The sequence below is a fragment of the Pseudorasbora parva genome, chromosome 9, assembly GCF_024679245.1.
Source record: "Pseudorasbora parva isolate DD20220531a chromosome 9, ASM2467924v1, whole genome shotgun sequence".
NCBI lineage: Eukaryota > Metazoa > Chordata > Actinopteri > Cypriniformes > Gobionidae > Pseudorasbora > Pseudorasbora parva.
The window spans coordinates 47,374,751-47,496,079 of NC_090180.1; the positions used below are offsets into that span (position 1 = coordinate 47,374,751).

The 121,329-nt window shown below is 39.3% G+C and overlaps 3 protein-coding genes across 3 annotated transcripts in view; 1 reads left to right on the forward strand and 2 right to left on the reverse strand.

The window, feature by feature from the left end:
* Positions 1-4,635, reverse strand: part of LOC137089319 (BTB/POZ domain-containing protein 2) — a 12,480-nt gene extending 7,845 nt beyond the window's left edge. The window contains exons 1-3 of the mRNA XM_067452873.1: positions 4,097-4,635; positions 1,614-1,733; positions 1,377-1,533 (exon numbers count right to left, since the gene is read on the reverse strand). Coding sequence (XP_067308974.1) covers positions 1,377-1,533; positions 1,614-1,733; positions 4,097-4,596 — 777 coding nt within the window. The 5' untranslated portion in view covers positions 4,597-4,635. The remainder of the gene's footprint in view (positions 1-1,376; positions 1,534-1,613; positions 1,734-4,096) is intronic.
* A 5,054-nt stretch (positions 4,636-9,689) lies between these two features.
* LOC137089318 (protein unc-13 homolog A) lies at positions 9,690-109,673 on the forward strand. The gene is made up of 41 exons (XM_067452872.1): positions 9,690-10,021; positions 20,614-20,643; positions 22,799-22,898; positions 32,263-32,380; positions 37,239-37,362; positions 38,638-38,708; positions 40,079-40,133; positions 44,846-44,869; positions 45,746-45,956; positions 49,632-50,630; positions 52,463-52,565; positions 54,620-54,660; positions 57,133-57,211; positions 58,955-59,029; positions 60,026-60,245; positions 65,407-65,634; positions 70,559-70,700; positions 72,574-72,743; positions 72,934-73,049; positions 74,109-74,272; positions 74,486-74,639; positions 75,909-75,977; positions 76,107-76,196; positions 78,189-78,323; positions 80,973-81,100; positions 85,473-85,558; positions 87,012-87,138; positions 87,293-87,389; positions 90,845-90,988; positions 91,615-91,692; positions 92,757-92,834; positions 94,089-94,177; positions 94,882-95,031; positions 96,400-96,523; positions 98,894-98,950; positions 100,800-100,880; positions 100,982-101,129; positions 103,949-104,005; positions 105,732-105,824; positions 105,944-106,103; positions 109,177-109,673. The coding sequence occupies exons 1-41, from the start codon at positions 10,000-10,002 to the stop codon at positions 109,466-109,468; spliced, it is 5,529 nt and encodes a 1,842-aa protein (XP_067308973.1). The 5' UTR covers positions 9,690-9,999; the 3' UTR covers positions 109,469-109,673.
* Positions 109,674-118,018: 8,345 nt separating this feature from the next.
* Positions 118,019-121,329, reverse strand: part of LOC137089320 (RNA-binding protein MEX3B) — a 10,688-nt gene continuing 7,377 nt past the window's right edge. Inside the window, exon 3 of the mRNA XM_067452874.1 lies at positions 118,019-121,329. This exon is cut by the window's right edge and continues 303 nt beyond it. Within this exon, the coding sequence (XP_067308975.1) occupies positions 120,326-121,329 (1,004 nt within the window). The 3' untranslated portion in view covers positions 118,019-120,325.

Here is a 121,329-nt window from a genome sequence, read left to right on the forward strand (position 1 = left end):
GTGATTATATTTTGACTCCCTGGCCCCGCCCCCGATACAGAGCCTTGAAAGTTGCTCAAAATAAAAAGTCAGATAAAAATGGGTAATAGGAAGCGCAAAGGCGGCGCTGAAAAGGCTAGAATAAAAAAAATAAGAAGGCTCTGGAAACTGGCGCGGCCAAATGTTCTAAGCTGTGCACATTGTTACTCAAAAAAAACAAATGATGACGACGAGGCCGGTAAGTAATTATCCCGTTAAGGTAGTTAGGAGCAGTGCAAGATGCGACCGCGCAAAACAATGCTGTCTGCAAACCACGTTCATGTATCAAACTTTATCTTAGCTCTTCAGCAGCAGCCGCCTCTAGTCCGTTTTGCTGCTAATAGTGAAGAGCAACGCCCAGTGACGTTACCAAGCTCCAGTCATGAGCCCAACACACCAGAATGGGCAGGTAGGATTGTCATTCAGAAGAACTAATAGGAAGAGCCTTGCTCAATGAAAAATGCCCTGAGATAATAATGATGACCTGATGATTCAGCAATACATTAATGAAACTGAGTGACTTGATTTGAAGGCTTTTGTGTTAAGAAATAACTAGACAAGTGAAATGACATAAGAAATTTGTCAAAAAAACAAAAAATCTTTTCTTCATTTCAATGTTTGGATATTTATGAATACGAATACTAAAAAAAAAAAGAGATTGATACTGTCCTGTTATTTATGGTTCTAATAAATCTTCACTGTGAAGCAAAACTTAAGCTACTGTTTTTGCACTGAATTGAACATTTTATTTTTCAAAAATACAAAGATTTATAACTTAAGGCTGTAGAGAATAGTGTACCTTATGCAGATTTATATTCTGAGGTTGGAATCACATTATTTTAATATAGTCTGTTGTGAACTAAAGTGGGCCGGTGTAAGGCATGAAACTCCAGGTCTGAAAATGAGTCTCAATCCGGCCCTGCACACACACACACACACACACACACACACACACACACACACACACACACACAGCCCCTGCCCCTAAACATACTCATTACACACACACACTGCCCCTGCCCCTAAACCTACCCATCACACACACACGCACACAGCCCCAGCCCCTAAACCTAGCCATTACACACACACACACAGCCCCTAAACCTACCCATCACAGATCACACACACACACACACAGTCACACACTGCCCTTGCCCCTAAACCTACCCAATACACACACACACACACACACACTGCCCCTAAACCTACCCATCACACACACACACACAGTCACACACTGCCCTTGCCCCTAAACCTACCCAATACACACACAGCCCCTAAACCTACCCATTACACACACACACTGCCCTTGCCCCTAAACCTACCCATCACACACACACACACACACTCACACACACCTGTGTGAGCAGCATGAACGCGTTGTCCGCCCGCAGGTTCTTCTTGAGGAACTCCACACAGTGGGCCTCCAGGGCCGGGACGGCGTATTTCTTAGCGGTGTAGAGAGTCGTCATCACCGTCTCTGGGCCGATCTGAACTTCATCAGAGTACAGGAACCTGGGGAAAAGCTCATCGTCTACATCTTTCTGGAATTTATATATATATATATATATACATATTAATGAAAACGATCATACTTGAGCAATGAAAGGAACGCCGCAGCTTCTACATCAGGAAGCTCGATCTCTGTGGATGTGGTGGCCATGCCTCCGTTAAACATGGCATCAAAAACTGCACTACCAGCTGCGAGAACAAACCTGGAATAGGAATAGAAATATTACATATATATTTAGGGATGCACCGGTCGACCGGCCCAAAATCGGAACCGGCCGGTTGCCGGTCGCGCGCTAGAAGCAAAAAGGTTTTTTTTTCTTTTCTTGCCGCCGATTTTTTCCGGAAGTGCGCCCACTTGCGCAATCCACAAATGCTTATATCGCAATCATTCGCGAACATGTCACTTGTGTGCAAGTATTTTGCAATATGCGAGCAGGACTGGAAATGCAGAGCTACCTGTCTGAAGCACAGATACCAAGAAGCGAACAGCCGTCGGTGTACTGACACACAAATACGGTGATAGCCGCTTTCCTGCACTCGCTGAAGCTGCGCGAGCTCCTATGCGCCGGGCACGAGCGTAGATCGCGAGCGCTTGTTCAGCTCAGCTTCTCACGCGTTTAGAGAAACGAAACAGACTAACTTGTGAGAAAGCCGAAATGCTTCTGTTAGTAAAAAAGAACATCCATGCACTTTTGAAGTGAAATACTATCAGTTAAGGATGATCATTATTATTTTATTTTACCTTACCTTAATTACATTGACTTAATTTGATGTAGCATCTTTGTTTTCTCGTTGCACTAAACATTATTTGATTTAAACATTTTGGGACAATGTATTTATATACTTTTTTTAAAAAATTTAATTTACTTATTTATTTTAATTTAACTGGTAAAGACTTTTTTCTTTGAACTGAATTTAAAAACAAATGCGGATTTAAGTAAATTCTTTGTTTGGATTGTTGAATGTGTGTTGATTGTGTTGTTTGGATTGCAGAATATGCATATGTTAAAGTTAATAGATAATGTTAATTTTTAAATAGGTTCAACCTAATTTAATTTCCTATTAATTTCAGATTGCAAACTTGTTTTCATTGGCCAAAAGCCAAATTGGCCTATTAAATACCAAATAAACATCTTGTTCATGTATACTTTCTTTATTGTTTGTTGCTTAAAATAAAATAAAATCGGAATCGGCCAGTTTGCTTGGAAAAAAATCGGTATCAGAATCGGCCATGTAAAATCATGATCGGTGCATCCCTATATATATATACAGGGCTCGAAGCTTTTTTTGAAGAGGCAAATGAAAGAGAATTTTACTTGCCCGACGGACAAGCGGATTAAAACACCAATAACAAAAAAAAAACTAGCGAATGAATGCTCATTCATTTAGTGTAAGTGGCGATCGATAGTGGATAAAAGTATAATGTATAATGAACTGACGATAACACGTTCGCGCTGTTGACGCTCGCACAGCCTCTCGAAATGAAATTACAACACACGAGCCCCCCCCCCCCCACGCTGAGAAACTGCTGTAAAGTTTTTAACTTTTTATAGTTGTTTTTTTAATTGTTTTTCTTCAATATACACATGCATGTGTGTGTAATAATGTATATACATAATCATTATACACAGCACACACACAAATATATATATATATATATTAGTAAACACAAACTTTTATTTAATATATAGCTATTAATCTATTTGACAGCACTAAAATATATATTAAAAACAATACATTTATAATACTGTAAGTATATAATAAAAAATATGATTTTATGACAAATATGCACATAACCAGCCAAATCAAAATATGTTAACAGGTAGTTTTTGCCATTAGCTTTGCCTATAATTTATTCAGATTTCACAAAGAAAAAAATGAAAATTGCAAACAAACGCAGAAGTAAAATTTACGGTAATCAGAGTCTGTATCAAGTCTGTCATATCAGCTACATAAAATTATAATGAGATCATAATTGTGTTTGGGATTTTTGTTTTTGTAATCAGGCTCTTAAAATATATATATATATATATATATGGAGAGAGGGTTTTTTTTAATAAATAATATGAATCCCCCCAAATTATAGTGTATAACAGATATTATGATATTTTAATCTACATCCATTTTTTTAAACAAAGTAATATAACAAGAAATACAAACTTGCGATCAAAAAGTCACATGTTTATCGCAAAAAGAATATTTGCTATTGGCTCTCCTGTGCCACGTGACACGTCGCGACGCGAATTAAGAGGCAGCTGGGGAGATATTTTTGACAAATAATGTCTTTAGTTTGAGTCCGTTCCTCACACAAAGCTATCAAATGTCTTCTGGAGACGTGGTGAAATAGCGGATGAGATATATAAGCTACTGTTATGATACTTTTATATCTTTTTAGTAACTTTTAAACTCCAGTCCCCATCCACTTTCACTATACACATGAGAAGGCCGCGTGAACATTCCGCTAAACATCTATATCTAAGTTAGATAAATACAGTTCGGACATGAGGGTGAGTAAATGATGACAGAACTTTAATTTTAATAGTTTGATGCGTGTTTAGTTAATCACCTGTGTGCGGGTATCCGCTGGACTCCCATTCCTTTACCCACTAGAAAGTGAACATCACTTAGTACTTCATTATTGAACAAGAACGCAAATCTCTCTTTAACTGTGCTTTTCGTCGCCTGCCAGTTATAAACGGGCTCCCGGTACACGAGCACGGCAGCTGCGGCCGGGTGTGTGGCCGGTGTCACCACTGCGTTAGACGGGTTTCCTGTCATATTCGAGGCGGGCAGAGCCAGCGGCCCCATCACCGCCGCGGCAGCCGGGACAGAGTTCATCAGATTCGGCGGAGGTCCAGAGGCAACACCGGGGCTTTCCAATCCCGCGGGCCCCGATTGAGGGTTTGAGCGTCTCGTCACGCCATGAGAGCCCCCACCGCCTCCGACGGATCCTCCGTGACTCGCAGCCAAGGCGTAAGGACTGTTACTCGGTTGGCTGTTACCCAAAGGCCCGTGTCCGGAGAAATTTAAACACGGAACTCGACCGCTATTGTCTCCAGTAGCCATCTTGGACTAAGGCGCGCACCCGCTGAATGAGTAAACAAATCACGCGCACTGTCAGTATCCTGTCAGCACACGCGCACAACATCCGGTTTTAAAGGGGAGGATATTCATCCCTTTATTTACTGTATGATTCATCCTCAAGTTGTTCTAAACCTGTATGAGTTTCTTTGTCCTGTTGAACACAATAGCCAACACGGTTTCTGGTCCCCATTGCCTTCCATAGTATTTTTTTCCATACTATGGAAGTGAATGGGGACTAGCAGCAACTTTCTTCAAAGTATCTTCTTTTGTAGAACTCATACAAGTTTTTTAAAACAGCATGAGGGTGAGTAAATGACAATTTTAATTTATGTTATATCCCTTTATGTGCACATGACTGGGGTATATACAGCTCTGGAAAAAATAAAGAGACCACTTTACATGGATTTCTCAATGTAAAGTGATCTCTTAATTTTTTCCAGAGCTGTATATGGACTCCACTAGACCCCTGAAGGTGTGCTGTGGTATCTGGCACCAAGATGTAAGCAGCAGATCCTCTAAGTTGCGAGGTGGGGCCTCCATGGATTGGACTTGTTTGTTCAGCACATCCCACAGATGCTCGATTGGATTGAGATCTGGGGAATCTGGAGGCCAAGTCAACGCCTCAAACTGGTCGTTGTGCTCCTCAAACCATTCCTGAAGCATTTGTGCTTTGTGTCAGGAGCATTATCCTGCTGGAAGAGCCACAGCCACCAGAATACCGTTTCCATGAAAGGCTGAACATGGTCTCAGCAATGCTTAGGTAGGTGGAGCGTGTCAAAGTAACATCCACATGGATGGAGGACCCAAGGTTTCCCAGCAGAACATTGGCCAAAGCATCACACTGCCTCCGCCGGCTCGCCTTCTTCTCATAGTCCATCCTGGGGCCATGTGTTCCTCAGGTAAGCCACACACACACACACACACCCGGCCATCCACGTGATGTAAAAGAACACGTGATTCCTCAGACCAGGCCACCTTCTTTCATTGCTCCGTGGTCCAGTTCTGATGCTCACGTGCCACTGTTGGTGCTTTCGGCAGGGTCAGGGGTCAGAGGTCACCCTGAATGGTCAGCGGCTATGCCGCCCCATACTCCTCAAACTGAGCTGCTCTGTGTATTCTGACAGCTTTCTATCAGAACCAGCATTAACTTCTGGAGCAGTTTGAGCTCCAGTAGCTCGTCTGTTTGATCGGACCCCACGGGCCAGCCTTCGCTCCCCACGTGCATCAATGAGCCTTGGCCGCCCATGACCCTGTGGCCGGTTCTCCACTGGTCCTTCCTTGGAGCACTTTTGATAGATACTGACCACTGCAGACCGGGAACAGCCCACAAGAGCTGCAGTTTTGGAGATGCTCTGACCCAGTCGTCTAGCCGTCACAATCTGGCCAAACTCGCTCAAATCCTTACGCTTGCCCATTTCTCCTGCTTCACACACATCAACTCTGAGGACAAAATTCTCTCTGTATATGCTTCCTCTAAGCTCCATTCTTCAGAAGCATGGTATTGCATATCACTGCTATGCTGATGATCTTCAGTTTTATTTTCCTGTGAGTTTAGATAAAACATGCTCTCTGCATAAAGTACAGGAATGTTAAAATGATATAAAGCTTTGGCTCACAAATAATAATAATAATAATACATTTTATTTATAATGCACTTTATATTAAACAAAATCTCAAAGTGCTACAGAATTAAAAAAACAAAACAATCAACAACAATAAATAAATAAAACAGAAAAATAAAATAAAATAAATTAAACAAGTAGCAAGTCAATTAAAAGCTCTGCTAAAAAGGTGGGTTTTAAGACCACGCTTAAAAGTATCTATAGTCTGTGGAGTCCGCAGGTGGTCAGGGAGAGCAGTCCACAGACTGGGGGCTGCAGAGCAGAAGGCCCGATCCCCCATAGTACGGAGATTGGCTGTGGGAGTTTTGAGGCGATACAGCCAAACAGAGCGGAGGTTACGAGTGGCTGTTTGTGTGGTGAGGAGTTCCTTGAGATAGGAGGGAGCATCACCATGGATGCACTGGTGGGTAAGGAGAGAAATCTTGTACTCGATCCTGAACGACACAGGAAGCCAGTGGAGTGATTTTAGAATGGGGGTGATATGGTCGTATTTGCGCACCCTCATGAGGATCCTAGCAGCGCTGTTCTGAATACACTGCAGCCTCTGGAGATTTTTGCTAGGGATGCCAATAAGGAGCGCATTGCAGTAGTCCATCCTGGAGGAGATAAAGGCATGGACAAGCTTCTCCGCATCTGCCAGTGATAGAATGGGACGAAGTTTGTCAATGTTTCTGAGGTGGAAGAAGGAGGTCTTACACAGGTGTTTGATGTGCGCTTCAAAAGTAAGCTGTGATTCCATTCTGACCCCCAGATTGGTGACTGAAGTGGAAAGAGGAATGACCTGATCAGAGAAAGCAATGCTGGTGATAACGGACTTCTGGACCTGAAGTGGAGTGCCAACTAGGATAGCTTCAGTTTTGGAGCTGTTTAGCTGCAGAAAGTTTTGCTTCATCCACGCCTTTATCTCATCCAGGCAAGTGATCAAAGTGGATGGTGTGAGGTCAGCAGAGGGAGATGAACTTGTCCTAAAGTAAAGTTGAGTGTCATCAGCATAGCAGTGAAAAGAAATCCCATGCCGGTTGATGAGACGGCCAAGGGGGAGCATGTAGAGTATGAACAGGGTGGGTCCGAGCACAGAGCCTTGAGGGACACCGCAGGTGACATTGTGTGACAGGGATGTAGCTTCTCCTAACGCAACATATTCAGTTCTCCCAGTGAGATAAGAAGAAAACCAGTTGTGGACCGAGTCAGAGAGACCAATGGTGGAATGTAAACGGTGAAGGAGGATGTTATGGTCAACTGTATCGAAAGCTGCAGTTAAGTCCAGGAGGATGAGAAGGGATGGGGAACCAGCATCTGCCGCCATCAATAGATCGTTTGTGACCCTGACCAAAGCGGTTTCTGTGCTGTGTCCTGAGCGGAAACCAGACTGAAATTTCTCATAAAGATGGTTATGCTCCAAATGGACCTGAAGCTGTGCAGCAACCACTTTTTCCAGCAACTTAGAGAGGTATGGGAGGTTGGAGATGGGCCTGTAGTTGTCATTAACATCTGGGTCTAAAGTAGGTTTTTTCAGAAGTGGTCTGATGATAGCAGTTTTAAGAGATGAAGGAACATGGCCAGCCTGGAGGGAATTATTAATAATCTTGGTAATAAATGGACTTAAGACACTGAGGTTAGATTTTACCAAGGCTGTAGGAAAAGGATCCAGTGCACAGGTGGATGGTTTCATTTTTCTGATGATGTCCTCAACCTCGAGCTGTGTGATGATGGAGAAGCAGCAGAGATGTTGGAAGGTCCCTGGCTGTGGATCAGCAGACGGGACAGGCAGAGCGGAGGTGCTAGATAGGAGCAAGTGGATGTTGTCTACTTTGTTCCTAAAAAAGGTCATGAACTTATTGCACCTCTCTTCTGTGGCTTCTAAAAAATTACTTTCTCCAATTAAATGAGAGCAAAACTGAGGTTTTGATTGTAGGTTCTGCGACATCACATGCTTTAGGTGGCCAGCTAGGTTCCCTGTCCTTAAAGCTTGATGATCATGTTAAGAGTTTAGGGGTAATTATGGACTCATCCCTAACTTTTAACAGACAGATTGGAGCCGTGGTTAAAGGTTAGCTTTTTTACCCTGAGATCAGTTGCTAAAGTAAAGCATTTTTTATCCAAAAAGGATTTGGAAATTGTGATTCACTCCTTCATCTCATCGAGGTTAGATTATTGCAATGCGTTATATGACTCCCCCAGACTACTTTAGTGCGCATGCAGCTAGTGCAGAATGCAGCGGCAAGGTTTCTAACAGGAGCGAGGAAGAGAGATCATATTACCCCTGTACTGCAATCCTTACATTGGCTCCCCGTGAAATTCCGGATAGATTTTAAAATTCTCTTGTTCGTTTTTAAGGCAGTTTCAGGCCTGGCTCCTCAATACATTAGCGGTCTTCTTATTCCCTACTCTCCCTCTAGAGTTGTTAGGTCCTCGGACCAAAAGTTCTTAAAGGTCCCTCGCTGTAATTTTAAAACGAGAGGAGAGCGCGCTTTTTCCGTGGTAGGTCCGAAACTTTGGAATAGTCTCCCACTTCAAGTGAGGTTAGCTCCTTCAGTTGAAGTTTTTTAGTCGTATTTAAAAACGTATTTATTTTCTTTGGCATTTGAATGCTGAGTTTGCTTGGGTATATGCTACGTTGAATTTTGTTTTAATGTTTTTATTTTATCTCTGTAAAGCACTTTGGGGCAACGGCTGTTGTTTAAAAATGTGCTATATAAATAAAGTTGCTTGCTTGATATATATATATATATATATATATATATATATATATATATATATATATATATATATATATATATATATATATATATATATATATATATATATATATATATATATATATATATATACACACACAGTATAATATACTTAATTTCTCTTGCGTGTAATACCCACATAAACATTGTAGTTTTCAATCCAAATAGAAAAGATAAAATGATCTCAAGTGCATGATTTTGTTTACCTGGCTGATTGCCGCTCTTGTGTCCATGTATTTATGCAAATGTCAAAACACAAAGGCTATTTAACACGATGTGAGATTGAAACGCTTGGAACTCATGAATGAATGTCACGACGCCCCCGTCCGGATGACGGGGGAAGCGCTCCGATGACGTCACGCACTCAAAAACTGCAGTAAAATAAACCTGCCATTAAAATTGTTTGCGAGACATTAGGGAATGCAATATATACGCTTATTGTGTCTCTCCTGCATTTTCACACCCATTTATCCAAAACTATATATATATATATATATATATATATATATATATATATATATATATATATATATATATATATATATATATATATAAATTCTCGTTTTAATTAACGTAGAAACCTCCCATTTATCTGACATCTTCAACCGGGATCCATCTAAAAAAAATAAAAAAAATAAAAATAAAATAAATAAATACGTGAATGCTTCTGCTGTTATATAACGGCAGCGCGTGGGCGTAGCTCTGCATGCGGATGTGCGGGAGTCCCGCGTGCGGGGCAGAGAGAGAAACTCCAGCGCGTGGTGTGATGCTCGTCTGCTTCTCATCACCGTGACGTCACGCTGCTGCGAGCTGTCCGCGCGCCGCTGGTGCTGAAGCAAGATGGCAGTGCGCTGAACGGCTGATAAACTGGGAGCAAAGTGCTTTATGTGAACATTTTCTGTTAGTTAGCCTGTGCGTTTATGCGTTTGCTGTGAGCCATGGCTGTATGTTGAGTGAAGGCGGCTGAATCAAATCACAGCACGTAAACGGACTGTCCCGTGCGGAGGTCGACGCGGCGCGGCGCGATGTCTCTTCTGTGCGTCGGGGGTGAGTGGCAGGCGGTCTTATATTTGCCCTTTGTTTGAAACAAAATGTCCTAATCTTATCATTATGAGTGCCTTACTAAGAGTACCATAAAATCACCATATTAATGGTACTACTTCACAGGATGGCGTGGTATTTTCACAGTACTTTTTACAAATGAGTACCATTGCATTTTGACATGTACCATGGTTGTACATGTAAATGCATGGTATCCTTTATGAAAAAGTGATGATGGAATACCATGGGTCTTTGAAATGGACAATATTATGGTATTCAATAAGCAGGGTAGTGCATGAATACCATGGTACTATTATGGTGCATGTCCAAAAAATGTGGTATGCCATCCCGTGTGCTTTGTATTTCACTTTACCACATTTTGTGGACATGCACCATAATAGTACCGTGGTGTTCATGTATTATCATTTGAAATACCATGTAAAGATATGGTGCATGTACGAAAAAATGTGGTTTTGTATCACACTGTACCACGTTTTTATAAGTGCACCATATCTTTGAATATTATGAATACCATTGGATATCATCGTGCATGTCCAAAAAATGTGGTATAATGAGGTACAAAACACAGTGGCATACCACACATTTTATGCCATTACTATGTTTTGTACTTCATTATACCACATTTTTGGACATGCAACATAATAGTACCATGGTATTCATGCACTATTCCTTGAATTACCAGGTAAAGATATGGTGCATGTCCTAAAATGTAGTATGTCACCACTGTGTATTGTACCTCACTGTACCACACTTTTAACACATGTACCATATCTTTGAATATCATGAATACCATGGTGCATGTCCAAAAAATGTAGTACAATGAGGTATACCGTGTTTTTTTGAACATGCACCCTAATAGTACCATGGTATTCATCCTTTGAATTATGTAAAAATGTGATGCATGTCCAGAAAATGTGGTATACAATCACTGTTTTATAAGGGAATGTTGTTGCATAGATTTACAGGTGTTTTATCATGGCACACATTAAAACAAAGCTTTGTCTTGCTAGTGTTTGCTGCAGTTTTTCAGATGCTTCTTTTTCACCTGTTAATCAACCAAACACGTGTGTATTAGACTATGTTAGAATATTGTAGTATTTTAAGCATATGATAAGTAGGAATGTGTTATTATAAAGCGGTCTGCTCATATTGTTTCGTGCACGGTGGGAAATCTCTGGAGCGGTGTGCGAAATGAGCTCGTGAGGGAATCCTGTGTGTGTGGGTGTGTGTGTGTGTGGGTGTGTGTGTATGAGAGCTTGATGAAACAACATTTCTTGTGGATATCATTCTGGTCACGCTCTGTAGCTGGTGGATTCTTTCAGGGCGTCACGTTTCTTCAGGTTCACCCACATTAGCTATGTAGGTAAAATAAAGATTGATTGACTGGCCAGTTATGATCGGTACCATGCAGGTTTGTTTGTATGTGCCTCAAAAACAACAACCACGTAGACATCATTGCGTGTACATGCTCGGAAAGCAATTTTTGTTCTGTACTGCATGACACGAACTGCATTCAATGCACGTTTAAAAAACAAAAACTGCAATAGCTGGGTCATTGTAATCCAGCATGGCTGATTTTGCTCTAATGCAATGACACGTGGCCGGCTCATTCAGTGCTGCACCAGTGTATAACACACACTATAACACACACACACACACACACACCGGCTGCTCTCTCACTAGTGCTGGTCATCATGAGCACCTCACTAAACCTACCAAGATCATGCCAAAATCCCAAAATCAAATAAACATAATATACATTTTGCATTACACTAATAGGAATGTGTATATATTACACACACACACACATACATATACATGCATTCGCCATAAAAGTATATATGTGTGTATGCATGAATGTACATAACAGGAATAACATTATGACCACTGACAGGTGAAGCGAATAACACTGATGATCTCTTCATCACGGCTCCTGTTAGTGGGTGGGATATATTAGGCAGCAAGTGAACATTTAGTCCTCAGAGTTGATGTGTGTGAAGCAGGAGAAATGGGCAAGCGTAAGGATTTGAGCGAGTTTGGCCAGATTGTCACGGCTAGATGACTGGGTCAGAGCATCTCCAAAACTGCAGCTCTTGTGGGCTGTTCCCGGTCTGCAGTGGTCAGTATCTATCAAAAGTGCTCCAAGGAAGGACCAGTGGAGAACCGGCCACAGGGTCATGGGCGGCCAAGGCTCATTGATGCACGTGGGGAGCGAAGGCTGGCCCGTGTGGTCCGATCAAACAGACGAGCTACTGGAGATCAAACTGCTCCAGAAGTTAATGCTGGTTCTGATAGAAAGGTTGTGGATCGCCGGGTGTGTATGTGTGGCTTACCTGAGGAACACATGGCCCCAGGATGCACTATGGGAAGAAGGCGAGCCGGCGGAGGCAGTGTGATGCTTTGGCCAATGTTCTGCTGGGAAACCTTGGGTCCTCCATCATGTGGATGTTACTTTGACACGCTCCACCTACCTAAGCATTGCTGAGACCATTACCCCTTTCATCTGAAATCAAGTCCCTCGTCTGGGAATTCTGTCTCAATCCACTCTCTCTTTCCTTGCGCAGTAAATCAGGAGCTTTGATTTAGAGGAAGTCCCAGAGTAAAGCCACAGCGACTGCTTGGGAGAAGGGTCATGGGTTTATAGCTCAGAGAGACGACTGAAGCTCTTATTCCTGATGTGCTGTTTGTCATGATAGAGGTGTTAGATCAATGTTCATTACAGGAGAGGGTGTCGAGCATAAAGGGTCATGACTGAATTAAGCTCTTTACTTAAGATGGCAGAAAGACATTGGTATTGTCAGGCCCTGCCTCCACTAAACACATTTGCATATATAACCTTTAACAGTTTGTGTAATGTATTCTAAACACCTCTTATATGAAGCGTTACATAATACCTCACCTTTTTCTGCTCTTATGATGTTTGGTGGTGTTGTTGTCATCCCTCTACGGATGCTGAATGTAGGAGTGTTTTCACACTTATGTAATATTGAAAACGCTTTAGCAGTCAGCATGGGCGGAAAACATCCCACCTCCGGTTTTCAGCCAAACATCTCAGGAAAAGTCTTCACAGTTAGTAATGTGTTTCGATGTTTAAGAGTTGTTTTATTCCTCACAAATAAATGCTTTTTAGGCCACAATGAAATAGACATCACAAATGAGATCTCTCAATTATTTCTCTTAGAGTGCAATGAGATGGAAAGGAAAATGGAGACTTTTGCTGAAGTCTCAGATGTTGCTAGACACCAATCCTGTAATCTCACATTTGTTTCAGAAGACTTAATAATGTCTCAATCTGTGTTCGGATTAGCCAAGATCTCAGAGTCAGCATTCAAAAGTTGGAAATCTCAGTTTAGTGTCAATATGCATTGCAGAGATACAGCCTCGAGAGTCGTTTTGGTGTCATGCTATCAACTTTGTTGATGCGGTATACGTAAATGGTGAAAAATGAAATCCATATCCTTATGCCAGCATTGTCTCACAGCGATTTGACTCAAATTTGGTGAAAATCTGACAAATTGTATGAGTTTGAAAAAGTAGGTTTTTGAAGAAAAACAAAACAGTAGACCGGAAGTTTGGCCGACTATGGCAGAATTAGTATCTATGTTCTCAGCATGACCAAAATAATCTATAAAGACCAGTTTTATTGCAACAGGTTAATTTAATTAAAAGCTATTTTTGTTTATTTCATCATAACTTTTTGAATACCGTCAAGGCATGGTGCCGAAGACACAACGCTTTTGTAAAAAAATATATATTATTGATTAATTCAAAATGGCAGACACCCAAAATGGTCGATATGGGACTATTGGTTAATTGTCGACTCACCATGATGCACCGAATTAAAAAAAATTGTGATTTTTAACTGTTTATAAATTATAAGCAAAAATGTCCAAATGTTTCATATCCCCTGACCACTATGTGGCACTGAGTCAAAACTGTGCAGGTCACCTCAGGACCTGGTTGTCACACACCAAGTTTGGTCAAAATATGCTTAAGCATTGTGGAGATACAGCCTCACGTTGATTTTGCCATGCTCTTCGTTGAATTCGTTCGCACAGTATTCGAGAACGGTTTGGCAAATCATTTTAAATTCTATAACTTTTTGTCGGCATGGCCTGAAGAGGATCTGACTTGAATGTGATAATAATCGGACTAATGGTCTAGGAAAGTTTGAAAAAATCTAATTGTTTTTAAAGAAATACTAAATAGTGGACTGGAAGTTTGTTCAACTATGGCAAAGTTGGTATTTGCGTCCTCGGCATGACCAGAGGAATCTAGGAAGACCCATACCGAGTTTCGTAACGATATGGCAATGGGTTCATAAAGCATTTTACGACAAAATTCAAAATGGCCAATATCCATAATGGCAGATATGGGAAATTGGGTATCAGTCGACTCGGCATGCGGCACTGAATCTTTTACATTTGGCAGACGCTTTTATCCAAAGCGACTTACATTGCATTCAATGTACACATTTTGACATTATTGTCAGTATCTTTTCTTTTTTTTTTTGCAAACCATTTTGAAGTTAAAAGCAAAAATGCCCTTATTTCATATCTGCTGACCACTAGGTGGCACTGTGCCAAAACTGTGCAGGTATCGTCAGGTCGTGGTTGTCATAACACACACCGATCCTGGTCAGAATACGCTAAAGCATTGTGGAGATGCAGCCTCGCATTCATTTTGGTGCTCTCTGTTGAGTTAGTTTGCGCGGTATTGAAGAACTGTTTGACAAATCAACTTGAATTCCATAATATTTTGTCAGCATGGTCTGAAGATGACTTGGTCCAATTTTTGTGAAAATCAGAGCTATGGCTTTCGCGGAGTTTGAAAAAGTAGGTTTTTCGAATTTTGTTTCTAGCCCTAAGGTCGTGTGTCCACCAAAAGGCGCTCTGCTGAAAACACCTCGCTGTGAGCGCTTCAGAGCGTTTTGGCAGGCAGCGTTTTTTCTCCTCAGTTTGAGACTCTGCTTGTATTTATGATACGGAAAATCCACGGAGGTCTTTCTAATTTCACAGGTAGTTTGTTCCTGTATTGATTCTATATAAAATTGTAGATACAATGTAAAGTATTTGCTCTGGCATTTGTTTTAAATCATTTTATTCTGTTATTATTAGCTTGTTGTCATCTGATGACGACACGCAGAATGTGGCAGTTGGTCTGTGTGGTGTTTGTCCCGCCCCTCCTCCACTGTAATTGGACAGCTGGGTGAAAAGTGACAGTGATGAGCGCTGCGTTTTACTCAACGTTGAACATTCTTCAAATCTCGCCGACCGGTGAAAAACGCTGAGCGCTCAGCGCGTGAGTGTGAAATACTCGCTCAGCGCCTCGGTGCGCTCCAGGCGTTCTTAAAACGCGGCGCTCTCTTTGAAAACAATTGAGAACGCCAGCCAGCAGCGTGAAAAAACGCTTTGGTGGACACACGGCCTTACGGTTCAGAAGTTATTAACATAAACATGAGTGCAACTTTGGACAGTTGGTGGCGCTAGAGAGACTGAGTTAGAGATACGAAATTTGCTATGGTGAGAGTTCAGATGAGAGTCTGGGCTAGATTTGAGTGTTCACACTACCTCTGAAGAGGTCTGACCCGGTCACTTGACCCCAATAAAATCTGATTTGGGACACTTTTGCCTGCAGTGTGAACGGGGCCTTATAGACTCGAGTGGAAAAAGAAGAACGCCAACGGAAACAATACAAGTCCGAAATCTCAATATGAACCGTTTTGCGCTGATCCATATTGATTCTATAGCTCTATACTCTTACTTCATGGCATCTGTGACTCGTTTGTGTTTTAGGAGAAACATCTCCATCAATGCTGGAGACATTAATGACGGGAGTTCTCAGTCTCGGCTATAAAGGAGTCATCTGAGCACTAGCATGTTCCCATTCAAGACAACCATTAGATTTTAGAGTGAGTTTATTATTTCTCAATGTGTTCAGACGAACGTCATTATATGAGAACATTTCCAAGCGTTCTTGTGTTTTACAATGCATGCACACACACACACACACACACTTGTGTACTAGATGTGTTCATAGCACTGGATCTGTGAATTGTTTTTAACTCCTTTGCTTGATTTGCGTTCTCCGTCAGCTGGTTGTTTTCCCCTCGGCTGTGGCGAATAAATGGAGCCTGGGAGTCATTGATTACGATGTGTTGTTTGTGGGCAACAGATTCAGCGTTGAATTATTTATATTGGCAGTGATTTATGATTTTGAGCTATTATTAAGCAGCAGTTTCCTGATCTGGCCTCTGCACTGGTCTGTTTTAACTGCGGCTCTCTGTAACTCAGGCATGGCACAGCTTGCTTCCGGTCCGCCCGTCCCAGTTGTTGGGCATTATTTGACTGCTCTTGTTTCCGCTGTGAAGTGGAAAGTTCTCCGTGGCTTTATATAGATTTGGTCTTTGCACAGATGCGGCTCCGCCTGCACCGGGTCGTCATATTTCTGTCGACTGTGCAGATGTAGAGAAGCTTTATCAGAGGATCTATTTATACACGCATCTGGGGACACGTTCAAGTAACCCCTCTATCTATCTATCTATCTATCTATCTATCTATCTATCTATCTATCTATCTATCTATCTATCTATCTATCTATCTATCTATCTATCTATCTATCTATCTATCTATCTATCTATCTATCTATCTATCTATCTATCTATCTATCTATCTATCTATCTATCTATCTATCTATCTATCTATCGTTCTATCGTTCTATCTATCGTTCTATCGTTCTATCTATCGTTCTATCGTTCTATCTATCGTTCTATCTATCGTTCTATCGTTCTATCTATCGTTCTATCGTTCTATCTATCGTTCTAGCTATCGCTCTAGCTATCGTTTTATCGTTCTATCTATCGTTCTATTATTCTGTCTGTATGTTCTGCAATCCATCCATCCATCGTTCTGCCTGTGTCTATTCATCCGTCCATTTATCAGTCCATCCGTCTTTGTCTGTATGTCCGTCCGTCCGTCCATCCATCAGTTCCTCTATTGTTCTGTCCTTCCATCCATCCATCCTTCAATCCATCTATCATTCTGTCCTTTCATCCATCCATCCATCCATCCATCCATCCATCCATCCATCCATCCATCCATCCATCCATCCATCCATCCATCCATCCATCTGTCTGTCTATCTGTCCTTTTGTCCATCCATCCATCCATCCATCCATCCATCCATCCATCCATCCATCCATCGTTCTGTCTGTCTATCTGTCCTTTTGTCCATCCATCCATCCATCCATCCATCCATCCATCCATCCATCCATCCATCCGTTGTTCTGTCTGTCTGTCTCTCTGTCTGTCCATCCTTCCATCCATCATTCTTTGATCCATCCATCATTCTATGATCCATCCATCATTCTATTCCATATATTGTTCTGTCTGTATGTCCATCCATCCTTCCATCCATCTGTCCGTCTGTGTGTCTGTGTAACTCTCGTTCTGTCTGTTTGTCTATCCATCCGCACATCTACTCAAGCACTCTTTCTCAGAGTAAAGCATGAATGAATGTGTGTATTTTTAACTGTAAAACTCCTTGTTTGTTTGTGAGGGATGAAATGAAAGGAAATGTGTGTCCAGTGTGAGAAGAGTCTGATAAATGACATTATGTGCTGTTGGTCAAATAGGGCAGAAAGAAGCGTCCAGGATTCAGTGACACTGGAAGCCCTGGGGAGGAAAACCCAGAAAAGAGACACAACGACTCAGAAGCCAAGAAACAAACATCAAATGAGTCTAATAAGAGCGTTCAATGTTTTACACTGAGGAATTTATCAGCGGATGTGCTGAAACAGAATCAAGAGGCACTGGTTAAAGTTGAAAGTCTTTTTTCTTAACTGTATTGTCTTTGGATGATGGTTCTTGTGTTCCAGGGCTTAAATGTTGGTCTGTTCCTTACACAAAGCTATTTAATATTTTATATCTGTCTTATGGACTACATTGATCATTGACTTTTGTAGCTTTATTTTGCACTGACAGCCTCTGGTCACCGTATGCTTTTATTGTTAAAAAAATTCTCCTTTTGTGTTTCTCAGAAGAAAGGAAGTGACAAAGGTTTGGAATAATCCAACTATTCCCTGTCTGACTTTCTTTATTAATCACAGGCGTAATAGAAATTTCGTTCACATCTCCCACAACACCACAGAGGGCCCTATCAAACCTGCTCTAAAGTCAACAGCGCAGTATTTTTTGTGTTTTTTAAAGGGTGTGTTAGTGATATGAGCCTATAGGGGGAGCACATACACTCTGATGGTGGGTTGATGGATGGAGATAGATGGACTCATTCAGAGACTAGGCACTACCCTTTTGGACCATGCGCCGGGCATGCTGACCATTTTTCCTGTTGTTAAACTAGCAAAAGTGGATGGACGGATAGGTGGATGGATGAATAGATGGACAGGTGGGTGGATGGATGGACGGGTGAGTGGACGGGTGGGTGGATGGATGGATGGACAAATGGGTGGACTGGTGGATGGGTGGACGGACGGGTGGATGGATGGACAAATGGGTGGACGGATGGATGGATGGACGAATGGGTGGATGGATGGATGGACAAATGGGTGGATGGATGGATGGATGGACAAATGGGTGGATGGATGGATGGTCGGACGGGTGGATGGATGGACGGACGGGTGGATGGATGGACAAATGGGTGGACTGGTGGATGGGTGGACGGACGGGTGGATGGATGGACAAATGGGTGGACGGATGGATGGATGGACGAATGGGTGGATGGATGGATGGACAAATGGGTGGATGGATGGATGGAGGGATGGATGGATGGATGTGTGGATGAGTGGATGGATGGACGTATGGATGGATGGATGGATGGATGGGCGGGTAGGTTAATGGATGGACGTGTGGATGGATGGATGGATGGATGGATGGACGTGTGGATGGATGGATAGATGGATGGATGGATGGGTGGGTGGATGGATGGATGGATGGACATGTGGGTGGATGGATGGATGGACATGTGGATGGATGGATGGATGGATGGGCGGGTAGGTTAATGGATGGACGTGTGGATGGATGGATGGATGGATGGATGGATGGATGGACGTGTGGATGGATGGATAGATGGATGGATGGATGGGTGGGTGGATGGATGGATGGATGGATGGACATGTGGGTGGATGGATGGATGGACATGTGGATGAATGGATGGATGGATGGATGGATGGATGGATGGATGGATGGATGGATGGATGGATGGATGGATGGATGGATGGATGGATGGATGGACGTGTGAATGGACAGGTGAATGGATGGATGGATGTGTGGGTGGATGGATGGATGGACGTGTGGATGGATAAACGGATTGATGGATGGACAGGTGGATGGATGGATGGATGTGTGGGTGGATGGATGGATGGACGTGTGGATGGATAAACGGATTGATGGATGGACAGGTGGATGGATGGATGGACGTGTGGGTGAATGGATGGATGGACGTGTGGATGGATGGACGGATGGATGGATGGACGTGTGGATGGACAGGTGGATGGATGGATGGACGTGTGGGTAGGTGGATGGATGGATGGATGGAGATAGATAGACTCATTAAGAGACTAGGCACAACCCTTTTGGACCATGCGCTCAGATCATTAAAATAGAGCTCAGAACTAAGTCCCAATTTGGCAGACATGTTCATGACGCTAAATAATACGTCACAATTTCAAGAAAAACATCGTAGTTTAATCAGTATTTCCGTGTGCTGCGGGTCAAATTGGCTCTGAACATAATATATTGATCATTCTCACAACATCTGCTCAATCGTCATCCTTCTCTCTGATGTCATATCCTGCAGCGCTGACGTGGCTTCTCTCTGGGCCCGAGTGTGTTATTGCTACAGTGAAATTAAACTAATGCCGGCGCTCTCCTCTAAGCTCTAATCTTTTCAAATGGTTTTATTGGCCGGTATTCCAGACAGCAGAGTTTCCGGAACGAATGCAAACGCATCAGAATCACTGCAGATACCGCAACAGCACTATAGGAATGATTACCCAGAATGCAACTCACTTTAGATAAGAGTGAAGATGAAAGACACATGAAGCGTCTATAGAGGCGTGTGTGTGTGTGTGTGTGTGTGTGTGTGTGTGTGTGTGTGTGTGTGTGTGTGGAGTCCGGCTGACTCATGGCTTTAAGACTCTGACTTCCTGTTTTAATGGCCGTTCTGTGGAAGAGGAGTTGGATGGAGGTACGGAGTGGCTTTGAATATTAATGCTCCTCTGCAATGCATGCCATGTGCTACATCAATAATGCAGAGACACACGTCACTTATAATGTTAAGAAATCCTCTCACTTATGTATGGAGAGACTTCTGCTAATCTATAATACATGACTTCTTCTTTTTCTGAATTTACACATCTATTTACAGAATGTCTTAAACTCTTACTCTCACAGGGGGAAAATTCTCTGTCAAAACACAGAAGCATTTTAAGTCTGAAAGTTGTCTTGAAAGAGTTTTGAACACAAACATCACAATCTAGTTTCATTGTGTTCTCATTTTGTTCTGTTTTATTTGCTCATAATTTGATACTAAGCATCTCTCTTCTGTTTGCTATTTTCACAGTGAAGAAGGCCAAGTATGACGGACCCCAGGGTTAGTAAACCAACATCACTCATGATTTCACAGCTTGTGTCTGTCTCATTTGTATTGGACAACTGGTATATGGTATATATTTTTTGTGGATGAAAGGATGGGGTGGGTGGATGGATGAATGGACGTATGATTGATGGTAGGGTGGTTGGACGGATCATGGGTGGGTGGGTGTAAGGATGGATGGATGGATGGATGGATAATGGATGGATGGGTGGAAGGATGGGTCAGTGGGTGGATGGATGGACGGATGATGGATGGATGGATAATGGCTGTCTGGGTGGGTGGATGGACAGATGATGGGTGGGTGGAGGGATCAACTGACAGATGACGGATAGATGGATGGATAATGGATGGGTGGAAGGATGGACGTATGATTGATGGGTGGGTGGATGGATGGATAGATGGGTGGGTGGAAGGATGGGTTGGTGGGTGGACTGACGGATGGATGATTGATTGATGGTAGGTGGATGGATGGATGGGTCGGGGGTTGGATGGATAGACGGATGTATGATTGATGGATGGATGGATGGTGGGTGGGATGGGTGGATGGACAGATGGGTGGATAGACGGACGGATGGACAGATGGTGGGTGGATGGATGGGTGGATGGACAGATGGATGGTGGGTGGGTGTATGGACAGATGGTGGGTGGGTGGATGGACAGATGGATGGGTGGATGGACGGACGGATGGATGGTGGGTGGGTGGGTGGATGGACAGATGGTGGGTGGGTGGATGGATGGATGGATGGATGGGTGAGTGGATGGACGGACGGATGGATGGTGGGTGGATGGATGGACAGATGGTGGGTGGATGGATGGATGGTGGGTGGGTGGATAGACAGATGGTGGACGGATGGATGGATGGTGGGTGGGTGGATGGACAGATGGTGGGTGGATGGATGGATGGATGGGTGAGTGGATGGACGGACAGATGGTGGGTGGATGGATGGACAGATGGTGGGTGGATGGATGGATGGTGGGTGGGTGGATGGACAGATGGTGGGTGGATGGATGGATGGCGGGTTGGTTGATGGACAGATGGTGGGTGGATGGATGGATGGATGGGTGAGTGGATGGACGGACGGATGGATGGTGGGTGGATGGATGGACAGATGGTGGGTGGATGGATGGATGGTGGGTGGGTGGATAGACAGATGGTGGACGGATGGATGGATGGTGGGTGGGTGGATGGACAGATGGTGGGTGGATGGATAGATGGATGGACAGATGGAAGGATGGATGGGTGGATGGACAGATGAATGGGTGGGTGGGTGGGTGGATGGATGGTTGGATGGATGGATGGATGGGTGGATGACAGATGGATGGATGGATGGACAGATGGGTTGATGGATGGATGGATGGATGGATGGATGGATGGATGGATGGATGGATGGATGGATGGATGGATGGATGGATGGACAGATGGGTGGGTGGATGGACAGATGGATGGTGGGTGGGTGGGTGGATGGACAGATGGATGGATGGATGGTGGGTGGGTGAATGGACAGATGGTGGGTGGATGGATGGACAGATGGTGGACGGATGGATGGACAGATGGTGGGTGGATGGATGGGTGGGTGGATGGACAGATGGATGGTGGGTGGATGGACAGATGGATGGGTGGATGGATGGACAGATGGATGGTGGGTGGATGGACGGATGGACAGATGGGTTGATGGATGGATGGATGGATGGTGGGTGGGTAGGTGGGTGTATGAACAGATAGATGGATGGCTGGGTGGATGGATGGGTGGATGGACAGATGGGGGGTGGATGGATGGATGGATGGATGGGTGGATGGACAGATGGATGGTGGGTGGATGGACAGATGGATGGTGGGTGGATGAATGGGTGGATGGACAGATGGACAGATGGGTTGATGGATGGATGGTGGGTGGGTGGGTGTATGAACAGATAGATGGATGGCTGGGTGGATGGATGGGTGGATGGACAGATGGGGGGTGGATGAATGGGTGGATGGACGGACGGATGGATGGATGGGTCGGTGGGTGGGTGGATGGATTTGCATGTTCTTCATCTGTCTCCTCTGACACAATCAAACCCATTATTGGTGAACTCTAAAGTTAAAAGCTGAGTTTAAAATACCAGAGACCCTGTTTATGACTGAGATGTGTTATTCCTTTTGCTCATGCAGAGAAGTTCAACACGTATGTGACTCTGAAGGTTCAGAACGTGAAGAGTACGACTATAGCCGTGCGGGGCAGCCAACCGAGCTGGGAGCAGGACTTCATGTTGTAAGTCTTTCGTATTTCTGCCCTGCTTTCCTCTTCATCTTTCTGTCCTTCTCATCCTGTTGTGTTTGCATATCTTGTATTAATCTAAACACTTTTACTCTAACAGTGCTTGTGCTCTTATTATATATTCCTGCTGTGCTCAGTTGCTCTCTCATAACTCTTGATACCTAAGTCCCTGATTTACCTCAAACCAAATGGAAGAACGAACTGGTGTGACATCATTTAAAACAAAATCTGGCTAAAACGATGTTTGAAACGACCAGAACTTTCCAGAAAAATTTGCTACGGCTGGTAAACACTTTTGAACTATTTGAACTACCATTGGTCCATGGCGATGATGTAATAAGTGGGCGTGGCTCAGAGGCTCCGCCTTCTTTAAAGTGGAAACCGGTTGATTTCTTCTGTTCAGTCTGTTAAGGTCACACTGGAGAGCTGCTTTATAGTGGAAATTAAAGTTGTAAAAAGTGATTTTTGACACGGTTTTTCATGTTCAGCACTGCAAAGCTGCTTTAACCCCCTGGTGCACCAATGCACCATTTAAATTAAAACTTTTTTTTTCCAAATTCAAAATGAATGTACTATTTTAGTTCGTTCATGTTTTTTATTTAATATTTTGTATTTTTAGGGGATTTTATGCTACTAAATTAGATTTTTGCTGTAGTTATAATAGCACATTTTGAGCATAGACCTAAAAATTTAATTTCCAAATTAAACTGTCATAAATCTTGAATGCTTTGGAGCACAAACGGAAGTTTGATCTCTTTTTAACCCTTCTAAGGTATTCAGGGTATTTTTGACATTTGCTAGCTTTTTTTGTTTACATTAAAAAAATACCTTAAATCCCCCAAACACAAATGTAGAATAAAAACATTAATAAGGTGAGGGATATTAAAATATTTTTTTATTACATTGTGTACATCCCAAACAAATAGCTTAGAAGTGTTGGCAGATTATTGCTGTAATCTGTTTATGTATTACGTTTATTGTTATGAAAAATAAAAATAATTTGTTACATTTATATAGCCTAGCGCTTTTCTAGGCACTCAAAGTGCTTTACATAGAAGGGAACAATATAAAAATATTTGATATGATATGTATATTTTCCATAACTGCGAGAAAGTCAAAGCAAAACAATAACAATTAATTAGATAAATAAATCAAAACAATTTGTGTTCCAAATTTGAGGTTGATATCTCCAAAAATGAGCATTCAGTGTGAGTTTGTTTGGGTGCAGTACCAAACGCTTCCACTAGATGAGATTCGTCTCCCATTCATTTCCAATGTGCTCATTTTAGACTGCGAATACAAGTGACTTTTTTTTTCTTATTTAACCTTTTCAAATCGTGCATGATTTTGTTTTGTGTTCCCATAGCAGGTCCCAAAACCTCTTCCAAGTTTTTTTTAACCATTCCGATGAAGTAAAAAAACAACAACAAAAAACCCTTTTACAGCACCAGAGGCTAAACTCTGCAGACCCTGTACCGGGTCCAGAACACGTCATCAATTTGTCATTAAAAGTTTAATAAATATTCAACTCCTAACCTTATATATGGTACCATTTTTAAAGGGATCCCCTGGTGTTGAGACTTGTATGGCTTAATATAACATAAATTATGTCTCATACTGAAATATGTAGTAGAAAACACATGAAAGATCTACGTTATTTCAAAAATCGATTTTATATTTGGACCACGGGCGACGCCATTTTGTTTGCGTTCTAGGTTAATGACGTAGATTGGTTGAACTCGGCAATCAGCTGGCGTTACCCGTAGCTATTTTTACCACAACGCAACTCGAAAATTGTTTCAGACTTAAACAAAACCAATTAATTGCTTTGTAATTGTACTTAAAACACACTCAAACATACATGTGCACACAAACTCACCTACACAAGTCACAAACAGATCGGCGGGCGCGCACACACACCTGACAGACTGCTGTCTCAATCGAGATGTTGGGCTGCTCAGTCTCCACGACAGGGGCTGAATCTGAAATCGACCCCCTATACCCTGAAATAGGGCATTATTTGAAGGGACGGCCATTTGTAGTGTTGTCCGACACCATAGTGGACATGTTCGAGTGCAGTCATTCAGTCTCACGTTCACCGCAATAACGAGTGTACAGCCGATTGACACACAACAGCTGTCCGACTTCACGCACTCGTCTTCATTCACTCCTTCAAGTTGTATTAGTGAACTAAAGTAGGGAATGTTATTCGTGTCTTAAAGATGAAAGTTTAAAGATTGAGGTTTTAATTCACTGAGCTTGTGCTCAAACTTTAATGCACGAACCAACATCATCACCAAAACATCCTGCCCAGGGGCGTAGCCATCTTTTCAGGAGTGAGGGGGACAGACATGTTGTAATACCAATTTTTTTTGGGGACCGATATAATTTATCGCTTCTCTTGCTTTTAATTTGGTAAGATATCAAATACACTGCTGAACAATAACTTCTTATATCTATAATATTTTTCTCCTATATTTTATGCCAATTTTATGATTGGTTTACTACAGACACTAAGTCTCCATAGATTTTATGCAAAGTATAAAAAGTATTGTTGGTTTTGTTTAACTCTGAAACAATTTATGAGGTGCGTTGTGGTAAAAATAGCTACGGGTAGAGCCAGCTGATTGCCGAGTGCAACCATTCTACGTCATCACCCTAGAAGCGCAAACAAAATGGCGCCGTCCATAGTCCAAATACAAAATCGCTTTCATGGGTTTTCTGCTACATAATTCAGCAAGAGACATCGTTTATTTTATATTAAGCCATACAAGTCTTAACACTAGGGGATCCCTTTAAAAGCTTAGAGTCTCTACTTTATACAGTGTAAGGCCGCCCAAATCGTCCCAATGGAGGCTAACGATCGGCGGGTGAAGGTCGCTGCGCGTTCGGTCTTTTCAGCGGGGCAAAGGGGATTTTTTCCAATTTCTCTTTATCTGACTCCATTTAATTATAATTTAGAATTTGGGTTAGAATGCCAATTGGTTATTTGGTCATTCATATTTAATAGTTTAACTACACATTTAATTATTCAGTTTAACCCTTTGTTGAAATTATACCCAACCTGAATAATTCCAGAGCAAGTCAGAATCAATCAAAGTGTAACAATTTAATTAACAGTCAGGTAAATGTATAAAGCCAATTACATAATCAATTCAAAGGTAATCCATATATAACATCAAATACTCTGAAGTAAAGAATGAAATGTATACCTGACTTCTGAAAAACTACATAATGCTGGCTATCTCGAGACATCCAGCATTACGGGCTGACCGGTTTAAAGTGTCAAGCCCTGAGCTCTTTGTAACATTCCCTTAAATACCCAGAAACAAATGCACAAACTCTTTCAAGTGTAAACACAAGTTCACAATGGGAATTTGCATTGATCAAGACTTGTATTGATGTAAAGGCCAAATGGCTGAAAGCCACACCCACCAAACTAAGACAAGATATCTTTAAACTCTTAAAACATTGATTATCTTTTGGTTAACTTCTGTGGAGTTGAGATATTTGTACCAGTCGCACTGAGACATTTCAAACGATATCAAACACATATAATACTGTATCGTGTGAATTGACATTGTAATATAGAGATTCTGGATGCATTTTCAGTGATCTCAGCATGAGAGAGGGAATGAATTGGGGGAGAGGGAGTCAATAGGGAAAGATGTAGATTAGCTGATACTGAGGTAAGACTTGCGTCTCCAGTGGTGTGTGAGGGACAGTTCAGATGTTAATTTCCTTTATTTTCTCAGAGAGTCCTTGTTCTTCATTCAGACATTTCGGCATCTACTAGTTTTTTCAGTCTTACAACAGATATGCATCACTTTGACATTTATTTAACACAAAGTAATTATTTACAATGAATTACCTCATTCAACCCCCCAAATCAGGCAGAAACCAGCAAAAGTGGTGCAGAGAGTTCACAGATATGTTGAACTTGGTCTCAGATGTTTCTTTTAAAATTCCTCCGCACAAATAAAAATATATGCATAAACAGATCAATGGTTTTAGATGGTAGAGATCTACACATATAATCGAATAATCTCTAAAATGAATGTGAATAGCAGCTTAGATCATTTGATCTTGGGTAAATTTGATGAGACTGCAGATTTTGGGATCTTGGCAAATCTGAGATTTGGAGAAACATCTGAAACATCTCCATTACATTTCCTTTCTATGAGCATGAAGTCACGCTTTCATGCGGTCTAGTCTGTTCCCTTTTCTCCCTTCACTGGCTCAGTATCTCCTGTTTGATTGCTTGGCTCTATCGCTGTCATCTTCACTTTATCTCCCTCTTTCTCCAGCTCACTCACTGACTCACTCCCGCGTTCATTCATACATCTCTCTCTCTCGTTCATTGATAGCAGACATCGACTGGTGCAGCACGGCTGTTCTTGCATAACGCGGCTCTGCAGAGAATCTCTGCTCTCCACTACGTGTTCAGAAGAGACTAATACACTGCATACTGTACATACACTATACTGACAGAAGTTTTGGGTCACCTGCCTTTACATGCGCATGAGCTTTAATGCCATCCCATTCTTAATATGGAGTCGGCCCACCCTTTGCAGCTCTAACAGCTTCAGCTCTTCTAGGAAGGCTTTCCTCAAGGTTTAGGAGTGTGTTTATGGGGATTTTTGCCCATTCTTCTAGAAGCTCATTTGTGAGGTCAGGCACTGATGTTGGACGAGAAGGCCTGGCTCTCAGTCTCCGCTCTAATTCATCCCAAAGCTGTTCTATCGGGTTGAGCTCAGGACTCTGTGCAGGCCAGTCAAGTTCCTCCACACCAAACTCCTCATCCATGTCTTTATGGACCAACGCTTTGTGCACTGGAGCGCAGTCATGCTGGGACAGGAAGGGGCCGTCCCCAAACTGATCCCACAAAGTTGGGAGCATGAAATTGTCCAAAATGTCTTGGAGAAACATTGTGTTCCTTTCACTGGAACTAAGAGGCCAAGCCCAACCCCTGAAAAACAACACCACCCCATACCCCCCCCCCTCCACCAAACTTTACACTTGGCACAATGCAGTCAGGCATTTCCCGTTCTCCTGGAAAACACCAAACCCAGACTCGTCCATGGGATTGTCAGACTTAAGCGTGATTGGTCGCTCAGAGAACACGTCTCACTGCTCTAGAGTCCAGTGGCGGCTGCTTCTCTCCACTGCATCCCACGCTTTGCACTGCTCTTGGTGATGTAAGGCTTGGATGAGCTGCTCGGTCATGGAAACCCATTCCACGAAGCTCTCTACGCTGTTCTTGAGCTCATCTGAAGGCCACAGAAGTTTGAAGGTCTGGAGCTATTGACTCTGCAGAAAGTTGGAGACTTCTGCTCACTGTGACCCCAGCATGCGCTGACCCCACTCTATGATTTTACGTGGCCTATCACTTCATGGCTGAGTTGCTGTTGTTCCCAATCGCTTCCACTTTGTTATAATCCCACTAACAGTTGAGCGTGGAATATTTAGTAGTGAGGAAATGTCAGGAATGATTTTATACACCTGGGGCCATGGAATTGATTGAACACCTGAATTCAATGATTTTGAGGGGTGTCCCAATACTTTTGGCTAATATTACTATTATACAGTATAATCAATGTCGTAATGTAATACTACTACTACTCATAATAACAACAATACAATAATTGTTAGAACTTTAAAGGAATAATCATAATTTCTGGGGGAAAACATTTCTTATGGCTCTAGTATTGTAAACAAATTAATGTTGTTTTTTTATAATTATTTATATTAATTCAGTTATTTAGACATGTTTTTGATTAAATCATTAAAATGGAATTCAGAAAAAATAAAATGTAATTTGGGAATAAAATAAAACGGATCTCATAGGGCCCTAAATTCCTAAAGTCGCAAAATGAGTGTCTTGCTGTCAAATACACACAAGATGAGGTCAAAATGCCCATCTAGGCGAGTATTCAGCTAAAGAAAAAGACCCTCTGATGGGTCACTTTTTTTAACTAATTGAAAGGATTAATCTGTATTTCATTTTTACAGTGAAGACTAGTTTATTTGTTCTTTTGTTATATATATTTTTTGACTTTTTTTCTTTTTTTACTGAAAATATAATTGAGCATTTCCGAAAAGTAGATTTTTGTTTGTATATGCTGTCAATTGCATATTGAATCATCAAAAGCGCTAACAGCAGGTCACACTTACAAATAAATCAGAAATCGGAATCAGCCAAGAAAAGTGGCTGATCGGTGAAAGTGCAATCGTGCATCTCTCTTTTTATTCCTCAAATACACATTTGGCCACATTAGAAATAATATTTGTAATATGTGCACTGCAAAAAAATGAATTTCTTACTCAGTATTTTCGTCTTGTTTCTAGTCAAAAAATTCTTACATTTAAGAAACATTTACTAGACAAGTAAAATGTCTTGTTTTGGGGGAAAATAACTCAAAATTACGAGAGTTTTTGCTTAAAATAAGCTAAATAATCTGCCAATGGGGTAAGTAAAATAATGTTGTGTTAAGATTATTTCACTCACCCCATTGGCAGATTATTTCGCTTATTTTAAGCAAAAACTCTCGTAATTTTGAGTTATTTTTCCCCAAAACAAGACAATTACTTTTGCTTGTCTACTAAATACTTCTTTTTTTAAGATTTTTTTGATGTTTAGACTAGAAACAAGACAAAAATACTAAGTACGAAAAGCTTTTCTTTCAGTGTGAATGCACGTAGAACGCCATAGCATCTCAGAAATGTAAGTGTTTAGTATTATCCTCTCTTTTCTCCTCTCATGGTTTTCTTTCTAGCAATGTGTCCTGCTGTTCTGCAAATTAGCTGTGCCATATTTCCCTTGGCCATTTTTTGTTTCCTATTTGTTTCCATTTTGCCGTGATGTGATTATGTAAAGTAGTTTAGTGTATGAAATCCTCTCAGCGTGGTGCCAACAATCAGCCCAGTTGAACAGCAAATGTCTCTGGATAAACATCAAATCTTGACTCCAAATGAGCTCTTCACCCACACGGCTCTCGGTTAGCGCTCCGCTTCACGCCAGGCTTGATGTTGAATAAAAACCTTTTACTTTATACCACAGAACATCTCGTTTTCTTTATGAAGTTTTATCCGTCCCTTTAAACACTTGTTTAGTAGTTTACTCCGTGCTTTGAAGAAAATCTCAGACGCTTTCAATGCATGTTTTTTTTTCTCTGTATTTTTTGCAAACTAAAATAAAACCTATAGCTTTGATTTAATTAATTTCCCCCAAATGATTTTGTCAGATAAACAACACGTTTAGTGTTTTATTCCCTCTTATTTAAAGAGGTGTAGTAACTCATAATGCGCATAAGCATTACATTATTGTTGTAATGTTCACAATATAATAATTTTCTCAAAATCTTGATCTCATAACGTAATAACAATTTTTACATTATGAGAAATGTATTACATTATAAACTCACCAAAACATATTTTTACATTATCATATTTTCATAATTGTAATAACTTTTAAAAAAATATTAATATTCTTTTACAGTAAATTTTTAAAAATATAAATTCAAACTGCTTGCGAAATGCAACAGATTTAAATATTCGTGCAATTATTATTATTATTATTTATTTATTTTTAATAAAAAATAAAGTAATGGTATTCCTTTTATATAGTACATTTTACAATGCTGATAAAATACTGATACTGCTATTATTAATAACAATACTGTAAAATAATAGCAACGCTTTAACAAAAATATAATCATAATAATAATTGCATTAATATTTAAATGTTGCATTTCACAGGTAGTTTGGATTTAGATTTTTAAAAATGTAGTGTAATGAACTGCATTTCCCAGAATCCTTTGCCCAGACTCATTATCCTTAATTAGTTTCAGCTGTTTCTCATTTAGCCTTGTTAACATAGTCTAGGGCTGCAACCGAAACCTGAAATGCTTCCTTCAATGGCCTCAAGCCACGTCTGAATCTGTTTGCTTCACTTCTTGTCTCATGAGATACCTTCATCTGATCGATTTTTGAAGGCAGCATACATGTATCCTTCATTATTTTTGATATCCCACCATCCTGTGCTTTCCATTCAGTGACAGATGAGCTGGGGGGAAAAGATGGCGTCCGAAAGTTGCGTTTGAGGATCAGTTTGTGTGTGAATGTGTTTTTTGTTGTTGTTTTTTTTTAATTTTCCACAAAACTTTTTCCACATATTTTTTCCAGAAAAAATATTTTTCACTTCTGATGTCATTTCTAGCGAGAAATTACTAATGTAGTAATTAAAGGGATACTCCACCGCTTTTAAAATATTAAACATATTAAACTATGTTATTCCCTTAACTAAAACGAGTTGACACACACCTCTCTCGTCTCAGTGTGTGCTCTTAATCTCTCTGACGCGCGGTGACGATCTGATAGCATTTAGCTTAGCCCACTAAGCCCAGTTCATTCACTATGGTACCAAACAGAGATCAAGTTAGAAGCGACCAAACACCTCCACGTTTCCTCTATTTAAATACAGTTACACCAATAGCTGAACGATCAAGTATGGGGACAAAATAAAACGTGGCGCTTTTCATAACAGGTTAAAATGGAACTATAATGTGTGGCGGAATAGCACTTCTGAGAGTACTTTGACTCGGCGCAGTAAAGAGTCCCGGCTGAAAAATCCTCCCTTACATCTCCGCCTATTGACAGAAATGAGAGCGTGCGATGTGAGGGAGGATTTTTCAGCCGGGACTCTTTACTGCGCCGAGTCAAAGTACTCTCAGAAGTGCTCATTCTATGGATTTAGTTTTAATTTAATTTGTTTGAATTAATTTAAAATTGTATTAATTAAGCAGTTTGTAAACATACTCTACTGCTAGATTAAATTGAAATAACTAATTAAACATGAAAATATTATTATGCAATCATTTAACGTCCCCCTTTAGTCATCCCTTAAAACTCATCTTTGATCACCAAAATTACATATTTAAGTCTTTTTTCCTTGAAAAAAAATCTGCATGCCTTAAAATAGCTTGCAAGTAACTCTACACCCTTGCCTCATTTAGTGTACGCGGTTCTATAAATATGCAAATGAGCCCCGCCTCCACTCACTCACAATAGTCACGTGATGATCCAACTCGTTGGTGAAATCAGAAACACCAGCGATTTTAAACCAGTTGACTGATAAATTTGCACATAGTTTGTCTTATAGCATATTAAAAACACCACATAGACATATAAACAACATTAAAAACTTGTTTTTTAACCACAGGACTTTTCTTCTTATATAGAACTTTTCTAGCACAAAAGATTGGATATAGAAGCCCATTGAGCCTTGAGCCACTGCACCTGCATTCATCTTCATCTGATGCTTGCTCTGTCCTTTCATTCTCTCTATTGTTCTGTCTAGTGAGATAAATCGTCTGGATCTGGGTCTCACTGTGGAGGTGTGGAACAAAGGACTGATCTGGGACACCATGGTCGGCTACGTTTGGATCCCACTACAGAACATTCGCCAATCAAATGAGGTCGGTGGGTTTTTATGATGCCAAAATGTCAGTGGTTGATATGAATGCCATTATTGATACCAAAAACAAAAACTAAATTCTGTTTTTAATAAACCCCTTTCGTGTCACTCCCATTTTTAAGAATAGAAAATCCCAATTTAAATGGTTGTATTTCAAGAATGCTTTGGAATATACATAGAGTATGTTTGGAATATATGTTTGGTCTTGTGAAAAACTTTTAAAAAGTTTTAGAAGTTTAAATTTACTGTTAATCAAATGAACTATACTAAATATTTTTATTTTATGTCAAATATATATTTTACAAGTAATTTTTACTATAAAATTACTATAAAATCAATGTCTAACCAAGTTGTGTTCCAAATTTAAAGTTGATATCACAAAAATGAGGTTTTGTTTGGGCCTTTACCAAAAATATCCACCGGGTGTCATCCACATTCCATTGAATTGCACTCTACTGTAACAAATTAACACATTTCTGTCTAAATATCACAAAACAGTCACCAAATATAGATCCTTGAGACCTTTCTGATGATTTGTGTTTCGTCAAAATTAGAAAAGTAATGATTATAAAGTCCGTTTTGATTATAAAGTAAAAGTAAATTATGAAATAAATGTTGTAATATTAAACCTAATACTAGTAATTAGTCGATTATTTTGATGCTTAAACAAGTAATCGGACAATTTATTTTGCGACTTAATCGAGTAATCTCTCAATTATTTTGTCGCTTAAACGAATAATCGGTCGATTATTTTGTCACGTAATCGGTCGCTTATTGTGTCGCTTAAACGGGTGAACATAATTTTTTTTCTTCTTCCCGTTTTCAGTCGATTGTTTTGTCGCTTAACCGAGTACTCAGTTGATTATTTTGATACGTAGTCGGTCGATTATTTTGCCGCCTAAATGGGTGATCGGTCGATTATTTTGCCGCCTAAATGGGTGATTGGTCGATTATTTTGCCGCCTAAATGGGTGATTGGTCGATTATTTTGCCGCCTAAATGGGTGATCGGTCGATTATTTTGCCGCCTAATTGGGTGATCGGTCGATTATTTTGCCGCCTAAATGGGTGATCGGTCGATTATTTTGCCGCCTAAATGGGTGATCGGTCGATTATTTTGCCGCCTAATTAGGTGATCGGTCGATTATTTTGCCGCCTAAATAGGTGATCGGTTGATTATTTTGCTGCCTAAATGGGTGATCGGTCGATTATTTTGCTGCCTAAATGGGTGATCGGTCGATTATTTTGACGCATAATCGGTCGATTATTGTGTTGCTTAAACGTTGATTATTTTTATCCGTAGTCAGTCGATTATTTTGCGCTTAAATGAGTAATCGGACGCTTATTTTGTCGCTTAGATGAGTAATCAGACGATTATTTTTACACGTAATCGGTCTATTATTTTTCCACTTAAACGGGTGATCGGTTGATTCTTTTGACGCATAATCGGCAGATTATTTTGCCGCATAAACGCGTGATTGATTATTTCCCCGCATAAACGAAAAATCAGGCAATTTGTTTTGACGCTTAATTGAGTATTCGGGCGATTATTTTGACACTTAATGGAGCAATCAGTCGATTATTTTATTTTGACAATTAACCGAGTTTTTGAATAATTTATTTTTGTGGTAATAAAAATAGACCTAAGTGACTAAACGACTAAAACAATGAGGCAATCATATTTTGTTCAAAAGCAAGTCATCATATGGTTTTACTGAACAACACTGATAAAATACATAATATAATATACATGATATAATACATAATCAACTTATGTACATTACGTATTATAACAAATGCCTGCCGAGGCCGCCAACTTTGTTGTTGTTTCACGTGATTGTTGTTTAAGCAGATCAAATCCTTGTAAACAACATTTAATTCAAATGCCCGCTTAATTTTTTATATTTGGCCACTACTTTAAGACAGAAATGCTACAGACACTGAATTCTTGAACGACACATGTAAACTCTTCACAATGAACTGTTTGCATATTTATAAACATATTGACGTATTCTCCTGTGTTGGCGTATGTTAATAAGCCATTTATGTTACAAATCTAATAAATTGGCGCACATTGCATTCCCAGATGAACGCTATAAAGCAACCCAAACTCACAGCATATGCAGAGATGGAGTTTGAGATGCTCCACGCATGTAAAAAAAAAATGTTTCTCTTATGATATTGTGGGAGAAACCTTGCAGACAGTTTCTTCTCAAAGCAATATATGAGCAATACATGTGCTCTGTGGAGAGATCAGACTTTAAATGAAACTTAAAAGAGATGATAGTTGGTGTGATGTCAGATAAGGGGAAGTGAAGGTCACGTTATGTGGCAGTGTTTGATTAGATCTGGTGCAGACACAGGAAACACTGCTGGATTTATGGCCTCAGTTACTCAGACCTCCTCATGCACGCCTGTCCTGTTACGTAAGCCAGTGCTTGCTTTATTTAAAGTCAGCGGTTTTATTGAGACGCTTGCTTTCATGTCGCATTTTATATATGACCCTGAGTTTTTCCTCATGCTTTCATAACGTAGCTTGAATAATATATCATCTGCTCTCAATTATGAATGAGGGTTTTTTTCTCTCAGCCTCTGACATTTTGGTGTTTGTGTGATTTATGCACTGTAAAAAAATAAATAAAAAATAAGTTACCTGGTTGCCTTAATTTTGAGTTAATTGAAATAAAAAATTTGAGTTAATACAATGAACATTTTTGAGAATGGACAACGTTTATTCAAATATTAATCAAAGATTTTGTAAGCATATTGGGTCATTGAGTGTGTTTTATTTGTGATGACGCAGTAAAACATGCCAAATTGGGCATTTCATGATTTATCACATTTTTTGTGGTTCAGATACAATAATATTCTGAGTTTCTATTTATTAAACCAATTTCCGTCATTGTATCAACTCAAATTTTTAATTTCAATAAACTCAAACTTTTAAGGTGTGCTATTTTTGTTTGTTGGGCTGTACAATTTGTCCAATGGCAAAAAAAAAAAAGATGATGATTATTACTTTTTAAAATTATAATAGCTATTATTGTAGTTTTTATGTGACAATTTATATAATATTTTTACCAATATTATTATTAAATAAAAATATAAAACAACTTAAATATTTCACTGTGAATTAAAAAAATCTAGTATTTATATTAATAATAAAAATAATAATAAAACCTTAAAAATCACAACACTGTAAAAAATGTAGAAAAAAGTTACCTGGTTGCCTTAAAATTTTAGTCCGTTGAAATTAAAATATTGAGTTAATACAATTAACATTTTTCGGGATTCGACAACCTTTATTAAAATATTATTAAAAGATTTTGTTAGCATATTGGGGAATTGTGTGTTTTATTTCTGACGACTCAGTGAAACATGCCAAATTATGCTATTTTCATGATTTATCAATTTTTTTATGTGGTTCAGATACAATAATATTTTGAGTTTCTATTTATTAAACAAATTTCCTTCATTGTATCAACTCAATTTTTTTATTTCAATAAACTGAAAATTTTAAGGCAACCAGGTTACTTACTTTTTTAAGTTAAACCAACAAAAAACAACAAAAAGGTTTTACAGTGTGTAAAAGATTAGTTGTTTATGTCTTCAAATCAGTATCTGCATATGTCAGATCTGTTTCAGTTCATTAATGTTTGCCTGAGAAATAACTGAATAAGACATTTATATATTACTTTTCGACCTCAAGAGCGATTTATGTGCAATAAACGCCGACCTCAGAGCGCAGCCAATCATTTGAGCCGCCTTGGATGATGTCACAGGCGAGAGAAACCGAATGAGTCATCAGATATCAGAAGGCGATTGTCCCCAACGGCATTGAGGGAAATAAAGTCAGTGCACTGAGGTTAACAGCCCCAGCTCTCTGAGGCGTGTGTGAGGAGGAGACTCGCTGAAAGGTTAATGGGCTTCTATTCAACTTTTCAATTAAACGAGCCGATTGCTTTAAAGGCATCCGCTGATGCATTCCTGCAGAAAGGACCTACTTCTGACGGGTTTAACTGGTTGGATGACCTTAAATTCAGTTTTAGTCTGATTTGAGCTAAAAGAGCAGAATTTGGTTGGACTTAAACAAGAGTTTGTCAAATACGATCATGAGTTCTCTGCGGTCGGCCAAAAAGTCTGGAATAATCTTCCTCTCCACAATAGATCAGCTCCATCTATAGCCAATTTTAAACCACTATTTAAGACTTTTTTCTTTTTTTGTAGCTTTTAATGCACAGTTTGCATTTCTTGGTCTGAGTTAATTAGTTGATTCAGATGATTAGGTTAATAGCTAAGCTCGCACCAGTGTGGGCTCGGCAGAAGTGCGCATCGAGGGCGCATAACGGCCGCAAAGGGGGCGCTCGCGAGCACCCTTCTGAGACGTAAAATGGGACATCCAGCGGTCTTATGGACTTAACGGACGCGCGCACGCAACGGCCATTGTAAGTCCACAAGATCGAAAGTGCACATGAAGTGTGCCATTTGGGGCAGGGCCAAAGTCGTCGAAATGTCATACACTAGAAAGTAAGGTTCATAGTGTGTAGTCAAAGACTTTAGATACACAAAGACAGTGCACTCACATTACTTTGAATGAAAGAAAGTGCACATGCAATATGGCGGAATAAGCCCCGCCTTCTAAATAAAACAGCCAATCGCTGATTGGTAATATCTGTTAGAAGCTTTGTTTAGCGTAGTTTAAGTGCATAGTGTATTAATAATATGTCATTTGAGCTATAAACTGTGTGTAGATGTGTAACGCGTGCGTGTGTGTGTGTGTGTGTGTGTGTGTGTGTGTGTGTGTGTGTGTGTGTGTGTGTGTGTGTGTGTGTGTGTGTGTGTGTGTGTGTGTGTGTGTCAGGAAGGACCAGGGGAATGGCTGACTCTGGACTCTCAGGTCATAATGGCGGATAATGAAATCTGTGGCACCAAAGATCCCACATGCCACTGTTTGCTTCTGGACACGCGCTTCGAACTGCCACTGGGTGAGCTCACACTCATGTGTCAGAAATCATGTTAGGTCGGAATATTTAAAAGTTCAAAGTATCATGCAAGAGACCGGTCTATTGAGGAGGATGCATCGATTAAACAATTATTAAATAGGAATATTCAAAGGATCGGAGTCATCAAGCCGGAGAAATAGCAAATCGGGCATGGCGCGATCGCGACTGGCTTTTAAAGGGAAAGGGAGATGAGACTCTGATTGGTTTATTGCATGTTATGCCCAAAACACACCCATGACATATTAGCAGTCCCACACGAAATCTGCAGAAAATTCAGCAGATTTCATTTTAGTGAGAGAGTGATATTTTAAAATGTCGCAAATAAAATTGACCACAGAGGAGTTAAAGAGAGGTCACTTGTCAACAACAAGAAATAACTTATTTATAGCTATTACAAATAGTTAATTTATTTACTTCAGTAGGTATTTATTTATTTTGCTTTATTGTTGAATGATATGAAATTGTGGTCATTTAGTGAATGGTCTACAATATAATTGATAAATCAATATTTTCTCCATCTTTTAGTGAATGTAGCCTGGAGAGAGATCAAGCTTTGTTTAAAAAAAAAAAAAAAAAAAAAAATATATATATATATATATATATATATAATATTTGGATTTGTATTGTAAACCTTAAATAAAAGTTAAGAAGTGAATATTTTATATTTTATTTGTAATGCTTTGTTCCAATATTTTTAGATCTTTTTAACACATTTCAAACCATTCCGCATAATTCGGCAGATTTAAAAAAAACAATCAGCACAGAAATCACAAAATAATTGGGTTTAATAATGCTCCTGATTATTAGGAGACCAGGGACGACCCTTTTGGATCATGTGCTGGGAGCGCAGACCATTTTCCCCCTCATTAAACTAGCAAAAGTGGATTCGGACTCGCCCTTAGTGCACCTGCGCTTAGACCACGCACTCAGATCCTTAAAATAGAAGATTAAATGCTGTTTTTGGGCGTGATTGTAACAATAGTTCTGATTAAAGACATAGAAAGCCTTTAAAAATAGGCTATTAAGAGATAACATTGTAAATTTAACAGAGATAAAGTAATTGCAATTACACACAATGTTTTTGATTGTCTTACTTCCGCTTTTAAAATGGGTCTCTGAATGGCAAAGGCTGCCTCTGACGAGACCCACGCCAGGGTTCGGATGGCATTCACTTTTATTCAAATGAACCGCACCAGAGTTTGTTAATATTGATTGGAAACTGGACTTAACTCTGTTACTGATTACTTTTTCCCTCAGACATCCCGGAAGAAGAGGCTCGATACTGGGCAAAGAAACTGGAGCAGCTCAATGCCATGCGGGACCAGGATGTGAGTCGGTCCTCCATGTGCTGACAAAAGCCCAAAGCCTTTAAATGAACATTAGATTCACTGTGGCTTTGCACTTTTAGAATCAATAGTGTCTGTAGAGCAACCACTGTATGGTTATCGTTATTTTTATCGTTATAGTTATTATCTTTATTGTTATAGTTATCTTTAACGTTATAGTTATCTTTAACGTTATAGTTATTATCTTTATCGTTATAGTTATTTTTATCGTTATAGTTATCTTCATTGTTATAGTTATCTTTAACGATAAAGATAACAACTATAACGTTAAAGATAATAACTATAACGTTAAAGATAACTATAACGATAAAGATAATAACTATAACGTTAAAGATACCTATAACGTTAAAGATAACTATAACGGTAAAGATAATAACTATAACGATAAAGATAATAACTATAACGTTAAAAATAACTATGACGATAAAGATAATAGCTATAACGTTAAAGATAACTATAACGGTAAAGATAATAACTATAACGTTAAAGATAACTAACGGTAAAGATACCTATAACGTTAAAGATAATAACTGTAACGTTAAAGATAATAACTATAACAATAAGGATAACGATAAAGATAATAACTATAACGTTAAAGATAACTATAACGTTAAAGATAACTATGACGATAAAGATAATAGCTATAACGTTAAAGATAACTATAACGTTAAAGATAACTATAACGTTAAAAATAACTATGACGATAAAGATAATAGCTATAACGTTAAAGATAACTATGACGATAAAGATAATAGCTATAACGTTAAAGATAACTATAACGTTAAAAATAACTATGACGATAAAGATAATAGCTATAACGTTAAAGATAACTATAACGTTAAAAATAACTATGACGATAAAGATAATAGCTATAACGTTAAAGATAACTAACGGTAAAGATACCTATAACGATAAAGATAATAACTGTAACGTTAACAATAACTATAACAATAAGGATAACGATAAAGATAATAACTATAACGATAAAGATAACTATATTGTTATAGTTATCTTTATCATTTTAGTTATTTATCTTTATCATTATAGTTATCTTTATAGTTATTATCAATATAGTTATGTTTATCAATATAGTTGTTATCTTTATCGTTATTGTTATTATCTTTATCATTATAGTTATAGCTATCGTTATAGTTATTATCTTTGTTATAGTTATCGTTATATTTACCATTATAGTTATCGTTATATTTATTATCTTTATTGTTATAGTTATCATTATAGTTATTTTTTTCACAATGCATTGTGGAAAATGTATAATGGACATACATTTACCTTCTCTACATTTAAAGCTGCCTATGTAGGCTGTGAATGATAAGTGTCTCCTTGTGCTGCAGTATTCCTATCAGGAGGCTCAGGAGAGGCCGCTGTCTGCTCCTGGAACCCAGTGCTGTGAGTTTGAGCTTCTACAAATGCATGAAAGCTTAAAGGGACAGATTTGCAAAATACAAATCAAGTCATCATTTACTCACCCTGGGGCGTAAATTGCGGGGGGGTCGGGGGGAGAGAACCCCCCAAATGGGGGTTGTCCCACCCTATAAACCATGCTGAGTATTGTAAATAATATAATGATATATACTTAAAATAAATGTGTAAGTAGTAAAACAATACAAATGCTAATGAACCCAAAATTCAAGCAACCCGCCCCAGAATTGGCGCTAATTCTAAACCGAAAGTATAAGCGCACGGCCGCACTGTCAGATCTGTGTTCGGGTTTTACTCAATATTTTAATAAGTGGCAGATCAGAGGGCTTGCTCCAGTTAAATATCTTAGTATAAAATACTATGTGGAGGACTCAAGATAATTTAATAATTATAATATGACTGCGTGGTGAACCTTACGGAAACAACGCTTTCTGCTGTTGGTCAGATAAAATGACAGAGAGAATTAGATCATTTTTAAGTGCACTAAAACACCAAATAAGTACAAATGTTTTTTTGTTTTTTTGTGGTAAACATATGCTAACCAGTACGATTTTGGCTGTATTATTTGTGTCCTCTTCAAAAATTTCTCTTGAGAAATTTTGTTTATTGCCCCCCCCAACTTTTATATGAAATGTACGCCCCTGCACTCACCCTGGTGTTGTTCTAATGCCCGTTGTTCTTCTTTGGACCACAAAAGGAGATTTTTTTACAAAAATGTCCCGCTCGCACTCATCCATATAACGGCAGTGAATAGAGACCAGCATTAAGCTTTTAAAAAATGAAAAAATTTGTGACACATGACATATTCCAAATGTTCTGGAGGTTTACGATATGAAATTTAATGTATTACTTAAAGAAAATACTTGGCAGAAAAACAACACCAGGGTGGGTAAATGATGAGTTGATTTTCATTTTAGGCTGAACTGTCCCTGTAAATCCTCATGAAATTAGCCAAAATATTTAATTTCCCCTCTAAAATCTAAATATTTTCGGGCAAATATTAGTAAATATTGCAAAAACTTAATAAGTGATTGAATTTAATTGAAATTTATGAATGGAACATTTTGTGGAAATCTATTGTTTTAGTATAATTAATACATTATTATCATTTTTGTTAATGGTATATATTAATGAGTTAAATGTCTATATTGATTTTTATTTATTTATTCTGGTTATTTAATATGTTATTTAATATTGATATACTATTATATTTTTGTTCTTATTTTGAATTAGGTTGTATTTTAATATTTTCTGTTTTCACAGTTAAAGTTCTGGTAATATTTTATTTTTGCTTTGTTTTTTAAATGTCTATATAGTTTTTAATTACATTTTATTGATTTAGTTTTAGTTATTTTGGTTATTTTGATATGCTTTTATATTTTTTGTTATTATTTTGAGCTAGAAATTCTATTTTATATTTTCTGTTTTCACAGTTACATTTTTTATTAATTTTGTTGTTTTTCTCATTTAAAAAAAGTAAATAGTTTTTATATAGACGTAGTTATTTTATTTATTAGTTGTGGTTAATTCAGTTTTAGCTATTTTAATACTTGTTTTCCTTTATCATTGATATACTTGATGAATACTTTTTTTAATATTTTGAATTGGATTTTATTTTTGTTTCACTTTATTTTTAGTTATTTTTAATAATGTTGTTGTTTTTGCCTTTATATAAATAGATTAGTTTTTATTTATTAGTTTTAGTTATGTTAGTACTTCCAGTTAAACTAAACAAAAATTAGAAATGTCAAAAAGCTGAAATAAAATAAGTTTATTTAATTTTTTTTTTTTTATCTGATGGCCATTATTGAGAGCATTAGATCAGATCAGATTCAGATTTTACACATAAATCGGATCATATTCACAGTTCTGAGCATCTAAACCACTAAGTACAGTAGCGGTTCAGTTCTTCCCGTATGTGTGTCACTGCTAATGTGATTTATGAATGATGGTAATGACGGAAGTACCGCAGAAAGCTGAATGAGCAGCAGTGTGCATGAATGAAGCTCTGACTTACTGTGACTTACCCTCTTAGACAGACACACACACACACACACACACACACACACACACTCTCTCCTTGAGTGCTGCTGATGCAGCTCCCAAGGGGGCGGGGCTAGACTGTGTGACTCACTCATTGGCTGAGCCATGCAGCTGGGAATCATCACTGGATGGCAGCCAATAGCACATCACCTTAATCACAGAACTCTGAGTCATCACAACGATCCGAGAGGAAGAGACACAGACCGAGTTTGTGACAAAGTGACAAAAATACGCTTTGAGAAATTAGTTCCCATTAAGCTAAAGGTCATAAGATGCGATTTTCTTGTTTTCCTTTCTCTTTAGTGTGTTATGAGGCTGTTTGTGCATGTATAAGATCTGCAGTTACAAAGCTCAAAACCTAAAGAGATATAAGTTTAGGCTCAGCCACACCTTCCTAAAACACTTCATTCAAACGGCCCACGAATCTACATCAGTTTCATAACACCGCCCAAATGTATAGGCGTCACTTTTATTCTCGCTGTAGTATTGTTGTCGCCGGCGTGAGTAAAAAGAGGACACAATTAGAAAACAGAGCTTGAGCTTTAGTTATAACTATGCTAGACCGTTTCTACGTCTTTGTCGTTTTACTAGCCTGTAGGGGTGGGCGCATCGATAGGAAGTATCGATATATCGATACTGATGTGAACATCAAAAAGTATCGATACTCAAATAAAAATATCGATACTAGGGTGTGTTTTTTCCCCCCCAGTATTTTTATTTATTTAAAACTATTATTTTATGCATACAATACGAATAACCTATGTTGTCAAATAGTTGTGTAGTATAGGACTATTTTCCTGCTCATCTGAACCAGGATCTGAACGCACGCAAATTCTGCAAGACAGAACCAATCGATCACAGAGAGGCCGTTCGCTTACTAATGACACTGTATTCAAACAGAGCTGCGTTTCCCAAAACTATCATAACAAACCACTGATAATTTTGAAAACACAGCCCAGAAAAATGCTCATCAGAAAACAGAAAACATACACTCACCTAAAGGATTATTAGGAACACCTGTTCAATTTCTCATTAATGCAATTATCTAATCAACCAATCACATGACAGTTCTTCAGTGCATTTAGGGGTGTGGTCCTGGTCAAGACAATCTCCTGAACTCCAAACTGAATGTCAGAATGGAAAAGAAAGGCGATTTAAGCCGTTTTGAGCGTGGCATGGTTGTTGGTGCCAGACGGGCCGGTCTGAGTATTTCACAATCTGCTCAGTTACTGGGATTTACACACACAACCATTTCTAGGGTTTACAAAGAATGGTGTGAAAAGGGAAGAGCATCCAGTATGCAGCAGTCCTGTGGGAGAAAATGCCTTGTTGATGCTCGAGGTCAGAGGAGAATGGGCCGACTGATTCAAGCTGATAGAAGAGCAACTTTGACTGAAATAACCACTCGTTACAACCGAGGTATGCAGCAAAGCATTTGTGAAGCCACAACACACACAACCTTGAGGCGGATGGGCTACAACAGCAGAAGACCCCACCGGGACCACTCATCTTCACTACAAATAGGAAAAAGAGGCGACAATTTGCACAAGCTCACCAAAATTGGACAGTTGAAGACTGGAGAAATGTTGCCTGGTCTGATGAATCTCGATTTCTGTTGAGACGTTCAGATGGTAGAGTCAGAATTTGGCGTAAACAGAATGAGAACATGGATCCATCATGCCTTGTTACCACTGTGCAGGCTGGTGGTGGTGGTGTAATGGTGTGGGGGATGTTTTCTTGGCACACTTTAGGCCCCTTAGTGCCGATTGGGCATCGTTTAAATGCCACGGCCGACCTGAGCATTGTTTCTGACCATGTCCATCCCTTAATGACCACCATGTGCCCATCCTCTGATGGCTACTTCCAGCAGGATAATGCACCATGTCACAAAGCTCAATTTCAAATTGGTTTCTTGAACATGACATTGAGTTGACTGAACTAAAATGGCCGCCACAGTCTCCAGATCTCAACCCAATAGAGCATCTTTGGGATGTGGTGGAACGGGAGCTTCGTGCCCTGGATGTGTATCCCACAAAATCTCCATCAACTGCAAGATGCTCTCCTATCAATATGGGCCAACATTTCTAAAGAATGCTTTCAGCAGCTTGTTGATCAATGCCACGGAGAATTAAGGCAGTTCTGAAGGGGAAAGGGTCAAACACAGTATGAGTGTGTGCTCCTAATAATCCTTTAGGGGGGGTGTAAATACTCACCATGTCAAATCATGACAACAATGTGCTAATTCATGTTACCAACATGTTATCAAAATGCTAAATCATGCTAGCAATTTGAAACCTGCTCATTCACGTTATGTTAGATTGTTAAAGCATGCTAGCAACATGTTAACTTAGTAGCAATGTGCTAAAACACATTAACAACATGACAAACTTGCTAGGAAGCTTCTAACATGTTCAAACTTTCAGTGGAAAACAGTGTCGCTTAAACAGCCCGTAAAACAAATCCGAAAATAATGTATGAATTATGTTTTTGTGGTAACATTTTGTGTTCTGTTAATGTTTGTTCATAACTTTGAGTTGTTTGAATGTTGTGCTTGAGAACGCTCCAGCGTAGAGAAGGAGTGTGTTAGACATGAGCAGTGCATTATGGGTAATTCTCTCTTCTCTTGTCTCTCACAGGTAACTGGTGGGGAGACCAGCAGAGTGAGTTTTCATATCTGTCATCATGAGCTCATTAATCTGACATCTGCTTTCATATTCAGCGTTACATAAGTCAGCTATCACCAGGGTGGATTTACTCACTCAATGAGCATTTCAAGCTCGATAAACACACACACACACACACACACACACACACACACACACTCTCTCTCTCTCTCTCTTTCTCTCACACACACATACTCGATGTACTGTTACGGTTTTGTTTTTCACATTGACAGATATTCCACAAATAAACCGCTTAATTTGCCTTTAGTGTGTGAGTGTGTGAGTGTGAGTGTGATGGGTAGGTTTAGGGGCAGGGAAAGTGTGTGTGTGTGTGTGATTGGTAGGTGTAAGGGCAGTGTGTGTGTGTGGTGAGTAGGTTTAGGGGCAGGGGCAGTGTGTGTGTGAGGGGTAGGTTTGGGGCAGTGTGTGTGTGTGTGTGTGTGTGTGTGTGTGTGTGTGAGTGATGGGTAGGTTTAGGGGCAGTGTGTGTGTGTGTGTGTGTGTGTGATGGGTAGGTTTAGGGTGTGTGTGTGTGTGTGTGTGTGTGTGTGTGTGTGTGTGTGTGTGTGTGTGTGTGTGTGTGTGTGTGTGTGTGTGTGTGTGTGTGTGTGTGTGTGTGTGTGTGTGTGTGTGTGTGTGTGTGATGGGTAGGTTTTGTGTGTGTGTGTGTGTGTGTATGTGATTGGTAGGTTTAGGGTATAGTGTGTGTGTGTGTGTGTGTGTGTGTGTGTGTGTGTGTGTGTGTGTGTGTGATGGGTAGGTTTAGGGCCAGGGGCAGGTGTAGGGGGATAGAATGTACAGTGTAAAATCCATCATGCCTATGGAAAGTCCCCACAATTCACAAAAACACAACGTGTGTGTGTTTGTGTATAGATAATGATCCAGACAGCGCAATGGATGACCGAGACAGTGATTACCGCAGTGAGACCAGTAACAGCATCCCACCTCCGTTCTACTCCACATCTCAGCCCAACGCCTCTGTCCACCAGTATCCCATGAGCCACCAGCACCGCAATCCCCGCGGATCCTACTCGCGCTCCATCAACACCTGTGACCTGGACTACGACCATCCCAGAGGCATCAGGTGAGGGAAAGAGAAGCACGGCCATTTTATAGCCATTTACCCGTCATGTGGTGGTCAGTAAACATGGGTGGGCGGTACTAGGTTAAAGGGTTAGTTCAGCCAAAAATGAAATGTCTGTCATTAACTCCTCTCCCTAATGTCGCTCCACACCCGTAAGACCTCCGTTCATCTTCACACACAGTTTAAGATATTTTATATTTAGTCCGAGAGCGTATGCAAGTGTATGCACACTATACTGTCCATGTCCAGAAAGGGAATAAAAACATCATCAAAGACTCAAAGACTCATAATCATACTCTGTTCTGCATACAAAAATCTCACTGGAATGGATTATTACAATTAATGGCAAAATAAATGTTTGAAAATGTAAATTGATATGACCTACTGACACACAATTACAAAATATATAAATAACTGGCTCAAAAACATTTGGGGGGGGGGGGGGATACTAACATGCCTAAGACTTTTGCACAGTACTGTATATGTATGCGTTTTTTAATATATAAATATAATAATATTACACGCAATATTATATAAACACAAAACTTTAAGGTTAGATGCTCAGTTAATTTATTTGACAGCACTTTTTTTATAAATATACTCACAGTTTATAAATATATTTATTTATTTTTTCTCAAATAAAGAAAAAACATAATAAGACTGGGAAAAAAAATTGCCCCTTGAAGTAAGTTTTATAATTTATTTTGGTGTTTTAAAGTTGTTTACAACATACACTCACCTAAAGGATTATTAGGACACCTGTTCAATTTCTCATTAATGCAATCACCTAATCAGCCAATCACATGGCAGTTGCTTCACTGCATTTAGGGGTGTGGTCCTGGTCAAGACAATCTCCTGAACTCCAAACTGAATGTCAGAATGGGAAAGAAAGGTGATTTAAGCCGTTTTGAGCGTGGCATGGTTGTTGGTGCCAGACGGGCCGGTCTGAGTATTTCACAATCTGCTCAGTTACTGGGATTTACACACACAACCATTTCTAGGGTTTACAGAGAATGGTGTGAAAAGGGAAGAGCATCCAGTATGCAGCAGTCCTGTGGGAGAAAATGCCTTGTTGATGCTCGAGGTCAGAGGAGAATGGGCCGACTGATTCAAGCTGATAGAAGAGCAACTTTGACTGAAATAACCACTCGTTACAACCGAGGTATGCAGCAAAGCATCTGTGAAGCCACAACACACACAACCTTGAGGAGGATGGGCTACAATTTACACAAGCTCATTTCTAAAGAATACTTCAGCAGCTTGTTGATCAATGCCACGTAGAATTAAGGCAGTTCTGAAGGGGAAAGGGGTCAAACACAGTATAAGTGTGTGCTCCTAATAATCCTTTAGGGGAGTGTATATTTTGCATATATTTCAAACATGTTTTTGCGAAACATTTGTTTTTCTGTCTGGTTAAACTCATTCGTTCATCACTCGTGAAACAATCATGACACCGACACAGCATGAGCGAGAGAAGGTGTTTCTCAGCAGGTGTGTCTCTTTCTTGCTCTCCGGTTTTTCTTTAATGGACTCATTCATCATGTCTGAGCGGCGTGGCTCTTATCGTCTTCTTTTTTTCTGATACTATTTTTTCCCTCCTCCTGGCAAAGACCTTTAAATTCGACTGTCTCTCTTTGTTTCTCTTCCATTATTCAACAAGACGAGTTTTCATTGATTTATAAAAAGACTTGACATCAGCGTGCCTTTGCTTGAGGGCTCGATGGATTCTCCTGTTTCCCTGTTAGGAATTAGAAAAGCAGAAGTTGTCCTAACTAGTGCTGCACTTCTTACTTAGTATTTTTGTCTTGTTTCTAGTCCAAACATCTAAAAATTCCTAAAACAAGAAGTATTTACTGGACAAGCAAAAGTAATTGTCTTGTTTTGGGAAAAATAGCTAAAAATGAAGAGAGCTTTTGCTTAAAATAAGCAAAATAATCTTAAAATAACATTATTTAACTTACCCCACTGGCAGATTATTGTGCTTATTTTAAGCAGAAACTCTCAATTTTGAGTAACTTTTTCCCCAAAACAAGACAATAATTTTTACTTGTCTAGCAAATGTTTCTTAATGTAAGAATTTTTAGATATTTAGACTAGAAACAAGACAAACATACTAAGTAAGAAATGCATTTTTTGCAGTGCTGTAGTACTGGAGACCGGTCTTGGTCTCGAGACCATTTTTTGAAGGCCAAAATATTAAATGTCATGAATGTATATTGACTGAGAAATCCACTATTTTGCAGAGGGAGGTTTGACAAAATGACATTTTTCAAGTTTTGGAACCAAATTACAGGAGTGTAAACATTACTTTAGAAAGACGACATCATCCTTATTTTATTTTTACACAGAGATTGGTAGGTGTATTAGTCAAATCTGTTGACTTTAGCAATCTTTGTTTCATTATATGCCAATGGTGACCATTCAAAAATGAGGGGAAAAAGCACTTCTTGTGTTTTTTGCCCCAGGTTTGCTTGCCTGTAACTAGAGAAGTTTTAAAAATATCTTAAAATCCTTTTAGATTGTTTTTTGAACAAATGTTTTTTATTGGCATCTTTATTTTGAAGGCCCAATATGGTTCAATCCCAGAGATCTGAAGATCGTAATGCGGCTCCATGAGTAAATTGGTAAATTGTACACATTTTCAGTGGTCAAAAACCAAATGTGGGTCACTTTGCATACAGATGATACTTTTGTATTTTAAAGAGGAAAATGTGAAGAAAAAATTATGTTGAAACTAGAAATGTGTATTGTTTTTTCTATCAACATAATTGTGCCATAATGATTATTTTTACAAAGGTTGTGTGCCTGTAACTCTAAAAAAATATTAAAGGTAGCCCAATATGATTTTAGATTCTGGTTCTTTACAAACTTTTCTTTTGATATCTTAATTTTCAAGGCCCTCTGGTTAGTTCCCAGAGATATGGGGATTTCAATGCGGCTCCATGTTCAACACTGCAAACAATTCTTCAAATATATTATTTTTTAAAACGTATTTAGTTTTTTTCTTGTTTCCAGTCCAAATATCTAAATATTCTTAAATCAAGATGCATTTATTAGATAAGTAAAATAAGATATTTTTGCTTGTTTTCTGGGGGGAAATATAAAATTAAGTGAGTTTTTGCTTAAAACAAGCTAAATTATCTGCCAATGGGGTGAGGAAAATAATCTATCTATTTCTGTTTGGGACGGAAACAAGAAACAAGTTTTCAAACAGAAATAAGATTATTTTTCTCACCCCACTGGCAGATAATTTTGCCTGTTTTAAGCAAAAACTCACTTCATTTTGATTTGATTTTCCAAAAACAAGACAAAATATCTTATGTCGTATTACTTATCTAGTAAATGCATCTTGATTGTTTAATGCAATTGTTAGATATTTAGACTAGAAACGAGACAAAATTAGTAAGAAGAGCATTTTTTGCGGTGTATTTGTTGAATTTTATCCATTTTCAATGGTCAAAAACCAAATGCGGGTCACTTTACACACAGCTGATACTATTGGAAAGGAGGTCGTAAAAAAAGTCAAAAAAGCCTTAAATTAGAATTTTAAAAAGCTTGCAGATACCCTGAACAATGGCCAAAATGTTTGCAAAAAAACGTGTGTAGGTTTCAGTCACACACTGAGGTGTTTTCTTGTTCTGCCTAATCTTTGATTCCCTCTTTGTCCTTTTCCAGTCCGACCGGGAGCTATGCATCTTCAGCCGAGCTTAGCCATTGTAGTTCTCAACTGAGCGAAGAGTTCGGTGAGCGAGAACTTTACGACGAGAACGACTCGTACCATTCCTGCCATTCGTCTGTGTCCTACAGCAAGGGTTCGCCTGACTGGGACGAGACCCAGGGGGTGTATAGCGACGATTGCGCCTACAGTAAGGACGGAGGCGAAGAAGGTGCTATATATGAGGAAGACGATGGGGATCTATATGCAGAGGAGGTGGACATGTACGAGGGTGAGGAGGACAACTACGTGGAAGAAGAAATGTATCCGCTGGACGAGAACCAAGAGCTTCCTTTCACTCCTACTCCATCCAGCATCGCCCCAACATTGGACGTCCCATCAAGACCTCCTCTGGAGAAACAGGCCTCGCTTCACCAACAACAACCGTCTCAGAACGCCAGCCAACCTCCAGTTCAACCGGCCAATCAGACTCAGCCCCAAACTCCAGCCAAACCCCTAAACCAGCACGTTCCCGCCCCCCAGCGACAACAACCGCCACCCCAACCACAATCCTCAGGCCCGATCCCTTCAGTTCAATCTTTCTTCGCCATGGCTAAGCCATTGACTGCCGTTTTTGGGTTGGGTGGATCTACTCCTTCACCACCTCCTGCACCAACAGCTCAATCCCAAATTCAACCTGCAACAACACAACCCCAACCTCCAATGCCCCAACCTCCCGTCCCTGCCGCCCAACAGATTCCTCCAACTACAAACAAATCCCCTGAGCTTCCCATTGCGGTGCCCATAACCAACTCCAAACCTTCTGCACCAGAACTCAAACCTCCAACCCCAACAGACGAGAAACTGCCCATAGAGCCAGAGCCCCCAATGATGGAGGAACCTCCACTTCAAGAAGATGACTTCCCCATGGAAGAGTCTCCAATAGAGGAAATAAAGATGGAGAGCCCCCCTGCATCTCCTCCTTTTGAAGAGGAGGAACCAGCTCCAGAACCGGAGAGGTATCAACAACATCTCACCCTTGGTTTCTCAGAACTGTGGGATACTATAGTTTATGTATAGGTATATCTTGATGAAGAGACTGTACAACCATCCAACCACCCAATCGATTCCCCATAGAGAAAATCAAGTCCCGCCCGCCCTGCAGTTTTTCTTGTTCCAGAAGCCATTTCACGTAATATATATACACATCACAATAGGAAAGAAAAGATTACTGGTAATGCTGATTGATTAGTCTTGGTAAAGATAACACTGTTGAAAAAAAAAAGCTTCTGAAAACAAGACTGTGGTGGTCTTAACTGGTTTCCCAGCATGGCCAACTGGTGTTTTTACCTATTTTAGATGATCAGCCAGCTTGACTCTCAGCTTGGCCTGCTAAAACAAGCAAATTGGATAATTTAAAGGCTGTTTTTTTTTAAACATTGGACCTGGATTTATTAGTCGACCAGATGACCAGACTCAAAAGTTCCCAAAACCCCTTTAAAACCAGCAAATCAGATTAGCTTGGCCAGATAAAATGAGCAAACCACATAAATTGGATAATTTAAAAGCTGTTTTAAGGATATTTCACCTGGTTTAGATAGTTAGATCAGATGACCAGACTGATAAGTGTCCAAACCCCTTTAAAACCAGCAAGCTAGATCAGCTTGACCAGCTAAAATGAGTAAACCACATTTCAGTCAGGACCACTTTGAGAATGAAATTTATTGACAATCTTTGATTTGGCGAAAGGCTTAGGCCAAAGATGCTCGAGCTGCCATAGCATGAGATACATCCTTGAAACATAATCCCCCAGCCTTCATAATAACCAAAAGTTTCTTAGCATATATTACAGGAAAAGATACAATGGTAACAATAGAGTTCTGTACAGAATCCAATACTCGATAATGACGATAATAGGAGGTAAAGGGGTGGAGGTGGGTGTAAATGTCTGTGCAACAGACTGAGGAACATGAGTTTGAAGGAGCTTAAATACTATAATTGATTAGAGTAGGGGGTGTAACAAATCAGCTGAGCGTCAGCTGATAACGTTTAGCGATCAGTGGTCTGCCTGAACTACGCTTGAATTCCATTCAATCACTCAAGCTCCATTTGTTGGGTAATTTAAAAGCTGTTTTGAGGATATTTGACCTGGTTTAGATAGTTAGACCAGCTGATTGTTGTCCAAAAAATCCTTTAAAAACCAGATCAGCTTGGCGAGCTAAAATGAGCAAACCACGTTTGTTGGATGATTTAAAAGTTGTTTTTAGGATATTTGACCTGGTTTAAATAGTTGACCAGCTTGACCACACTGATAAGTACCCAAAAACTCTTTAAAACCAGCAAATCAGGTCAGCTTGGCCAGCTAAAATGAGAGAACCCACATTTATTGGATAACTTATAAGCTGTTTTGAGGATATTTGACCTGATTTAGATAGACCAGCTGATAAGTGCCAAAAACTCCTTTAAAACCAGCAAACCAGATCAGCTAAAATGAGCAAACCACATCTATTGGATGATTTATAAGCTGTTTTTATTATATTGTACCTGGTTTAGATAGTCAACCAGAATGACTCCTCTAGCTTGGTCAGCTAGAACAAGCAAATTGGATGATTTAAAAGCTGTTTTGGGATATTTCACTTGGTTTAGATAGTTGACCAGCTTTACCAGGCTGATAAGTGCCCAAAACCCCTTTAAAACCAGCACGCCAGACCAGCACTACCAGCGAAAATGCACAAAAAAAAATTTATTACGCTGCTTTTTCAGGATATTTAAGCAAGCTAGTGTGGTTGCATCTAATACTGTTAGATTAATTTTGGATTATACATGCGAATGATCTTGATTGTCTATGCAGTGAATCGGTGATGGAGGAGCCGAAGGAGCCGGTGGACCCGGCGGTCAGAGCTAAAGAGAACTGGCTTCGACTCTTCGAGAAGGTCCGACGACAGTTGCAGGAGGTGAGGCAGTTCACTAGACTGTTGAAAGTCTCATTTCTGTGCAAATACCGGGAGTAAGAACTGACCTAATTTACTTTCTGAATACATGTTCCTGGAGTTATTGTGAGCAGTTTAATGCATGTTATTCAAGAGAAAATAGATGCTCGTCTTTCCACTTCGAGCCTCCACAATTCACTGCAAACTCGCATTCATTTCCTGTCATTCACAAACATAAATAAGCACTATTTATTTTTAAGCCTCCACACGTTTTCTGCTCTATGCTTATGATGCGATGAAACACCATGCACTCTAACGGCTGTCATGATTATTTTGCAGTTTGCAACGTCCTCTTTGCTTGTTTTTTCTGTTGACTCTTTATCCTTTGTTGTCTGTTTGTATCCCGCCGTTTTCTCGTCTTTCCAGTCTCTTTTCATTGCTTTAGCGATTTGCATGTTCACTCAGATGACCCATGATGGGACGAGACTGTCAGGTGGGTCCGGTGTTGGTTGTGTGAACGTTTTGTGGTGGTTTTGTGTAAGTTGTTTTGATACTCTATATTGCCAAAAGTATTGGGCCGCCCCTCCAAATCACTGAGTTCAGCTGTTCGATCACTTCATGGCCACAGGTGTATAACTCCAGCTCTCGGCCTGCAGACGCTTCTACACACATTAGTGAAAGAATGGGTCGCTCTCAGGAGCTCAGTGAACTCAAGCGTGGGGCCGTGATAGGTTGACACCTGTGCAATAAGTCCATTCCTGACATTTCCTCACTACTAAATATTCCACGCTCAACTGTTAGTGGGATTATAACAAAGTGGAAGCGATTGGGAACAACAGCAACTCAGCCATGAAGTGATAGGCCACGTAAAATCATAGAGTGGGGTCAACGCATGCTGGGGTCACAGTGCGCAGAAGTTGCCAACTTTCTGCAGAGTCAATAGCTCCAGACCTCCAAACTTCTGTGTCCTTCAGATGAGCTCAAGAACAGCGTTGAGAGCTTCATGGAATGGGTTTCCATGGCCGAGCAGCTTATCCAAGCCTTACATTACCATGAGCAATGCAAAGCGTGGGATGCAGTGGAGAGAAGCAGCCGCCACTGGACTCTAGAGCAGTGAGACGTGTTCTCTGAGCGACCAATCACGCTTAAGTCTGACAATCCCATGGACGAGTCTTGGTTTGGCGGTTGCCAGGAGAACGGGACTCCCCTGACTGAATTGTGCCAAGTGTAAAGTTTGGTGGAGGGGGGATTGTGGGGTGGGTTTGTTTTTCAGGGGTTAGGCTTGGCCTCTTAGTTCCAGTGAAAGGAACTCTTAATGCTTCAGCATACCAAGACATTTTGGACAATTTCATGCTCCCAACTTTGTGGGATCAGTGTGGGGACGGCCTTTTCCTGTCCCAGCATGACTGCGCTCCAGTGCACAAAGCGTCGGTCCATAAAGACATGGATGAGGAGTTCGGTGTGAAGGAACTTGACTGGCCTGCACAGAGTCCTGAGCTCTACCCGATAGAACAGCTTTGGGATGAATTAGAGCGGAGACTGAGAGCCAGGCCTTCTCGTCCAACATCAGTGCCTGACCTCACAAATGAGCTTCTAGAAGAATGGGCAAAAATCCCCATAAACACACTCCTAAACCTTGAGGAAAGCCTTCCCAGAAGAGCTGAAGCTGTTAGAGCTGCAAAGGGTGGGCAGACTCCATATTAAACCCTAATGGGAGGGCATTAAAGCTCATGCGCATGTAAAGGCAGGCGACCCAAAACTTTTGGCAATATAAGCTGACTGATGTAACATAGTTGCAGAAAGGCCCTTAGACTCTATAAAATATAAGGGTTTGCTGCATGACATGGGTGTTTTTTTGTTACAATGTCATCAACAAAACAATTGAAATAAAGGAAGGAAATAAAACAAGTTTATTTTTTATATCTTAGTTAAGGTTTATTTTATATTCAGTGGTTATGGTTTTGGTTTTATTTAATGATAATAACCCTGGTTTGTTGCCATGTTTGTGATCAAACTTTGATCAAAGTCAGTCATCTAATAAAACTGATCAAGTGTTTCTCTTTCTGTCTTTCCCTCAGGCACGAGGAGAGACTCAGTCTCTGTGGTTTGGTAAAGGAGGGTAAGTCAAACCTAAGCCTGATCTCCAGTAGATCTGCTGTCACTGCAAACATTGACTTAAGCCCTATTCGCACGGGATTAGTATTATCTGGGGACCTCTGAGATTTAGAAATAACTCCCACATCTGAGTTTTGCGTGGCAGATTCGCACGGGATAAGCAAAGCCTGTGATTTTACTCGAATTTACTGACTTATCTCCCGGATATGATGTCAAGACTTGTAAATGTTTTTTCGTTATAGATATAGCTGTATGAAATCATAAACTGGCATCAATATCGTTTCATTATTTCATAGTAATAAACATAGTTTCGTTTAGTTAGAGAACAGACGCTACAATTAAAAACTGACCTGAGCTCAGACCGGCGGCAGGAGTCAGATTTCATTCATCACGAGTGAGAAGCTGACGATATACGGCGGGAGATTCAGTTTCAATGCTAAATATAAAAGTGCCCATTTAAGCAAGCTTGTCTTTGTACTGTAATGTTATGTTTTTCATTAAGAATAGTATTGATATTAATATTAAGCACACCATTCAAGCAATTTGCTCCGAAATTGGTTCTCATTCTAAAGTGAAAGTATCCGTGCGGGAATTCATAACGGTGCGCATTATGAAAGCAGCCTCTGATCCGCCTAATCCTGGCCAAATCACAGAGATGTTGATTCGCACTGGACTAATATTATCACAGGACCTCGGTGTTCGGCCATGTCTGTAATTTGTAAAGTTAAAATTCCCCCGCAAATAATCTACAATATTTCGCCGAACACGAGGTCCTGTGATAGTAGTCCCGTGCGAATCGGCATCTCTGTGATTTGGCCAGGATTAGGCGGATCGGATATAGTTTTTGTTTCCTGTCCGCATTTCTATCTTCATCTTTCACGAAGAATGGAGGCTGCTTTCATAATGCGCACCGTTATGAATTCCCGCAAAGATTATACTTTCACTTTAGAATGAGAACCAATTTGGGAGCAAATTACTTGAATGGTGTGGTTAATATTAACATCAATACTATTCTTAAAGGAGTACTTCAGCGCTGGGAAGATGAATCTGTATTTAAACTGGGTCATTAATGTAGTAAAAATGTGAAATTATTTTTGAATTTGGTGCCTTCTAGACTGAGAAAAGACAGAAAATGTATTTTTGTCTCATGGGGATGAAAGACTACAATTCCCAGAATGCTTCGCTGCCCTGTGAGGCCATTCCCAAAGCCACCGCTACTGGATTACTGTCACTGAGATGGAGAAGACACTACAATTAAAAACTGAACGTGTGTGTTCAATAATGAGTGAGTCGCCGCGCGAGTATCACAGCACTGAGCACTAACTGCAGGAGTGAGATAAATGAGCTGATGAGCTCTCGTGATGAGAGCTGAGGTAATCGCGACTACACTCGCGGCATACATTCTCAACGCGAGTTCAGTCCGGCACGTTTCAGTTCATGCCTTTGCAAGCTTAACTTTCATAGAAATTAATTTCAGAAGTTAAAAGACTTCCATTGCTCAGCATAGCTCTGTTTAAATGAGTGCCTGAGCTGAGCTGAGCTGTGAGTGTGATCTCCATCCTCACGCACGGGATCAAAACATGAGGAAATGGCTCCCTCTGCTGGCTGTAGTCTTTAGCCTTTGGCCAAACATTCCTCCTATGATGCAAATATCGTCAATTTGCATCATAGGAGGAATTTTTCCAGAAATAAAATGCATAAATCTCTCGTCTCAGGGAGATATGAGAGGGGAAAGTACATTTATTTGAATATACTCCAGGGTTTCTACTGATACAAAGCCATATGCTAATCGCTGAAGTAACCCTTTAATGAAAAACATAACATTACAGTACAAAGACAAGCTCGCTTAAATGGGCACTTTTATATTTAGCTTTGAAACTGAATCTCCCGCCGTATATCGTCAGCTTCTCACTCGTGATGAATGAAATCTGACTCCTGCCGCCGGTCTGAGCTCAGGTCAGTTTTTAATTGTAGCGTCTGTTCTCTAACTGAACGAAACCATTTTTATTACTATAAAACTATCAAAACGATATCGATACATATGACTGTTTATGATGAATCACAGGCTTTGCTTATCCCGTGCGAATCTGCCACGCAAAACTCAGATGTGGGAGTTTCTGAATCTCAGAGGTCCCCAGATAATACTAATCTGGTGTGAATAGGGCTTTATACTGACCATTAGTTAAGTGGACATGGAGTTCATCTAATGACATACACAGTTTTACCGCCATATTGAGTGCATGTGACACTGGGAACGAGAGAGGATCTTGTGCTAATGATGGGCACTTTCCAAAGAGGCTTCGTTAAGCTTTGTTATCTTTGCAAATCATTTGTTTTGAACCAGTGATTTGCCAAAGCCACACGATTTCAATGAACAAGTAAACATGACTGTTACATCATAACATTTTTGAAACAGCAAACATCGAGGAAGGGGAATTATTGTCATGCTGCGTTATGCTTGTGTTTGGTTGTGAAGGATGGGCGGAGCGCTGTACAGCATCGACAGCATGCCGGACCTGAGGAAGAGGAAGACCGTTCCTCTGGTCAGAGATCTGGTGAGAAACCTGCAGCCGTTTGTGCTTCAGCTGCTCTGGGTTCAGTTCAGTGGAGCTCTGATAGAGGGCGCTACTTCACTGGTCTTATGATCCGGACGAACAAAACTACAAAAAAATCACATCGACTTTCATAAAGGGATCAATTTTTAAGTGTTTAGGCTTCATTTACAAAGTATGCATCTGTCTGTCTGTCTGTCTGTCTGTCTATCTATCCCTCTATCTGTTTATCCATCCATCTGTCTGTCTGTCTGTCTGTCTGTCTATCTATCCCTCTATCTGTTTATCCATCCATCCATCCATCTGTCTGTCTATCCCTCTATCAGTTTATCCATCCGTCTATCTATCTATCTATCTATCTATCTATCTATCTATCTATCTATCTATCTATCTATCTATCTATCTATCTATCTATCTGTCTGTCTGTCTGTCTGTCTGTCTGTCTGTCTGTCTGTCTGTCTGTCTGTCTGTCTGTCTGTCTATCTATCCCTCTATCTGTTTATCCATCCATCCATCCATCTGTCTGTCTATCCCTCTATCAGTTTATCCATCCGTCTATCTATCTATCTATCTATCTATCTATCTATCTATCTATCTATCTATCTATCTATCTATCTATCTATCTATCTATCTATCTATCTGTCTGTCTGTCTGTCTGTCTGTCTGTCTGTCTGTCTGTCTGTCTGTCTGTCTGTCTATCCCTCTATCAGTTTATCCATCCATCTATCTATCTATCTATCTATCTATCTATCTATCTATCTATCTATCTATCTATCTATCTATCTATCTATCTGTCTGTCTGTCTGTCTGTCTGTCTGTCTGTCTGTCTATCCCTCTATCTGTTTATCCATCCATCCGTCTGTCTATCCCTCTATCAGTTTATCCATCCGTCTATCTATCTATCTATCTATCTATCTATCTATCTATCTATCTGTCTGTCTGTCTGTCTGTCTGTCTGTCTGTCTGTCTGTCTGTCTGTCTGTCTGTCTGTCTATCTATCTATCTGTTTATCTGTCTGTCTGTCTGTCTGTCTATCTATCTGTTTATCCATCCATCCATCCATCCATCTATCTGTCCGTTTATCCATCCCTCTATCCATCTATCCCTCCGTCCGTCCGTCTGTCTGTTTTCTGATAGACTGTATTGCCTTCAAACTCTTTGTCTTTGTCAAGCCACCATCAAAGTTTGTCTTCATGAACTTTATCTAGATGTATTTATTTATTTTTGCAGTGCAGTCATAATATACCGCAGAACTCAGAAGAATAGAAATCTTAAGAAGAATTAAGAAGTCTTAAATTAAGAAGTCCCAGATTACCTATTAAACAAACTCAGATTAACTATTAAAACGTTTTAATTGTATATGTTTCTCAGTGTTTTATTTGGACGAATTCTTGCAGGTTGTAAAGCCTGTGCGTGTTTTACTGTCTGTTTGAGTTGTGAAAGCTCATTTAAATGTGAGTAACACAGTCCTCTATCTTGTTTTCTTTGCTTCTGCTGTCTGGATTCAGGCCATGGTAAGGATTTGTTCTAATCATTGTGTATAACAGCAGCGTTGGTGTCTTGTTAAATCTGAGACTTTGTTGAGATCTCTTCTGCAATGCTCGATGAGACGCATGTGAGATTACTGTGTGTGTTTCTATTAGGGAAACATCTGATCTGTGTGTGTGTGTGTGTGTGTGTGTGTGTGTGTGTGTGTGTGTGTGTGTGTGTGTGTGTGTGTGTGTGTGTGTGTGTGTGATGTTTCAGTCTCTCGTGCAGAACTCTCGTAAGGCCGGCATCACGTCCGCTATGGCCTCCAGCACACTCAACAACGAGGAGCTGGTGAGTGATTCAGCTTCACCGATCTCTGTTAAAGATGCATTTGGTCACTCGTTTACCTGAAGCACCGCATTCTGAACCCTGAGACGAAAGCACTGTTTGAGTAAAACTAGGACTAAAACTAAAGTTCAGGACCCATCACTATATAAGTCGTTATTTCGATTTTTTGCGCACAAACTCTTCTCTTGTCTTCATCAATGATTGTAGAGCCGCTGTAGTGAGATGGGCTTTGTATCGACGTCTTTAGTGCCTTTATGGGTCTTGAGAGAGGAAATTACATTGGTGTCAATGAAGGCCTTTCTGAGCCATCGGATTTCAACACTAATATCTTCATCTGTGTGTGAAGATGAGCGGAGGTCTGACGGCTGGCCAACCACAGGAGGAATTAATGACACAATTTACATTTTTGGCTGAACTAACCCTTTAATCCCTGTCCGGGAAACACAGACGAATACACTGCAAAAAAATGCTTTTTTTAATTAGTATTTTTGTCTTGTTTCTAGTCCAAACATCAAAACAAGAAACATTTACTAGACAAGCAAAAGTAATTGTCTTGGTTTGGGAAAAAATAACTCAAAATGAAGAGAGTTTTTACTTAAAATAAACTAAATAATCTGCCAGTGGGGTAAAATAAATAATCTTGTTTTCTGTTTGAATTAAGATTATTTTTCTCACCCCATTGGCAGATTATTTAGTTTATTTTAAGCAAAAACTCTCTTCATTTTGAGTTATTTTTTCCCAAAACAATTACTTTTGCTTGTCTAGTAAATACTTTTTGTTTTAAGAATTTTCTAGTCTAGTGTTTGGACTCGAAACAAGAAAAAAATACTGAGTAAAAAAGCATTTTTTTGCAGTGAGTGATATTCCAAAGGTATCTGTAATTGTTTGATGTATTCTGTTTATGTTGAGAAAATCAAAATAAAGTGAGAAAAAAAAAGGTGACCGAGAGAAGTAAACTTTGGGAGGAATAACACTAACGCAGTGCTTGTGCTCCTGTAGAAGAGTCACGTGTATAAGAAGACTCTGCAGGCTCTGATCTACCCCATCTCCTGCACCACTCCGCATAACTTCGAGGTTTGGACGGCCACTACGCCCACATACTGCTACGAGTGTGAGGGTCTGCTGTGGGGCATCGCGCGCCAGGGCATGCGCTGCTCCGAGTGCGGGGTCAAATGTCACGACAAGTGCCAGGACCTGCTCAACGCCGACTGTCTGCAGAGTGAGTGTTATAAAGTTCATAGAAATGGGAAGGAGGCGGGAACCGGCAAACGTTCAACACACTTTAATTCAAAATAAACAAAACGAAAGTAAACCGCGGGCAGCCCCTCACGGACGACTGCCTGCGCACATACAACAAACCATAAACAAAACTCAACGTAAAGTCCAGGGGCCTGTTCTTCAAACGTCGCTAACTCGGTTAGCTGGATTTGATTGTTGACGATTTGTCTTGATCTCGGATTGTTTTGTTCTTCGAAGCTCATCCTGGACTTGCTGTCATAGCAACAGGTCCGTCAGCTTTAGGCCCCGTCCAAACGGAGACGCGTTTAGCTGTATACGTGTAAATTTTGTACCGTATCAGCGTTTCGTCCACACGGATCCGGCGTTTTAGAAGCATGAATCCGATATTTTTCAAAACCGGGTCCCAAAGCGGATAAATCTGAAAACGGCAATCTTCCATTTTCGTGTGTACAGCGAATCCGTATATTTTCTGAAACGGTGATGTCCTCATACTACGTCCAGCACGGTGAAAGAGGTAAGGGATACAACTACGGGCACTGGGCATGGGCACATCAATATTGTGTCATTTAATAACCGTATCTACATTATTGTAAGGGTATTTTTTGGGTTGGGGTAGGTGTAGGCCAGTGGCGGCTACTGGTCTGTCAGAGAGGGGAAGCTCATTTTCGGCCAATTGTCTTATTTATTTAAAAGTAAATTCTGCCCTACGTTTCTTTTCAAGAAAATGGTCTTTTACCCTGTGAATGAATGAACGATCTAAAAAAATATTAAACTCTGTAAAACTGAAACAAGGAATGTGGTGTATAATTGTGTGAAATGTATGATGAAAATGAAGCAATTTCGCCAAGCAAATATCAAAGAAATAGATTGCAGCAGTTTTTATTTCGACTGAACTTGAGAAATTAGCGATGGGACTGAGCGCGAATAGCTTCAGTGATTCCTTATAGTACAGAATCGCTGTCAGTCAAAAGGAGATGCAGATCCTCCAATCATCACGCAGAAGCTCGGCGTCCGGGCCAGCCCACTCCCCATTCACTCCCAGAGACGCTGAGCGTCCGTGGGCGGGACATAATCGCAGCGTTTATCCAATGACCGTCTAGTTTCGAAGCGCTGAAAAAAACCGTTCAAAGCAGCCCCATTGAAGTCAATGGACGCTGGGCTTCAATAGGGAAATGCACTGACGCTGCGGGAATGTATGGGAAGGAAATCGAGTCAGCCGACCTGCTATATGTAAACGAACTCGTCTTTGAGATGAACGTTTTCTAACGCATTTTTAGTCAATACAATGTTAATATAATAGTACATATTTGACCATTAATTTTGTGACATTATAAGGGAAGCTGAGCTTCCCTTGCAGTCTTAAAGAAATCGCCACTGGTGTAGGCGTTAATAAAACACATCTGATAAGTAGCGAATGTATTTATTGTTATTTTATTGTGAGATTTCGCCTCACCTCCGACCACTGCTATACCCCTGCTAGCCACAACTCTTCTTCTCTGTTTTTAGTGTATTTCTGTGGAAGAATTACAGCGCCACACACTGGCCTGGCATGCAAACTACATAGTTTTTAGTTGATTTCGGTAATCTCGTGTGGATGCAGATATTTCTTGAAACGAGGGGAAAAAAAGATCGGATTGGGAAAGCGCTGGCTTCGTGTTCCTGCTCGGGCTTATTTCATGTAAACAGGATTAGATCGCATCTTGAGGTGAAACTTAAAATCTGTCCCAGCCACTGCACCTTTATTACAAGAGTTCATTACTGAACCAGGGGCAATAATAATTTAAAATAATAATAAATATATACGTTTATTTGAAAATAATATTTTAATGTTGTGTAAAATTTGTGTATAATTCTATAGGCACAGTCACTTGATTGAGAGATTTATTTGTGAATTTTGATGGAATAATTACTTTATAGATGTATTGGAGGTTTACAGACATTGTGCAGTTAATCTTTGTCGTGCATTAATGTGAGTGATGAGATATTATGGGATGCAGCTCAAGAGATGCAGATAATTTGATCGTGACCATTAAGAAACTTTAATTAATACTGTCACATAACAAATCTGCTTCAAATTGAATTAAAAATGAAATTACAACATTAAAATAAAAATGTAAAGTGTGTACAAATATTATAAAATCGTGAATATAAATAATTGGGAATCATGTTCATCAAAACAACGCACATTAATTTATCTAACTTTTAAGTTGGTTTGGTCGTTTGTCTGTTTCCTTATAAAGGTCCAGAAAATCGTGTTTTTTTCTTTGACAAGTTTTTTGCCAAGTTTTTTTTAATTATATGATGTAATTACGTTGTCTTGCCGCCAGCCAATCGCTGCATTGCTGATCATGTTTTCGAGTATCGATCATCTGCCCTCTTCAGGGAACACAGGCACGAGCAGTGATCTCAGATAATTTAATCCGGATATTTTAATCCAATCCGCAAATTCGTTTGAAGAACCAAATTAGCCAGAGATCAGTTGTCAGGATTAAAAGATCTCTGGTCTGTCAAATCATCTCAGATGTATTAAGTGAGGTACGAAGAACGGTCCTCCCTCCCTTCCACTGTCTTCGCTCCTCCTTTTACGTCACTCTGCCGTGGTGAGACGAGACTGGTGTGTCGCGCAGCTGGCGCTCATTATCACTCGCCACCAGTCGCTCTCACGGCCCCTCGCCTCGCTGCTTGGCACAGTGAGATCTCAATGCTAACCTCATTAGAACAGGACAGTAACTAACTACGACTATCAATGCTCCTTTCTGAGACTGACCCTGATTTAAACTGCCCATATTATGTATTCACTGCCAGAGCTGGACAGTAGCTAAGCACATTTACTCGAGTACTGTACTTAAGTTCACTTTTTGAGTATCTGTACTTTACTTGAGTATTATTTTTTCTGTAAACTTCTGACTTTAACTTCACTCCATCTGAAAGACAAATATCGTCCTCTTTACTCCACTACATTTCTATCAAGGTCCTCGAAGTGGAAAGTCGTTTCTGTCGCAGCTTTGAAAGTCAGTGGATGATTTTTTTCTTCTTTAAAAGGTGTTTGGGTTTTTGCAGAAAGCCTTTCAGGAATCACTCTTGTAGAGTCTCGTGAAGTTCAATGATTTCACAGCATTTATTAAACACTGATTTATAGTTTAGAGCAAAATGGAAGAAGACGGATGTCCAAATGCTCATTTAGTGGAGTATTCACATAAACAAAGTTGATTCTGTCTTCAGTGAAGGTGAACAGTGTGAGAATATCAGATGTGTATCAGTGTATTGGATCCGTGCATTCGGCCTTAAAGTGACAGCAGCTTTGTAACTTTTCTACAAGTATTTAAATGAGTTTAAGTTAGTCGTCTGCTAGTGTGTCAGATGGAGCGTCACTGACTGGCTTAAACCATGATGGCATAATGTGCATTTATACAACTATAATACAATAATGCGGCGACATAAAAAAAGGAATTTTACTTTTGATATTTAAGTACTTCTGAAAACAAATACTTCTGTACTTTTACTTAAGTAAAAATCTGTTTTTACACTTTTACTTGTAACGGAGTAATATTTGACTATTTTTACTTTTACTCAAGTAATGAAGTTGTGTACTTTGTCCACCTCTGCTCACTGCATAAAATGCTCTTCTTATTTAGTAATTTGTCTTGTTTTTAGTCTAAATATCTAACAATTCTTAAATCAAGATGCGTTTATTAGATAAGTAAAATGACAAGATATTTTTCCTTGTTTTGGTGAAAATAACATCAAAATGTAGTTTTTCCTAAAAAAAAAAAAAAAAATCACTTCTTTTTGATATTCTTCCCCAGAAAACAAGGAAAAATGTCTTATGTCATTTTACTTATCTAATAAACGCATCTTGATTTAAGAATTGTTAGATATTTAGACTGGAAACAAGAAAAAAATACTAAATAAGAAGAGCATTTTTTGCAGTGTGACCAATCACAGCAGACTGGGCCGTCTGACCAATCACAGCAGAGCAGCTCTGAGAGGCGGGGTTTAGAGAGACTGAATCTTCTAATGAACCGTTTCAGACTCTGAGAGAAAAGAGCTGATGGGTCGGTCAGTGGATATTATGAGAACATTACAGCGTTTATGACCTTTGATGCTTTTGAACCTGTCGTAGGAGATTTTAAAATGGCATAACAGGGACACTTTAAATTAAAGGACAACTCCGGTGAAAAATTACCCTCGGGGTAATTAACAGATGGTTACCGAGTAGATCGTTCTCTGAGATGCGTTTTCATGAAAATCGAGTGTAAAGAGTTTTATCTCTAAAAACAGATTAGCTTATAACGCTTGTCTATGGGGCACAGGTAGTGAAATTAAACCGCTAGTTAATACCACTAACAAGGCTCAAAATAGCCTCACACTAACACGGCAGCATAATGAGGGTCCCTACATGCAAACCGAAGCATTGAGAACTCTAAGTGTACAAACAGTTTAATAAGAAGATACTTTATAAAGACAGTACATTACACGTTTACAGATGGCAGCCATCTTAGAAAACAGTCTCGATGAGTTGAGAACCTGCTGACCTGTGATGCTGTTCTAAGTGAGCTGGTCAATAGGAATTAAATTTGTGAAATTACATGGAAATGCATGAATTATATCTGTTTATTAAAATATATGGTTGACTGACTAAAAGGGAAGAAGGTTGTCCCCATATGAGATTCCAAGCCACAGTTCATCACTAAGCACAGCGTTCGTGGCTCGACTCGTCGAGACTGTTTTCCAAGATGGCTGCTGTCTGTAAACGTGTAATGTACTGTCTTTATAAAGTATCTTCTTATTAAACTGTTTGTACACTTAGAGTTCTCAATGCTTCGGTTTGCATGCAGGGACCCTCATTATGCTGCCGTGTTAGTGTGAGGCTATTTTGAGCCTTGTTAGTGGCATTAACTAGCGATTTAATTTCACTTACCCTGTGCCCCATAGAGAAGCGTTATAAGCGTTATAATCTGTTTTTAGAGATAAAACTCTTTACATTCGATTTTCATGAAAACGCATCCCAGAGAACGATCGATCGTTAACCATGTGTTAAAGGTCCCCTAGGCTCAGAGTTGTTCTTTAAGAGCTTGTAGTTACAGGAAATAGAAGTGTAGTCGCTAGTTTGGATCTGATGTTGTGGATGTGTCCATCAGGAGCTGCTGAGAAGAGCTCGAAACACGGCGCCGAGGACCGAACGCAGAACATCATTATGGTCCTGAAGGACCGCATGAAGATCCGGGAGCGCAACAAGCCGGAGATTTTCGAGCTGATCCAGGAAGTGTTCGACATTCCCAAGGCGACCCACGGGACTCAGATGAAGCAAATCAAGCAGAGCGTTCTGGACGGGACATCGAAGTGGTCGGCCAAAATCAGCATCACAGGTCAGCAGATTATTCCAAAACATGCATCTAAATATTTACATGACAGAAGACATTCTGGTCTTCACTGCAAAAAATGCTCTTAATATTAAGTATTTTTTATTGTTTCCAGTCATTAAATCAAGATGCATTTACGAGATAAGTAAAACGACATAAGATATATATATATATATATTTTTTTTTTTTTTTTGTTAAAATAAAATCAATCTGAATTAATTAAACGGGTTTCAGGTGGCATTTCATGGAGACTTTACAGCATGGGTTTGATGGTATTACGCAGCGCCACACTTAATGGCATTAAAATGTGGTGGGATGTGTGGGAGAACACTGCAAAAAATGCTCTTCTTACTCAGTAATGTTGTCTTGATTGTAGTCTAAATATCTAACAATTCTTAAATCAAGATGCATTTTACTAGATCAGTCAAACGGATATAACGAATATTAGGAAAATATCTAAATGAAGTGAGTTTTTGCTTAAAACAGGCAAAATGATCTGCCAATGGGGTGAGAAAAATAATTTTTGATTGAAACCTTGTTTCTTGTTTCCGTCCCAAACAGAAATAAGATTGTGTTCATATTTGTGTTACTCAGCCAGTGTTCGTGAGTCTGGTGGACCCACTGCATTTTTGGGTTTTTAATTCAACACAATCAAAAAATGTATGTTAAAATACTCAACAGATGTTTACTTTATCCCAATTACAAGCAATGTAAACAGCATAAATGGCTGATATTTTCTCTTTACCTTTGTTAGATCGCATTTAAGAATTGCAGCCTTGTGTGGGAACGGCAGGGGTAGAAACAAAACTCACTCTTGCACTCTCTCACACTAACACACAATCTTTTTCTCACACGCACGCAGACACGCACTCACACGCACTCTCACGCACTCACACGCACTCACACGCACTCACACGCACTCACACGCACTCTCACGCACTCTCACGCACTCACGCGCACTCACGCACTCACGCACTCTCACGCACTCACGCACTCTCACGCACTCACGCACTCTCACGCACTCACGCACTCGCACTCACACGCACTCACACGCACTCTCACGCACTCACACGCACTCACGCGCACTCACGCACTCACGCACTCTCACGCACTCACGCACTCTCACGCACTCACGCACTCACGCACTCTCACGCACTCACGCACTCTCACGCACTCTCACGCACTCACACGCACTCACACGCACTCTCACGCACTCACGCACTCTCACGCACTCACACGCACTCTCACGCACTCTCACGCACTCTCACGCACTCACGCACTCACACGCACTCTCACGCACTCACACGCACTCACACGCACTCTCACGCACTCACACGCACTCACACGCACTCACACGCACTCTCACGCACTCACGCACTCTCACGCACTCACGCGCACTCACACGCACTCTCACGCACTCACGCACTCTCACGCACTCACACGCACTCTCACGCACTCTCACGCACTCTCACGCACTCTCACGCACTCTCACGCACTCACGCACTCTCACGCACTCACGCACTCACACGCACTCTCACGCACTCTCACGCACTCTCACGCACTCTCACGCACTCACGCACTCTCACGCACTCTCACGCACTCACGCACTCACACGCACTCTCACGCACTCACGCACTCACACGCACTCTCACGCACTCACACGCACTCACACGCACTCTCACGCACTCACGCACTCACGCGCACTCACGCACTCTCACGCACTCTCACGCACTCTCACGCACTCACGCACTCACACGCACTCTCACGCACTCACACGCACTCACGCACTCACGCACTCTTGCACTCACGCACTCTCACGCACTCACGCACTCACACGCACTCACACGCACTCACACGCACTCACACGCACTCTCACGCACTCTCACGCACTCTCACGCACTCACGCACTCACGCACTCACACGCACTCACACGCACTCTCACGCACTCACGCACTCTCACGCACTCACGCACTCGCACTCACACGCACTCACACGCACTCTCACGCACTCACACGCACTCACGCACTCACACGCACTCACACGCACTCACGCACTCTCACGCACTCTCACGCACTCACACGCACTCACACGCACTCTCACGCACTCACGCACTCACGCACTCACGCACTCACACGCACTCTCACGCACTCTCACGCACTCACGCACTCACACGCACTCACACGCACTCACACGCACTCACGCACTCACGCACTCACGCACTCACACGCACTCACGCACTCTCACGCACTCTCACGCACTCTCACGCACTCTCACGCACTCTCACGCACTCACACGCACTCACACGCACTCACACGCACTCACACGCACTCACGCACTCACGCACTCACGCACTCACGCACTCTCACGCACTCACGCACTCACGCGCACTCTCACGCACTCTCACGCACTCACACGCACTCTCACGCACTCACGCACTCTCACGCACTCACGCACTCACACGCACTCACACGCACTCACGCACTCACACGCACTCACACGCACTCTCACGCACTCTCACGCACTCACGCACTCACGCACTCACGCACTCACACGCACTCACGCACTCACGCACTCACGCACACACGCACTCTCACGCACTCACACGCACTCTCACGCGCACTCACGCGCACTCTCGCGCACTCTCGCGCACTCTCGCGCACTCTCGCGCACTCTCGCGCACTCTCGCGCACTCTCGCGCACTCTCGCGCACTCTCGCGCACTCTCGCGCACTCTCGCGCACTCTCGCGCACTCTCGCGCACTCTCGCGCACTCTCGCGCACTCTCGCGCACTCTCGCGCACTCACGCGCACTCACGCGCACTCTCGCGCACTCTCGCGCACTCACGCGCACTCACACGCACTCACATGCACTCACACGCACTCACACACACACACGCACACACGGAAATGTGGTATATGGCTACTTTCCTTAGGCATAATGGTTTTTCTAATGTACAAACTGTATAATCTATCTCCCTACACTAACCCTCCACATAAACCTACAAATCAGAGAAAACTTGGCATTTTTGGAATTTAAAAAAAAACCATTTAGTATGTTTTAGTATGAGGACACAATTATCGTCATAAACCATGTTTACGTTGTAATATCCATGTCATTATACACATTTGTGTCCTCATAAACCATATACATGAACACACACACACTAACAGCAGCCCTGACAGGAGGAGGTCAGTGTAAATGTACACAGGACCTACAATTCCCACACCTTTATTAGCCCCGGGTCCAGTGGACCCGAACATCCTTTGTGTAGGGGGGGTGTACAGCACTCACACGCACTCACACGCACTCTCACGCACTCACACGCACTCACGCACTCACACGCACTCACACGCACTCACGCACTCTCACGCACTCTCACGCACTCACGCACTCACGCACTCACGCACTCACACGCACTCTCACGCACTCACGCACTCACGCACTCACGCACTCACACGCACTCTCACGCACTCTCACGCACTCTCACGCACTCACGCACTCACACGCACTCACACGCACTCACGCACTCACGCACTCACACGCACTCTCACGCACTCACGCACTCTCACGCACTCTCACGCACTCACACGCACTCTCACGCACTCACACGCACTCACACGCACTCACACGCACTCACGCACTCACGCGCACTCACGCACTCTCACGCACTCACGCGCACTCACGCACTCTCACGCACTCACGCACTCACGCGCACTCACACGCACTCTCACGCACTCACGCACTCACACGCACTCACACGCACTCACGCACTCACACGCACTCACACGCACTCTCACGCACTCTCACGCACTCACGCACTCACGCACTCACGCACTCACACGCACTCACGCACTCACGCACTCACGCACACACGCACTCTCACGCACTCACACGCACTCACGCGCACTCACGCGCACTCTCGCGCACTCTCGCGCACTCTCGCGCACTCTCGCGCACTCTCGCGCACTCTCGCGCACTCTCGCGCACTCTCGCGCACTCTCGCGCACTCACGCGCACTCACGCGCACTCACGCGCACTCTCGCGCACTCTCGCGCACTCACGCGCACTCACGCGCACTCACGCGCACTCACGCGCACTCACACGCACTCACATGCACTCACACGCACTCACACACACACACGCACACACGGAAATGTGGTATATGGCTACTTTCCTTAGGCATAATGGTTTTTCTAATGTACAAACTGTATAATCTATCTCCCTACACTAACCCTCCACATAAACCTACAAATCAGAGAAAACTTGGCATTTTTGGAATTTAAAAAAAAACCATTTAGTATGTTTTAGTATGAGGACACAATTATCGTCATAAACCATGTTTACGTTGTAATATCCATGTCATTATACACATTTGTGTCCTCATAAACCATATACATGAACACACACACACTAACAGCAGCCCTGACAGGAGGAGGTCAGTGTAAATGTACACAGGACCTACAATTCCCACACCTTTATTAGCCCCGGGTCCAGTGGACCCGAACATCCTTTGTGTAGGGGGGGTGTACAGTGTGTGGTCATTGAAAATGTGTTCTGATATATATTCCTCACAGAAAATGAGCCAAGGCCAATGAGTCTCAGTTTGAAAAAAATAATTAATCGTATCATTTTTCTTTTGATAAAAAATGAAAACGGGTCCAACAGACCCGAACACCATACAAGGGTTAAGCAAAAACTCACTCATTTTTATATTTTTCCCCAGAAAACAAGCAAAAATATCTTATGTCATTTTACTTATCGCATCTTGATTAAAGAATTGTTTAATATTTAGACTAGAAACAAGACTTAATTACTAAGTAAGAAGAGCATTTTTGTAGTGTTTGAGCTACAGTTGGATAAATGCATGAAATATAATGTATTTGTGTCATGTTTCCAGTCGTCTGTAAAGGCATTGTTGTGTTTCTGTCAGTGGTGTGTGCTCAGGGTCTTCAGGCGAAGGATAAAACGGGTTCCAGTGACCCCTACGTCACCGTACAAGTGGGCAAAACCAAGAAGAGGACCAAGACCATCTACGGCAATCTCAATCCCATCTGGGACGAGAGCTTTCACTTGTGAGTGCATGAGTGCATGTCATCGACTTTAAAGGGATAGTTGACCCAAAAATGAGCCTGTGATGTTGCTGACCCCCAGGGCGTCCGAGATGTAGGTGTGTTTGTTCTGGCAAACACAGAAGATTTTTAACTCAGCCGTTGCTCGTATAATGCATGTCAATGGGGTGTATTTCTATGAGAGTAAAAAACACAGACATACGAGTCCATATTAAACCCTGAGGCTCGTGGAGAAACACATTGATGTCTTAAGACACGAAACGATCGCTTTCTGCCAGAAACACAACAGTATTTGTGTTATTTTTTTACCTTATATCAGACGAATCTCATCTAGTGTTCTCAACGCCATTACTTTTGTTGAAAAAGGTCAAAATACCAGCATGATCTTGGATATATATTTATAGATTCCTAATTAGTGCCTGCGCGGATCGGTCGAATGATGAATCTACGTAAATATATCTATGAATGCGCCAGTAAATTTATATTTTCATTTCAATTTCAGATTTTGCTAATAGATTAAATAGATTTTTTTTAAATCATATAGTTTTTATTTTAAGTTTTAGCAGATTTTTTGTTATTTCAGGTGATTATTTTAGATATTTTAGACTTTAAATAAAATAAGTTAATTGTTTTATATTTTATCAGTTAATGTCTATTTTATTTCAAGTAATACACGTTTTGGGTTTTAGTTACCGATAGTACACTGCAAAAAAATGCTCTTCTTACTTAGTATTTTTGTCTTGTTTCTAGTCCAAACATCTAAAAATTCTTACATTAAGAAACATTTACTAGACAAGTAAAAATTATTGTCTTGTTTTGGGAAAAATTAACTCAAAATGAAGAGAGTTTTTGCTTAAAATAAGATAAATAATCTGCCAATGGGGTGAGAAAAATAATCTTGTTTTCTGTTTGAATTAAAGGGTTAGTTTAACCAAAAATTTAAATTATTTCATTAATTACTCGCCCTCATGTCGTTGGACACCCGTAAGACCGTTCATCTCCAGAACACAAATGAAGATATTTTAGTGTAAAGCTGAGAAAGGCTTCAGAAAGGCCTCCATTGGCATTCAGTCCATTCCCACTGACCCACTCACAAGACCCATAAAGGCACTAAAGACATCGACACACAGCCCATCTCACTACAGCGGCTGGACAATCATTTTACAATGCGACAAAAATAGTTATTGTGCGCACAAAAATCAAAATAACGATATAATCCACCAAATTATTGACGTGAACTCGACGCATGCTTGAGAATATGATGCAGATCCGCCGTTCATGACCCGGAAGAGGAGAAGCGCCGCTACTGCCCGAGTTCACGTCCGATACCTACACAGAAGGCAATAACTTGGCGGATAAAGTCATTATTTCGATTTTTGTACGCACAAAAACTATTCTCATCACTTCGTACAATGATTGTACAGCCACTGCAGTGAGATGGGCTTTGTAACGTCGTCTTTAGTGCCTTTATGGGTCTTGTCAGTGGGAATGGACTGAATGCCAATGGAGGCCTTTCTGAAGCCTTTCTCAGCTTTACACTAAAATATCTTCATTTGTGTTCTGAAGATGAACGAAGGTCTGACGGGTGTCCAACCACATGAGGGGGAGTGATTAATGAAATAATTTAAATTTTTGGGTGAACTAACCCTTTAAGATTATTTTTCTCACCCCATTGGCAGATTATTTAGCTTATTTTAAGCAAAATTTCTCTTGTCCCAAAACAAGACAATTACTTTTGCTTGTCTAGTAAACACTTTTTGTTTTAAGAATTTTTAGATGTTTGGACTTTAAAAAAGACAAAAATACTAAGTAAGAAAATCATTTTTTACAGTTTAACCCTGGTTTTAATAGTTTTCTCTGTTCCTCTGGTGTGCAGTGAATGTCATAACTCTTCAGACCGGATAAAGGTGCGCGTCTGGGATGAGGATGATGATATCAAGTCTCGTGTGAAGCAGCGGTTCAAGCGGGAGTCTGACGACTTTCTGGGACAGACCATCATTGAAGTGAGAACGCTCAGTGGAGAAATGGACGTCTGGTACAACCTCGGTGTGTCGAAGTGATTGCATGGTTACATCACAGCTGCATCTCTAATGTGATAATCTCTAATGTCTATGATCTTGAGGGAATTAATTCTCGCTCTCTCTCTCTCTCTCTCTCTCTCTCTCCCTCCCTCTCTCTCTCTCTCTCTCTCTCTCTCTCTCTCTCTCTCTCTCTCTCTCTCTCTCTTTCTGAACAGACAAGCGCACGGATAAATCCGCTGTATCCGGAGCGATCCGCATGCACATCAGTGTGGAAATCAAAGGGGAGGAGACTGTGGCTCCGTACCACGTTCAGTACACCTGTCTGCATGAGGTACATGCACATATCAATATTGGGTTTAGATATAGAACATCTTTTTGATGCATCAAGTCTTTCACAATCCACTGCATTGATAAGAAACACATTTTACACCAAGTCAATTCCTGACTGATTCAAATCTAATTTTGTTGAATATTTACTTTGACTCACATATGCCATATTACAGTAAAACATGTTATGAAGGCTGTTTCATGAAGCGATTTTTTTCTGTTCTGTGTTAAATGCTTTGTCAGTTGGTTTATTTTTGCTCCTCCCACTTTAAAATCTCATTGGGCCAAAATGACACTCCGCATATTGTATTTTAAAAATCATATACATTCTGATTGTCTGCCAATTTGCCCTTTTGCTCAGAAGATTCCTCACTTTTGTTGAGGTAAGAATTATGCTGAAAACCAGTGCCGTTTTAGTAAAACTGAATCAGAAACTAAATCAGTGTAAAACTGAATCTGTGTAAAAATGAATTGAAAACTGAATCGGGTTTAAAACTAAATCAGTGTAAAACTAAATCAGTGTAAAACTGAATTAGAAACTGAATCGGGTTTTAAAACTGAATCAGGTGTAAAACTGAATCAGGTGTAAAACTGAATCAGGTTTAAAACTTAATCATGTAAAACTAAATCTGTGTAAAAATGAATCTGTGTTAAAATGAATCGGAAACTGAATCGGGTTTAAAAGTGAATCAGGTGTAAAACTGAATCAGGTGTTAAACAGAATTAGAAAATTAATCGGTGCAAAAGTGAATCATGTAAACTTGAATCGGTATAAAAGTTAATCTGGTGTAAAAGTAAATTGGTGTAAACCTGAATCAGTGTAAAACTGAAGCGATGCAAAACTAAATCAATGTAAAACTGAATCGGGTGTAAAAATTAATCGGGTGTGAAACTGATTCAGTGTAACAGTGAGTCGGTGTAAAAGTGAATCGGGTTGGAAACCGAAGCAATGTTAAAGTGAATATGTATAAAACTGAATCGGAAAATCGAATCGGTGTAAAGCGCATCCCCCAATCTTCAGGAATAACCGGTGACTGAGTTCTCAACCCATTTTGCTTTGCAGCACATCTTTCACTACGCCACAGAAAAGCAGAACAGCGGCGTGGTGAAGATCCCTGACGCCAAAGGCGATGACGCCTGGAAAGTGTACTATGAAGAGACGCCGCAGGAGATTGTGGACGAGTTCGCCATGAGATATGGAGTGGAGTCGATCTACCAGGCCATGACGTAAGCAGAGTGAATGAAGGAATGACTCCATGATTACACTTTACATACAAGGGCATGCATGAAAGAGATCCTTAACATTTTCCACAAGTAGGGATCAAAATAGTGTGTGAAACTATTTTTCCAGCATTATGATAGCCATGCAAAACTTTGCATCCTGCATTAATTTTTTGCAGTGTAAATGTCAGTGACCTTGTGCTCTGTGTTTGCTTGCAGGCATTTTGCATGTCTGTCGTCGAAGTACATGTGTCCTGGTGTTCCTGCGGTCATGAGCACACTGCTGGCCAACATCAACGCATATTATGCCCACACCACACAGTCCTCCAACAACGTCTCTGCCTCCGACCGCTTCGCTGCCTCCAACTTCGGGGTCAGTTGGGGTCACATTTCAACCAAATAAACGGTCATTTAGCTCATGCACATCATGTATAAAACATTGGATAGCCAGAGATGGATACAAAAAAATATTATTGTAATTGTTGATTTTTTTTTTATATTAGAAATTAATACTTTTCGTGAACAAGGACGCATTAACCTCTTAACTATCACCCTCCCCCCTTTTGAGAATAGACATAAAAATGCACTATCCAAACTTAAATGGCTGTAATACCCGAATGCGTCGGAATATAAACCTGTTTGGTATTGTTTTAAAGAAAGCACTCGGCAGATTATTTGAAGTGAAAGCAACTCAAAATATGAAAGTATGAACAAGTTATGGAAGTTTTAATTAACTGTAAATGAAAAATGCTGTACTAAATATTTGCTATTTTATATAAAATATATGTTTTAACATATATTTCTTTCTTCTTATATACAACTTTCCTGTAGCTCAACTAGTAGAGCATGGCGCTAGCAACGCCACGGTCATGGGTTCGATTCCCAGGGAAAGCAAGAAATGTAAATAATGTAAAAATGTGTACCTTGAATGCAATGTAAGTCGCTTTGGATAAAAGCGTCTGCCAAATGCATAAAGGTAAATGTTAAAAAATTACTGTAAAATCAAAGCCATATGTCTAACCAAGTTGTGTTCCAAATTTGAAGTTGATATCACAAAAAGTTAAGTTCCCATGAGATTTGTTTAAGGTACTGTACCAAAAATAGCCACTGGGTGTGACACACATTCCATTGAAATCATTTTTTTAATGATTTTCCCTGTACATTTCTGTCCAAATATCACTTCCATCACAAAACGAGACTCTGCCCTTTCCGACGATGCGCGGTTTGTCAAGATTAGAAAAGATTTTGATTTATAAAGTGGTTCAAATAAATGCTTTAATATGAAACATGACACCGCCCACTAGGGGGAGGAGCCTGCTAGAAGAAATTTGAGTGCCATTTCCATGGTAACGCAACGTCAGATTTCAAAAATGTTTTCAAAGGATGGATTTTGAGTTCGTAAGCGTCCCAGGCGTCCCACCTATGAGACGGTGACCGTTAAGGAGTTTAATTAAACAAAAGTGATAGTAAATACATGTATAGTGTTAGAAAAGATATCTATTTTAAATAAATGCTGTATATTTGAACTTTCTATTTATCAAAGAATCCACAAGGTTTCCACAAAAATATGAACATAAAATCTTACCGACTCCAAAGTTGTGAACGATAGTGTATATATTACATATGTTCACTTTATTTGCAGAAAGAGCGGTTTGTGAAACTGTTGGACCAGCTGCACAACTCCCTGAGGATTGACCTCTCTATGTACAGGGTATATGCACATATTCTCCTTTAATAATTATCACCTCTACAAATTACCTCCATATCTATTGATTATTGAAGATTTGTTGTGGAGTGTGTATTCGTGTTTGTAACGTGTGTGTGTGTGTGTGTGTTTCAGAATAATTTCCCAGCCAGTAGTCCGGAGAGGTTGCAGGATCTGAAGTCCACTGTAGATCTTCTGACCAGCATCACGTTCTTCAGGATGAAGGTTCGTTCTTTATTTTGAACGGGAATTTGCCAAGTCAACTCACCTTTATATCTTTATATATAAGGGTATCATAGGCAGGCTACCAGGTTACATATCTGATTTTTTTTCTTTTTCACAGGGTACTTATGGTTTACGGTCCTAGAAAATTATTTCATTGAATGCACCTAGAGCCCGGACTGAGTTAAAAAAAATTCTGTTCTGGTGACAGATCTTAAAGCTTTCTCAGATATTACCTCAAGTTCAAGTTCAAGAGTTTTATTTGTCACATACACAGTTATACAGAATACAACCGGCAGTGAAATGTAAACAGGTCCGCTCCATGGACAGCAAATAACAATTAACAAAAAAAGCACAATAAATTATAAAATAGGGATAGGATAAAATAGGAATAGGATAAGGTGCTATATATATATACATATGTAGAATTATGAATAAATCAAGTAAAAGAAATAAGAGATGTGGAATAAAATAAGTGAGATAAAGTAAACTGGAGACTATAAAAATAAATCTGTGGATAACAGAAGTGCAGGAGTGTAATGTGCAAACAGCATTATAATGAGCCGTTACATGAAACACAAGAATAAAGTGCAGTGCAATATCAGTATGTGAGTTTGTTAATACTGAAGTGAGGTGAAGTCACGTGTTGTTAAGTGACAGCGTTCAGGAGTCTGATGGCCTGTGGGAAGAAACTCCTCCTGAGTCTCTCAGTTTTGGCCATCAGGCTACGGAAGCGCTTACCAGAAGGCAGCCGGGTGAAGTGGGGGTTGGCCGGGTGATTAATGTCCTTGATGATTTTTGTAGCTCTGCCTCTGCATCGTTTGATGTAGATGTCCTGCAGAGACGGGAGAGCTGACCCTGAGATGCGCTCGGACAAGCGCACCACTCTTTGCAGGGCTTTGCAGTCGTGACTGGTGCTGTTACCATACCACGCTGTGATGCACTGAGTTAGTAAACTTTCTATCGCCCCTGAATAGAAAGTTTTCAGGATAGCTGGTGAGACCCGGAATTTCCTCAGCTGGCACAGGTGGTACAGTCTTTGCCTGGCCTTTTTCACCTGAGACTGGATATGTGCAGTCCAGGTCAGGTCCTCGGAGATGTTGACACCCAGGTATTTGAAGCTGCTCACTCTCTCTACCGGTGTCCTGCTGATCATGAGAGGGGAATATGACCGCTGCTGTCTCTTCCTGAAGTCCACAATCAGTTCTTTGGTCTTGTTCACATTCAGAAGGAGACAGTTGTCTTGGCACCATGATGTCAGTTGCTCCACCTCATCCAAGTATGCGGTCTCATTGTTGTTGGAAATGAGGCCCAGGACAACAGTATCATCCGCAAACTTGATGACAGAGGTGGAGCTGTGTGTGGACCTTCACTACCTTTCATGTAGTGTGTAATAAAGGCTGTTTGTGAATGTGAAACACTGTACTGTTTCAAAGCTCAAAGTGCAGATAAATTGAGTTTTTGACTCCTAAAAGAAAGAATCGATTCTGAACTGAAACGAGTCGTCAGTAATTGAGTCTCTCTTCCTGCTGAACCTGTAGGTTTGTAGCTCATTTGCATAATACCGCCTCTGGTCCTCATTGGCTGAACAGCGTTTCTGTGCCCCGCCCTCAATCACTGTAGTTGTATCTGAGACTGGAAGAGTTTGGTTGTTGTTCATGTGGAGCAGACGCTGAGATTGATACGGTCAAACCCACGCCATCATTACTGTTCATATCACTGAGATTCAGATATGATAATGAGCGTTTGATTTCTGACCAATCACAGCAGAGCAGCTCTGAGAGGCGGGGTTTAGAGAGACTGAATCTTCTAATGACCCGTTTCAGACTCTGAGAGAAAAGAGCTGATGCGTCGGTCAGTGGATATTATGAGAACATTACAGCGTTTATGACCTTTGAAGCTTTTGAACCTGTCGTAGGAGATTTAAAACCTGCTAAATGTAAATGTAGGCCTCATTGCCGAGAAGAATAACTGTTGGTCTGTGTGTGTTTTCAGGTCCAGGAACTGCAGAGTCCACCGAGAGCGAGTCAGGTTGTTAAAGACTGTGTCAAAGCGTGTCTCAACTCTACGTACGAGTACATCTTTAATAACTGCCATGAGCTCTACAGCCGAGAATATCAGAATGACCCGGTGAGTCTGAGTGTGTGTGTCTGAGTGTGTGTGTGAGAGCTTTTATAATTCATTATACAAAAAGGCTTTAAGTTAAGTGTTACCAATAGTTTTTATTAATATTTTGAATTGGTTTTTATATTTCCTGTTTTCATTTAGTCATTTTTACTGTTGTTTTTTAAAATGTCGATTGTTTAGTATAATTTTTTTCTAACTTTTAATTTTGTCTACAATTTTTTAAATATGCAATGATTTATTTTTATTGATTATGTTAATTATTATTATTATGTATGATTTAGCGTTTATTTTCTAACTTTTATTTTTCTGTTCTTTTTTAAATTTAATGACTGTTTATTTATTATTTAATTTGTGTTTTTATTATTTATTTACTTTCTATTTGCTTATTTTATAATGTAATTGCATTTTTATGATCATAATAATTAATAATAATTACGAAAACAAATAATAAAGAAGTGAGTGTCTGTTTTAGTAATTTGGATACATCCGTTAAACTTGCAATAAAGTACGTTTTTTTTTTTTTTTCATTTTACTTCAATTAATATTTCAAGTAATACAATATTTTTTTGTTAATAACAAAAATTTGTTAATAACTGATATGAATAACTATAAAAAAATACTTAAAGGGTTAGTTCACCCAAAAATGAAAATTATTTCATTAATTACTCCCCCTCATGTCGTTGGACACCCGTCAGACCTTCGTTCATCTTCAGAACACAAATGAAGATATTTTAGTGTAAAGCTGAGAAAGGCTTCAGATAGGCCTCCATTGGCATTCAGTGCATTCCCACTGACCCACTCACAAGACCCATAAAGGCCCTAAAGACGACGTTACAAAGCCCATCTCACTACAGCAGCTGGACAATAATTGTACCAAGCGGTGAGAAGTTTTAGTGCGCAAAAACAATCAAAATAATGACTTTATCTGCCAAGATATTGTCTTCCGTGTCGGTCTTGGACGTGAACTCGGGCGATAGCGGCTCCTCCTCTTCCGGGTCATTTTTTTTGCTATGATTCGAACGGCAGAGCCGCGTCATATTCTCGCGCATGCGTCGAGTTCACGTCAATAATTTGGTGGATTATATCGTTATTTTGATTTTTGTGCGCACAATAACTATTTTCGTCGCATTGTAAAATGATTGTACAGCCGCTGTAGTGAGATGGGCTTTGTAATGTCGTCTTTAGTGTCTTTATGGGTCTTGTGAGTGGGTCAGTGGGAATGCACTGAATGCCAATGGAGGCCTTTCTGAAGCCTTTCTTAGCTTTCAACAAACATATCTTCATTTGTGTTCTGAAGATGAACAAAGGTGTTACGGGTGGAAACGTCCTGTTGGAAACGTTGAAGGGTTTAGCGGAGAGCGTCACACTGGACTGAAGGAGTTTCTGTCCGTCTCTTCCAGCTGCTCGTGCTGATTTTATGCCGTTTAGTAATTCAGAGGCTGCGGGCGTCGAAGTGCTGCTCTTGGAAAATGAAATATTGATTATGGCAGAGGTGTTGTGGCAGTTATGAATGAAGAAGAACCGCAGTCTCTCTCTCTCTCTCTCTCTCTCTCTCTCTCTCTCTCTCTCTCTCTCTCTCTCTCTCTCTCTCTCTCTCTCTCTCTCTCTCTCTCTCTCTCTGTCTGTCTCTCTGTCTGTCTGTCTGTGCATTTGCACTGCAGAACTTTATTAGCAAGATGGAAAACACGGCTGGAGTTTCTGACACCTCATAACGGAGCGCTGACTGATGCTCCCGCTGTGTGTGTGGATCTGAGACAATAATAGGCCATATGTATGCACAGGAGGCATTCTCACATTCCCTCTGCGTTATATTTGTAATTGTCAATTTGTGTAAATGGATGTTTTCCTCCAGTAACCGTGAGCTGCTCATTGATGCTCATTATTTTATGGCGTCATTGTTACGGTGTATATATATTATACACTATAAAGAATGCTGGGTTAAAACTACCCAAGTTGGGTTGAAAATGGACCCAATTGTTTTAACCCAGTGATTGGGTTGATTTAACCTAGCGATTGGGTTGTTCTAACCCAGTGATTGGGTTGTTCTAACCCAGTGATTGGGTTGTTCTAACCCAGTGATTGGGTTGTTCTAACCCAGTGATTGGGTTGTTCTAACCCAGTGATTGGGTTGATTTAACCTAGTGATTGGGTTGTTCTAACCCAGTGATTGGGTTGTTCTAACCCAGTGATTGGGTTGTTCTAACCCAGTGATTGGGTTGTTCTAACCCAGTGATTGGGTTGATTTAACCTAGTGATTGGGTTGTTCTAACCCAGTGATTGGGTTGATTTAACCCAGTGATTGGGTTGATTTAACCTAGCAATTGGGTTGTTCTAACCCAGTGATTGGTTTAACCTAGCGATTGGGTTGTTCTAACCCAGTAATTGGGTTGTTCTAACCTAGTGATTGGTTCAACCTACCCAGCGATTGGGTTGTTTTAACCCAGTTGGATTGTTTATTTTTACTAAGCATATGAGATTTTTATTTACAGCATACAATCATGTTATTGATCACATGAGCAGGTTCCCAGGAAAAAATCACCATCCCAATGTTTATCACTGAGGTGACATGCAAATTGATTTTTACAGACGTCCAGGTGAGGATATCCGAATAAGGCTTTAGTGTATAACTCTCTTGTTTGTGTTCATATCCAGTCGAAGACGGTTCCTCCTGAAGAACAGGGTCCGAGTGTGAAGAACCTGGACTTCTGGTCCAAACTCATCACCCTCATCGTCTCCATCATAGAGGAGGACAAGAACTCCTACACGCCCTGTCTGAACCAGTGAGTGTGTGGAATGCTGTTGAAAACTGTTCCCAATTTAACGTTACCTTATTTATGATGATGGTTGAACTCCTAAGCAATATCACACCAGCATCTGTGCGATATGGCTGTAGATTAGCACGGCTATGATTCGCCGTAGATAATCATATCTGTGCTGATATACGGCACATATCGCACGACCACAAGTGTGATGTTGCATTTATACAACAGTTCGATGGCACAAGTGTCAGAAACGACAACGGAGTGTCTTTAAAAAGCTCTTTTGTGAGGAACTACTTCCGCCACGGATTCAAATCTCAAGCTGGCGTCACTTTAGAGCGAGTAACGAAGGAACGCTTAGTCGCTTTATTGAAGATTATTGTATTATGTAGAAAGTGTTATGAGAGAGAGATCGACTAAACAAGTGTGATAACTGCTGAAAAACGCGGGCAAAACGATCTCTCTTTGTAAACTTTGTTCAATGCATGCGAGTGCTGCCGTATGTTCGAATATGACCAGTCGCTTTCGCCGTCATTACCTGGATGTAGAGCCAGAAGACGTGAATGAGAAGATCTGTCTCTGTGCACTAGCGAATGTGTGAACAACTGACCGATTTCAGCAGTGTGGGGGGCGGGGCTTCAGATTTTAGAGAGCATTTTGATTGGACAGAAGATTTTATGTCTGTGATGATGTCATCAAAATCTGTCATTCGTTTTATCGAAAGTGGGAGACTAAGTTTTGAATGCTTATATCTCCTAAATGCAAATTTTGTCATAGTTTTGGAACACACCAGCTTATTCATAACTTTAAGGCTAACACAGTCATACTAAAAGCTAAACGAGCTTCACGAGACTCTACAAGAGTGATTCCTGAAAGGCTTTCTGCAAAACCCCAAACATCTTTTAAAGAAGAAAAAAATCATCCACTGACTTTCAAAGCTGCGACAGAAACGACTTTCGACTTCGAGGACCGTGATAGAAATGTAGTGGAGTAAAAAGGACGATATTTGTCTTTCAGATGGAGTGAAGTTAAAGTCAGAAGTTTACAGAAAAAATAATACTCCAGTAAAGCACAGATACTCAAAAAGTGAACTTACAGTACTCGAGTAAATGAGCTGTTACTGTCCAGCTCTGAGTGTGAGTAAAGCGCTTCTGTAGAAGAAAGGTCAAGGTCAAGTTTATTTAAATAGCCCTTTAAAACAACATAAATACTGACCAAAGTGCTGCACAATATACCAAACAAAGCATCCTCATACAATACAATTTAAGCACTAATAATAAAATATCAAAAGAAACCAAACAAAAGTAATAAAATTAAGACAAGAACATCATGCAGTATAGAACAATATTTAAAACTTAAAATTTTTTATCAAATTAAACTGAGGAAAAAAGGTATGTTTTGAGAGAAGATTGAAATGTAGACAGAAGGCGTTTCTCAATGTCAAGGAAGGATCCTCGGAAGCCAGAATTCTAAGGATGCTACGTCATCGACATCCGACGAAGGACTGTTCCAATGTCGAGGATCCTCGGAATTCAACCAAGGACTGAGTCCTTCGTTCGAAAAAATGTCATATACAGGAAAGGATGCATATAGGTGTTTCTCAATGTCAAGGATGCTTCCTTGGAAGGACGGATCCTTCAAAGTCACTTCCTTCAGAGGCTAGGCGAGGCTCCTCTTTAGCATTCGGAGAACACGTAAATGGAACAGGCTAGCAAGTGCACGTCATTGCGTCATTACGTCAGTGAAAAGGTCCGTTGGCCATCAATAACGTCATGTGTAACGTTATTTGTATTTTTTTAATATCAATACAGTAGTAATTTGTACCGGTATTTAAACGTTAAACTTTACTTATATTTACTACGGTTATAACAAATGTTTGGCAACGTAAATAAAAGCATTGTGGCAAGCAGCGAGGTGAGGGTCCGTGAGAGCGGGCCGGTGGAGTGATAATGAGCGGCAGCTGATCGCCGCCACACCGGTCTCGGCTCGCGGCAGTGACGGGAGTATAATTGGAGGAGCATTGAAGACGAGAGAGGACTAGGCCTGGACTTTATGTTATGGTTTGTTTATGTTTTATTATGTGTGTGCGGGCAGTCGCCCGTGACGGGGCTATTATAAAGTTGTTGACCGTTTGCCGGTTCCCGCCTCCTTCCTTCCCATCTACAAACCCTGATACAAGCATATTTGCCCCGTTCACACTCCGAGTCCGACTCCGGGAACGTCTGAAAATAGCGAAGCTGCGCGCATAGGATTGTGGGTGATTTGAGAACGCGAAGTGCGCGAAGGCTACTCATATGCATCCTTTCCTGTATATGACATTTTTTCGAACGAAGGACTCAGTCCTTGGTTGAATTCCTAGGATCCTCGACTTTGGAACAGTCCTTCGTCGGATGTCGATGACGTAGCATCCTTAGAATTCTGGCTTCCGAGGATCCTTCCTTGACATTGAGAAACACCTTATGAGTAGCCTTCGCGCACTTCGCGTTCTCAAATCACCCACAATCCTATGCGTGCAGCTTCGCTATCTTTAGACGTTGCCGGAGTCGGACTCGGAGTGTGAACGGGGCAAATATGCTTGTATCAGGGTTTGTAGATGGGAAGGAAAGAGGCGGGAACCGGCAAACGGTCAACAACTTTATAATAGCCCCGTCACGGGCGACTGCCCGCACACACATAATAAAACATAAACAAACCATAACATAAAGTCCAGGCCTAGTCCTCTCTCGTCTTCCATGCTCCTCCAATTATACTCCTGTCACTGCCGCGAGCCGAGACCGGTGTGGCGGCGATCAGCTGCCGCTCATTATCACTCCACCGGCCCGCTCTCACGGACCCTCACCTCGCTGCTTGCCACAATGCTTTTATTTACGTTGCCAAACATTTGTTATAACCGTAGTAAATATAAGTAAAGTTTAACGTTTAAATACCGGTACAAATTACTACTGTATTGATATTAAAAAAATACAAATAACGTTACACATGACGTTATTGATGGCCAACGGACCTTTTCACTGACGTAATGACGCAATGACGTGCACTTGCTAGCCTGTTCCATTCACGTGTTCTCCGAATGCTAAAGAGGAGCCTCGCCTAGCCTCTGAAGGAAGTGACTTTGAAGGATCCGTCCTTCCAAGGAAGCATCCTTGACATTGAGAAACACCTAGAGTAGGGGAAAGTCTAACAGACACAGGTAAGGACTTCCAGAGCTTAGGACCATGAACGGAGAAAGCTCTGTCACCTCTAGATTTAAGTCGTGATTTTGGACCATTTAATATCATCTGGGTGGAAGATCTGAGCGTTCTCACTGAGGAATAAGAATGGATAAGTTCTGAGACCATGAATTGATTTAAATACAAACACTAAAACCTTAAAATCAACTCTGAACCGAACGGGTAGCCAATGAAGTGATGACAGCTCAGGTGTAATACGTTCTCTCTTTTTTGTCCCTGTTAAAAAACGAGCCGCAGCATTTTGTACCAGTTGTAATCGCGAAAGTGAGGACTGATTTATTCCAGCATATAGGGCATTACAATAATCCAGCCGGGCTGAAATAAACGCATGAATAACCGTCTGCAAATCACTAAAGCTCAGAATATTTTTCAGCTTGCGAAGTCCCCTAAGCTGAAAAAAAATGGCTCTAACTACAGATTTGAAGTTTTTTATCAAACTTTAACTCCGGGTCAAGAGTAACTCCCAGATTTTTAACTTTGTCACAAATGTTATCTTGAAGGGGGCCTAAAAACCGGAAAAACTGAGGGTAATGCAGATAAGACGCCATTGACAGGCCACGGCCTCACATGTCCCGGTTAAAATAGCAATTTTCTCTCGATTTACAAATAGTTGGAAACATCTGGGATATTGTAAGTACTCAACTGAACAAAATATATAACACTGGCCTTGTGGTTTTTGGATATCTTACTGAAATTATTTTTACAGTGCTCCTTTAACCCAAATCGGTTTGCTCTGGAACATCTTATTATAGATTAATAAGACCAAAGATTACTCGTTTGATACATTAAATGAAATGTATCTCATGTTTAACCACTATCTACATACAAGAGCCAGTTTCCAAATTCCCGCAGGATTGTCCGAGATGAAGCGCTTTCAGCGGGTACACGAGTCACATATTTGAGGTCTAAATAACTACGTTCACGCCAAAAACTGTTAACTACGTTTAGTGACACAACAACAGGAGTATTGACGGTTCCAGTGCTGATACTGGGGGAGAAGTGCACGGCTCTCCGCCAATCAGATTCCAGAACCAGACAGAACCTTTGGATAAAGAAAAATATAAGAATTAAAGCAGTTGATGTGAAAGAAGTGTTGTGACATGTATCCTTACCCATAATTCGTGTGTGTGTGTGTGTGTGTGTGTGTGTGTGTGTGTGTGCAGGTTCCCTCAGGAGCTTAATGTGGGAAAGATCAGTGCGGAGGTGATGTGGAACATGTTTGCTCAGGATATGAAGTACGCTATGGAAGGTAAACACACACCGACTGAACCCTAAACCTCTGGCAAACTCACAAAATCACATCCTTTCTCATTAAAATCTGTTCTTTTCTTGTTTAATGTATATTTTTTAAATGTGTCTATTTATGTACTAATATCCTTTTATTTATTTACCAGTTATTTTTGTACAATATGCAATTATTTCTTGTATATTTATTATGGTAATTAATTATTATTATTTGTGATTTTATTTATTTACTTATTTTTCTCTTTTCTATTCTAATGTTGATTTAGTTTTGTCATAATTTGAGGTTTGTTGAATCTGCCTTATTTATTAAATAAAAAATTACAATATGCAATTGTTTATTTTATATTTATTATACTAAGTGTGATTTATTGATTGTTATTTCTTTCTTGTCACTTCTTTTCTAATGTTATGTTTTAGTTTTGTCGTAATTTGAGATTAGTTTGAGTCTCTGTCTAAAAATGTTTATGTATGTAATTATATCATGTTTTTCTCTATCTCTACACTTTTTATGTTATGTTTTTAATTCTGTTGTAGTTTTTAAATTTCTCTGTGTTGATGTTTTTTCCATAATTATTTCTTTATATATATTTATGTATTTTTGATATTTTTGTTTATTTTTTAAAAGCTATATTAATTATTTATTTGTTTGTATTATTTGTGATTTATTGTTTATTTACTTATTTTCTTAAGTTCTTATTTTCTTATTTACTTAAGTTCTGTCATAATTTGTCTTAAGTTTTATTTCTCTTTCTTTATTTATTATGTAATTATTATATAGATTTTTTCTCTATACTTCTTTTATAATGTTATGTTTTTAGTTCTGTTTTTATTATTTATTTGCGTATTTTTAGTTTTGTTTACTTTTTTAATTATACAATTATTTATTATATTAATTATTATTATTATTTGTGAATTATTTTACTATTTTCTTCTCTCTTCTTTTCTAATATTGTTTTACTTCTATTGTAATTAAAGGTTTGTTTGAAATTAAATCTCTGTATTAAATTTAATTTAAAAATACATTTTTATTAAAACAAAAATTATCTATAATTTATTATATTGTTTTTTATTTAACTTTTTAAAATATGCAGTTATTTAATTTTTTCATTTATTTTTTGATTAATTATAATTTTGTGATTTAGTTTAATAATTATTCACACATTTTTTCTCTTCTATTCTAATATTATCTTTTACTTCTGTTGTAATTTGAGGTTTTCTTGTTTGACCGTCTGTCTTAAAAGTTGCATTTAATTATTTGTATCTTTTATTTAATTATTATTTTTATTTACTTTAGTCTCTCTTCCCTTCTGTTTTATTGTAATTTGAGGTTTAATTGCATTTTTCTAATAATAATTAGAAACGTTAATTAGAAAGATGCTCATTTTAAAAGGTCTGGCATCAAAACAAACATATGTGATGAATATCCTGTTGTCTGTGATCTACTTCCTGTGTCTCAGAGCACGAGAAACACCGGCTGTGCAAGAGCGCCGATTACATGAACCTGCACTTCAAGGTGAAGTGGCTGTACAACGAATACTGCAAAGAGCTGCTGTACTTCCAGGACCGCGTGCCTGAGTACCCGGCGTAAGAACACTAGTGTACTAGTGTGAGGAGTGAGTGAGGAATGAGTGTGAGGAGTGAGTGTGTGAGAGGTGTGAGTGAGGAATGAGTGTGAGAGGAGTATGAAAGAGTGTGAGAGTGTAATTCAGTCTGAACCGCATTATCTCTGTCTGTATAGATGGTTCGAGCCCTTCGTGATCCTGTGGCTGGATGAGAATGAAGAAGTCTCCAGAGATTTCCTGCACGGCGCTCTGGTCAGAGACGCAAAGGACGGGGTAAATATCGCTGTCGTATTTTTAGTAGTGAGATGTTTAGTCTTAACACATCCTTCAGTCTCTTCATTTTTTGCTTCATGCTGGTTCTATGGTGTTGGTTAAAGGGTTAGTTAATAAAATAATTAGACCATGAGACCATATATGATATTCTTCTTTCAGATGAATACAATCAGATATTAAAAATGTCCTGGCTCTTCAAAGCTTCATAATGGCAGTGACTTGTTGGGTCATCTAAATAAAAGTGCATCTTTCGACTTGCTGGCCGCTGGAAGCTAGTTATTTTAGTCTATAAAGTTTTAAATATGGATATTGTTCTCACACAAACACATGGCTTCGCTTCAGAAGGCCTTTATTAACCTCCGGAGCTGTGTGGAGCACTTTTATGATGGATAGATGATGCACTTTTATGATGGATAGATGATGCACTTTTATGATGGATAGATGATGCACTTTTATGATGGATAGATGATGCACTTTTATGATGGATAGATGATGCACTTTTATGATGGATAGATGATGCACTTTTATGATGGATAGATGATGCACTTTTATGATGATAGATGATGCACTTTTATGATGGATAGATGATGCACTTTAAGATGGATAGATGATGCACTTTTATGATGGATAGATGATGCACTTTTATGATGGATAGATGATGCACTTTTACGATGGATAGATGATGCACTTTTATGATGGATAGATGATGCACTTTTATGATGGATAGATGATGCACTTTTACGATGGATAGATGATAGATGATGCACTTTTATGATGGATAGATGATGCACTTTTATGATGGATAGATGATGCACTTTTATGATGGATAGATGATGCACTTTTATGATGGATAGATGATGCACTTTTATGATGGATAGATGATGCACTTTTATGATGGATAGATGATGCACTTTTATGATGGATAGATGATGCACTTTTATGATGGATAGATGATGCACTTTTATGATGGATAGATGATGCACTTTTACGATGGATAGATGATGCACTTTTACGATGGATAGATGATGCACTTTTATGATGGATAGATGATGCACTTTTACGATGGATAGATGATGCACTTTTACGATGGATAGATGATGCACTTTTATGGTGGATAGATGATGCACTTTTATGATGGATAGATGATGCACTTTTATGATGGATAGATGATGCACTTTTATGATGGATAGATGATGCACTTTTATGGTGGATAGATGATGCACTTTTATGGTGGATAGATGATGCACTTTTATGGTGGATAGATGATGCACTTTTATGGTGGATAGATGATGCACTTTTATGATGGATAGATGATGCACTTTTATGATGGATAGATGATGCACTTTTATGATGGATAGATGATGCACTTTTATGATGGATAGATGATGCACTTTTATGATGGATAGATGATGCACTTTTATGATGGATAGATGATGCACTTTTATGATGGATAGATGATGCACTTTTACGATGGATAGATGATGCACTTTTACGATGGATAGATGATGCACTTTTATGATGGATAGATGATGCACTTTTATGATGGATAGATGATGCACTTTTATGATGATAGATGATGCACTTTTATGATGGATAGATGATGCACTTTTATGATGGATAGATGATGCACTTTTATGATGGATAGATGATGCACTTTTATGATGGATAGATGATGCACTTTTACGATGGATAGATGATGCACTTTTATGATGGATAGATGATGCACTTTTATGATGGATAGATGATGCACTTTTACGATGGATAGATGATAGATGATGCACTTTTATGATGGATAGATGATGCACTTTTATGATGGATAGATGATGCACTTTTATGATGGATAGATGATGCACTTTTATGATGGATAGATGATGCACTTTTATGATGGATAGATGATGCACTTTTATGATGGATAGATGATGCACTTTTATGATGGATAGATGATGCACTTTTATGATGGATAGATGATGCACTTTTATGATGGATAGATGATGCACTTTTACGATGGATAGATGATGCACTTTTACGATGGATAGATGATGCACTTTTATGATGGATAGATGATGCACTTTTACGATGGATAGATGATGCACTTTTACGATGGATAGATGATGCACTTTTACGATGGATAGATGATGCACTTTTATGGTGGATAGATGATGCACTTTTATGATGGATAGATGATGCACTTTTATGATGGATAGATGATGCACTTTTATGATGGATAGATGATGCACTTTTATGGTGGATAGATGATGCACTTTTATGGTGGATAGATGATGCACTTTTATGGTGGATAGATGATGCACTTTTATGGTGGATAGATGATGCACTTTTATGATGGATAGATGATGCACTTTTATGATGGATAGATGATGCACTTTTATGATGGATAGATGATGCACTTTTATGATGGATAGATGATGCACTTTTATGATGGATAGATGATGCACTTTTATGATGGATAGATGATGCACTTTTATGATGGATAGATGATGCACTTTTACGATGGATAGATGATGCACTTTTACGATGGATAGATGATGCACTTTTACGATGGATAGATGATGCACTTTTATGATGGATAGATGATGCACTTTTACGATGGATAGATGATGCACTTTTACGATGGATAGATGATGCACTTTTATGATGGATAGATGATGCACTTTTATGATGGATAGATGATGGACTTTTATGATGGATAGATGATGGACTTTTATGATAGATAGATGATGGACTTTTATGATGGATAGATGATGCACTTTTATGATGGATAGATGATGGACTTTTATGATGGATAGATGATGCACTTTTATGATGGATAGATGATGGACTTTTATGATGGATAGATGATGCACTTTTATGATGGATAGATGATGGACTTTTATGATGGATAGATGATGCACTTTTATGATGGATAGATGATGGACTTTTATGATGGATAGATGATGGACTTTTATGATGGATAGATGATGCACTTTTATGATGGATAGATGATGGACTTTTATGATAGATAGATGATGGACTTTTACGATGGATAGATGATGCACTTTTATGATGGATAGATGATGGACTTTTATGATAGATAGATGATGCACTTTTATGATGGATAGATGATGGACTTTTATGATAGATAGATGATGGACTTTTACGATGGATAGATGATGCACTTTTATGATGGATAGATGATGGACTTTTATGATGGATAGATGATGCACTTTTATGATGGATAGATGATGCACTTTTATGATGGATAGATGATGCACTTTTATGACAGACCTGAGGAAGAGTAATGGGCTGTTTTTCATTGTTGGTTGAACTAACCCTTTAATGTTCATATAACATGCAGCTAAACAAACAAAATCTCATTTAGTTGCATGTTTCATATTTTAAAATGATTTTTTTATCTTTGGCATGATTCTGTCGCTGATGTTTTGTGTCTCTCTCTGCAGTTCCAGCAGACGTCGGAGCACGCGCTCTTCTCCTGTTCGGTCGTCGACGTCTTCTCTCAGCTCAACCAGAGCTTCGAGATCATCAGGAAGCTGGAATGTCCCGATCCTCAGATTGTTGGGAATTACATGAAGAGATTTGCTAAGGTGACCAGATTAACTGTGAAATACTGTTTCATTCAGTCACTGTTATTATTGGTCATACCTCTAATATGCTTTCTCAAATACCTTTAATGTAGAGTGTAATAAAGGCTGTTTGTGAATGTAAAATCCCATCGTAGGAGACTTTAAAATGGCATAATGTGTGTGTGAAAGGACCATGTAATGCTGCAAAAAATGCTGTCTTTCTTCAAACATTATGGGATTGTTGCTTTTTTGTTAAATGTTTCTCTGACCATTCTAAATCAAGTTCTAACATTTAAAAGACTCTCCATGATGATTGATGTATAAATTATGTTTTTGATATTATTGTTAGACCAGATAATGTTGAACGAATGTTCTATTAACGTTACTGGAAGAACATTTGTTCATAACGTCTTGTTTTGGTATCCAGTAGTTTTGACGAAATTCATATGACCGTGACCAAAGTCTCCTTATGTTCCGCAGTTTCGACAGAGGCGTCGTGTTTTATGTTTCTAAGGCTCTTGTAGTGTTGCCATGTCCTCTTATTATGAGCGTTTTTGGACTAAATCAGCTCTAAAGTGAGTAAATGTTCAGTGTTTGTGAGACGTGTGTGAGTCCTCTAATCATGTGACTGTTGTTCTTCCGTTCAGACCATTGGGAATGTTCTTCTGTCTTATGCTGACATCATTGCCAAGGATTTTCCCACTCACTGCAAGAAGGAGAAAGTGGTGCGTCACATTCATGCATTTACATTCATAATACATGAGGCTCATAATAAAGTCTCTTGGGATGTGTGTTAGTGAGGTATTAGATGGAGATATAGTAATTAGCTGAGTGACTCTCAGAGGAAGACACACTCACACATGCTCACTCTCACACACAGACGCACACTTACAGACACACTCACTCACACGCACACTCTCTCACACACAGACACACACACACTCTCTCACACACAGACACACACACACACTCTCACACAGACACAGACAGACACACACACACACACACACACACACACACACACACACACACAGATACACGCACACTCTCACACACACTCGCTCTCACACACACTCACACAGAGGACTGCAGGTGAAAATTAGCTTTGAGCTAAATCCAGTACATTACATGGAATGGAAACATTTGTTAAAAATTTTACATGGTCCTTTTATAAATAAAGTAAAGTAAGTATACACACACACGCACAGACACACACACACACACGCAGACACTGACACTCATGCACACACTCACACACAAACACACACCCACCTACACTCATGCACACACTCACACTCTCTCACATACACACACATTTACTCTCTCACACGCGCTCACACACATTCACTCTCACACACACACACACACGTACACACACAAACACACACACTCACACACACACATTCACTCTCACACACACACACACACACACACACACACACACACTGACACTCATGCAAACACACACCCACCTACACTCATGTACACACTCACACCTATGCACACACTCACACTCTCTCACATACACACACACATTTACTCTCTCACACACGCACACACACACACACACACACACACACACACATTCACTCTCTCACACACACACACACACATTCACTCTCTCACACACACGTCTAGAGAGACTAATTCAGCTCACATTACTTAATGAAATTATCACATTTAGCACTATTCCTCGCGTCTGATGCCGCAGGGATTTCTTTTAATAGCGTGTGTGTGTGTGTGTGTGTGTGTTAATTTTATTTAACTTCCTCCTCTCTGTGATTTTCAGCCTTGCATCATTATTAATAACATCCAGCAGCTGCGAGTCCAGTTGGAGAAGATGTTTGAGGCCATGGGAGGGAAAGATGTGAGTTCATCCACGCATTCACACTTTAAAACATGCCATCCTAAAGGCTTTGGAAGTCATATCATGCTTTGTGTGAAGAAATAAAACATTCAAAAGTTTGGGGTTTTGCGCATATTCTCATCAAGGCAGCATTTATTTTGATCAAAAAATACAGTAAAAACAGTGGAATATCATTACAATTTAAAATAACAGTTCTCTATGTGAATATATAGTAAAGTGTGATTTATTCCTGTGATCAAAGCTGAATTTATCATCATTACTCCAGTCTTCAGTGTCATGATCCTTCACTAATCATTCTCAGATCTGATGATCAACACACATTTAGGATTATTATCAGTGTTAAAAATAGTTTTTGTGGAAACCTTGTGGATTCTTTGATAAATAGAAAGTTCAAAACAACAGCATTTATTCAAAAAAATTCTTATTTTGACATCATAAATGTCACTTTTGATCCATTTAATGCGTCCTTGCTGAATAAAAGCATTCATTTCTTTCAAAAATTCACCCTGAACTTTTGATCGGTAGTGTGTGTGTTTAAATAGGGTGCTTCAGCAGACAATCGTGCCGGGTTTGATGTCAATAATGCCAAACATCATCGCTTCTGACACGTCTTAAAACTGAGTGAGACGAACCAAATTGAAGTATATGAAAGTGCAAATGAGATATGAAATCTTACGTCTTATACACAGTGTAAAAACAACATCATATGGAAGCAATTGTAGTTTTGGATGTTGCATTTGTCCATAAATGCATTAAATAAATAGCAAATTAATGCACATTACAGTCCTGAGTCCATCCATTAAACTCTCACATTTAGCAACTTTTCCGTCATCCATCCATCATCCCTTTCTCATAAAGGTCATAAAACATTCCCACGCTCCATCTTTAGCACAATCTCGGACTTTTACTTCCTGTTTAACACTCCACGCATCAATCACACACGCATATTCAAGCTCATTATTCTTGCAATTCATTTGCATTGACGTCATGCATCATTTATGACCGATTAATTTTTTAACTGGTGGTGGCGCTATAGAGTTGGTCCTAGAGACCCCAGAATTGGTCTGATTACTTTTCTTTATCATCACTACACGTGTGCCAAATTTGATCATTTTCCTAATTGCGGTTCATTCGGCTGCCATAGACTCCCTTTGGGGAGGAATAATAAAAGAGGCTACAGACGCTTCGGCGTTTGGCCCCTAAACAGCAAATCAGATTCATAATTATGAATTTTTTTATTTATTTCTTTTGCAGTTAAACGTGGAGGCCAGTGACTTCCTGAAGGATCTACAAGTCAAACTGAACAACGTGATGGATGATCTCAGCAGGATCTTTGCCATGAGGTTGGTTTGTGGTTTTGGAGTATTTATGAGTTCTTTTATGTTCTTACCAAAGAATACCAGTTATGTTTTTAAGTTTAAAGTGCCCCATTATGCTTTTTTTTTACATTTCCTGTCATGCAGTGTGTGATTTTGTGAATGTAAAACACGGCAGTTTCAAAGCTCAAAGTGCAGATAAATTGCGTTTTTGACTCCTAAAAGAAAGAATCGATTCTGAACTGAAACGAGTCGTCAGTAATTGAGTCTCTCTTCCTGCTGAACCTGTAGGTTTGTAGCTCATTTGCATAATACCGCCTCTGGTCCTCATTGGCTGAACAGCGTCTCTTTGCCCCGCCCTCAATCACTGTAGTTGTATCTGAGACTGGAAGAGTTTGGTTGTTGTTCATGTGGAGCAGACGCTGAGATTGATACGGTCAAACCCACGCCATCGTTACTGTTCATATCACTGAGATTCAGATATGATAATGAGTGTTTGATTTCTGACCAATCACAGCAGACTGTGCTGTCTGACCAATCAGAGCAGAGCAGCTCTCAGAGAGGCGGGGTTTAGAGAGACTGAATCTTCTAATGAACCGTTTCAGACTCTGAGAGAAAAGAGCTGATGCGTCGGTCAGTGGATATTATGAGAACGTTACTCTGAAATGGGGCACTTTAAAATCTGAACTCTTTATAAGATAATTCTCTGTAAACCCCACCGTTGTCTGCAGTTTCCAGCCGCACATTGAGGAGAGTGTGAAGGAGATGGGCGATATTTTAGCTCAGGTGAAAGGAGCCAATGTTCCTGCCAACGGGAACGGCAGCTTAGCTCAGGATACCGACAGCGTCCTGCAGCCCATCATGGACTTCCTGGACAGCAAGTGAGAGACGCTCAAAACTATCACTCAGATTAAATATACAGTAGTGTCTAAAAGTGATGTTTATTTTTAATGACCATACCAGTTCAATTAAACCATCACAATATGCTTTCCCCCTCACACACACACACACACACACACACACACACACACACACACACACACACACACACACACACACACACACACACACACACACACACACACAGCCCCTAAACCTACCCATCTCACACACACACACACACACACACTGCCCCTAAACCTACCCATCACAGGAAACATTCTGCATTTTTACTTTCTCATAAAAACTCCTCCTGTGTGATTTATAAGCCTTTTGTAAAGTGGGGCCATGGGTAATGTCCTCATATTTCACCCTCTCCTGTAATACCTGTGTCATACCCATGGCATTATACACATTTGTGTCCTCATATGTCACAAAAACATGCCCACACACACACACGTTAAATCGCAATAACTCAGTTTGACAGCACAACCAAAAATCATTTGAACGTATTCAAATATGTCTAGAATTAATTTTAAAAAATTTAATAATTCAGTTTATTTCAATACATATGGTTAAACTAAATAAAAATGAGCCTCGGCAAGTTTTATATATTTAATTTAATTTCAGTTAACATTAAAGTTTTTAGGTTTAGATATAATTTAGTTAACTATAGTAACTTTTCCTGTGATAGAGTATTATTTTTTTCAAATCGATTAATCGAATCTGACAGAAGTTTGTAAATGTATAATATACTGTACGTGTACCAGCAGCCGTGAGTCCAGTTTGACACGCGCGCACACACACACACACACACTTGCACACACACACTAGCACACATGCACGCACATACGCACACACACACACTTCTACACACACACTCGTTCGCACGTACGCACACTTACGCACAGACACACCCTTGCACACACACATTAGCCTGCACACGCATGCACGTACGCCCACACACACACTCCCGCGCACGTATGCCCACACACACGTACGCACACACTCATGCGCATGCACACTTACTCTCACACGTACTCATGCATACTCACACTCGCACACACTCGTGCACGTACGCACACACACTTGCGCACGTACGCACACACACACTCATGCACACGCACACACACACACGCACACACACACACACACACACTAACTCACACATACATCTATTTAATGTTAGATGCGATTACGTAATCAGTTTGACAGCACAACCAAAAATCATTTCAGTGTGTAAAAGTGGGATGGAAAAACAGGTTCAAATGGATCGTCATTTAGTTTGGTGCCTCTCTCTGGTGGTAGAGGGATATTTGTGATGTCGATTGACTGTGTGTGTGTGTGTGTGTGTGTGTTCCTCCTCTTAGTTTGACTCTGTTCGCTAAGATCTGTGAGAAGACGGTCCTCAAGCGTGTGCTGAAGGAGCTGTGGAAGCTGGTGATGAACACCATGGAGAAAACCATCGTCCTGCCGCCGCTGACCGACCAAACGGTGTGTGTTCATCACACACACACACACACACACACACACACACACACACACACACACACAACATGCCACCCCATGGTAATGTCAGGCTTTTTTACTATGATGACACTATGATGGGAATACCGTGGTAATCTTTGCAGGAGCTTTCAGAGTTCATGGTATTTCATTTATCTTTACTTTTTTCTTTACCAGAAGTTTTTATGTCAAATGGTTTGAATGATTTTTGTATAGATTGCACTCTTTCCCTGGAAGCATAAAAATATAGAAATGAACATTACATTTTAAAAGTTGATTTATTTTCATGGCCTGATATTTCCAGGTCATCCGTAGTTTATGTCAAAATATCGTAGTAGTATTATAAGTGATGTAAATATTTTTTTACTGAAACTAAATATTTAACTGAAAGTAAAGTTTTTTTAATAATCAAATAACTAATCAAATTAATTTAATAATCAACACTTATTAAAAAAATAAAAGGCTTTTTAATGCCTGATATTTCCAGGATATCCATAGTTTATATCAAAATATTATAGTAATAGTGTTACATTTTATTTTTTTACCGAAACTGAAATTGTTTTTGGTTTTCAGCTAAATAATCTTTTTAATTTCAGTTTCAGTAAAAAAAAAAAAAATCAAATAATACTTGTAAAACCATTACTATGATGTTTTGATATAAACTATGGATATCCTGGAAATATCAGGCCTGGAAAAGCCGTGAAAATTATTTTTATTTTTTCAAATGCAAAAAAATGGAATTGTTTTAAATGTGAAGAATAAGCTCTCTTGATTTTTGAGTGTTTGAATTTGATTAATTGATTATTAAATAAACTTTTAAAAAAATTTATTATCAAAGCTCAAATAAGTTTTTCTTCGCAGCATAAAAATTTCCATGACTTTTTACAATATTATTGATTTTCATGACTTCTCCAAACCTAATATTTCCAGGATATCCATCATTTATATCAAAAGACCCTAGTAATAACGTCTAGCGATCTAATTTAGCTAAATTAATAATCAACTCTCAAATATAAACAAGTCAAAAGATCTTACTCTTTGCAATAAAAATGTAAATATACATGTATATAAAAAATGCTATTACTTTTTACACATTTGATTTATTTGTATGGCTTTGCTAGGCCTGATATTTTTCAGCTTATCCATAGTTTATATCAAAATACCTCAGTAATAGTATTACTAGTGATGCATTGAAAATTATTTCATATAAAATATTTTTTAATATTTATTACAATATTTTCTTTTACCAAATTTTCTTTACTTAATAATCAGTTAAGTCATCAAATTAATTTAATAATAGAAGAGAAAAGAGACCACTATTTAAGTTTATTTTTATTATTATATTTAATTATATATATATAATATACTTTTTTTTTTTTTTTTTTTTTTACAATTTTGATTTATTTGCATGACTTTTACAGAATTTATACTTCCAGGTTTTTATTATAATGTTGTAATAATTCTATTACTTAAGATAATCCAACATAGCAAAAGCAAAAAAATTTAAATGTAATAATCAACACTCATAACAGGACATAAGGCAGTTTTAAATAAACGTATTAATGCCATCGTGTGTTTTGTGTTTCCATCTGATCCGTCACTAAACGTGTTTTTAATGAATATATTCTGCTCAACACACTCATCTGGATTCTCCATCATTAGCTGTAGTGTGTGTTTGTGTGTGTGTGTGTGTGTTAAGTAACGATTGTGCTGAGAGTCTGGCTCTGTACGATCTGTCCTGACACAAACAGGCTGTATTTTAAGACATCATCGCTGAACTCACAACACACACACACACACACACAGGCTGTTGAGCTTAAGTTTATTGATATTGTGCGTTTCACACAAAATGGTAGTTCATAGTGATTTTCATTCTTCTCTTATTTCTCTTCATCATCATCATCATTCTCTTGTTCATCTTTCACCAGATTGTTGTAAGTATAACTGTGATTGTGTGTGTGTGTGAGTGTCTTGTCTGTCTGTCCTGTGTAAGAGTCTGTTTGAGAGTATGTGTAAGTGTCTGTGTTTGAGAGTGTGTGTGGCCTCCAGATCACCCTCTCTCTCTCTCTCTCTCTCTCTCTCTCTCTCTCTCTCTCTCTCTCTCTCTCTCTCTCTCTCTCTCTCTCTCTCTCTCTCTCTCTCTCTCTCTCTCTCTCTCTCTCTCTCTCTCTCTCTCTCTCCTTCATTGACATGTAACTCTAATCTGGCAGTACGAGTCTCGATCAGGGAAACACTTCCGTTACTTGAAATAAAGCTATAAATAGAAAGTGTATTTGATGTGAATCTGCAGTTGATTCCCATGAGTGTCTTTGTGAGCAGCAGGTGAATGTTTGACTGCTTCTCTCTGTGTGTTTGTAGGGCACACAGCTCATCTTTAATGCTGCTAAAGAGTTGGGTCAGCTGTCCAAACTAAAGGTGCGTTCATAAAGAAATTATTTTTCCTCTGATAACTCAATGAACTATGGAAGCTTGTTTCTGCCACAGAATGAAGACACGATGAAAAAGGTTATTGTGACTATATCTCACAATTCAGACTTTTTTCTTACAATTGCACATTTAAATAATCCGTAAGTGAGTTTGTCTTGCGATTTTTACTTTCCCCCCCTCAGAATTCAGTTAACGTCTTGCAATTTTTATTTTTTTCCTCAGAAATCCGAGTTCACATCTCGCAATTTTTACTTTTTTCCTCAGAATTCCGAGTTTACGCTTCACAATTTTTACTTTTTTCCTTGTTCCTCTGTATTATGTTTACATCTTACAATTTTTACTTTTTTCTCTGAATTTTTTACATCTTACAATTTTTACTTTTTTCTCTGAATTTTTTACATCTTACAATTTTTACTGTTTTCCCTGAATTATGTTTACATCTTACAATTTTTACTTTTTTCTCTGAATTATGTTTACATCTTACAATTTTCACTTTTTTCTCTGAATTATGTTTACATCTTACAATTTTTACTTTTTTCTCTGAATTATGTTTACATCTTACAATTTTCACTTTTTTCTCTGAATTATGTTTACATCTTACAATTTTTACTTTTTTCTCTGAATTTTTTACATCTCACAATTTTTACTTTTTCTTCGGAAGTCTGAGTTTCCATCTCGCAAATTTTACTTTTTCCTCGGAAATCTGAGTTTCCATCTCACAATTTTTACGTTTTCCTCAGGAAGTCTAGTTTCCATCTCACAATTTTTACGTTTTCCTCAGAAGTCTGAGTTTCCATCTCACAATTTTTACGTTTTCCTTGGAAGTCTGAGTTTCCATCTCGCAATTTTTACGTTTTCCTTGGAAGTCTGAGTTTCCATCTCACAATTTTTACGTTTTCCTTGGAAGTCTGAGTTTCCATCTCACAATTTTTACGTTTTCCTTGGAAGTCTGAGTTTCCATCTCACAATTTTTACGTTTTCCTCGGGAAATCTGAGTTTCCATCTCACAATTTTTACGTTTTCCTCAGGAAGTCTAGTTTCCATCTCACAATTTTTACGTTTTCCTCAGAAGTCTGAGTTTCCATCTCGCAATTTTTACGTTTTCCTCAGAAGTCTGAGTTTCCATCTCGCAATTTTTACGTTTTCCTCAGAAGTCTGAGTTTCCATCTCACAATTTTTACGTTTTCCTTGGAAGTCTGAGTTTCCATCTCGCAATTTTTACGTTTTCCTCGGGAAGTCTGAGTTTCCATCTCGCAATTTTTACGTTTTCCTTGGAAGTCTGAGTTTCCATCTCGCAATTTTTACGTTTTCCTCGGGAAGTCTGAGTTTCCATCTCGCAATTTTTACGTTTTCCTCAGAAGTCTGAGTTTCCATCTCGCAATTTTTACGTTTTCCTTGGAAGTCTGAGTTTCCATCTCACAATTTTTACGTTTTCCTCGGGAAGTCTAGTTTCCATCTCACAATTTTTACTTTTTTCTCTGAATTTTTACATCTTACAATTTTTACTTTTTTCTTGGAAGTCAGTTTCCATCTTACATTTTTTTACTTTTTTCTCATAATTATGTTTACATTTTACAATTTTTACTTTTTTCCTTTAGAATTCTGAGAAAAAAATACAAATTGCGAGACGTAAACTTGGATTTCAGAGTCTACATCTTGTTAATTTTACTTTTTTTCCCCTCTGAAATTGTATACATCTCACTTTTTCTATGAATTGTGTGCATTTTGAAATTTAGATATTTTTTTCCCCTCTGATTTCTGAGTTTAATTACTACTCCTGACTATTGTTTTATAAGGATGCTGTGGTATCCAAGCTGACAGATTGTTTGTCATTTAGGAGCACATGGTGCGAGAGGAGGCCAAGGCGCTGTCCCCTAAACAGTGCGCAGTTATCGAGCTCGCACTGGACACTATAAAGGTACAAGCACACACACGTTCAGAATCAGACCTGTCTGTTATCATGATACTGACGGGGTGTGTGTGTGTGTGTGTGTGTGTGTGTGTGTGTGTGTGTAACAGCAATACTTCCATGCGGGTGGTGTGGGTCTGAAAAAGACGTTTTTGGAGAAGAGTCCGGACCTGCAATCTCTGCGCTATGCATTGTCTCTCTACACACAGGCCACCGACAAACTCATCAGGAAGTTTGTCCAATCTCAGCACACTCAGGGTATGTCACCATCTTATGTGTTTGAGTACTAGGACTGTTGATTTGTATTCAGTTTTGCCCTGTTCTTTTAGTATTCTTGTTATCTGTGTTGAGTTCCTGTTCCCATTGTTAGTTCAGTTGTGTCCCAAATGATGCACCACACACTATACACTATTAAACTATGTATTTGTGTATTCATCCTTGTAATGATAGAAACTTTATAAGGTTATTTTTGTCATCAATTATCAGATGCCCCTCCCCCTTCGTTACATAATTAAATCTGTGACAGTCAAGTGCATGATTGAATGCAAGTTTACATCTTTGGGTTAATTAAGAGCGTAATCTGGGTATTTAAAGTGCAATTTTCAGTGTGAACACACTACTAACACCAGGGGCGTTTCTAAGATTTTCATTTTAGGGGGGCTTAGCCCCCAGTGAGGGTAGCCTATGGAAAAAATGTACACACTTTAGTTAAGGGTTCAAACAGCGCTATTAACTAGTAGCTTACTTAGGCTGTTTATTATTACTTATAAGCAAATATTAACACCTTTTCTGCATGGCCATACTGTACATGGATCAATCATACCCAATATTATCGGCAGGTTTATAATCACTGAGATACCAAATGTTATGGGGGGTTCGGGGCATGCTCCCATGAGAAAATTTAGATTTATGATCTACATATGTGCATTTTAAGATGTTCTGAAGGGCAAAAAAATAGATAATAGCTTGAAAACCAAGTCACTGGGCATTAAATTATTAGTCTTTCTCATCTGCACATCTCTCTTTTTCTCTGTTTTTATCTGCCCTGTCTCTTTCCCTCATAACGCTGAGCTTTGACTGATATAGGCTAGTTTTTCCATTTTCGTCAGTGAATAAAGTAAACATATAGTTTACATATTAACATACTGATATTTATGTTTCATGAATAATTTTCTTAGACACGTTACTTTACTGTTTATTCAAGTTTTAAGTTTATTAATTTACAATATAAACACATTCATTAGGCCTACTAATAACAAGCTGAGTTTTTTTATTTTATTTACTGAAGGTTACAAATGAAATTATATTCATTTACAATACACATTCATTATTAATCTTATGCCTAATCTGATGAAAATAGCTTTAAAATGTCTTGTTCGTTAAGGCCTACATTATGAATCACATAGGCATATTTTCAGTTAAAAAGGGCAAAATTTGACAAAAGTTTATTTATTTGCCTGAATACGTCTTTTGTTTAAGATTTCTGACATAAAGCAGTAGCTGTCAAACATTAATGTTTAGTTTAGCTGCTTACATTTATATTACTTGACGTCGAGTTGCGCTGCTTAAAATCGCACTCAGCCTCAGCAGTTTCTGTGGGAACATAAAGCCCGCCTTTACTCTGATTTGATTGGTTTTATCAAATATTTTGACCCCCCCCCCAATCCAAAATCTATCCCGGATTTTGATACCCAAATGTTGACAGGTATGATTTTGACATTGACGAGCGGTGACAGACCAATGACGCTCAGATTTACACACACACACACACACACACACCTCTGTTTCTGACGTGCGCTCTGCTCCGCTCAGCGCTGCTGCGAATTGAAGAACACACACAGACTAAAAGACGGGACGAAGCCGAAGCCTCCCGCCAGATTTATATGTTTTAAAGGTTAATCACATATTTTTTAGGGGGGCTGAGGCATAAGTTTAGGGCTGAAGCCCCCCCTAAAAAGGGCCTAGCGACGCCCATGACTAACACTATTTATACTACACAATTACATGGAATAGTGCATAAGTGTGTGAATTGGGACGGACCGCCTTGTCACTAGTTTATTACTGATTATGTTATGTATTTTGTTTTCCTACTTCTTGTTTATTTTACGTAAAATAGTTTTGTGTTATAAATGAATTTCCCTTTTAGTTTTTTATTTATGATTTATAAGGGAATATATTCCTATTTTTACGTTTATAAATATATTTATGCTATATTTATATTTTTCCTCCTTGTTGTTTATTTTTACACATTTTATCTAAAATAGGTAAATTCATCAAAAATTATCAGAGATGTTAGTTTCCTAATTTCTCTTTTATTAGTTGTACATGTATGATTTGTGAGGGCATATTTGGCCTGTTTTTAAATGTGTGTGTGTGTGTGTGTGTGTGTGTATATATATATATATATATATATATATATATATATATATATATATATATATATATATATATATATATATAGTACATTTATGAATTTATATATTTCCCTACTTGTTGTTTATTTTATTTACGTGTAAAATAGTAAAAATATTTTCATTTAGAAATTATCAGATTTTAGATTTTTATTAATTCTCTTTTATTAGTTTCCATTTATGAGGGAATGTTAAATATATTTTCTATACGATTTCTATATATGTATGCTATATTTATGAATATATATTTTTTCCTACTTGTCATTTTTATGTAAAAGTAAAATTTATCATAATGAATTATTCCGAATGACTTCGGCTGCTACTAATGGATTTTCAGGGGTTTATGATGCCAATGATGGTGTCATATTTTACCTTATTTATTTACATTTTAATAATAATTAATAATTTGTTACATTTATATAGTGCTTTTCTATGCACTCAAAGCGCTTTACATATATAAGGGAGGAATCTCCTCAACCTCCACCTTTGATTTTTTTTTATCAAATACTGTAATTTATCAGAAATGATTTATTCTAACTAGTTTTGGCTGCTAGCGATAAAATCAAATGAAACGAACGGCTCCAGATTGAGTTTATAGCTGTATATTGTGGCTCATTTTGGGTCTGTTAGTGATGTTAATGTTATACATCTTCCTCTTCGTTGTAGTTCATGGAGGTAAAGGCGTGCGATACACTCACAGTGAAGACGTTTATCCAGAGAAGGGTAAGTGTCCACAGATATTAATGCATGACGATATTAATTTTCATATGCATGTGAAGATTACGCCTGGCTCCAGCTGGTCTGCAGAGAAGTGTGTGATTAAACTAAAGTGTGAGATTACCACACAGTTGTGTGTGCGTGTGTGTGCGCGCACATGTAATGCTGCCCTCTGCTGGACCAGCCTCTCCTTTGATCCTAAAAGCTAATATTTCAATAATTTAGCAAAACATTTGCATGTTTATGGTTCTCTGCTGTCCGTTAAAGGTCACATGACGCATGTAAATTTAATATTGTTTAGTAATTGTTTTATTTTAATCATATATTTATATAGAGCTGCTAACAAAATAAATTGTGATTGTTGTCATATATTGACATTTGAACTATTGTTATTACTCTAATTATATAAAAAAATGAATGACTGAAATGTATGACTGCTGGAAATTACAGTTGTACTGTAAAATAAAAATGTATGTGATATTTAAAATGTATTAAATAAATAAATAAATAAATATATATATATATATATATATATATATATATATATATATATATATATATATATATATATATATATATATATATATATATATATATATATATATATATATATATATATATATAATGCCATTGAATTATGAGGGCACATTTTGACCATATACAAAAGTTAGAAAAATATTTTATTTTATTTTTGATTTATCAGAAATGTAAAAATTAATTGGTCATGAAAAAAATTCCAAGTCGTGTTGTCTAATAAAAACCAAAAAAACATATTACATGTACATTTATGCATTTAGCATGTAAAAACATGTAATAAGATTGATTTTCCTTTTTTTCTTCTTCTTGAAAATACTTATTTAATTTTCAAGGAGTCGGTAGAGCGCAGTGTCCTCATATTTTATATATATATATATTTTATTTATACCTTTATTAAATCTTTTTATTCCCCTGCGGAAACAATCTTCCTTTCTTCCGAACCTTCAGTTTTTTTTACATTTTAAATCACAATTTTTTTATTTTACTGGAAAACTTCCATCTTTTGTAAACTTTCCGTCTCATATTTTCAATAACTGAAATATATTTCTGTTGTAAATTACAGTTGTACTGTAAAATAAAAACGAATGTGACTACAGGGTATATTACGGATATTTACGTCTTAAATTCTTCACTTTCATGTGAAAGGTTGTAAAGAAAGTTTGCAACTGCAATTCTGACTTTTCATATCTAAATTATAATTAAGATGTTTATCAAAGGACAGTATAATATATAATGATAATTATGTTTATCAAAGAACATGAATAATAATTATATATATGTGAATAACTTATGTACATGTTATATAAAATACTGTGATTTATCAGAAGTACGTTTTTTTTACTTTTTTCTGAGAATTGTGTGTGTGTGTGTGTGTGTGTGTGTGTGTGTGTAGGGGTGCGGGGGTGTTGTGTCGTGTTGCACAATAAATGAATAATTTAATTAAAATACATAAAAGATGTAATCGCTACGCTTTATCGACTGCATAGATCCTTGAAAATTGCAGTATTTATTACCTTTTATTTTTATAATCTTTTTATTCTGTGACAGAAACAATCTTCCATACTTTCAGACCCTCAATCTTTTAACATTTTAAATCACAGATCTTTTATTTTGCTGAAAACTTCCGTCCACGCAAAGGTTTAAAATGATGCTCATGTCTGAAGCCTTGTGTTTGACCTTTGACCCTGTCCCGCAGCCTCCGGGGTGGAGGACGCCGTGGGCGAGGTTTCCATGACGGTGGAGATCTTCAGCGATCCCAGCACAGGAGGACACAAGATCACAGTCAAAGGTCTCTCTCTCGCTATCTATCTATTTATCGTTCTATCTATCATTCTATCTCTCTCTCTCGCTCTACCTCTCTCTCTATCAGTGTGATTATCAGCTGTCTTTTCCATGTGTGATTGACAGTTGTGTCAGCCAATGACCTTCGCTGGCAGACGCAGGGCATTTTCCGGCCCTTCGTGGAGGTCTTCATCATCGGCCCTTACCTCAGTGACAAGAAGAGGAAGTTTGCCACCAAATCCAAGAACAACAGCTGGTCCCCGAAGTTCGGCGAATCCTTCCAGTTGTGAGTTTCTAACACACACTCCGCCAAACACAGACCAGTTCAGCGGAAGTCCCGCCCAGGAGCTGATTCTAAACATTTGATTGGCCATGTCGATAACGATTGCCTACAACTAGGATTGGGACGGTTACCGTGTTACCGCAATATGCCTACCGCGGGTCTGAGATCGTCACCGCAAAGTTTTTTTTATTTGTATAAAAATATATAATTTACTATAGGCTACTCTGTATTTTATCTCTTACCATACATAAATATATAGTATACATACATATATTTTCTACTTAAAAACTACATTTTGTTATTTTACTAACCCGAATAAGGACTCGTCCGCGCTAGTTTGCACGTGAGGGGAAAAATTTGCTTGCTTCCACTTAGGAGGAGTTGAGCACTTTTTATTTTAATATCTCCTTTCATACTATTTTCTACCTAATTAAAACTATAATTTCGAAACCCAGTGTTTTTTTTTATGTGAATGCTGTTTTACGTGATTTTTAGCACAGGGGTGAAGCACAAAGCTTTTAAGGGAAATAAATGTGCAGATGTTACATCGCAGCCATGAACACAGGCTCTGGAATGAGAGAGGGCGGCTGAGCCCAATTTAAGATTTGCCAGCTTTTTAATTCGGTTTTGCAATCTGCTCATCCGATATTTCAATTTCCGTGATTTTTAACATTAGGCCTAACGTTTGTCTATTTTATCCCACGGGACATCTCGTTTCTTTTCCCAAATCTTCACTCGCGTCGCACTCTTTTTAGCAGGGAATTATAAACGTTTCTTCCTTTCGTTTTTGTCTATTACACTCGTTCACATCTTTACTGTGATAACGTAGAAAAACATAAGATAAGCTTGAATAAAAGTTTATCTGCCTCAACTGAGCATGTACGATTTTATTTTAATGCACATTTATTTTTATTGTTGTTCAGCGTTTTATGTGATTTTTCCAAAATGAGCTTAAATATAGGTGGAAACATAGCTATTGATTTATGACGGAATATTTTATATTTATAAATATATTTACTTATCCATTTATATTTGTTTTCCTTAATTAAGTTCTAAATTAAAGAATTCTTTATTTATTTATTCATTCATTCATTTTTATTTATTTACATTGTCAAATACTTAAATTTATCAAAAATTACAACTGCTACTAATTGAATTTTAAGGGTTTACGATGCCCTTGATTTATAATATTTTAACATATTTAATAGCATTTTCTTTCATTTAAATACTGCTGAAATACAATAAAATATAAATATTAGATTAAACAGCTTATTCAAATTTTAATTGTTGCCTTGGTAACTAAATTAAATAAATGTTTAAGTTAAAGTATTAAAACTAATTAAAAATGATTTATTTATTCATTCATTAAATAAAGACATTAATTTACACTCACCTAAAGGATTATGAGGAACAACTGAACTCCAAACTGAATGTCAGAATGGGAAAGAAAGGTGATTTAAGCCGTTTTGAGCGTGGCATGGTTGTTGGTGCCAGACGGGCCGGTCTGAGTATTTCACAATCTGCTCAGTTACTGGGATTTACACACACAAACATTTCTAGGGTTTACAGAGAATGGTGTGAAAAGGGAAGAGCATCCAGTATGCAGCAGTCCTGTGGGAGAAAATGCCTTGTTGATGCTCGAGGTCAGAGGAGAATGGGCCGACTGATTCAAGCTGATAGAAGAGCAACTTTGACTGAAATAACCACTCGTTACAACCGAGGTATGCAGCAAAGCATTTGTGAAGCCACAACACACAACCTTGAGGCGGATGGGCTACACCAGCAGAAGACCCCACCGGGTACCGCTCATCTCCACTACAAATAGGAAAAAGAGGAGACAATTTACACGAGCTCACCAAAATTGGACAGTTGAAGACTGGAGAAATGTTGCCTGGTCTGATGAGTCTCGGTTTCTGTTGAGACGTTCAGATGGTAGAGTCAGAATTTGGCGTAAACAGAATGAGAACATGGATCCATCATGCCTTGTTCCCACTGTGCAGGCTGGTGGTGGTGGTGTAATGGTGTGGGGGATGTTTTCTTGGCACACTTTAGGCCCCTTAGTGCCAATTGGGCATCGTTTAAATGCCACGGCCTACCTGAGCATTGTTTCTGACCATGTCCATCCCTTTATGACCACCATGTGCCCATCCTCTGATGGCTACTTCCAGCAGGATAATGCACCATGTCACAAAACTCAATTTCAAATTGGTTTCTTGAACATGACAATGAGTTGACTGAACTAAAATGGCCGCCACAGTCCCCAGATCTCAACCCAATAGAGCATCTTTGGGATGTGGTGGAACGGGAGCTTCGTGCCCTGGATGTGCATCCCACAAATCTCCATCAACTGCAAGATGCTCTCCTATCAATATGGGCCAACATTTCTAAAGAATGCTTTCAGCAGCTTGTAAATAAATATTAATTTCATTTTATTACATTTTTAATATATATATATATATTTGTTAAGTACTCAAATATTAAAAAAACTGAAATAAATTTAAAGATGTATAGATATATTTTAAAAAAAATGAAAACTTTAACTGAAGCACAACAAATAGATTAAAACAACAGATTAATTTAGTCGCTTTAAACTACAAAAAAATAAAAAAAATACATCTCACAAATTTTACTTTTTTTGGAATTTTAAATTTGCGCCTCACAAATTTGACTTTTGTCTTGAAATTCCGAGTAAACGTCTCAGAATTCTTTACTTTTGTCTTGCAATTCTGAGTTTCCATCGCAAAATATTTATTTTTGTCTTGGTATTCCGAGTTTACGTCTCACAATTTTTAAATTTTTGTCTTGAAATATTTACTTTTGTCTTGGAATTCTGAGTTTCCATCTCCTAATGTTTACTTTTTGGGGGGAATTTCGAGTTTACGTCTCACAAATTGTACTTTTGTTTTAAAAATCTGAGTTTACATCTCATATGTTTACTTCTGTCGTGGAATTCCAAGTTCATGTCTCACAAATTTTTTACTTTTTTCTTGGAATTTCATTTTGTAATGTTTACTTTTGTCTTGAAATTGCGAGTTTACGTCTCACAAATTGTTTTCTTACGTCTCTCTCTCTCTAGTGTCCTGGGCAGTGAGTTGGGTCCTGAGGGTTATGAGCTGCAGGTGAGTGTGAAGGATTACTGCTTTGCTCGCGAGGATCGCACCGTGGGCACGGCTGTGCTGCAGCTGAAGGATTTGGCCTCGCGCAGCAGCGCCGCCTGCTGGCTGCCGCTGGGTAAGCGCGTGCACATGGACGAGACGGGTCTCACCGTGCTCCGCATCCTCTCACAGCGCAACAACGACGAGGTCGCCAAAGAGTTCGTCAAGCTGAAGTCTGACCAGCGCTCGGCCGAGGAGGGCAGGGGAAGCTAAAGCCACCGGATGCAGGTGGAAAACCCTACTGAAGCAATCCAAACTGTCCAACACACACACACACGTTTGTTTTTGTGAAATGTGGGGACATTCCATTGGCGAAATGGTTTTTATACTGTACAAACTGTATTTTCTATCCCCCTACACTGCCCTTAAACCTACCCAACACACACACACACACACACACACACACACACACAGCCCCTGCCCCTAAATCTACCTACACACACACAAACACAGCCCCTAAACCTACACACACACACACACACACACACACAGCCCCTTCCCCTAAACCCCCCCCCCCACACACACACACACAGCCCCTGTCCCTAAACCCATATGTTATGTTCCTAAATGTTATACATATTTGTGTCCTCATATTTCACAAAAACAAGTGCACACACACACACTCATAGAAGCAGGCACAGATGAAAGCAATCTGACGGGATTCGAGCGAATATGGACATTGGTAGATGTATTTCTACACGTGTTGTTTTGCACTCAAAGGGCCGCGTTTAAGTTTCACAGACAGCCCTAATGTTTAGCACAATGCTGGTTTAACGTGTCACGCCATCTCTGATTGGTGCATAACACATTCCCCTGACCAATCAGAGAGCGGCGCAACCTGCGCTCACGTCATACAAGAAACGAGTGTGAAAATCACGAGCCAGATTGATATTTTGAGTCTGAATTTTTGTTTTGAAACGTTTTAGGGCTGCACGATTAATCAAAATAAAGCCGTAACTGTGATATGGTTTAGTGCGGTTATCAAATCACAGTCTGCAATTTCATTTAATTTAAATATATACGTGTTTCAGAGTGAAGCGACGCAAAATTTTGGTTTAATGTTTGAAAATGAATAATTTAAGACAAACATAAATATTAGTGTATATATATATATATATATATATATATATATATATATATATATATATATATATATATATATATATATATATATTTAAAATAATTATTTAATATTGATTTTATTTTTTACTTTAACATTCAAAATGAAGACACTTATGACATTATTGTAATTTTACACTGTTTATAAAGTATTCAAAAATATAACAATAATGATTTAACTATATTTAATATAAAATTATTAAATATAATTAAATCATTATTGGATTATTTTTAATACTTGTTCTTTATTTTACAGTGAATTAAAATAGTAATATTTCCTATTTTGTATTATATTAATTATTTTTATTTTGTAATAGTCAGTCTGATGATTTAACATTTTAAAAAGTGTAAAATTACAATGTTTGACATTTCTTAATTTCTAAAGAATCAAAAAATAATGATTTTATTATATATATATAATTAAATATAATACATATGTAATTCATTTTTTAATACTCAATGTTTTATTTTACAGTGAAACAATATTTTATTGTCAGCTTTTTCCCCACATTGTGCACCCCTAAAAAAATTAATAGTTATAAAAAAATATTATCATTTTAAAATATATTAAATTAATATTATATTTTATATTATAATTTTATAGTTATAAAACTGTAAATTGTGTCGGTTCTGACATGACGTGAGCGCAGAAACGATGATGTAATATTGAGGTGATGTAACCACTGCAATACTCCTCATGATGATGTCCTGATCACACACACCCACAATGCATTGCGGCCTTGAGTTACCCAGAATCCCCCTCCAGATCTGTTTTATAAATGGACTATTGGACTGAAACGCACTCGGGGCTTGATTCGTTCGTGCTCTGGAATATTTTGCACTTTCTGCATGTCGAGTCCGCTTCGTCGTTCACACACGTCTGCGTCTTCAGCATGGTGAAGATGAACCTTACAAACACACTGTGACGCCACTGCAGATCAGACGCTGTGCATCATGGGGCTTTCGTTTCTTTGTTTGTTTGTGTCACTACATGGCGTCGGCAGAGCATCCGGAAATACAGAACCGACGGATTAACACCTATATTTAATGATGGTGTCAGAAGTTAGCTATGATTGTTGTGAGGCCCAAACACACACCCAGTGCTCTGTAATGGCCGACCCTCCGAGAGAAACGTCCTTCAGACAGTATTACCGGAGCAGGAATGTTTTTGTCTGGCTGTATCGTATTTGTAATGCTTTTTTGTGAGTCTTCTTCAATAATGCATAATTCTAGAGCAATACACTGGACTGAAACATTAAAGGGATACTCCACCGCTTTTTCATATTAAACTGTTATTCCCTTAACTAAGACGAGTTGACACACACCTCTCTCGTCTCAGTGTGTGCTCTTAATCTCTCTGACGCGCGGTGACGATCTGATAGCATTTAGCTTAGCCCACTAAGCCCAGTTCATTCACTATGGTATAGGGATGCACGATACTGGATTTTTGCCGATATATGTTTATTTTTTCCCTTTGTTTGGAAACAACACCATTTTGAGGAAAAACTTTTTTTTTTCATTCTGGTTTCAGATTTCTGAGGTCTCCTTACTAAAAGGATTCTCGTTGAAGATAAATAAATGTTAATAAAGTTCTTTTTATGATAAGAGTATATTAAAAGCCCTGAAAATAACAATATTAAAGCCAGTCATTTTTCACCCCAGATCCAGCTGTAACCTAAATATTGTATTTTTGGATTTAAAGCTACACTGTGTAACTTTTTTAGTTTATTCTTAGCTAAAATCACTTAGTTCTTTCAAAAATATATGTGCTCATTAATGTATATCTACTTATTCGTAATTTTATAATATACCATTGAAAATACATACGGGTGAGGGTTCGGATGGCGGTCGCCATGTTGCTCCTCCATCTTGAAAGTGCATTTGCCAAAGAGGGACATACCCGTAAACTCAAGCTTCGCTTTTGGCGTTTTTACACTCGATGGCACCGTGTTGAATGTGAAGAGGAGGATTGCTTGAGGCTGCTATATGATGATGGAGGATCACTCATAAGCCCCTTTCACACGGCACGTCGGACCTGCAATATTCCCGGAGCATTGCCGGGTCGCCTTCTGTGTGAAAGCAACCACGTCCCGGAATTGATTACCGAATTCGACCCGGGTCGGGGACCTAGTAACATTGCGGAATATGTATCAGAGTCGCCAATGAAGCGGAAAAGAGAATTAAGACGGCAACGCGACGGGCAAATCAACAAGACAAAAGTAAATACTGGAGTGGCCTTTCCAAGATGGAAAGAGCTCATGAGGAGCAACGGTTTTAAAAAGAATGCCGACGTTGCCTGCTTTCTTCTCGACAGGTAATATTAATTCAGCCTATTTGTGTATATTGGAAGTTTTATTGTTGCTTGGCTAATTATATCATGGTGTGCTGTGCATAACACTAGAACGACGTCTAGGATAGTTTTCCTCGCGTCAATGATGAAAAAGTATTGTTTACCTTATAACATAAATCCGTGTTCTATGACGGATAACATGAGATTAATATTTTAATGGCATTATAATTTGTTTGCCTTACGCTAGTGATGTCGTACAATATACAGAATAACGATAGCACTGATAAAAGTTACTTTACTAAGATTAGCTTGCATTCGTCTGGGAACCTGATAGCTGATGTTAGCAATGAACTGGTTAAAAATAACGAAAACGTAAAACTATTATTCATTTTACATAGATTAATTTGATCATAGATCATTTGGTAAATTAAATAACTGCAAATTATAATAGTTTTCAAAAATTACCTCATCACTTGAGCTGAAGCAACACTCACCGAAGAGGTCGAACTGAAAGCCATGACTAAATCGGCCACCGTAGGAGTTGAAACGAAATCGAAATTGAGAGGAGCAGAAACTAATATTCACTGGATGGTCATATACCTTTTCACCACTAGATGGGGGAAAATATCACACAGTGGAGCTTTAACGTTTGTGCACATGAAGTGGGGGTGACATCCGTTGATGCCGTCTTTCAATTCTACAATTACCGTAGAGCTCCTTGGATTATTTTATCATCCATTACCTAAAATGTTATTACAGATTAATAAACTGTATATAAAAGTATTTAATTTACAAGTGTCATGCTTGTGATTTATGACATCATTACTGATTTGTTTATTCAGAACAAGAAGTAACTTCAATTTATTTGTGTATTCTACTTTTTTTATTGTATTATTGTAACAACAGCGCCCCCACTGCATGTATAAATATATAGCGGTCTGGCGGGCGGGCACTAGGACCTGGAGGAGCTTCTGCTGCTGGGGAGGCTGCCGCACGCGCTAGAGAGTGGAGATTGGGCTAGATTTGGTGTGAAAACCGGGCAAATCTGCTGCTGACGGCCACGTTCTTCTGTATGCGCATTCAGAAATTCAAGGCAGCATTTAAAAACAGTCAATATAAATCACTGTACATGCAATGTATTTGCTTGTTTTTACTTGAAGAATGACTGCAGTGCTGACACGGTCTCATCGCTGTAGCACTCCTTGCACACGCATATCAACACGTTATCATATCGGCAAGGCAAATCGGCATAATTTTTTTAAGCGTTTATCGGCCAATTCCGATGTTGTGCCGATATTATCGTGCATCCCTACTATGGTACCAAACAGAGATCAATTTAGAAGTGACCAAACACCTCCACGGTTTCCCTATTTTAATACAGTTACACCAATAGCGTGAGATGTGAGGGAGGATTTTTCAGCCGGGACTTTTTACTGCGCCGAGTCGAAGTACTCTCAGAAGTGCTATTCCGCCATACAATATAGTTCTCTTTTTTAATCCGCTTAAAAAAAAACATGGCGCTTTTCTATGTCATCATACTTGATCGTTCAGCTATTGGTGTAACTGCATTTAAATAGGGGAAACGTGGAGGTGTTTGGTCGCTTCTAACATGATCTCTGTTTGGTACCATAGTGAATGAACTGGGCTTAGTGGACTAAGCTAAATGCTATCAGATCATCACCGCGCGTCAGAGCGATTAAGAGCACGCACTTAGACGAAGGAGGTGCCTATCAACTCGTCTTAGTTAAGGGAATAACAGTTTAGTATAAAAAAGCAGTAAAGTATCCCTTTAAAGGAATAATTCACCCAGAAATCATCGTTCACACTCATGTTGTTCCAATGCAAGTCATCTCAAAGACTTCAGATACACACTCACATTACTATGAATGGGAAAAAGTGTGACGCGCAATATGGCGGAATAAGCCCCGCCTTCTACATAAAACAGCCAATCGCTGATGACATGACAGCATGAGGAAGACATGATTTTCAGGTGAACCGTCCCTTTAAATGACCGAATCTATTCAAACGGCTCTGATAAACGTGGCTGGATTGAGCCATTCGGATCAGCTATTTTAGACTAAACCACAGTGCAATTAAGTGTCTTTGTAAAGTTAGTTGGCGGTTTGATTTGAACTGATTTAACACGTTTACAATGCATAGTATTTGTATCCGCACTAAATACTTGCAGTTCTGTTATTGCTGTACATACATGCTGTTAGAGAGGATGCTGATCCTTCATTTTTACTGTCTTTATACCAGGGCTTTGGCTTATTGTGAATGATTAATCAGTTCACTACATATTTTAATTTGTGTGTGTATATATATTATATATACACACACAAACAATTGTATGTATTATTATTGCTGTCAGGGCATCTAACATGAAAGTTTGTAAATACATTTCGTCAACTCGACAGCACTAATATACTGTATATGTGCAATTAATTGTGAATTGACTTGGCAGCACATACATACATATATATATATATATATATATATATATATATATATATATATATATATATATATATATATATATATATATATATATATATATATATATATATATATATAAACTGCTGCCAAGTCAATTTATTCACGGTCACACATACAGTATATTAGTGCAGTCAAGTCGATTAATCACAATTTGTCGCGCATACACAGTATATCAGTGATGTTGCGTCGATTTAATTGTGATTGTGTGTGTGTACAGTATTGCTGTGAAGTCGACTAATCAGGATTAATCATACTTGTTTGTACTGTCAAGGCGATTAATCGCAATTAGTCGCACATACACAGTATATCAGTGATGACGGATCGATTAATTACGATTGTGTGTGTGCATAGTATAGTGTTGTGATTGATCGACTCCACAGCAATACTGTACTGTACTGTTTATGTATACACACACAACCGCGATTAATCGACCCGCCATCACCGATAAACTGCATACGTGCGACTAATTGCGATTAATCGACCCGGCATCACTGATGTACTGCATGTGCGACCAATTGCGATTAATCGCCCCGGCAACACTGATATACTGCATGCGTGCGACTAATTGCGATTAATCGACCCGGCAACACTGATATACTGCATGCGTGCGACTAATTGCGATTAATCGACTCGGCATCACTGGTAGTCGGGGTCGATTAGTCACGGTTGTGTGTGTGTGTGTATACATGCACAGTACAGTATCTCTGTCGAGTCGACTAATCACAATTATCATACATATGTTAGTGCTGTCAGGACGATTAATCGCAATTAGTTGCACGTATACACCCTATCAGTGATGATGGGTTGATTAATCATGATTGTGTTTGTGTAAACACACGGTTGCTGTTGAGTTGATTAATCGTATATGTTAATGCTGCCAACTCAATTAATTGTGATTAATTGAGTCACATCTAGCATAAGTTATTTTATTTTACTATACTATTTTTTTTTTGTTAATATTTTAAAATCTTTTTATATTTTCTGTTTATTTTAATTCAAATTAATGTAGTTTTTAATTTATTAGCAACTAGCTGGAATTTATTTATTTATTTTCTAAAGTAATGACACTGTTCTTATGGTTTTAGTTAACGATAATAGCCCTTGTTTAGGTTACACCATTTTCTGTCGACTTCTAGAGCAGCATCTTCAGCGTGTTGTAGAAAATGCGATTTCTTTCTCAAACAAGCTTTAAAATCACTGTGCTTGATTTCCTTTGAAACCAAACGCAGCACAGCCATTTAATGTTGATTCACACGAGCCTTGACATTAGAGACGGCAGAGACGTGATTTAAAACACTTCACACACACACACACACAAACACACATGCTGAAGCACAAACGGGCATGAAGAGACTCATATGCATGCATGCATGCCCGCAGACGCTGGAAATAAAACCAAGTGCATGATGGGAAACCCAGTAAATCGTGCCAGCACGTGTCTCAATGTTAACCTGCCACAAACTGACCGATCCGATTGAGTTTCCTCTTTCACTGTTCGTTTTTCAAAAGAAGAGCTTGTGAATAATGTCTCTGATGTTCAAGGACTGCGCATGAGTGGGTGTTTTTATACCAGGGATGTTTCTAGTTTTCGTTTTTAACCATTTTGATTGTTCTTAATGAGGATGATAGTGGATTACTGCAGCATTTGCTTCCTATTAAAACTACAATGATCAACTGACTCTTGTGTTTATTCTTAACAACCTTCATCTGTGGACAAAGATGGTTTACTAAATGTCTAAACTTAAATGAAAATTGTGTTTTGGTTCAAAATATGGTGATAAATGCATCCCAAGACTTAAACAGTTGAATTTTTAAAAAAACGTATGAATTATGAAAAGGTTTGTCTGTTTTTGGCACATTAGTGAAAAGGGGAAATAAAAATTAGCAATACGTAATAAAATTAAAGAATGTCGGTGTTTGTTTCTTCAGGAGAACAAATGAAGATTTTTAACTCAGCCGTTGCTCGTATAATGCATGTCAATGGGGTGTATTTCTGAGAGAAAAAAACAGAGACATACGAGTCCATATTAAACCCTGTGGCTCGTGGAAACACATTGATGTCTTTAGACACGAGACGATCGGTGTCTGCCAGAAACAGTATCTGTGTTATTTTTAACCTCATATAAGACAATTCTCATCTAGTATTCCTAACGCAATTACTTCCGTTGAAGGTCAAAAACACGCCGTGATCATATAGATTAATAATTAGTGCCTTTGTGGATCGATCAAATGAGGCATCTACGTAAATATATCTATGATCACGATTGTATACTGAAGAAACAAACACACCTACATCTGGGATGCCCTGGGGGTCAGCAGATAAACGTCACATTCTCCTTTTGGGGTGAACTATCACTAAGTAAACAACATGAACAAACTAAAATACAATCATTTCATTGAAATAAAAACTAAATCAGTTATTAACCAATGCTTTCATATTTAAAACAACACAAATTCATTATAGATTGGTTTTATTAACTTAAATAAGCCTTGACTGTTTTAAGTTAACCTTTAAAAATATTTTGTATTCACAAAAATACTTATGTAAAACGTCAAAATTATTTTTCTGGTGATCAAGAAAAAAAACTCACTTTTTTTGTTGTTAGAAATAATATTTAAGCATTAATATTTCATATTCTAAGACATTTTCTTGATCACAACAGAAAATTATTTTGACTTTTTTCATCTTAACATCCAGTATTTTTGGAAATAAAAAAACATTGATAACTGACATTTATATAAAAAAACGTTAAAATATTAAGAATTTTGAATGCAAGCCACGATTAAAAAACGAAAACGGCTTTCCCATTGTGTTCTCTCACACACACACACACCTTTAAGATCACTGCGTACAGAAATGAAGACAGATACAAAGGTTTATTGTTTTACAGTACAAAAACGAACAAAAAAAACGAGATTTTATTAAAGAAGCATAAAAAATAAAACTCTTGATACATTTCTTATAACCGTCAAGTCAGCTCAAATCATACGTGTGTACAATTGTTCCAGCTCACGGTTAAAAGGTCCATAAACTTTCAAATAAAATATATTTAAATTTTAAATTTCTTCAATAATTTTTTCTCATTTTGTTATAAATTGCCTATATGTTGCACACAGGAAAACAGAAATATGGAAAATAAAGATAAATTTGCTGTAATAAAAGGGTCACATTATAATCTGGGATATTTATGTCAAGGTAAGCAAATGAATTGTAAAAATAAAATGTGTAAAAAAGTTTTTTTTTTGTCTTTTCATTTTTAGAAAATTATTAGCTAATGCCTCATGGCTTCAAGACATGCAGAGTTTAACTTACAAATAAATGATACATGTTTTAAAAACTACATTACGTTGTACTTCTTGAAAACAAAATTCCAATGATTGTATTCAGGATATTTACAATTAGGCCTGAAAGTCTTATTGAAATAACTTTTGGTTCCGCGTACAAAAAAGGATTCAAGCGAACGTAAAGAGAGGAGAAATGATTCATGGGAAAAACAGTGTGTTCTCGTTCCGACGCAAAACTGCCTGAGATTGGCCTCAGTGAACCCTGTCAGGAAACGATTCAACGTCAGGTCTGTGGTGTCGCTCCCAAAAACACGACCTTCATCGCCAAAACACGTCACATTCACTCACACACACACACGAGGGGAAAACTACAGTCCTGTACCTTTAACCAGTTACACAAAATCAGATTCTGGGGAAAAACCGGCTCAGATTTACGACACGGCTCTCTGTACAAACAATCTGACGATTATCGCCCGTCCGGAGCGACTCACAAAGCAGGAAGAGCGGAGAAGGTTCGGCACAATCTTCGTTTCTCGGCAGCGAGTTTCACCGCCAAGGCACCATCGATCATGTTTAATCTTCACGCGAGTCAAAACGAGTTTGCGGCGCGTCTAGAAAACTGTACAAATCATGCAAACCCAACTATAATTCAACGAAACAACACTAAGATGTGGAGATGTCCCGCGGCGAAACGTACGGAAGCCCTGCGTGATTTAGCTGCCACACGGACTCAATCGGGACTGTTTATTAGCGTTGGGATAAACGCGGGATGACCTGAAGTGTAGTGTGTAACCGGAAGCCCTTAAGAGTGTGAATTCATGGCTTGTCACTCAAAAACCTACAGATTCATCCCATTCACAGGCAGCTGATGGGAACCCACAGCGGGACTAAGTGCGGGAACGCTTTAACCTCTTTACGAGGGCCGGAAGACACTTTTACTCCAGCGAGAGAACATTTCAATGTGTCGCAGTGCACGAAAAGCGATGGCTCTCTCTCTCACACACACACACACACACACACACACAACAAAGAAACATTCGAGTAAACTTACAAAGACCTCTCCATAGAGGGCGCCGTTCACAACAGATGAAGTCTCCACACGCCTATGTTTGACTGTAAAAACCAGCGACCCTGTTTCAGGAGTGTGGATTGATGGAACAAACTTACATCCCAGATCCGGCTCACATCCGGCACACATCCGGCTCACATACGGCACACATCCGGCTCACATCCAGGCCAGATCTGGCTCAAATCCAGGCCAGATCAAGCTCAAATCCAGGCCAGATCCGGCTCACATCCAGTCCGGATTCGGCTCAAATTCAGCCAAGATCCAGCCCGCGTGGAATCCACATGTGCCAGATGTGTGCCAGATCTGAGCCGACACTATGTAACCGTCATGGGATGTGACGCTCATCCCTAAAACATCAAGGAGCATGAATGTTTTTAAGGTAGTGTGGCAACGGTTATGATTTTTATAACGTACTATTCTATCAGATTTAACATCAACTATTACGTCAGACACGTATAAATATTAAGTGTTACATTAACATTTCTCATGTTTTGGTCTAAATGAACGCAGTCTTGCGTTTTACGCTGCCACCGCCGTCGACTGCATTTAAAAACAATGCGGAAAAACAAGGAGATCTTTAAAAATAATTTTAAAAAACGACACAGCGCTCTTAAAAACAAATGCATTAGACAAAAGTGCAGCGTAAAAGTCGAAAAATATCTGCGAGTAGAAAAAGTCAGAAGCATGAATGGAAAAAACCCATCGGATGTGAACATGAACGGCTAAGATTACGAAGTACTTGAGTGGGTAATAGTCACTTTCGTTTCATTATTGTAATCTGAATAGTGTCATATCTAATAATTAGTCTAGTTTAGGAGAAGATCCGGATGCACTGCGTGGCGGGAATGTGGCACACGGGACACTCGGGCTCTTGCGACTGACAGATGGACCCGGCGCAGTCCATGCAGAAGAGGTTGTGTCCGCACGGGACCAGCGCAGCCGTGACTTCGCTCTCGCAGCACACGTAACAGTCTCGGGGAACCATCCCAGCCATGGCACCCGCTTTCAGGCGACCCAACATGGTGGAGGCGATGCCGACCCCGCTTCCGCCGCCTTCGGAATCGGTTGGCGAGCCACCCGGGAGCGAAGACGCCGAGCAGGACGAGTATCCGGTGGTGCTCCCGCCGCTGCTACTGCTGCTCCCGCCGGAAAACGACCCGCCTCCACCTGTCTGCAGCCAGGAGAGGGCGCTAAGCGGGTCGCTTTGAGCGCGGCGGGCGAGCGGATGATCGGGGTCGGGTGATAGACGCGGGGTTACGAGGCCGCTACTGTTACGCCGAACCGGCTGCTGCTTCGCGCCGTTAGCAAACGGTGCCCAGATGTTAGCAGCGCTGAACTCAAATCCCAAATCTTCTGTTGTCACCGGAATATTCGGAGTGGATTCGCCGGCGAAGGAGAAGCTTCCTCCAGCGCTGCTCGTGCTAAAGGGGCTCGTGGGGCTTCCGCCTTCAACCGCACGACGCGCCAACGCCTCCGTCCCACTGGATAATGACGTTTTGCGCGTTGAATGGTGAAGCGGAGGTGGAGGCGGAGGTGGAGGAGGTGGTGGTGGTGCAGAGTGAGTCGCACGCGACCAAAGTGCGCTGCCAAACCCAAGTGCCCCGAGCCCCTCTAAACTCACATCAGTCCCGTTACTGTGGAAGTCATTATCGCCTTGGAGGTCGACGAACGCGCCCGTACGCAGCGTAATGTGCGTTTCGATTTCCTCGCGGGCGCGGTCCACATTTTCCGGCATCCCGGTGACCTCGAACACCGGGTCTTTCTCTCGGCTCGGTGTCACAATATAGGTGTGTGTTTGCTGCTGGATGCGTTTGA

What these genes read in the sequence shown, in the direction of transcription:
- LOC137089318 (XM_067452872.1), top strand. Translation starts at nt 10,000, where the DNA reads ATGTCTCTTCTGTGCGTCGGGG. An exon ending in TCGCTGCCTCCAACTTCGGG is followed by an intron (nt 74,640 to 75,908) that starts GTCAGTTGGGGT and finishes CTTTATTTGCAG; the next exon opens with AAAGAGCGGTTTGTGAAACT. An exon ending in TACACGCCCTGTCTGAACCA is followed by an intron (nt 81,101 to 85,472) that starts GTGAGTGTGTGG and finishes GTGTGTGTGCAG; the next exon opens with GTTCCCTCAGGAGCTTAATG.